Source organism: Myotis myotis, unplaced genomic scaffold (assembly GCF_014108235.1).
Source record: "Myotis myotis isolate mMyoMyo1 unplaced genomic scaffold, mMyoMyo1.p scaffold_m19_p_1, whole genome shotgun sequence".
NCBI lineage: Eukaryota > Metazoa > Chordata > Mammalia > Chiroptera > Vespertilionidae > Myotis > Myotis myotis.
In genome coordinates, this window is record NW_023416313.1 from 158,604,353 (window position 1) to 158,712,957 (window position 108,605).

At 42.7% G+C, this 108,605-nt stretch overlaps 2 protein-coding genes across 13 annotated transcripts in view; one reads left to right on the forward strand and one right to left on the reverse strand.

Annotated features, from left to right (window-relative positions):
* BMF (Bcl2 modifying factor) overlaps positions 1-2,849 on the reverse strand; it is a 20,540-nt gene extending 17,691 nt beyond the window's left edge. For 4 of the 8 annotated variants that reach the window (XM_036297010.1, XM_036296996.1, XM_036297009.1 and 1 more), the window contains exons 1-3: positions 2,652-2,849; positions 2,216-2,342; positions 1-110 (exon numbers count right to left, since the gene is read on the reverse strand). The exon at positions 1-110 is cut by the window's left edge and continues 184 nt beyond it. In XM_036297010.1, coding sequence (XP_036152903.1) covers positions 1-110; positions 2,216-2,342; positions 2,652-2,849 — 435 coding nt within the window. The other 4 variants (XM_036297022.1, XM_036297011.1, XM_036297033.1 and 1 more) reach the window with 4 other exon arrangements.
* Positions 2,850-35,940: 33,091 nt separating this feature from the next.
* Positions 35,941-104,410, forward strand: BUB1B (BUB1 mitotic checkpoint serine/threonine kinase B). Of its 5 annotated transcripts, none has more exons than XM_036297056.1 (23): positions 35,941-36,120; positions 39,173-39,319; positions 46,363-46,422; positions 46,829-46,973; positions 56,863-57,059; positions 60,593-60,762; positions 61,798-62,012; positions 62,188-62,279; positions 72,637-72,866; positions 76,115-76,206; positions 76,966-77,081; positions 78,927-78,988; positions 85,097-85,157; positions 85,275-85,380; positions 91,981-92,255; positions 93,214-93,347; positions 94,257-94,397; positions 94,935-95,035; positions 96,317-96,466; positions 97,671-97,813; positions 100,845-101,016; positions 102,327-102,433; positions 103,859-104,410. In XM_036297056.1, the coding sequence occupies exons 1-23, from the start codon at positions 36,089-36,091 to the stop codon at positions 104,088-104,090; spliced, it is 3,180 nt and encodes a 1,059-aa protein (XP_036152949.1). In that variant the 5' UTR covers positions 35,941-36,088; the 3' UTR covers positions 104,091-104,410. The 5 variants fall into 5 exon arrangements, with proteins under 5 accessions (XP_036152949.1, XP_036152932.1, XP_036152940.1 ...); XM_036297039.1 differs by having other exon boundaries at positions 35,943-36,120; positions 76,094-76,206; XM_036297047.1 differs by having other exon boundaries at positions 35,945-36,120; positions 76,094-76,206; positions 78,939-78,988.
* Positions 104,411-108,605: the final 4,195 nt, after the last annotated feature.

The following is a 108,605-nucleotide window of genomic DNA, read 5'->3' on the forward strand; positions in this document are numbered from 1 at the left end:
GGCAAACAGGTCAGCAGAGGGCAAGCTCCCAGGCTGGGTCCCCAGCTCATCCTCTGGCTGAAACACATCATCCTCCAGCTCCTCCACACACTGAGGTGGATCCATCTCCCCTGTTGGATGTAATGAGGCATCCAGGATGCTATCCCTTCCAGGGAGTCCTAGAGGGGGTCCTCCCCTGCCCTTCCTTCTTCTCTCTTCTTATCCGTGGAAGTGGGGCCAGGTACTGATGCCTGATAACCCTGGTGATATAGTGCTGCCAAGGGTGACACCTGTCCCCACATGCGGGCCGCCTCACTGTTCAGGGACTCTCCATACTTCTTCCTGAGCTCACCCACGGCCACCTCCCCGCAGTCTCTTCTTCTGACCCAGCTGGTCACAGTCATGAAGTTTGCTCCCAACTCTGAGCAATAGCAGGGGTATGATCAGCTGCTATAAGCGCTCAGGGTACCTGGGGAAATGTCAAGATACTAGCCTCTGTGAGAGAGCAGCGGGTGCTGTGTGGCCGACTGTACACACAGTGCTCACAACACTCACTCTCTCTCACCCACTCTCTCACTCACTGCCCTGAGGAGTAACCAACCACCAAGTCTAAACTGAGCTCCAGGCTCAGCAGTAAAAACAAAAGCCAGCCAGCAATCCTAGGACAGCCAGGTTCCCTCCAAACCTGCTAGGCCCTGCCCATCTGCCCGTCTACGCTAGTCTCCACCCCCAGCTTGCTCAACACAACAAGCAGGCTCCCTGGTGTGGTAAGAGTGTGTCCTGGGAGAGAAAGGGAAGAAAGACCCAAGTTAGTCATTGCAGCTGCCCTCTCAGCACAGTAGAGCCGTCTGCCCACCACAGCTTGGCCTAGAGGGTGGGTCCAACATCCAGCAAAGTAACTGACCTCCTCCAGCTCAATCTACTCACTAGTCTCCCTGACTTCAAACCCTTTCCCACAGCCTACCACTCCTGCCAGTGCTGAACCTTAGATTGGTACGATCTGCCTCACAGGAGGAAGTGAAATTTTGCCCTTTCTCTGTGACCTCACTCACTGCCAAAATACTCAGGTTGTTGATACGAGTTTCTTGGTAATAAAGAAGTTCCTCTTGCTCCACCTGATGACTCTTGGAAGTCTGACCTTGGAGCCACCTAGCATCTTGAATTCCCAACCCAGCCCCCTACACACTAACTAGGAATCCCACTGGAGCAGCTAGAAGCAAAAAACCACCTGAATAATTACGGGTACAGAGAGACAATGTTTGTCACTGCCAGATTCAATTAGCGATCCCCTGGGAATTCTGCTTCCCAGTCTTTTGCCTTTGAAGAACAAGCCAAATGGTCTGTGGGTTGGTGAAGTACTTAAAGAAATAGCAGTTAAATTCAGAAGTCCTGGCTTTCCCAAATGCAAGCCGTCTGTCTCTCTGTCCCTCTATCCCACCTAGTCCTGAAGCTATGGTCCTATCTCCCGCCCTCTTCCCTGGAGAGTGAGGAGATGGCCACTTGGATGGCAAAAGAGGCACCTGGTATTCTTTGAATATTGTTTCCCAAGGGGGGTGGGTGGGAGAACTCCAGCTTATCAGCACCAGGAAACAAAGTTTCCTGCTGAAAAGACCAAAGGCTATCCTGCCAGTCAGCTGGCAGGGGCTCCCCTCCTGTCCCTCAACCTCCTCTCAGCAAACCGGCAATCCCAACCTAAGAAGGGGCCCTCCAAAGCCAGTCACAACCAGGACTCATTGTCTTGTTTCTTCCTTTGAAGCCCGTCACCTCCCCTCCCCCTTCCCCTCCCTCTCCCAGCAAAGCCCCAAAGTGCAACCCTTACTTGGACTGAACAGTGGGGGAGGTATAGCCAGAGGGTGTGGCTCTGCCAGCCAGGGTACCCTTCCTACTCTCAACAGGAACTGCAGGTGGGAGCCTCGGAGGGGTGCTGGGCAAGGTCAAGTGTAAACTAGGATACAGTAAGAGAACCTCTTCTCCCCCTCCCCAGACCTGAAGGGGTGATGTCCAAACTGGTAGGAGGAGCACTTTCTGAGAGCACTGCTAGGGAAGGCTTTATTCCTAGCAAGGGGAACTAAAGCCCGCCGTAGCCATCCCAGCCCCTGTGGGCTCTAACAGGGATGCTGAGCTCAGACTCCTCCTCCCAGGAGAAGGCAGAAGGCACTCTGAACTCCGACAGGGGCTAAAATCTGGGCACGCGCGCACACACCACGCACTCACACTCACACAGCACACACCAGACCTGGGTGACTCCAGGAGAGAGTGTCGGCCTCCGAGTCGTGATGCCAGGGCTCCGCGCCAGGGTCCAGCGTGACGAGCGCTCTGGGGCTTGGCGCCCAGACGCAATTGGGAAGGAGGGGAAAGCCCAGCTGTTAAGGAGAGGGGCCTTCAGACTCCGCGGGGAGGCAGGACGCCCCACAACTTCCTGCCCTACCCCAAAGTAAGATCCGGAGCCCCGGCTGTTCTCTGGCGCCCAGGTCGGCTCGGCAGTGCACCGCAGGCTCCCTTGCCCACCTGGACCCAACTCCTGGGACTCTCAAATGCTACAACTCCACGTTGCCTCGTGGAGCAGCGCACCTAGATGTGGGTTCTGCACCCCGTTTCCACAGCCCAGCGCCCCAGTCCTTCATGATCACCCCAGATACCCGCAGTCCAACCCTTCCCGGGCCCCCACGCACAGCGCGACTCCTCTCCCCACTTCGCCGAGGAGGTGCGATCCAACTCCGCCCGGCTCCCGGCCGCCCGGGCGCCCTCCGGGCTGCTGCCGGGGGCGGGAGGCGCGCGCAGGGGCAGCAGCCGCAGCGGGCGGGCGGGCGCGGGAGGAGGCCACTCCGCACCTCGCGGTATTGTTTCCAAAATACGCCCGCTCTGGGCATCCCGCAAACAGCTGATTAGGCCCCGCCCCCAGCGCGTCACGCCGACGGCTGGCCAATGGCGAGCGGAGCCCCCGGTCCCGGGCTGGGCGGCTGCCAGGGACGGTCAAGAAACGAACCTTCCGTTGGAAACATTGCAAGGGGCCGAGCAAAAGTTCTGACCCGCGCCAGAAACGCAATTGGCGCGTCGTCCGCCACGCAGATTCTGTTCCTCACGCAAGCTCGGGCATCGCCGGGGACTCACCCTTCCATTAGGAACGAGCGAGGGGGCGCCAAAGGGACTTCTGTGTTCTTCCTCGGAAATGGGCTAAATAAATACGGCTCCGGACAGGGAGGGGAGGAGGAGGCTGAGAGCTTTCGGACGCGGCTGGCGGCGTCCGGTGGGTGCAGGTGCGGGTCCCCGCGGATCCTGGCCTGGTGGCAAAGCACCCTCCGCTTGCCGAGCCGAGCGCGTCAGGAGAAACTCCAGCCCCAAGTCTATAGGAAGCCTGAGAACATGTGTCTAAAGCTGTTACTGAGTGGCTTTCAGATCAAAAACATCCAAAGGGGCCCTCGGGTCCTCTTCTTGGCTGGGCGTGCACCCTTACAAACGAAGCATCTGGCTGAGGAGAGGCGAGATGCTTGGGCAGGTGACACGCATCCTTTTCACGGCCGCATCCAGAGGTGGTGCCGGTGCTGCCAGGAGAGCAAAGTGTCCTGCAGATCGCATACCACCGGTAAGGGAGTGTGGACGTTCACAAACATTTATTGAGCACCTGTATTGTGCGGGGTACTGTGTTAGGTGCCAAAAACCGGGTGTCTGTCCTCAGGGAGCTTACAATCTACTCGGAGAGATAGACCCGAAAATAATGGAAAGTAGGAGGAAATATGTTGATTTTGGAGATAATGACTGCTAGAGATGCAGAAAAATTCAGAATGCGAAGGCGGGAAGGCTTTAGGGAGAAGGCTTTTGAGTTAGGCCTTGAAGGATGGGGAAATTTTTCAATATGGAAAACCAGACAAAACAGCCCAGGCCTGGGGGCAGCAGAATAAATAAGCTGGGGAATCTGTCCTGGGGGCAGGCTAGAGGGTGGGATCATTGGGTGCACACTGGGATGTAGGAAGGGTGGGCATGGACAGGTAGATGTAAGTCAGAATACAGAGGTGTTCCTAGAATGCCAGGTTGGGGAATCTGTACTTATTCTGGAGGCAAAGCGGGGCTAGCAAAGATTTTATAGAAGATGAGTGACTTGGCCAAGTCTGAATTTTAGGAAAGATAAATGAAGGGGCCAGAAATGAATGAGAGGGAGCCAGTCCCTGCAATAGACCTGATGATCGATTATAGGGCCTGATCCCAGTGGCAGGGGGACGGGTGGTTGTAAACTCAGACAGATCTAAGCGGAGCTGGGACCCTTAACCCAGAGGAGCCTGACGTCATCTTATACCCTTTTCCTACCCATTCTTTCCCTAGCTCCTTCCAAGGGTGCCTGAAAGAGAGCAAACCAGGCGTAGTGAGGACTATGGTTGCTAGAGTAAGAAAACACCATCCCAAAAGGATGGAGAAGAGGGAAAAGGGAAAGACGGGAGACTCCAAGCTGGCCAGCAGCCCAGTCCCCCCAGGAGTTGACAGGCATCCAAAAAAGAGGTGCTGGAGCCAAAAGGAGGTATATTATTTTACCAGGAGGCTTGGCCAAGAGGGAGTGTCGGAACCTGTCATGCCACATGTGGGGAGACGAGGAGACCAACCCAGCCTCTGTGCAGGGTTCTCAGGAGCCTTCCTGGTCACCATGCAGATCTCCTTCCACTCCTTCCTCCCACCCTTCCTATTGGCTTCCCTCCGGGGCCAGTGTTTCAGGCCGGCCACTGTGATGATGGGAAGGACTTAGGGTAAAGAGTGGGACTGAAGGACGAAGCAGCTCTGAATCTGTCCGCTGGGGCAGCACGGGCCCCCAAGGGCAGGGGTCATCCTAATTCTCCTGACCCAGCCAAGCTGCTAACGCTCTGTCTGGGTCCTCACAAGGTGGGATTGGGCCCACAAGGCGAGGAAGCTGGGAGAGCAGGGTGTTCACCTGGGGCCCATGTATTTGTCACATTCACCAGGGTCTCCTCTCCTCTGCTTTAGGATCTATGAACCCCTAATACTGGCTAACTTCTGTGTGGATCCACACATACATTTTTGGAGGGGTGGCTCCATACCTTACAAAAGTTTCCCAAAGGGGCCTGTGACCCTATAAAAGGTTAAAAAATCATCATTGTAGGGTAATGGGGCTGGGGAGGGGATCATCTTAGTGGGTCTGGGCAGTTTGCAAGATGGAGGGAGGGTCACACCCTCTCGTGACATTTCTTCTAAGACCTCTCTCCCAGGCTTTCCCAGGCTGCTCCCTCAGGCTAGTCTAAAGGACACCTGGTGGCTTGGCCTCCTGTGTTATCAGCCTCTAAGGTCAAGCAGCAGGGGCCCAGCCTTCTGAGCCAGAGGGACCAGAAAAGACTGTCAGGGATAAAGGGGTCAGGGAGGTCAGGAGCCTCACTCCCCACCTCTCATCACTGTCAAAACAGATCCCTCCCTCTGGGCCCTTTCTCCCCTGCCGGACAGGGCAGACTCAGCAGAGTCAGGACCTGCAGGACTGGAGATCTGGGATCTGAGCCCCCGGTCCAGCAGCAGCACACTAGGAACAGAGGAACCCTAGGCTTTTGACTGGGCTCAGAGCAAACGCACACTGCAGCTGCAGCAGCCTTTATTTTGGAGAGTTTCCTTACTCTCTCCCCCCTACCTCCCCACCCCGTGCCCCAATTTGTTTTCTCTTCTGCGAACTGACCCTGGCTCTAGAAGGAGGGTCCCAGAGGAAGGCACAGTTGCTCTGAATGCCATCAGTGTGCAGGTCGGAGAGGAAGGCCGGCCTTCCCCCACAGCCTTGGAGGGGTGCAAAGAGTTAAGAGGAGCGCTTTCGGCAGAAGAGAAAACCCAGCTCCCAGTAGACAGCAGGCAGGAGCCCTCTCCATTGTTTCACCTGGCTATAGGATTTCTCTCTGAGACAAGGAATGGGCTCTAAAACTCTGGTAACTGGATCACTGGGAAGGGAGGTTTTTTAAAAACCAGCTGACAGCTGAATAATAGGAATTACCAGGCAGGCCGCCCTGGGGTTACTGAGGTTTGTAACTCAACCCCCAGGGAGGGGTTAGATTGGAAACTGATTTATGGGGAAGGTGGGGGTCATGGTGGGGGAGCCCATAATGCTTGACCCCCTCGCCTCTTAACTCCCTCAAGGAGGGACCCTGAATGGAAGAAAGAACAGGAACCTGGGTGTCCATCCCTTGCTGGACTTGCTCAAACAGAGTGAATTCATTCTCTCTGTGCATGGTTCCGTCTGCCTGCATGGGAATTAGTCCCTCTCTCCTGGAGGGTGTGTGAGAGAGAGAGAGAGAGAGAGAGAGAGCAGAACAGACAGCAGACAGACATTGGCTTCTGCTAATTGGATAAACAAATGGAAAGACTTGATTTCCCAGTCAATGAGCTCACTACATGCCAATCACTGGTTCAGTGAGACTAAAATAGAAAAAGCAGGTACTAAAGAGAAAACATTTGGGAACTCAGAAAACTGGATGTAAGGAGAAATGTGGAGACTGAGGCTGCCATGCTAAAGCCCAGTGGAACGTAGAAGACAAGGTGAAATCCATGAATTATGACATTCAGCACATACTCAGTTTTGTTTTGGGGGACATTCAATAAATATTTCCTGAGTGAGCAAATGGATGAACGTACATTTCTACATTTAAAAAATATGAATAGCCCGGCTGGTACGGCTCAGTTTGTTGAGCATCGTCCCATGCACAGAGAGGTCGCCAGTTCCATTCCTAGTCAGGGCACATGCCCTGGTTTCAGGTTTTGGGCTCAGTCCCCGATGGGAGGCATGCCGGAGGAGCTGATTGATGTTTCTGTCTCTCCCTTCCCCTTCCTCTCTCTCTAAAATCAAGAGAAAACATATTTAAAAAATAAGTTTCACTTTTAAAAAATGAATAGTTCTGTATTGGGGAGTGGAATAAAACCTTCAGTGGAGGATTTGCCATGAACGTCCCGTGTTACATTGTGTTTGCCACTTGGAATGGTTGGCCTTACCTGAGCTTCTTCTCACCAGCAGAGCCTCCCCTTAGAAGGGAAAGGTGATGCCACCAATGCTTTGGTGCCCTCAGTCCACCCTCCAGGCGTGGCACATGATGGAACTATGTCTTTGGAGACAAATTTACTGAAAAACTACAAGCATGGCCCTGAGGGTGGTGCCTCCGCTCCACTGTCCCCCACTTCCTGCCCAGCCCAGGGCTCAGCATGCCTAGCCCATGGGGGGAAAGTTGGCTCTATCCTGCTAAGAGACGAAGAAATCCAGTAAGAATACTCTTCCTTTAAATCTACCTCCCCCAGGATGTAGCCTCTTTCCTGGACAAAGGTACATCAATACTTCAGTACGTACTTTCCTTGGGATTGTCAGGGAAACCTCAGAAATTTCAAGCTGAGGCCAGAGAACGACCGATTGCTATCAAGGAAACCCGCAACCCTGGAAGAGCTCGGGACTGGTCCCTTCTGGGCCTGGAGCCTCCCAGGTTTTGAATCTGGTGTTCAAGAGGACCTGGGCAGAGAAGGGGAGTTGGATCGGCTGCTTTCCCAGCCCACTCCTCAGCCCCCATAGCCTTGAAGTGAAAGAGGGTTCCCATCTGGCAGTGAGAGAGAGGCTCAGTCTCCTAGGTGTGAGTTCACTAAACATTAACTAAGCACCTGCCATGTGCTAGGCTCCTTGCCAAGGACAGGAGGTGCAGATACAGGCCCTGGGGGATCCTTGAGTGCATTCACATCCTTTCTTCCCAAACATGAACCCTCATATGCACTCCTACACACAAGCTAAGAGAAACTTGGGGACAGGAGGAGGGTATGGCAGGGGGAGCTGCAACTGGACTAGCTAAGAGTAAACAGCCTTCCCAGGAAGGCTGGGCCTCCCCGAGATGGTCTTGCCTTTCCTTAAGCAGAGACATTCTGGAAATGTTTGATGCCCCACGTCTTCCCTGTTCCCAAAGCCCACGCATCATCGGGTCGAATAGAAAGAACTCTAGATGAGATGTCAGGAGATCTGGGTACAGTTCCCAGCTCAGCTATCATCAGATGACTTTCCAATACTCATATATATGTCCTTGCCCCAACAGATTCAGAGGTGGCATAACTTGGGCAACCAGTCTGGCTTGGCAGGGGTTAGGACTTTGGAGCAACACCAGCCTCTTATCCCAATCCTGCCTGAGGTCCCTGGGCTATAATCCAAACAACTCCCACCTGCTGAGCACCTACTGAATGCCAGACATGTGACAAAAGGTGTCTCATTTAACCCCAAGCAGGCGCTATCACTGACAGTGCCATTTTACACTCAAGGAAACTAAGGTCACATTTCTAAAGAAAGGCAAGCAGCAGCAGAACTATGATTTGAGGCCACATCTGTCTGGCATGAAAGCTGCTGCTCACATCCCCTACATCTACTGCCTTGAAGGCACACCCAGTCCTTCCCCACAGGCAGAATTCACTCCCCTTCCCCCATCAATAACACCATGTCCCCTGTGCCCCCAGAACAGGAAGGCCAAGCCTGAGGCAACCTAGCGAGGTGAATTCCAGCCTCTCTCAGTTGCAAACACTCCCACAGCTACCACCACCTGTGGCAGATGCGATTGCATCACCCGCAGGAAGCGGTCCGCAGCCCAGCATAAGCCCTGGGGCACATTTTCAGTTCCTACTTCTATCCTTGCCTGCGATAAGCCACGGCTTTACCTTCTACCCCTGCCTGACGCTGTGGGTTGAGGCTAATGTGCATGACTGGACAAGAGACTGTGGTCTGTCGCTTGGATGAGGTGTGTACAGGGCCACCAGGGGCCCCTCATCCCTTTTCTGAACACTGCCCGATGGGGGAGGGGAGGTGGGGCTGCCGGGGCTTTCCCAGCCAAGGACTGAGATCCTGTGGGCTTGGAGGAGAAGTCCTCCTGAATGCAGGAGACAAGTCCCAGGCAGCCACCATGACTTCACATCTGCCGTTCAAGGATGAGTACCCGCATGTCTGGGCCATGTCCGGCTCTCAGGTGTGTCAGCGAGAGGAAGAGCCTCCCAACACAGCCAGGATATCGCTGGTGTAGTGTCCGGAGCCCATTAGATTGGCAGAAACACTGTACTGGGCTTTGCTTCCCACCCTACACAGCCGTGGAGTTTTCTGGAACTGAGGAGAGCTCCTTGCCCCTGTGGTTTCTCTTCTGCCCATCTGGGCTTCTTTTCTCTCTCTGCCAATTTCCTACTCCCTCTCCCCCAGGCAGCACTCTTTATCTCTTTAATCTCTCTTCCTACCCTGTTTTTTCCTCCCTGCATTTGCCACCTCTCTCTGGGCTCACCTTGGCCCACAGCAGCAAGGGTCAGCCCTTTATGGGCTCATAAAATGCTCGACATTTTAGTAGAAGTCATCCTATGTGGAGTTATCATCCCCACTCGAAAACGGTTTGCTTGAGTCTGAGGGACACTTTACATGGCTCTGTGCGTGGCGCTGTCACTGTCTTTTCATTCAGAGAGAGAGCTAACGAAACCAGCGGCCGATAGATGGGTCTCTCCCAGCCCAGAGATGCTCTTTGCACCACTAAGCTGACTTACTCCTTGGAAGGGGTGAGGGCACCTGAACCAGTGATTTGAATAAATATCAAGTTGTTCTTTTAGGACCAGCCCAGCCTTAACAATACTGGTTTACTTTGTGCGAAAAAAATGTCAAAATGCAGTGTCTAACGGGGTAATGATAGGGCCATTCAGGCTCTCTCCTGAGGGTCATCAAACCTGTTCAAGATGTAATAAACCTTCAGGAATAAAGGGGACCTCACGGACTCGGAGCTCTTCCTCCAAAGCAGACCAGGTTATGGAGCTATTCCAGGTTTCGCGGCCTCCTAAGCATCCTTGAAGGCTAAGTGGACTCATGAGGAAGAAACCAAATATTGAGGTCAATCCTGGATTTCACAACTGGAGAAAAATATCAAAATTACCTGGATGCTTTAGAGTGGAATCCTTTTTTCACCCTGACCCCTCTCACAATGAGGATATAAAATATACAAAACTGACCTCTGTATAAGTCCCTGGCACAAGTTCTTATTGACCTTAGGAAGAAACTACTTCCCCGGCTTATTTCAGCTCCAAGGCAGGTCATCCACTATGACCATCACCATTCCTTTGGACGAGATAAACTCTCAGAGGGGAGGAAAAAATGGATTCTTGATGTGCTTTGGTTTAGAATGCAGGTCTTTGGGAAGCATTCCTAGAGTTTACTAGTTTCCTTGTCTGCAGGAAGGAAGTTTTGCTTAAATGTTTATTTCTATCATATATACCCTGTAGGCAGAGAGCTTCTACACTCCATTTCTTTAGTACTTAAAATTTGTGTCATTGTCTTTGAAATGTGATTTTAAGGAATAATTTAGTCTTATGTTTTGGGGACTTTGTTTCATTTGATATCTTTTGGTTCTTTGGTAATGGAGAGCTATTCCTGTTTCTACACATCCCTAATAGGTTTAACTTCTCTAATGCACTTTATTACTTCTCTGAAAATAAACTATTTCCTTTAATTAAGTATTTGTTGAGAACATACTATGTGCTCCAGACCATTTTAGGAATGTTAAGGAGGCCATCTCCTGCCTGCTTTCTCACCTTCTGCCCTTATAGTCTTTATTGAGATATAATTCACCTACCATAACATTCATCCATTTAAAGTATACAGTCTAATGGTTTTTAAAATATTTTCAAGCATTATGCTAAGTGAAATAAGCCAGTCAATGAAAGAAAAATACCACATGATCTCACTCATTTATGGATAATAAAGACCATTATAAACTGATGAACAAAAATAGATACAGAAGCAGAGCAGCATCGAACAGACTGTCAAACTACAGCGGGAAGGCCCGGGAGGGTTGGGGGCGGGGAGGGGGGAGCAGGTAAGAGATCAACAGAAGGACTTGTATGCATGCATATAAGCATAACCAATGGCACAAGACACTGGGGGGTAGGGGAGGCTGGGGAAAGTCAGGGGGAAAAAAAAGGAGACATATGTAATACTCTTTGTAATACTTTAAGCAATAAAACAAAATTAAAAAAAAATATTCCAGAATTTTTTTAACCATCACAATTTTAGAACATTTTCATTAACCCAAAAAGAAATCCCATATTCATTAGCAGTCACTCTTCATTTCTGCCAACTTCTTCCAACCCAAATCACTACTAATCTACTTTCTGTCTCTGTAGATTTGCCCATTCTGGGCATTTCATATAAATGGAATCATATACTATAATGTCTTTTGTGACTTACTTCTTTCACTTAATGTTTTCAAGATTCATCCATGTGATAGCATGTATCAGTACTTCATTCTTTTTTTATGGTTGAATAATATCCCATTATATGAATACGTCACATTTTGTTTATCTGTTCATCAGCTGATGGACATTTGGGTTGTTTCCACCTCTTGGCTATTGTGAATATGAACATTTGTGTACAGATTTTTATTTGAACACCTGTTTTTGTTGTTGTTTGTTTGTTTTGCTCTTTTGAGTATATACCTAGGAGTGTAATTGCTGGGTCAAATGGTAACTATGTTTATCTTTTGAAAAATCATGTGAGTGTTTTTTTAAAATATATCTTCATTGACTTCAGAGAGGCAGGAGAGGGAGAGAGAACTAGACACATCAATGATGAATGAGAATCATCGATTGGCTGCCTCCTACATACCCCTCACTAGGGATCGAGCCCGCAACCCCAGCCATGTGCCCTGACCAGGAATCGGACTGTGACCTTCTGGTCCACAGATCACCGAGCCAAGCTGTCCGGGCAAGAATCATTTGAGTTTGACTTGCATTTACTTAATGACTAATGCTGTGAAGTATCTTTGCATGAGCTTATTAACTATTTGTATATCATTGAAGAATGCCTACTCAAATCTTTGCCCACTTAAACATTTAATTATATGTCTTTTTATTATGTGTTGTAAGAATTCTATATACATTTTGGATTCAAATCTCTCAGCAGATGCACAATTTGCAAATATTTCCTCCTGTTCTATTAGTTGTCTTTTTTTTTTTACTTGTTGTCTTAATGATGTCATTTGCAGCAAAAAGTTTTTAATTTTAACATTATTCATATTGTCTATTCTTTCTTATGTCACTTTTGCTTTTGGTGTCTTCTCTAAGAAACCATTATTTAACCCAAGTCACAAAGATTTACTCATGTTTTCTTCTAAGAGTTTTACAGTTTTAGCTCTTAAATTTAGGCCTATGTTCCATTTTTAGCTAATTTTTTTTGTATGGTATAAAGGGGTTCAAGTTCATTATCTTGTGTGTGGCTATCTAGTGGTCATAGCACCATTTGTTGAAAAGAGTATTTTGCCCCATTGAATGTTCTTGGTAGCCTTTTAAAAATCAATTGACCATATATGTGAGGGATTATTTCTGGCCTCTCAATCCTATTCAGTTAATCTATATATCTATCCTTTATGCCAGTACCATGCTGTTTTGATTATTGTAGCCGTATAGTAACTTTTGAAATTGGGGAGTGTGAGTTCTCCAACTTTGTTTTGATTTTCAAGATCATTTGGATATTTTTGGTCCCTTGCATTTCCATGTGAATTTTAGGATCCATTTTCAATTTCTGAAAAAAAAAGAAAAAAAAAAAAAAGCCAGCTAAATTTTGATTGGTATTGCACTGACTCTGTAAATCCATTAGGGAGTATTGCCATCTGAACAAGATTAAGTCTTCTAATTCATGACATGGGATGTCTTCCCGTGAATTTAGATCTTCTTTAATTTCTCTCAACAATGCCTCATAGTTTTCAGCATACACATCTTGCACATCATTTTAAAATGTATTCTTGTCCTGGCTGGTGTTGCTCAGTTGGTTGGGCATTGTCCCATGCATCAAACGGTTGTGAGTTTGATTCCCAGTAGAGGGCATGCAGGAGGCAGCTGATCAATGATTCTCTCGCATCATGATGTTTCTATATCTCCCTCTCCCTTACTCTCTGAAATCAATAAAAATATATTTTTTAAAAATCTTTGAAGCCCTAGCTGGTTTTGCTCAGTGGATAGAGCGTTGGCCTGCAGACTGAAGGGTCCCGGGTTCGATTCCAGCCAAGGACACTTGCCCAGGTTGTGGACTCAATCCCCAGGACGGGGCGTGCAGGAGGCAGCCGGTCAATGATTCTCTCTCAACATTGATGTTTCTATCTCTCTCTCCCTCTCCCTTCTTCTCTGTAATCAATAAAAAAAATATTAAAAATCTTTGGAAAAAGTGTATTAAGTGTTTTATTGATTTAGGTGTTACTATAAATTGTTTTCTTAATTTTATTTTCAGATTGCTTATTGCAAGAGTATTGAAATACAGTTAATTTTTGTATATTGACCTGTTACTCTCTAATTTTGCTGAATTCATTTACTAGTCAAATAGTGCTGTTTTTTTTCTTTTTGAAGATTCCTAAGGCTTTACTGTGTACAAGATCAGGTCATCTGCAAAGAGAGATAGTCTTTCCAGACTGCATACCTTTTATTACTTTTCTGGCCTAACTGCCCACGCTAGAACCTCCAGTTCAATGCCGCACAGAGTGACAAGAGTGAATATCCTTGTCTTGTTCCTGATCTTAGAGAAAAAGCTTTCAGTCTTTCTCTATTAAGTATGATGTTAGCTGTGGGAGTTTTGGTAGATGCCCTTTTTCAGGTTTAGGAAGTTCCCTTGTATTCCTAATTTATTGAGTGTTTTTATCATGAAAACATGTTGGATTTTGTCAAATGTTTATTCTTTGTTCATTAGGAGGATCATGTGATTTTGTCCTTTATTTTATTGATATTGGGTATTATATTGATTAATTTCATATATTAAATTAACCTTGCAATCTTAGGAAAAATTCTATGTGGTGTATAATCCTTTTCATGTATTGCTGCCATTGGCTTGCCAATCATTTGTTGTCTTTGTCTTTTAAGGAGGCACAATTTACACAGAAGAAGGAATAGAGGACATTTAATGCAAAACAGTATATAACCAAGTGCTATAATATAAGATACAGTCAATGCTATTCTATTAAATACAGGTATACCTCGTTTTGTTGTGCTTTGCTTTATTGCTCTTCTTTATTGGTATCACAAAGTTACCATCTACCAACAAAAAGATTACACTTTGCTTTATCTCGGTGGTCTGGAACCAAACCCACAATATCTCCAAGTACGCCTGTAAATATTTACTGTGCATCAACTATGTGCCAAGTATTGTGGTTTGGGAAGATAAAATCTGCAGGGGCTAAGAGCCCTTGGGAGCCAGCATCCCCCACTCCCCCACTTTCTTTCCCACTTCAGTCATGCCCAAGGGCCATTACAAAAGCAGCCAGGACTCCTTGAGGATTCAGTTAGGTGGCCAGAGATAATACTGTGACACAATTAAAAAGCCAGAATAACAGGGTAAGAACAAAGGTTTTGGAGTCAGACAAATGGGGATTAAAATCCCAGTAATGGCCCCTGCTGGTGATATGGGACTAGTAAATTAACTTCTCTGAACTTAGTTACATCACCTGTCAGGTGGAAATAATTATAGCACTCTCCTGATGTGGTTGTTGGGGAGTAGAAAGTGTAATAAACTAAGCAAAGCACCTAGTGGAGTGCTTTGGGTACATAGCAGATGCTCAACAAATCATAGTTATTACTATGTGACAAGCACTATGTGACAACTGTAGGGTAGGGGAAGAAAGTCCAGAAGAATAGTAAAAAAAATCATTGGCCCTACTTTCAGAAGCGCATGTTCTAGTCGGGAGTAAAAGCTAGCACATACAAAATAAGTATAGCATTATAAAAACAGCATATATTTTACTTAAAAGATCATACTATACAGGCTATGATAGGAATAAATGACACTGTAATATGTAAAGTCTTTGATACCAAAGTGCCTGATATATGGTAAGCACTCGATAAATTGTAGGAATAATTAACAGTTGCCTTCACCTAAGTGTCAGTCTAGAACAGTGGTTTTCAAAGGGTGGTGCCTGGTCCAGCAGTATCAGCATCACCTGGGACTTGTTAGAAATGCAAATTCTTGCTCTCCTTGCCAGACCTACCGACTCAGAAACTCAGAGGGTGGGGCCCAGTAATCTGTTTTAATAAGCCTGCCAGGTGATTGGAATGCAGTGGTTCTAATGTTGCTGCACATTAGAATTACCTGGGGAGCTTTAAAAAAAACCCTGATGCCCATGCTTTCCACAATTAGACCAATTAGAATCTCTAGGGATGGGATCCAGACCTGCTTAGAGTTTTCTAGAGCTCCCCAGTTTATTCAAATGTACATCTGGGGTTTAGGACTATACCTCAAAGGTTTCCTTAAACCAGTGGTTGCCAACCTTCCAGACCTCATGGACCACCGGTTGACAACCACTGCTCTAGAAAGCCTTCCTTTGTTAACCCTTCCCTATTCTTTCCTATTACTTATTATTGTTTTGTATTTATTTGCTTTTGGTTTTATATATACAGTAGGGGCCCAGTGCACGAATTCGTGCACCTTGAAAGAAACTGTGGGCCATGAGTCTGTGGTGGGCATGGGGGGGGGGTCTTAGCCCATCCTCCATGCCCCCACCTGGCCCCTCCCACTGCATCCTCGGTCCCCTGTCTGCCAACAGCCTCACCTGCCACTGCTGCTCCCACATGCTGATGGCTCCAGCCCCGCTCACACTCGCTGATGACGCTGAGTGATTGGGACCAGACCCAGGCACTGGTTTTGTCTGGCACCCCTGCTCACCTGCTCCACCATCCTGCCGCAGCCAACGCCCACCATGTTCCGAGTTCTGTTGCCTGCTGCCTGCCATGTTCCGCGCGCACCCCCGGGTGGTCAGCACATGTCATAGCGACCGGTTGTTCGGTTGTTCCACCGTTCAGTCTATTTGCATATTAGGGTTTTCTATATATAGATGAGTGTGTTTTTCTCCTTGAGACTGAACTCTTCCAAAAATAGGCACTTTTGTTATTTGACTCTGGCATAGTTGCTGTCTCCATAGTCATAAATGTGTGGTAAATTGAATTCAACTTTAGGACAAACCAAACGTTTACTAGAAACAAATATTTTGGGGGGACAGAACCCTCCAAGTTGTGTTACTCATGACTAAATGTTATTGTAAATTTCACTTATATAACATGTAATTTGTAATTATGAACTCAAATGCAGTATAGAAGTTCATGGTTTTTTTAGAATTGTTCACATTTTGGCATGGAGGGAACATGTAGTATACTTCTGCTCCCATTTGGCCTTTGGGAGAGAAATAGAAAGCTCTTCCTAGAAGAATCATCTTTGCTAAATACCATTCATATTTATTGTACCCTTGTTAACTATTTTCCAGGCCTTATGCTGAATGCTATATGATGATTTTACAGGTTCAGAATTTGGGGCTCAGAAGGCTGTCTTGTTTGTGGTCACATTTTAAATGTAGAGTTGGGTTTTGAACCAGGTCCAACTCAAAGCACTTCACAATACTATATAATCTCTATCTTTAAAAACGTTTTTTATTTATTGATTGATTTTTGAGAGAGAAATTGTTGTTTCACTTGTTGATTCATTCATTGGTTGCTTCTTGAATGTGCCCTGATGGGAGATCAAACCTGCAACCTTGGCATATCGGCATGATGCTCTAGGACAGAGGTTGCCAACATCTGGGGTTTGGGACTATACCTCAAAGGTTTTCTTAAACAACCGGTGGACCGCCAGTTGGCGACCACTGCTCTAGGTAGAGTTTTGCATTAACAAGAGGAAGAGAAGAAGATTCAAACTTTAAAATTAATAAATTAACTAAAGCAAGTTATGTAAAAGGCCCTAAAATACCCCTTCTCCATTTTATGCCCCTTCTCCCAAATCTGCCCTACAGGAAGAGAGACACAGGAGAAAACGGAGCCTCTTTCGGAACCTGAGGTTGAGCTGGGGGTCATGGAACAATGCATCCTGCTCCCAGGTGGACTGCCATCCCAGGGAACAGACACGGAGGGCGAGGGCCTGCTGTTCATTTCTTTTTTTTTTAAATTAAATCTTTATTGTTCAGATTATTACATTTGTTCCTCTTTTTTCCTGCCATAACTCCCCTCCTCCCAGTTCCCGCCCCACCCTCCGCCCTCACTCCCCACCCACTGTCCTCATCCATAGGTGCACGATTTTTGTCCAGTCTCTTCCCGCATCTCCCACACCCCTTTCCCCCCCAAGAATAGTCAGTCCATTCCCTTTCTATGTCCCTGATTCTATTATGATCACCAGATTATTTATTCACTTGATTCTTAGATTCACTTGTTGATAGATGCATGTTTGTTGTTCATAATTTGTATCTTTACCTTTTTCTTCTTCTTCCTCTTCTTAAAGAATACCTTTCAGCATTTCATATAATCCTGGTTTGGTGGTGATGAACTCCTTTAGCTTTTCCTTATCTGTGAAGCTCTTTATCTGACCTTCAATTCTGAATGATAGCTTTGCTGGATAAAGTAATCTTGGTTGTAGGTTCTTGGTATTCATCACTTTGAATATTTCTTGCCATTCCCTTCTGGCTTGCAAAGTTTCTGTTGAGAAATCAGCTGACAGTCGTATGGGTATTCCCTTGTAGGTAACTGAGTTTCTTTCTCTTGCTGCTTTTAAGATTCTCTCTTTGTCTTTTGCTCTTGGCATTTTAATTATGATGTGTCTTGGTGTGGTCCTCTTTGGATTCCTTTTGTTTGGGGTTCTCTGCACTTCCTGGACCTGTAAGTCTATTTCTTTCATCAGGTGGGGGAAGTTTTCTGTCATTATTTCTTCAAATAGGTTTTCAATATCTTGCTCTCTCGCATCTTCTGGCACCCCTATAATTCTGATGTTGGTACGCTTGAAGCTGTCCCAGAGGCTCCTTACACTATCTTCGTATTTTCGGATTCTTTTTTCATTTTGCTTTTCTGGTTGGGTGTTTTTTGCTTCTTCGCATTTCAAATCTTTGCCTTGATTCTTGTGCTCCTCTGGTCTGCTGTTGGGAGTCTGTATAGTATTCGTTATTTCAGTCCGTGTATGCTTAATTTCTAGTTGGTTCTTTATCATAACATCGAGGGTCTCATTAGATTTCTTGAGGATCTCACTGTATTTATCGACGGCTTCTAGACAGTTCTTAAGAGACCTTAAAAGTGTGGTTCTGAACTCAATATCCTCCATTGACAGTTTTGTCCTGTTTCTTTGTCTCCGCATTTTTTTATGCTTTCTTGGTGCACCCCCTAGTGGTCTTTGTGCGCAGTCTTGTTGTAGTTAAGCCTTGATTGTTGTTGACAATACCGGGGGTGATTTGACCTCCAGGCTAACTGGCTATGAGAGTCCGCTGTGTCTGCAGTGGGAGAGCTTCTGTGCTGGATCTCTAGGGCGGTGCTAATCTAGCCTTTGCCTGAGGCTATTTGGTAAATGGCTCTGCGAAGGGCTTGGGCGGGGCGGGTCCCTGGGGATCTACAGGGCGGGCTGGAGCGAGCAGTTATGGCAGCTCTCAGTCCCATCCCTAGGGGCTCTGCCTCACAGAGTCCCAGCAACCGCTGCAAACCTCGGAGAGAAAGCTGCCTTCGAGTTCCGACCGAAGCCAGACAGTCCCGCTTCTCCCGTTTGAGTCTGGGTCCCTAGAGACTCGCCCGGATCTGGAGCTCAGAGTCTGAAACTCCCTCCCGATTGAAAACAACAACCGCGCCCTCCGCCTCCAGCCCGCTCCGCGTGCACTCCGCACCTTAGTATTTCACTTCAGCACTGCGCCTCCTCTGAGTCTGGGTATGATATTCTCTTTCCTCCTAGTTGTAGAATTTCCACTCAGCCAGCCTTCCTGTGGTTCTGGATGATGTCCGTTCCGTCTTTTAGTTGTATTTTTGAAGTGGTTGTTCGAGGCAGCAATCTCCGGCGTTAACCTATGCCGCCATCTTGGTTTCATCTGATCTGCTGTTCATTTCTAATCATGCAGTTAAATTCCCTCTGGAGGACAAGGAGGCGTCTGCCTTCAACACAAGAGGGTCTCGTGTCATCCAAATACTTCACTTATTCAAGAAACAAGGAAGATCCCTTATTAGCCCCAATCCTGCACTGACCCAGACTGTCCTAGATGCAGTTCCCACAGCATGCACACTGGCTGCACCCTGCCCAACCCAGCGTGTCTTCGGTGCCTCCTAAGACCAGGACAATTTCTTAGACAGAAAGAGAACTTGGTGTGGAGCTTAGCAAAGCATAAAAGTGAAATGGAAGCCAGGGTAACTTAGGGCCCACGTGCCCTCCTGTGTAAGTGGTTGTGCAAAATGACACAGTTAGGAGCAGTAGCTTCTGGCCTGAGTTCAGGAGAATAGCCACCAGGCCCCTTGGTTGTGTTGGCCAGGAAAGCAGGTGCTTCCTCTGCCACAGGCTGTTTCAGGGAAGTAGCCAGCAGTGGAAGGAGGGTGGGTTTGGAATCCTCATTGGATGGAAGTCCTGCTGTGCCCCTTATAAAATACTTTACTTCTTTGAGTCCCAGTTTCTTCTTCTGCTTCTGGGGATTAAACCAGGTGACAAAACGTGCAAGTCTTTAGCATGGGCCAACCACATAGATGCTCAGGAGATACTAGTTTCAGAGGTATGATGGGTTGGCTTGTCCAAGCCTTCTCTGTGGCGCCCCCCTCCAGAATCACCAGTGTCCCTGCTGCTCACTGTCCGTGTCCTTCTGAGCTATTGCTAATTAAGACAGGGTGAGACTTACATGTTAAATAATTCCCCAGCGGAGGCTACAGCAAACCCTTGATTTATATTCCCAGTACATAACTTAAACACTCAAATAGCAGAACATAAAGTTTATGTTAACCCTAAAACTATTATTGTAAAAAATAAGACAATCGTGTGACCCTTGTTTCTTCACAGGGGAGACAGTGCCTCCCAGACTGTGCCCAGTCCCAGCTTGGGGCTTTCTTCCTGGCTTTCATTTTTGGGTTTGGGTTCACATTTCTTCATTCTCTCAGAGTCTAGGGCTGAATTTCTAAAAGAAAGAAGAAAAGGAAGTAGAGGAAAAATGAGTTGTTTTCTTTAAAAAGGAAATGGTCCCAACCTATAAATGCCCCCAGTCCTCTGGAATGCCCATACAAACCCCACAATCCCAGCTTGGGAATCTGAACAAAAATAGCACCAGGCCTCTTGGGATAGCCACAAATATTGTGCTTAGTTGCATACATTTGCATACAGTTAGAAGCAAATATGCACAGTGAATTAATTAGGGCTCCCAGTGGTGATTGCAATCAACCCCAATATTACAAGCTGGCCAATGGGAAGCAGGTGGCATGACCACAGGGCAGGGCAGGACAGTGCTTGCAGCCCAGAAGCAGCTACTGCTCTGGGGCCTCCTTGAAATGAGGGGCAGAAACCAGTGTCACAGAAGCCTAGTGTTCTCTCTTGATCTCTCTGCCCTCCCAACTTCCTCTTTTCCCCTCCAGATCTAACTCCAACTGCCCTCCCTTCTCCCTCCAGATCCAGGGGAGGCCATGGCTCAGTGACTCCCTCCTGAAAGCTCTGAGTTGGGGTGGACGTGAGCACCCACGCGATCTTCAGGCTGCAGAGAGGGAAGCAGGGCCTCCTGGGCACAGACCCTTTGGCAGTGCCCACCCCTCAAGAGAATCTGCATAGTAGCTACAGTGGAGCAGACATGCAGGAGCATGCCAGCAGCATGGAGACTTGTAAGGCAAAATAAATCTCCAGGAAGGAAGGCAGGGGAGCAGACCTGGGAGTGTGGAGGAATTTGGCCCAGATCCATTACACCTGCCTTTAAAATACACCATTAAAGTTTCATGCTGTTTTCTTTCCATATCTGTGGAACCCTTTGTTCTCTGGTCATTACTGACCAGCCTGGCTCTGGGACAAAGCCAGACAGATTGTTCTAAAGTTTGAATTTCTACTGGCTCTCTGCATCTAATGAGCTGTCACTCAGAACTCTGCCCCAGAAGCCAGGCAGTGCCTGGAGGAAGTAGAAGAGGACAGCTCGTATGGCAGCACCCACAGCTGGGCCTGAGCCTGCCAGGTTAGGCTGGATTGCCTAGAGTCTAGTAGCCAGTGATGGTGAACCTATGACACGCATGTCAAGGGTGACACGCAAACTTGTTTTTTTGGTTGATTTGTCTTTGTTAAATGGCATTTAAATATATAAAATAAATATCAAAAATATGTCTTTGTTTTACTATGGTTGCAAATATAAAAAAATTTCTATATGTGACACGGCACCAGAATTAAGTTAGGGTTTTTCAAAATGCTGACACGCCGAGCTCAAAAGGTTCGCCATCACTGGTCTAGGCCCTAGACCTCTGGCCCCAAATTCCACACTCAAGGAACTCTGTGCCCTTAGGCCAGTGGTCGGCAAACTGCGGCCCCTTGAGTGTGGCTCTTCCACAAAATACCACGTGCGGACGCGATTAAAACTTCGTGGCCACACTCAAGGGGCCAGAGAGCCGCATGTGGCTCTCGAGCCGCAGTTTGCCGACCACTGCCTTAGGCCATTAGTTACCTGGTGTCTGGAGGGCAGTGCCAACCCGGGGCAAGGTCTCTAGATCCTGCATAACCCTCAGGCCAGAGCCACACACATGGCATTGCTACAGCTACTTTCTTTATTCACAAGACTGTCCACATTTAGGCCAAGATGGCAGCTGCCAATATGGGATGGTGTGAGACGAGTCCCCAAACCTCTGGGTTCCCACAGCCTTTCCTGAGACCTGCAGATCCCACCGTTGTAATCTCTCTTTTGGAGAATCCAGAGGCCTGTTAAGATGCAGCTGTTGCCAGAAGCAAGCCTTGGAGAAAGGGGCTGTAGCTTTCACTGCTGGAAGTGTTCCAGCTTCTCTGTGGTAACGTTCAGCCAGAACCTCCTCCCATGGGCTTTTTCCTTGCTGTGATTTAACAGGAACAGTAAGACAGACCCATAAAACATGTCATTTCAAAAGTGTATTGCCTCTAACCATCCATAGTGTATACCTACTTCCTGGCTCCAGCCAACACTGGAAGAGTCCTGTGCTGAATGCCTAGGACAGAGTTGCTCAAACCTTAATCAATCACCCGGAGATCTTAATATCATTTGAACCACACTTGGATTAGCCAGGCTGGAGAGGATTCAAAGATGAAAATGACAAGGTCCTTGCCCTCACTTTCCTTTACGGTAAATCCAGACAACATAGCCTGTGGGGGTGAGAAGTGCCATAATAGAGACACCGAAGAAAGCACAGCAGAGAGAGGATTTCATTGGTTTCGATCAAAAAGTGCAAGATTTCTGTAGATTTCAAACCTCAAACCGCTAGACAGATTTAACATCTAAGAGGATTCGACAAAAGAGTGAGCTGGGGAAGGGGTAGAGTTGGGGAGACACAAAAACTCGGAGAAGTGTGGATGAAACCAACGTCTGCATAATCCAGGCAAATGTGCTACTGGGATCCCCACTTTTTCTATCTCCGTTCTGATGGAAATTGCTGGAAGGAAAGAGACCGCCATCTTGGACTGGCTAGTGGAGATGTTTTCTCATAAGCAAAGAAGGCCCACGACCAGCTGTGGGAACCTCTGAGAAACAGCTAGAAGTGCATCAGAGGGAGGCCCAGGAGGACCCAGGTGTGGGCCGTTCTTGTAAAGGAGAATGAAGCAAAGTGTACCAGGCAGCCAGGAGTATAACTCCCTGTGGGTTAGTTAGTCTTGAGTTCTTGTCATTGCTAAGCGGGAGCCCTGCTTGCTTCTTTTGAATCAGGCCTGCTTTGAAGGGGTGCAGATTTCAGTACAACCTTACATCTAACACCAGCCCTAAGGGCCAAGGCTGGTCAATGCCAGGCTTGTCACTCAGGGCAGGAACCTCACACAATCATGAGATTTTAGAGCTGGAAGTTTACTTCCTTGGGCCCAACACTTTTTAAGGAAAAAAAAAAAATTACAACAAACTCAAACCTGGACCCAGAGCTCTCTGGAATAGCCCACCGTGCCTCCCTTTTCCTGGAGCTGAGATCCCCACATGGACAGATAGTTCCACAGTCAGAGAATCCTGTCTGTGCTCAGCCAGGCATGAGGAACAAAGAGAAGAGAGGCACATCCCCTCCGGGGCGGGGGGGGGGGGGGGGGGCCGCGAAGGCGAAGAGGGCTGGTTTTGTCAGCTTTGGGGCATCTTCAGAAACCAGAAGGCAGGACTCTGTGTCTGGTGATTCAGTCCCAAGTAGTAGAACCACAAGGAGGGCCCACCCTTGGCTGCTGAAAACTGAAAGTTAACCTGGATTTAACCCCTGGCATGATGGAGGGCTAGTGGGAGTGGGGCCCAATAGGTACCTACCACCCTTAGAATTAGGAAGGCTGTGTGTCCGAGTTAGCCTAGACCAGTGGTCAGCAAACTCATTGGTCAACAGAGCCAAATATCAACAGTACTTCTTCAAAATAGACTCACCCAGGCCGGAAACCGACTTCTGCGCATGGGCCACGAAGTTTCAGTCGCACTGTACGTGTGAGCCCGCACGTGGTATTTTGTGGAAGAGCCACACTCAAGGGCCCAAAGAGCCGCATGTGGCTCGCGAGCCGCAGTTTGCCGACCACTGGCCTAGACAGTCACAGCATATAATGTTATCCAAGAATAATTATTAAAAGTTCCTCCTTTTATTACCCATCACTACTATTGCTTTACATAACTACTCCTATAGTCACTCTGGCATAGCTGCCAGTCTCTGACTGCAAAGGCTGAGGGATGGGGGGCTGAGCCCCGCCTGCGCCCATGGCGTCTTCCTACCCTGCTGCTGCTCCACTCCGATGGTTTTAGATGCGCCCCCACAATCCAGCACAGGAAGGAGCAGGGGCCTGGGTTCAGGACTGTGGGAGGCTCAGCCTGACCTTGGGGAAGCTCTGGAAGGGTAGAGAGGGGGGCAGGAAGCACTCTGGGGCTAACCCAAGATGGGAAATGGCCTTTGACTTCACCCAAGCCCCAGCTAGGCTTGCCTTAAAGCTGACTCAAAGTCCCTCACCCCAGAGGAGCAGGGCGTAGGACAGTGCACACACTTCCTGGATATTTGCACAATGATGGTAGACTTTTCCCCCTGAGAAGGGAGGAGGGATTCCAGGGAGACAACAGAAATTAGGAAGCCAGGACACTAAGCCAAGATAAGGTAATCAATTGCAATTAAAACTACAATCACACTATTTATCAACTACTTATAACAGTGGTTCTCAACCTTCCTAATGCCGTGACCCTTTAATACAGTTCCTCATGTTGTGGTGACCCCCAACCATAAAATTATTTTCGTTGCTACTTCGTAACTGTAATTTTGCTACTGTTATGAATCGTCATGTAAATATCTGATATGCAGGATGTATTCTCATTGTTACAAATTGAACATAATTAAAGCATAGTGATTAATCACAAAAACAATATGTAATTATATATGTGTTTTCCGATGGTCTTAGGTGACCCCTATGAAAGGGCCATTCGACCTTCAAAGGGGTCGTGACCCACAGGTTGAGAACCGCTGACTTATAACCTTGCCGGATATTCTCCTATACCCAGGGACTGGCTCTAGTCCAGTTCAGCTACAGGCCTGTGAGGAGGTCACACTCCAAGGAATTACACACCAGACTTGCCTTCCCATGGGGCCAGAGTCTGGGCCTTTGCCTCTGAAGCAGCACATTTTCCTCCTCCCATGGCAACTGACTGGGGACCCAACTCAACTCCTCCCTTTCCCCACTATCATATTCTGTTCCCCAAGGTGGGAGGCAAACTTCATCCAAGCCCCAGTGTTCCTGGGATTCAGGTGTCCAAAGGATCCATGGGCCTCAGAGGGCCCATCCTACAGCAGACCTGGTGGAGCTGGAGCTCCGGGGATTTGTGCTGGGAGAGGCCTGGGGCTGGTGCCCCTGCTCAGGGGTCCTTCATTTAGCTCTTGGCAGATAATTAACAAGAGGGCTGGCTGCAGCTAGCAGGCAAGCACCCGAGGACCCCTGTTCTCCTGAGGACTTGCGGAGCAGAACACCGTGCTGGGCAGGGCGGGCCTACCCCCGACAGCCCCGTAAGAGACAGCCTGTCTTGTTGAAGCCATGGCTATTTCGAGTATCCATTACCCACGGCCAAATCTAATCCTTACTGAAATAAGTATGTTAACCCGTATTGTTGACACTCCACTTATTTCCAAAAATAATGAGACAACTTATAGTAAATAACAAAGAAATGATAGAATCATGCAAACAGGGATAAATGAGTAAAAGGCATATAATAAAAATGGGGTGACAGTTTTTCTAGAAAATGTGCATTAAGGGTAATTACTGTAACTGCACACAACATTTCACATCTAACTTCCTGGCAGACAAGTGAAGTAAAGGTTACCTGGTGACTTAACATCTCTCTCTTTATCAGTGACCTGGGACAAGACTCTCATCTTATTTGTGTCCCCATTGCCCAGCAGCACCTGGCATGTGATAGCAAATGCCCAAAAAGGATATGTTGACTGAGTGACTGACTAAATAAAGGAATGGGAGTTGGGTTGTGCTCTCAATTTTAGCCCCAATATGCTGTGTGACTTTGGGCAAATAACTTATCTGAACCTCAGTTCTGAGTCTGTCACTTGAGAGAGTTGCACTGGAACAGCGGTTCTCAACCTGTGGGTCGCGACCCCTTTGAAGGTCGAATGACCCTTTCACAGGGGTCGTCTAAGACCATCGGAAAACACGTACATAATTACATATTGTTTTTGTGATTAATCACTATGCTTTAATTATGTTCAATTTGTAACAATGAGAATACATCCTGCATATCAGATATTTACATGACGATTCATAACTGTAGCAAAATTACAGTTATGAAGTAGCAACAAAAATAATTTTATGGTTGGGGGTCACCACAACGTGAGGAAGTGTATTAAAGGATCGCGGCATTAGGAAGGTTGAGAACCACTGCTGTATTAGATATGCTGTTCCTTCTGCCTGGAAAGCCATTCCTCTCCTTCTAGTAACTCCTAATCATTTTTTCAAGATCCCTTTTTGGAAGCACTTTCTGAGACCTCCCTTCTGTCAGCCCCCAGGCTTAGGTGGGGGAAGGGCCGCCAAATTCTAGGTACATGTGGGGTTATAGCTCATAAGCTACCATGTTATAAACTGCTTTTCTTGAGCAAAGGACTTGTGCTTTTTTTTTTTTTTTTTTCATCTTTATACCCCTGGTGTCTGGCACAGCACCTGACATAAAATATTCAATAAATGAATATTGTTGAGTGAATGAATGACCTCCTAGAGTGCTTGGTCTAATCGGTCACGTGCTATATTACTCACTTCCGTCAGTTAGTCAGGTCCTGGGAATCCCATAATGAGCAAGAACTGCCACGCCCTGCCTCGGGGCTCTACACTTCCATGAGGGATGCAGGATGAGACAGTGGAACCAGCCTGTGACTGCTGGAAGGAGCCTGCAGGCCCAATTTCTTTGCCGTTGAGGAGGAAACTACAGCCCGCGGATGGGAGGGATGAGCCTCTCTCAAACCTGTCTGTGTGGCAGGATCTTCCCTGTGACAACTCCGTAGGGACTCTGTCCGGGCACACATCTCCCAGTTGGCAGAAGTCAGCCTCCCAGTACCACAGCTCCCCTGGTGAGAACACAGGGACCATAGCTGGCTGACCCCCAGCCTCTTCTCACGGCATGCGCACTACCTTTCCTAACTCCTGCCAAGGGGCTCGGATGGAAAATCAGAAACAGGATCAGGTTCTGTCTTTTATTAGGAGATCATGTTTTCTAACTCTGCCTGTCTCTGGATTTTCTTCCCACTTTAGGTTTTATGTTGTTGTTTGTTCTTTAATTGATTTCAGAGAAAAAGGGAGAGGGAGAAAGAAATAGAAACATCAATGATGAGAATCATTGATCGGCTGCCTCCTGCACACCTCACACTGGGGATTGAGCCTGAAACCCGGATCTATGTCCTAACCAGGAACAGAACTGCAATCTTCCAGGTCATAGGTCGACACTCAACCACTGAGCCACGCCGGCTGGGCTCCCCGCTTCAATTTGGGGGCCTGTGTTGGAAGAAAGGCATAGAAACTTCCCACAGACGGTGTGTTCCGAAGACCTCTGTGCAGAAGAAAAGCGGTGTGGTTCTGTCCTGGCTCCAGAGACTGGAGTTCCCATTGCTGGCCTGATCAAGCCCAAGAGTGAGCCCGGGAATCTGCAATGTGAAGAGTTCCTCTGACACTGCTCAAGGGTCCCACATTCAGGTTTCCCCTGCCCGCAGTCTCAGAATCGTTTTAAGAAAGGAAGAATGTTGGCTAATCCTGGGGAAGATCCAAACCTCCAGACAAGGCCAAAAAAGAACAGCCTTTAGGGTAGAGGGTAGAGGGTAGAGGTGGGAACAGAGGCCAAATAGCTTGTCACCTCACATAATTCTTCTCTGAGTCATCTCACATCTAGCCTTGGTCAGCTTCTCACTGTGCAATCCAAACATCTCCATGCTTGGCTCCCACAGTCAGCCAAACTAAGTTGCTTCCAATCGTCTCACCCTCTCCCAGCCTGGGGGCCTCTGACCTCTGGCCTTTCCTTGGAAAAGCAACGCAGAGCCCAGATCTGCAGGAATACCTCCCACGGCTGGGCCCCTCAGAATGTCAGAAGCAAACTTTCCACCGTCTGCACCAGGTCCCAGGAGGCAACGTCTGAGCGAGGAAGCAATGGGAGCCCAGACATACCCACCCGCCAGATACTCCATCCTCCTGTCAGCTTTCCCACATTGGTTGGCTCGGCCAGGAGCCATCCCAATTGCTGTCCAGTTATGGGATCGCCACCTCCTTAAACAGGGATAGACCGGTATGTCGCTCGTTTCCTCGGCTTCACTGCTATGGAGCCACAGGAACAGGGTGATGAGCAATGCACTGGCTCTCCCACAGGACCTCCACAGTCAGCACACACAGAGCTTTGTGTGAGTTAGAAAAAGGAGGCCCCTTTGGAGAGATAAACTTTAAAAAAAATTATTTTATTGATTTGAGAGAGACAGAGAGAGAATGATCGATTTGTTGTTCCACTTATTTATGCATTCATTGGTTGATTCTTGTATGCGCCCTGATCAGGGATTGAACCGCAACCTTGGCGTATCGTAATGACACTCTAACCAACAGAGCTACCCGGCCAGGGTAAACTTTTAAAGATGCCTCCTCTGAGTGAACAAAGCAGGGAAAAGTGTCCCCATGCGTGCCTCTGGTCAAGCACTCTGAGGCATGGCATAATTTGTACAATGGTATATGCAGCCCTGAGTCAGCCCCCTTTTCAAAGCATCCCCCGGCCATCTGGGTGTTTTCCAGAGCTCTTATGCTCACCAACCAGTTCAGTCCCCCAGTTCCCACCCAGCATCTGCCCTACTCTTCCTTTCCTGCTGTCTCTGAGGCCACTGGAGGATATCTCACCTCTGGTGGAGCCAGCCAGGTGGGTGCTGACGTCTAGGCCCAGGTGTGGCTGCCCAGTGCTCTCAACATGGCCGTCTTTGATGCTAGAGCTGAGCTGTGCCCTTGGCAACTGGGCATGAAGGTAGTGCTGCTGGAGGCCAGCCTCACACAGAACTGACGCCTGCAGCTCCTGCCACGGGCCCTCTCTCCACAAGGCCCGGAGTCCTCGGGGCCAGGCCAAGGAGGGTCACGTCCAAGGTGGATCTTAAGTGGTCCTCTCCATTCCTGTTCTCCACAAGCCCATGGGCAAACCCTCCTGCTTCCACCATCTTCTTCCTCAAATGCCAGAAGCCGGTCCATCCTTGCTGCTTGACACAGTTGCTGTAGGAAAGAAACATCTGCACAGCATATGTTTCAAGGGACCTGGCGTATATGGCATACTGTTCTTAATATGTCTGCTCCCCTTAGCGCTATGTGTTTTAACCAAGGTCACCTCTCCGAGAAAGGTTGTTTCCCCAGGTAGGGATTTTCCCCTGAAGTTAGGGAGGGGATAAAACCCCTTAGCTAAGTGCCAGGCGGGTAGTTAATCACTTTAACTACAAACAATCACGCTGAAGCTACATAATCTTTACTCCCTGGAATGGAGATAAGAAACACCCTAACCTTTGCAATAGAAATTGACAGGATTAAAGTCAACTGGTATAAATACAGATGTAACAAGACAATAAACACCATAACTTGGCTGGCGAACCTAGCTAGAGAACCTGGAGAGAGAACCTAGCTACAGAACCTGGCTGGAGAACCTAGCGAGAGAACATGGCTAGAGAACCTGGACAGAACCTGGATAGAACCTGGCTGGAGAACCTAGACAGAACTTGGCTGGAGATCCTAAACAGAACTTGGCTGGAGATCCTGGCTAGAGGAACCTGGCTATGATGATCACCTGAACGCTGCCTCCGTCCACACTTTGGGAACCCCTGGACCTGTTGGGGTTGGACCCCAACACTCAAAAGCAAACAAAATTACCTGCCAGGGATCCCACTCAACGGTTTTGGGGAAATATCTAACATGTTGGAGTGAGTGGAGGCTTCCTCTACATATGATGCTGGAGAACCTGAATTCACTCCTCCCACTGAAGGTGACACCCAGAAGCTGAAGTTTACTAAACATTAGAACTGGTTTAATCCCTTCATACAGTACTGGGCTTGAAGTACGGAGCTGGCAGCATTCAGATCCTACTCTGCTCTTCCTTAATGGGAAGTCTCACAGTCACTTTACTTCTTTGAGTTTGGGTCACCTCATGTGTAAATTGAGCACAGTAGTGAATACCTGGAAACTCTCTAGATTCTCCAAGACCTTCCTGCACACAAAACTCTGGGCAGGTTAATGTCAGGGCAAAACAGTCTAATTCTGCACTTCCTATTAGCTAAATAGCTTATTTAGCTCTACATCTAAATTTGCTTCTTAACAGCCCAGTTTCTGTTCTCAGCTTGTGGTCCATCCTGACCTTTTGGTTCTTTTGTCAAAAGTAGATAACTAGTATCTCCTCATTGGCATGTATATTTTTTGCATGTATAAGTGTAGAAATTCTGGGTCAGGCAATTTCCAATGGTTTGAGAAGACGCATGAAAAGTAAGATAGTTCTGTAGAAAAGTAGAAGCATAGTCCAGAAAGGAGTTTCCATGAAATTAAAGAGAAAAACCCAGCTCCTTGGATAGTAAACTAATACCCAGTCAGCAACAGCTACTGTGAGATGCAAATAGACAGCAGCCAGTAGCCCCCAGCACTGGGCTAATGTATCTTTTCACCCTTCACCTCCCTACCTCCTGGCAACACAAGATGGTTTGAATTACTATGCCTCTTTCTCATTGGTTCTTCTACCTCAAGACGCTTCACCACTGGTAAATACAAGATGCAGATGCTACTCTGATTGGCTGATTTGTTGCTAGGGTAAAGGCCAGCATGGTGATGCTGCTTTCCCAGATGTGGTCTCCTTCAGGCCCTGAACACACACACACACACACACACACACACACACACACACACACACACACCCATTTGGTCTCTCTTGACCTTCCTCCCAGCCGTGGGACAGTCCCTCCCTCCTCCTGTGGTTGCAACAGTAAACAAGCAGTCCATCCAAGGGTTCCCTGGAGACCCAGAGGTTTTCATCTTTGCAGTTTAGCCTACTAAAGCTGATTTTGTATAATCTATGAAGGCACAGTTGCGGGAAATCAGCCTTTGACAATCAAGAACACACACAACCTCCACAAGCAAGAGATCATAGGTTTTTCTGATAACTGAATCCCTCTAACAGCCACTGGTGCAGATAGGTATGGCTTTGCATATGCAGTAAATGGGTGAAAATGAGGAGCTTGCTAGTCCCTAACTGCTACCACATGCAACTGTGCCTGAAATTCCACCATTAAGATTTATTCCTTTATGTATTGTATATTCTTCTCCTAGGCCTACTGTTAAAATACAATGAGCCTAAAATCTGTTCTGAAAGATATTTGAGAAAGTTTCTTTAGGATCAAATCAGTTTAGATATGTCAACATATTTCAGCACCCCCAGTAGTAGGTAGAATAATGGCCCCCAAAGAGGTCCATATTCTAATCCATGGAACCTGTGAATATGTCACTTTATATAACAAAAGGGCAGATCTGATAAAGGTTCAAGACCTTGAGATAGAAAGGTTATCCTAGATCAGCGGTTCTCAACCTGTGGGTCGAGACCCCTTTGGGGGTCAAAAGACCCTTTCGCAGGGGTCACCTAAGACCATCGGAAAACATATATAATTGCATATTGTTTTTGTGATTAATCACTATGCTTTAATTATGTTCAATTTGTAACAATGAAAATACATCCTGCATATCAGATATTTACATGACGATTCATAACAGTAGCAAAATTACAGTTATGAAGTAGCAATGAAAATAATTTTATGGCTGGGGGTCACCACAACATGAGGAACTGTATTAAAGGGTCTCGGCATTAGGGAGGTTGAGAACCACTGTCCTAGATCATCTGGATGGACCCAATCTAATCACATGAGCCCTTAGAAGCAGGGAGATTTTCTTGACTGTGGTCAGAGAAAGAGCTGTGACAGAAGCCAGAAAAATGCTATGTTTCTGACTTTGAAGGTAACGGAAGGGGGCCACAAGCCCAGGAACACCAGTGAATGCCTCTAAAAACTAGAAAATAGAAAACAAATTCTTGCTTAGCCCAATGAGACCAGGTCAAACTTCTGTTATACCAAACTGTAAAATAACAAATTGGTGTGGCGTTAAGCTACTACATTTATGGTAGTTTGTTATAGCAGCAATAGAAAATTAGCACTTCCCTCCGAGATTCATAATGCACTTTGGCATATTAGAATCTCTTGGGAGGAGAAACCAAGATGGCGGCATAGGTAAACACCGGAGTTTGCTGCCTCGCACAACCACTTCAAAAATACAACTAAAAGATGGAACGGACATCACCCAGAACCACAGGAAGGTTGGCTGAGTGGAAATTCCACAACTAGAAGGAAAGAGAAAAGCATACCGAGACTCAGACGAGGCGCAGTGCTGAAGTGAAATACTAAGGTGCGGAGGTGCACGCGGAGCGGGCTGGTGGCTGAGGGCGCGGTTGTCGTTTTTAATCGGGAGGGAGGCTCAGGCCCTGAGCTCCAGTTCTGGGCGAGTCTCTAGGGACCCAGACTCAAATGGGAGAAGCAGGACTGTCTGGCATTGGTCGGAACTTGAGGGCAGCTTTCTCTCCGAGGTTTGCAGCGGTTGCTGGGACACTGAGAGGCAGAGCCTCTGGGGACAGGACTGAGAGCAGCCATAAAAGCTCTCCCCACCCGCCCTGTTGATCCCCTGGGACCCGCCCTGCCCAAGCCTTGCACACAGGCATTTGCTGGATAGCCTCAGGCAAAGGATAGATTAGCACCTCCTTAGAGGACAGAAGTTCTCCCACTGCAGACACAGCTGATTCTCACAGCCAGTTGGCCTGGAGGTCAAATCCCTCCTAGTGATACCTACAACAATCAAGGCTTAGCTACAACAAGACTGAGCACAGAGACCACAAGGGGGTGCACCAAGAGTGTCTACCTCAGGTAATTGGGACACTTAGCACAGAAAGCCACTCTATCAACACAGCGAAGCATAAAAAATGCCAAGACAAAGAAACAGGACACAAATGACAGAACTGGAGGAAAGCAGGCTGCTGGATACAGAATTCAAAACCACACTTTTGAGGTCTTTCAAGAGTCTTCTAGAGACTGCCAATAAACTTAATGAGATGTACAAGAAATCTAATGAGACCCTCGATGTTGTGATAAAGGACCAACTAGAAATTAAGCATACACTGACTGAAATAAAGAATATTATACAGGCTCCCAACAGCAGACCAGAGGAGCACAAGAACCAAGTCAAAGATTTGAAATGTGAAGAAGCAAAAAACACCCAACCGGAAAAGCAAAATGAAAAAAGAATCCGAAAATACGAAGATAGTGTAAGGAGCCTCTGGGACAGCTTCAAGCGTACCAACATCAGAATTATAGGGGTGCCAGAAGATGAGAGAGAGCAAGATATTGAAAACCTATTTGAAGAAATAATGACAGAAAACTTCCCCCACCTGATGAAAGAAATAGACTTACAGGTCCAGGAAGCACAGAGAACCCCAAACAAAAGGAATCCAAAGAGGACCACACCAAGACACATCATAATTAAAATGCCAAGAGCAAAAGACAAAGAGAGAATCTTAAAAGCAGCAAGAGAAAGAAACTCAGTTACCTACAAGGGAATACCCATATGACTGTCAGCTGATTTCTCAACAGAAACTTTGCAAGCCAGAAGGGAGTGGCAAGAAATATTCATGATCATGGTATCTCCCCTGCCAGGTAAGTATGGCAAGAAATATTCAAAGTGATGAATACCAAGAACCTACAACCAAGATTACTTTATCCAGCAAAGCTATCATTCAGAATTGAAGGTCAGATAAAGAGCTTCACAGATAAGGAAAAGCTAAAGGAGTTCCTCACCACCATCCAGTATTATATGAAATGCTGAAAGGTACCCTTTAAGAAGAGGAAGAAGAAGAAAAAGGTAAAGATACAAATTATGAACAACAAATATGCATCTATCAACAAGTGAATCTAAGAATCAAGTGAATAAATAATCTGGTGAACAGAATGAACTGGTGATTATAATAGAACTAGAGGCCCGGTGCACAAAAATTTGTGCACTCAGGGGAAGGGGGGGTCCCTCAGACCAGCCTGTGCCCTCTCACAGTCTGGGACCCCTCGGGAGATAACGACCTGCTGGCTTAGGCCTGCTCCCGAGTGGCAGAGGGCAGGCCCAATCCCTAGGTGCAGCCCCCGGTCGGGCTCAGAGCAGGGCCGATTGGGGAGTTGGGGCGCCTTCCCCTGTCATGCACAGAGCAGGGCAGATTGGGAGGTTGCGATGCCACCCTCAGTCACGCTCAAGGTAGGGCCGATTGGGGGGTTGGGGCACCGCCCCCTGTCACACTCAAGGCAGGGTCGATGGGGAGGTTGCAGCGCCACCCCCTGTCACGCACAGAGCAGGGCCCATCAGGGGGGTTGGGGCTCCATACCCCGTCATGCACAGAGCAGGGTGAATCAGGGGGTTGGGGAGCTCTCCCCTGTCATGCACAGAGCAGGGCCGATCAGGGGGTTGAGGAGCTCCCCCCTATCACTTACAGAGTAGGACCGATAGGGGAGTTGGGGCACCGCCCCCTGTCACACTCAGGGCAGGGCAGATGGGGAGGTTATGACTCTACCCCATCACACACAGAGCAGGGCCCGTGGCGGGGAGGGGGTTGGGGGGGTTGGGGCGCCGCCCTCTATCACCCACAGAGCAGGGCCGATCAGGTGGTTGGGGCGCCGCCACTCTCATACTCAGGGCAGGGCCAATGGGGAGGTTATGGCTCTACCCTGTCACACAGAGAGCAGGGCCCGTGGGGGGCAGGGGGGTTGGGGCCCTGCCCCCTGTCACACACAGAGCTGCAGGGTGATCAGGGGGTTTGGGCGCTGCCCCCTGTCACGCTGATCCTGGTGCCCAGAGGCCTCGAGGCTCCGCTGATCCCAGTGCTGAGAGGCATATTACCCTTTTACTATATAGAATAGAGGCCTGGTGCATGGGTGGGGCTGGCTGGTTTGCCCTGAAGGGTGTCCTGGATCAGGGTGGGGGTCCCCACTGGGGTGCCTGGCCAGCCTGGGTGAGGGGATGATGGCTGTTTGCAGCTGGTCACCCATCCTTCAGGGTGGGGGTCCCCACTGGGGTGCCTGGCCAGCCTGGGTGAGGGGCTGAGGGCTGTTTTCAGGCTGGGACTGAAGCTCCCAACTGCTCCTTTTTTCCTTTTTTTCTTTTTAATTCTGGGCCAGCTTTAGCTCTGAGGCCTTGGCTGCTGAAAACAGGTTTCTGGCCTTTGTTTACAGTCTGTATTTGATACAATGTTGCGGTCTGGCTGGCTGAAGCCCCGCTGAGTAAAGCAGGTTTCTGGGGTTTTTTTTAGCTTCTATATTCGCAACATAGTTGCTTAGAGTTGCAGCTGAGAGGCCGGCAAGTCAGGTGGGGAACGTTGGAGTTCTCCGTCACTGAAGCAAGCAAGCCTCCCTGTTCGCATCAGCTGCCTGGCTTGCAGGCCGCCATCTTGGCTGCCAGATAATTTGCATATCTCAGCCCTACTCTGTGAGTGACAGGGGGATTAGCCAATGGGAAGGGTAGAGGTCGCACGCCAATTACCATGTTTCTCTTTTATTAGTGTAGATCAGGGACATAGAAAGGGAATGAACTGACTATTCTTGGGGGGAAAAGGGGTGAGGGAGATGGGGGAAGAGACTGGACAAAAAACGTGCACCTTTGGATGAGGACAGTGGGTGGGAAGTGAGGGCGGAGGGTGGGGTGGGAACTGGGAGGAGGGGAGTTATGGGGGGAAAAAGAGGAACAAATGTAATAATCTGAACAATAAAGATTTAATTTTAAAAAAAAAAAAAGAATCTCTTGGGAGACTTTCAATAAAGATGCTCATTTAACTCAGAATTTCAGAAACTTATTTGAACACCAAACACTTATTCTCCTGTAACATATATTAGCATCTTAGAAAATGATGTGGGAAATACTGCATTCAAACATTAACTGTTACTAACATCTTATTATGATTGAGTTCATATGTTTTCAACGTGAAAGCTAGGTGAGAGAGACTAGGACACAGGACAGGTGCAGCTCTGATACGATGATTACAGAACTAGAATCCAGCTCTTCTGAATTCAAGAGTTGGAAACAACTGGGTCAAAGTAGCCTAAGCACTCTGGACACATGTGAGACTTGGGGCAGACATCAGGGGTGATCATATAGCCTGGCCAGCCACCCCAGAAAAAAGTCAAGCCAAGTGCAAGCAGTCAAAAATTTCTCCCTACACTCAAAACATCAAAGAAATTTTGGTGCTTAAAGTGTCTTTGACTTGGCCCAGAAACTGGCCTTACACGCAGAAAGCACCTGCAGAGAATTTATACCCCTTAAACCTGGGGCACCTGGCAGCCACCGAGCCTGGAAACTACAACTCCCATTATGCACCGCGACTGCGTGGGTAAAACCTGGGATAAACTACAAACCCCAGTATGCCTTGAGCAAGAGGCGCGAATAAGAGCGGAGGGGCGTAGTTACGTCGTCCGTGCGGGACCGTTAAATTTGAAAGTTGGCGGCTAGTCTGGAGGTGGCTGGTTCGTTACGGAGTTAGGTGCGTGCTTTTCCTAGGTTGCGGAGCACCCTCTGGTCGCTTTGATACCTCCAAGGACAGGTTGCAGAAGGAAGCCCCGACGGTCTGCGGCCCTGAGGAAAGGCCCACAGCGGGACAAGGACCTGAGCCGGGGATGCAGGATGGCGGCGAAGAAGGAAGAGGGTGCTTTGAGGTAGGTGCGAGAGCTGAGGGCTGGTCCTGCGAGGCCCCGAGATACCTAACAGGAGACCGAGGCCCCGCTCGGAACAGGCAAGGAGAAGGGCGCACGGTCAGCAGAAGAGCAGGCCGGGCCGCAGCCTCCCTCCTGGTGGAGTCTGACGCCGGGGGCGGAGGTGCAGACTCAGGGTAAGCCCTGACCTCCGCGTGGCCGGCTCTGAGACCCGCTCCCCGCCGCTTCAGCAGGAAGGAGGCTGTGGGACCCAGTGTTACAGAGAACTTGGGATTGGGGCGGGGGTGGGATGGGGGCTGGGGTGTCTGCGTTTGTATCTCAGCTCAGCCATTTGCTGGCTGTTTGACCTTGGACACGTCTTATTATGGGAAATATTGATATTGATCTTACCCTGCCGGGTTCTGGGAGAATTCCAAAGTATTCGTAAAGTGACTGACTCCAAATAAGTGCTCAGCAAATGGCAGGTGCTGTAATGATGGCGGTAGCATCGTTGGAAATCCGAGCCCTTCTCCGCGTGCTTGCCGCTTTTCCACCTGTAGAGTATGTATGACCTCTTCTGGGTTGGAGTTCTCTGCGCTTTCATTCTGGGGGTACATCATGCCTAGATCAGTGGTTCTCCACCTTGGCTGCGCATTAGAATCACCTGGGAATCTTGTTAAAAATCCTGATTTCTGGGCCTCATCCTCCGGAAATTCTGTTTCTTTGTTACTAATGATGAGGCCCAGAAATCAGGATTTTAACAAGATTCCCAGGTGATTCTAATGTGCAGCCAAGGTGGAGAACCACTGACCTAGATAGATGTCACGTCACGAACTCTTTAGTTCATGCAACAAATACTTATTGACAACCTACTAAGTGCCAGGCGCAGCAAATAAAAGACACAAAAACCCCTACCCTCGTGAAACTTGAGTTCTGGGGTGAGGTGTGGGCAGGGACAACAGACAGTAAGTGAGATAAATAAAAGTTAGATGGTGGTCACTACTTAAAAAAATAAAAAAGGTGGGGCAGAGGGCTTGGTGCAATTTTAGACGGTTTTGAACAGGAGGCCTCGCTGAGAAGGTGTCATTGGGGTCAAGACTTGAGAGATGCTTGCTAGCTAGTCATGCATTTATGTGGGGGAAGTGCAGAGGCTGGAGGGTGAGGGTTAGAGGCGGAGCTACACCTGCAGGGAGCTGAAGCCCAATGAGCCAGGAGAGTCCAAGGGAATGAAGGAAAAAAGGTGAGATGCAGGCACTGTAAGGACTTGGCTTTTACTCTGATTGTAGTTGAAAGTCAGCGGAAGAAACATGGTCTGACATGGATTTAAATTGGATCCCTTTGGCTGCAGTGTTTAAAAGACTACAGGTAGAAAAGGTTGGAAGCAAGGAAATGAGTTAAGAAGTTTTTGAAATAATCCAGGCAGGAGAAGTGGCAGCTTGAGCCAAGCTGGAAGCAGTAAAGATGGTGAGAATAGGTTGATGTCTAGATATATTTTGAAGGTACAGCCAACAGGACTTATGGAGTGACTGGGGAGGTATGAGAAGAGTGTCAAGGTTTGGTATTAAGACTTTTGAGCAACTGGAAAAATGAAATTGAGATGGGGAAGACTGTGGGAGGAGGAGGAGGAGGCAAGGGAGGAGTCCCAACTCAGTTTAGCGCATTTAACTGAGATCATTTAATTGCTAGTTTAAGAGCAAGAGAAGAAATTCAGATGAACTCAAGTATTTATTTATTGCTTACTAGTGTCAGATCCTGTATTAGACCATGGGGGATACAAAAATAAATGGCATGGCTGGTACAGGATTCACACAATATTAAAAAGATGTGAGTAGTTACAACCTAAATTAACTTATTTTCTTCTTCTCCCCCTCTCCCTTCTCCTCTTCTCATTAACCCTCACACCAGAATATTTTTCCATTGATTTTTTAGAGAGTGGAAGGGAGGGGGAGAGACAGAGAGAGAAAAAAAACCCCACATTAATGTGAGAGAGACACATTGATTGGTTGCCTCCCGCTTGGTCCCAAAACCGAGGTATGTGCACTTGACTGGACTCGAACTCATGACTCTTTAGTCCATGGGCCAATGCTCAGTCCACTGAGCCAAACCAGCTAGGGCTTAACTTCTTTTCTTTCTTTTTTAAAAATATATTTTTATTGATTTCAGAGCGGAAGGGAGAGGGAGAGAGAGAAACATCAATGATAAGAGAATCATTGATCTGCTTCCTCCTGCAACCCCTACTGGGGATCCAGCCTGCAACCCAGGAATGTGCCCTTGACCGGAATCCAACCTGGGACCCTTCAGTCCGAAGTCTGACTTAACTTATTTTCTTGAAGAGAGATTTGCTCTCTCATCTAGACTGAGGTCACAGATATCTTTCATTCAATTTTGAAGATTAGTGCCTAATCTGTCTCTGTTTCAAATCCAGAAATAATGCCTGTCATCCAGATGTAGGCTTTTATCTGACCATGACAGAGCTCTGAAGTTCAGAGTCCATACCGAATATGGTGATTGCCTCCAAAAAAAACGTGTGGAGATTCCCTCCCCCTCCCCCTACCCATGGGCTTGATAGAATGGGGCGGGGGTTGGGGGGTGGGGAGGGCAGTTGTGACCAGTAAAATGTATTTTTGTCTGCTTCTGCTCTGGGCTGGCTATATATGTAAACTTTAGTTTTAAGTCATCAGCTGAAACATGGGTATCATTCTGATGAAAGCTTTGCTAATTTTAAATTAAACTAGATGATGCGTTCTGTGGTAGGCATAGAATAACTTTTTGTCCACTTTGCCAAATTTATAATAATTGTTTCCCTTCTTTCCTTCCTGCCTTAAACTTTATTCTTATAATACTGTCCACAATACCCTGCTACATTCTCTCTTCCATTGGGCAAATACTATAGTCATACACTTGGAAATCAGGTCACAGACTCAGAAGCTTAGAAGTGTAATAACACTACTAATGTGCATGCCCACAATATTCAACCCAAAAATCATGAATAATCATTTATCTGAGAACATTTACAATAATCTCGTGATATATTTCAATACTGATATGAAACGTATTTTTGTTTCCCCCTTCACAGTGAAGCCATGTCTCTGGAGGGAGATGAATGGGAGCTGAGTAAAGAAAATGTACAACCCTTGAGACAGGGGCGGAGCATATCCACACTTCAGGGTGTATTGGCACAACAAGAATCTGCCCGAAACACTACTCTACAGCAGCAGAAACGGTGTGTAGAACATTTGGGGCTCAACCTGTCATTGTTCATCCCCAACTGTGGTAGGAAATGTGTGTGGGTCCATGCACAATGGCATAAGGAGTACTCTTTAAAAATTGGTAGTATGAGATTCTGTTCCTCACATGCTTTCTCATCATGACAGCTATCTGAAGATCTCAAGTGTGATTAAAAACAAGAGCTATAGGATTTCATTTCATTGTGAAGCAGGCAAACTCTTGTATCAGTAGAAATGCATCTTATACAAGGGGCAATGAGAAACAAAGTAAAGCAAGTATCATATTACTATATTTTCCAAAAGTATTCTGTCATTCTGAATCCCAAACAGAATTAGCTCTTTTATTTGATAGTAATCAGTTAGAGAAATTTCTTCCTTAAATTCTGAGTACTGAATGAGATTGAATCCACTATCTTTTATGTGTATTCAATTATTAACTTTTTAGGAAAGTATTTTTGACAATGTACCAAAAAGGAATAGTGACCTCCAAAGAAAATGTAAACCTGAGAGAAACTGAATTTATACTAGAAAGTGTCTCAATAATGATTTAACAAACTCTGGATAAACAAAAACTGAAAAAAACAAAACAAAAACCTACATTATTCAAGCGGACCTATGGAACTTGCTTTCCTTTGTCTAATAATGTTTTGATAAATATGCTTTTTTTCAAAAAAGTAAAGTATCCGTTTCTATCCTGGGTCTCTGACAAAAAAATTCTTCCATCCTATATAATAAAAGCTAAGTGTCCAGTCATCTGGTCGTTTATTCAACCAATCAAAGCGTAATATGCTAATGATATGCTAAGTCCGCTCAACTGCTCGCTATGACGTGCACTGACCACCAGGGGGCAGACGCTCCAACTGGTAGGTTAGCTTGCTGCTGGGGTCTGGCCAATTGGGACTGAGTGAGACGGGCCAGACACGCCCTACAGCCCTCCCCCTGTCCCTCCCCAGCTGGCCAACCTTCCACATCCCTCCCCGGCCCCGATTTTGCACCGATGGGGTCCCTCTGCCTGCCTGTGCCCTCTTGCAGTCCGGGACCCCTTGGGGGATGTTGGGGGATGTTGGAGAGCTGGTTTTGGCCCAATCCTGCAGGCCAAGTCGAGGGACCCCACTGGTGCACAAATTTGTGCACCGGGCCTTTAGTCATAGATAAATTATAATTTGGGGTTATGTAATGAGTATTCTTGTTCATCTCATTGGATCTTTAAAAGCGTTGGGTTTTATGATTTTGCTTCAGAGCTGGTAGTATTCTATTCTTCCTGGCTTCTGTGACATTTTACTAGTTTTTTTCACTTCTCCAACTACACCTTTTTCTTGTTGACTTCCTACTGCATTTTACCTAAGTTCTTCCATGTTCAGGTTTTCCAGGATTATTTAACTATTGTATGCATCTTTTACTTGCTTTCCAAATATCTTTTTATCGACCTGTAATATATAATTAGATAAATGTTTCACAATTTATTAAATAGTGAATCTCATTTCTAATATATAACCTTTCTTTTTCTATTCTTTTTTTTTTTTTTTAATATATTTTATTTATTTTTGACAGAGAGGAAGGGAGAGAGACAGAGAGTTAGAAACATCGATGAGAGAGAAACATCTATCAGCTGCCTTCTGCACATCTCCCACTGGGGATATGCCCGCAACCCAGGTACATGCCCTTGACCGGAATCGAACCTGGGACCCTTCAGTCCACAGGCCGACGCTCTATCCACTGAGCCAAACCGGTTTCGGCTTCTTTTTCTATTCTATTTTGGTTAGTGGTACCAGAACTCACCTGAATGTTCTTATTTACTGCTCTCTTACCCTAATTCTATTTAGTTGGTTCCTAAGGACTAGCAATTTTTAAAAAAATATAATTTACATTCAGTGAAATGCTTAGATTTTTATGTATACCATTTAATCAGTTTTGACATGCATTTCAAGACAGAACATTTTCATTACCTCTCTCATGCCCCTTTCCAATCAAAGCAACCAGTGATTAGATTTCTGTCAACATAGGTTACTTTTGCTTATTCTAGAATTTTATATAAGTGGAATCATACGGTTCTTTTACTCAGCATGGTTTTTTCCATATTGCATGTATAAGTACATAGCTCCTTTTTATTACTGAGTAGTATTCCATTTGTTTATCTATTCATCAATTGGTGGGCATTTAGATTCTTTCTGATTTTGTTTGTTTTATGAGTAAAGCTACTATGAACATTCTTATACAAGGCTTTTTGTGGGCATAGATTTTCACTTCTCTTGGAGAGGAATTTCTGGGTCATAGAATAAATATATGTTTAACTTCTTAAGAAACTTCCAGTTTTCTAAAAAGGTTGTGATATTTTACACTTCTACCACCAATGTACGAAAGTCTATTTGCTCCAAATCCACTCCAGTATTTGATGGTGTCAGTCATTTTTGTTTTAGCCATTCTGGTGGATGTGTAATAGTATCTTATTATGAAAAAAAAAAAAGAAAAAGAAAATAGTATCTCATTATGGTTTGACTTCCCATTTACTATCATGGTGACTAATGGTAGTGAGCACTTTTTTGTTGTTGTTAATCCTAACCTGAGGATATTTTTCCATTGATTTTTAGAGAGAGTGGAAGGAAGGGTTAGAGTCAGAGAGAAACATTGATGTGAGAGAGACACACATCAATTGGTTGCCTCCTGCACATGCCCCAACCAGGGCTGGGGATTGAGCCTGGAACCAAGGTATGTGCCCTGGAATAGAAACCTGGACCCCTCAGTCAAAGAGCCAACACGCTATCCACTAAGCCAAACTGGCTAGGGCTTATTGGCCTTTTCTATAACTTCTTGTGTGGTGTATTAGTTAGATGTTTTGCTCAGTTTTAAAATTAGATTCCAGGAGTTCTTTATATAGACTGTATACAAGTCCTTTAGCAAATATGTGTTGCAAATATTTTCTCCCAGTCCATGGCTGTCTATTTTCTTGGTGGTATTTTTTGATAAGCAAGAAGTTTTTAATTTTCATGGAAAGTAATTCATTAGTGTTTTTCTTTCTTTCTTTTTTTTTTTTATTGCTTAAAGTATTACAAAGGGTGTGTTTTTCTTTTTGATTAGTGTTTTTTGTGTCATCTCTAGGAGAGTGTTGCTACTCCAAAGTTGCAATGTTATTCTATGTTTTCTTCCAGTAGCTTTATTGTTTTAGCTTTTATGTTTAGGTCTATGATTCATCTTAAATATATCCTTGTGTATACTGTAAGATTGGAGTAAAAGTTCTCCCTCCCTTCCCTCTCTTGCCTCCCCCATTATGGATATCTAATTGGTCTGCCTCCATTTGTTGAAGAGTTTTATTTTTTGTTTTACTTTCCCTGTTGAATTGCTTAGGGGTCCTTGGCAAAAATCATTTGCTTGTATATGTGTGTATTATTTCTGGACTCTCTGTTCTGTTCCATTGTCCTAATTGTCTATTCTTTGACCAGTTATTCATTGTCTTGATTAGCTCTGTATGTGGTTAAGTTTTAAAGTCAGGTAGAGTGTGTTCTTCAAGTTTTATTGTTTTTGCAAAATAATTTTAGCTATTTTTGGTCCTTTGTCTTTCCAAACAAATTTTTAAAATCATCTTTTTAATTTCTATAAAAGAAAGACCTGGGATTTTGATTGGATTGCACTGAATCTATAGATTAATTTGGAGGATGGCTGATTTTTACTAGTAGTGTCTTAGTTTTTATTTTTCACCATTTCTGCAGATAATCCCCTCATCTCGTACTTAAATTGCCATTTTAGCTTTATAATTGTAGCTGCTTTCCTAATGGTCTTAGTCTTAAAATGTTACTTGGTTAATCTATTTGAAATCTTGTCATATTCAAGATACTCTCCAATTAAAGAACCAACAGTGGCTCATGCCCTTCTTACCTCTCCAGATAGCTCCATTTGTTTCCAAAATTGATTTTATGTTATAGCTCAATTTCCTCAGGTTAAACTTTCCCACCTTCACAACTTAATATAACACATTGCGTACTGCATAGAAATCTCTAAGACATACGCCAGGGACCGCACGTTTTTGGGCAAACTGCACGTTATTTAAATCATCATAATGCACTTTAGGTGTTGTTTTTCAATAATTATAACATTTTTATTTACAAAAACAATTAAACAATTAAAGTTCCTAGTACTTTTTAACGTATGGTACTGCGTAAAACATTTTCCTCTATAAAGAGGGACCAAACAAAATTTACATAAGTATCTAGATTCGCTCCTTTTTCCATGGGCGTGAAAAACGAGAACACTCGTGAGCGGTCCTTAACAGATGGCGCGCGAAACACGAGAAAACTCCTGAGCGGTACGAAATGTGTTAATATTGATTTCTCTCCTGGAAAACTCCCTTTTTCTTTCAAATGTTATGGGTTCTTCACCTTCTGAGCCTGCTGCTTTGATTTCTTAAAGCCTTAATGATCCATTCTTGGCAATTGTAATATACTGTACTGTTTTGTATTTTTTGTTAATTTTTTTTTAAAAATATATTTTATTGATTTTTCACAGAGAGGAAGGGAGAAAGATAGAGAGTCAGAAACATCGATGAGAGAGAAACATCGATCAGCTGCCTCCTGCACATCTCCTCCTGGGGATATGCCCGCAACCCAGGTACACGCCCTTGACTGGAATCGAACCTGGGACCTTTCAGTCCGCAGGCCGACGCTCTATCCACTGAGCCAAACCGGTTTCGGCAATTTTTCATTTTAAACCTTGTCTTATCCTATATAATAAAAGAGAAACATGTAAATTGACCATCCCTCTGCTGCGCTCACCAGCCAATCAGGAGTGAGTATGCAAATTAACCCGACAAAGATGGCGGGTTAATTTACATAAACAGGCGCAGAGTGGGAGAGCCGGTGGAGAGTGGAGCAGTTTGGGGAAATTGGCTCCCCAAGCCACCAGACGGAGACTAGAGAGCTAGAGCTGGCGGCTTGGAGGACTTGGCAGGCAGAGTGGGAGGCCATGGGACAGAGACAGAGCAGGAAGGGAAAACCAAGAGTGCGGGGAGCACCAGGAATGCTGGGAATCGTTCTGGTGGCAAACAGATCTTCTAGACCAGTGGTTCTCAACCTTGGCTGCACATTAGAATCACCTGGGAATCTTTTTAAAATCCTGATTTCTGGGCCTCATCCTCCGGAAATTCTGTTTCTTTGTTATGGGGTGGGGCCACAACATTAGTAACAAAGAAACAGAATTTTCGGAGGATGAGGCCCAGAAATCAGGATTTTAAAAAGATTCCCAGGTGATTCTAATGTGCAGCCAAGGTTGAGAACCACTGTCCTAGACACTAGAGCAGTGATGGCGAACCTATGACACGCATGTCAGAGGTGACACATGAACTCTTTTTGGTTGATTTTTCTTTGTTAAACGGCATTTAAATATATAAAATAAATAACAAAAATATAAATGTTTGTTTTACTATGGTTGCAAATATCAAAAAATTTCTATATGTGACACGGCACCAGAGTTAAGTTACGGTTTTTCAAAATGCTGAATGCCGAGCTCAAAAGGTTCGCCATCACTGACCTAGAGCAAAGTGAGCCTGGAGCAAGTTACTGTCGCGGTGGGGGACGGAGGGAAAGCAAAGGTGAGAGACATAAGTAAAATCAGAGTGTCTAGGAAAAGTTAAAGGGAAGATATCCTAAAACTTCCAGGAAATCTCCACCAATAAAGCAAAGCAAAAAAAAAAAAGGCCTCTATTCTTCTGTGAGCAACAAACCAAACTGAGTTGGGGTCTCAGACAATTCGCTCATATGATTGCAAAGACAGACAGAAACTCCTGGATTGGAGAGGGCTCCCCCTGAGGGCTCCCAGATTGGAGAGAGTGCAGGTTGGGCTGAGGGACCCCCACACCTCCCAGTGCACGAATGTCATGCACTGGGCCTCTAGTTAGAGTATAAATGTCTTTGTGTCAGGGACTATTTTATTATTATTTATATCAAACATAACCTCATACAGTTTTTGTTGATTTATCTAAATTGTGGTTTATTACCCAATTTTCCCTCTATTCTAACTGGTCAGTCTTAACTCTTATAGCCCTTGGCCTTTCCCAGATCTTTACAAAGTCATTTTTTTTACTTTCTTTAAGGCACTTCCCAAATTACATGATATTACTCTTCTTTGACTAATGTTGCCCATGGAATTTTCTTTAACTCTTAAGATTTGTGCATGGGTGTGTCTGTGTGTGTGTGTGTATCTATTTAGTTTGTTCCATACTATTATCCTATATAATAAAAGCCTAATATGCTAAGTGTTCGGTTGTCCAGTCATCCGTTCAATCAAAGTGTAATATGCTAATGATATGCTAAGACCGCTCAACTGCTTGCTATGATGCACACTGACCACCAGGGGGCAGACACTCCGACTGGTAGGTTAGCTTGCTGCTGGGGTCTGGCTTATCGGGACCTACCGAGATGGGCCGGGCACGCCCTGGAGCCCTCCCGCATCCTTCCCCGGCCCCGATTGTGCACTGGTGGGGTTCCTAGGCCTGGCCTGCTCCCTCTCGCAATCTGGGCTGAGGGACTCCCACCTCCCACCCCCCCCAAAAAAAAGAGTGCACGAATTTCGTGCACCATGCCTCTAGTATACATATAAAATAATAGCTTTCATTTATTGAGTTATGTCTAAACATTTTACATTTAAGACTAATCAACCTAATAAGATAGGTACTAGTAGTATTATTATCCCATTTTGCAGATGAGGAAACTGAAAACAGAATTTAAATAGCTTGTCCAATGTCACTCAGTTAGTGATTACTAGAACTGCATTTGAACCTAGGGAGTCTTGTTCCAGGATGTTAAATTGCTGTGTAATACTGCTTTTTTTATATGTTTCTTGGAATTTGTTTCTCTAATTTCTACATGTGTTGTTATGTTACCAGGCAGAATCCTAATTATCTCTATTCTTATTCTTGCTGTTTAACAAACCCTCAAACTCCAGTGTAGTTATCTAGATTCACATTAAACACTTAATAAAAATGGAGGTGATACTTACTTATTTGGCTACTTTAACTATTGCTTATGTTAACATTGTTTTGTTTAAATTTTAGGGAATTTGAATCTGAAATTCGATTTTACACTGGAAATGACCCTCTGGATGTTTGGGATAGGTGAGTATTTTTTATTCCACCTTAACAGATGAATCCTTATGGCCATGCTTCTCAAATTGGGGTTTATAGAACAGTGTGCCAGAATAAAAAGTGGTGTCTTGTGGACAAAGAAACAGAATAATTATAGTGTCTCTTCCTGAGGTATTCAAGACTAAAGAAATTTCAAGTTTGAAGCGTGAACTACACCCTTTTATCCCCATCCCCATTATTTCCAATTGGCACTTATTAGAGATACTTGGAAAAGTCTAAGGGATACAAGCTTAGGACATGCCATTGAGGACCTCTAAATAAGCATACTTTCAATACATTAGATATTTCTCCTTTAAAAAATCCAAAATGGGTCTTGAAGCAAAAACAAAAGTTTAATGTACTTTTAAAATGTTCTTTTCCTTTTCTTCTTGTTCAGGTATATTAACTGGACGGAGCAGAACTATCCCCAGGGTGGGAAGGAGAGTAATATGTCAACATTATTGGAAAGAGCTGTAGAAGCACTACAAGGAGAAAAAAGATATTATAATGATCCTCGGTTTCTCAGTCTCTGGCTTAAATTGGTAAGTTTCAAATACCATCTTTTAAAATATTAAACCAAAAGATTTTCTCTAGAAATACCCGGTACACCAAAAATGGCAGAACCTGAGCCTTTTAGTAGATACTAAGCATTTAATAAATATTCAATATTTGGTAAATTGGTTTTACTTTAAAGATAGATTTTGATCACAAGGCTGGTATACCTTTCCATGGGAGTGTGTTACTTGTTTGTTTGTTTGTTTTAAATATAATTGGGTCATGCAACTGTATTGGAGGATAATGTGTAGGATCTAATACATGACATTAGTAAAATTGGAAAAAGCTTTTGTAGATGATTCTGGTATCCCTTTCTTGCTTTTTGAGAGTCATCATCATAAAAAATGATGTTTAATTCTTCATTTCTCTTTGGGCTTCTTTTACCTAGTTTATTGCTATATCCAAAAATGTCTGCCTGATTATATTGTACTGTCTTACTTGACATGTAATTCTTTTATTTCTAGAACACTTTTGAAGGTTTTTAACGAAAATATCTTCATAACTAATAATGACCAGGGTTTCTTACACATTAATTTCATTGCTTTTATCCTAAGAGATAAGAAAAAAGTAAATGATATTCAAAATACAGTGTTAGATAATGGATAATTAGATACTTACAAAAAAATAAATTTAAAAAATTATTTAAAAATAGGTAATTTGCCGTAACCAGTTTGACTCAGTGGATAGAGCGTTGGCCTGCAGACTGAGGGGTCCCAGGTTTGATTCCGGTCAAGGGCATGTACCTTGGTTGTGGGCACATCCCCAGTAGGAGGTGTGCAGGAGGCAGCTGATTGATGTTTCTCTCTCATTGATGTTTCTAACTCTCTATCTCCCTTCCTCTCTGTAAAAAATCAATAAAATATATCAAAAAAAATAAATAAATAAAAAATAGGTAATTAGATAATTCTAAATATGAAATATTTACAGTGACTATTGTAATATGACAAAATATTGATATTTGAAATTGATAAAATTTTTGGCTAAAATATCTCTTGGGAGGGCCCAACTTTTATTTTTTTCAAATTTTATGTTTCAATTACACTTTACATTCAATATTATTTTGTATTGGTTTCAAGTTTATTTCTTGGCGCTCTATTCTGTTTCGTTAATATATATGTCTGTTTTTATGACAGTACCATGCTGTTTTGATTACTAAAGCCTTATTGTATAGTTTGATATCAGATAATGTGATACGTCCAATTTTGTTCTTTCTCAAGATTGCTGTGGCTATTCAGGGTCTTGTGTGATTCCATATCAATTTTTGGATTATCTGTTCTAGTTCTGTGAAACATGCTGCTGGTATTTTGATAGGAATTGAATCTATAGATTTTCTCGGATAATATGGACACTTTAATGATGTTAATTCTTCCTATTCATGAGCACAGTATATGCTTCCATTTATTTGAAACTTCTTCAGTTTCTTTCTTTAGCATCTTATAATTTTCCAAGTATAGTTCTTTTACCTCCTTGCTTAAATTTATTTCTAGGTATTTTATTTGCTTTGAGACAATTGTAAATGGGATTGTTTTCTTAGTTTCCCTTTCTGATAGTTCATTATTGATTTAAAAATAATCGATTTCTGAATATTTATTTTGTGTCCTACTACTTTGCTGAATTCATTAAACAGTTCTAGTAGTTTTTGATGAAATTTTTAGGGTTCTCTCTATATGGTATTATGCCATCTGCAAGTGATGAGTTTTACTTCTTTCTTTCCAATTTGGATGCCTTTTATTTTTTCTTGTCTGATTGCCATGGCTAAGTGTTGAGTGTTTCCTTCCCACGTCCCGCGTGGTTCAGGGTTCAGGACCTGGAAGTGGAGCCGCACACAAATGAAAGAGAAAAGACAAGAGATAATTGGAAATATTGGGGGGCCAGGCAGGAAAGTCCAACTCAAGGGGAAGTTCCTCTACCTGTGCTCAGGCCTCACCAAGCTTTTATTGATCTGGGATACCCCCACAGCATAGCCCTTAGGCAGGCGACCCCCCAGTAACAGGCAGACTAGCCCATCAGCAAGGATTTACATAATAATAAATGGGGGAGTAGTTTCAGCTACCATTGTTGGACAAACAGAGGAATCGCCTAGCTCGGACCTTTGCTAGGGCTTCAAAGGCACCCAGCCTTGGGGGGGAGGGGAGGGGGGTGTCTCTGTCTACGCTTATCAGATAGTGAAGGCAATAAACAGTTTCCCACAGCTTAGACTTCCAGTATTGTGTTGAAGAGTGGTGAAAGTGGACATTCCTCAACTTGTTCCTCATCTTAAGGGAAACGCTTTTAGTTTTTCCCCATTGTGTTAGCTGTGGGTTTGGTATGTTTAGGTATGTTTCCTCCTTTCCACTTTGCTGAGTTTTCATCATAAATGGGTGCTGGATTTTGTCAAGTGCTTTTTCTGCATCTATTGATATGATCATATGAATTTTATCCTTTATTTTTTTTATGTGGTGTATCATGTTAATTGATTTGTGGATTTTGTAGCATTCTTGCATCCCAGGAATAGATCCCCCCTTGATCATTGTTAATGATCATTTTAATGTATTGCTGAATTTGGTCTCCTAATATTTTGTTGAGGATTTTGCATCTATGTTCATCAGGGATATGGCCTATACTTTTCTTCCTTTGTAGTGTCTTTATCTGGTTTTGGAATTAAGATAATGCTGTCCTCGTAAAAAGCTTGGGAGTCTTTCCTCCTCTTGAATTTTTGGAATAGTTTGAGGATAAGTGTTCTTCTTTGAATCTTCGGTAAAATTCATCTGTGAAGCCATCTGGTCCAGGACTTTTTTATGTTGTGAGGTTTTTTTTTATTACTGCTTCTATTTCATTCGTTGTTATCGGTCTGTTCAGGTGTTCTGTTTTTTCTTGGTTTTGTTTTGGAAGATTGTATGTTTCTAGGATTTTATCTGTTTCTTCCAGATTATCTAATTTGTTAGCATACAGTTGTTCATAGTATTTTCTTACACTCCTTTGTATTTCTGTGGTGTCAGTTGTTACCTTCTCTTTCATTTCTGATTTTATTTATTTTGGTCCTCTGTTTTCCTTGATGAATCTGGTTAAAGGTTTATCAGTCTTGTTCATCTTTTCAGAGAACTTAAATCTGGTTTTATTGATCTATTGTGTTATCTTTTTAGACTGTTTTGTTTATTTCTTCTCTGATCTTTATTATTCCTTCCTTCTACTCACTTTGGGCTTTGTTTGTTCTTTCTCTAGTTCCTTTAGGTGTAAGATTATATTGTTCATTTGAGGTTTTTCTTATTTCTTGAGGTATGCCTATAATGCTATAATTTCCCTCTTAGGACTGATTTTACTATGTCCCATAGATTTGCAGTTGTTGTGTTTTTATTTTTATTTGTCTCTAAGTATATTTTGATTTTTTCCTGGATCTCATGGTTAACCCATGCATTGCTTAGTAACATGTTATTTAGCCTCTGTGTATTTGTTTGTGTTTAGTTTTTTTCTTGTAGTTTATTTCTAGTTTCATACCCTTGTGGACAGAGAAGATACTTGATATGATTTCAGTCTTTTTAAATTTTTGAGACATGTTTTGTGTCCTACAATGTGGTCCATCCTGGAAAATGTTCCATGTGCACAAAGAATGTATATTCTGCTGTTTTGGGGTGAAATGCTCTGGAAATATCATCTGGTCTAGTGTGTCATTTAAGGCTACTGTTTCCTTATTGATTTTCTGTTTGGACGATTTATCTTTAGATGTCAGTTGGGTATTAAAATCCCCTACTATGGCTTTATTACAGAGATTACTCCCTTTATGCCCCTCAAGTATACTTTACATATTTTAGTGCTCCTATGTTGGGTGCATAAATGTTTAGAAGAGTTATATCCTCTTGTTGGCTTGATCCCTTTATCATTATGTAATGTCCTTTGTCTCTTATAGCCTTTGCTTAAAAGTCTATTTTGTTTGGTATAAATATTGCTACTCCAGCTATTGTTGTTTTTTTTCCTTTTTTTTCATTTCCATTTGCATTAAATATGTTTTTTCCATCCCTTTACTTGCAGTGTGTGTGTGTGTGTGTGTGTGTGTGTGTGTGTGTTTGTGTGTGTGTGTCTGTCTGTCTGTGTCTGTGTCTTTCCATCTGAAGTGAGTCTCTGATAAACATATGTAAGGGTCTTGTTTTGTTATCCATTCAGCCACAGTGTGTTTTATGTTTGTTTGTTTTTTTTAAAATATATTTTATTGATTTTTTACAGAGAGGAAGGGAGAGAGATAGAGAGTGAGAAACATCGATCAGCTGCCTCCTGCACATCTCCTACTGGGGATATGCCCGCAACCCAGGTACATGCCCTTGACCGGAATCGAACCTGGGACCTTTCAGTCCGCAGGCCGACGCTCTATCCACTGAGCCAAACTGGTTTCGGCCCACAGTGTGTTTTATGATTGCACATTTAAACCATTTGCATTTAAAGTAATTGTTGATATGTATTAATTGCCATTTTGTTATTTTCTTTTTATCTTTTTTTTTTTTCCTTTTTCTTAAAGCAATCCCTTCAACATTTATTGTAGTGTTGATTTGGTAGTTATGAACTCCTTTAGCTTTTTCTTATTTGGCAAGGTCTTTATTTCCCCTTCAGTTTTAAATTAGAGTGCTGCTGTCTTGGTTGTAGGTCCTTGCTTTTCATCGCTTTATTTCGTGCCAATTCCTCTGGCCTGAAAAATTTCTGTTGAGAAATCAGCTGACAATCCGATGGGAGTTCGCTTGTAGGTAACTAAGTCTTTTCTCTTGCTGCTTTTAAGATTCTCTTTTTGTCTTTAACCTTTGGCATTTTAATTATGATGTGTCTTGCTATAGGCCTCTTTGAGTTCATCTTGTTTGGGATTCCCTGCACTTCCTGAACTTGTATGTCTATTTCCTTCACCAGGTTAGGGAAGTTTTCTGTCATTATTTTCAAATAGGTTTTCAATTTCTTGCTCTCTTTTCCTTCCAAGATCACCATGATGCAAATGTTGGTACAGTTGAAATTGTCACAAAGGCTCCTTACTCTGTCCTCACTTTTTTGAATTCTTTTTTCTTTTTGCTATTCTGATTGGGTGTGTTTTGCTTTCTTGTATTCCAAACTAGAGGCCTTTCATGCAAGAGGGGGCCTTTCTTCTCCCGGCTGCTGGTACTGGCTTCCCTCCGGTAACCGGGACCCAGGCTTCCCTCCAGCCGGCAGGACCCGGGCTTCCCTCACAGAGGGAGGCCCCGCCCACCCGCCGAAGCCCACGGGTTGGTGGCCTGGGCCTCCCTCTTTGGGGCCATCATAGAGCCTCCCGATTGATGGCCCCGCCAGCTGGTGGCCTTGGCCTCCCTCTGCGGGGTGATCATGGGGTGATGGCCAGTTTCTTGACCAATTGCATCGCACCCACCTTGGCTGGCCTGGTGCCAGTGGGTGTTATAGCGTGGTCCTGGATGGTCGTCCAGATGGTCGTTCCGCTGTTTGGCCATTCGGTCGATTTGCATATTATGCTTTTATAATATAGGATGGCTGATTTGATTCTCATCTTTATTTACTCTCCTGTTGATTCTCTGTAAATTACTCTGTTTTTGTTCTTGTTAATCCTCACCCAAGGATATTCTGCCCCTTGGATGTGTCACTTGTGGAGGTGGTTGGGTGGTGGTCTTTCGACTTGGTCTGAAGCTATCCATAGGTTGCACTGGCTCTGGGGCCTCCCCATAGATGCAGGCCAAGGTCAGCTGCTGCTTGTGTTCTGCCCCAGGCCACCCAGCATAAGCTACAAAGTGATCTGCAGATGTGTGCTGGGCTTGGAGGTGTCCGAGAGAGACCAAGCTATGAACCATGGCTGACTGCTGCTACTGCCAGGTCTGGGGCCACTTAGTGAGTGGTATTGGGCATGCTGAGGCCAGATGCTGCTTGTTTGAGAGATTTTAGGAAAGTCTGAAGCATGAGCCAAGATAAGCCATTCCTATGGAAAAGCCACTGAAAACAGCTTGGGTGGGTCCACAATTTGGGTAGTGTGGGGTCTCAAAGAATCACCAGGGAAGGTGAACAGTGATAGCCAAGTTGAAAGAGACTCAGATATGGCTCCCACCTGCCTGTTCTGTGGTGAGAAAATTCAGAAAAGGAATAATGGTCTCTACCAGCATTTCTGTTGGGGAGAAAGTTGTTCCTCCAGTTCTTGCCCTGATGCCAGACAAATCAGTTCCCCTCCGTATGCCAGTGGTGCCTTTGAGCTGCTGCCCCCAGACTAGAACTTAGAGGGAGTGAGTCTGACTAAGCGGTGAGTGGGCCCTTTAAGAGGAACTGCCTGGGACTCCGGGAGGCCTCTGTCTCCCTCAGCCACAATCCCCTCTGGTTTTTACATCCAGAAGTTATGGGGGCTTATCTTCCTGGCACTGGAACCCTGGAATGGGAGGCCTTGTGTGGGGTTGGGACACTTCATTCCTCAAGGGGAACCTCTGCAGCTGAGATATTCCTCCCAATTTTTTTTTAAAGTATTTTTTTATTGAGTATTTTACAGAGAGGAAGGAAAAGGGATAGAGAGTTAGAAACATTGATAAGAGAGAAACACTGTTGATCAGCTGTCTCCTGCACACCCCCTACTGGGAATCAAGCCTGAAACCAAGGTACTACATGCCCTTGACCGGAATCGAACCCAGGACCCTTCAGTCCTCAGGCTGACTCTCTATCCTCTGAGCCAAACCACTTAGGGCTTCTCCCAATTTTTATCTGCCACACGTGGGATCAGTTCATTCCACATGTCCATCCTTTCTATCAGTCTCAATGTGGCTGCTGCTGCTGGTGCTTTTTTACCTTTTTATTTATTTTTTTATTGATTCTAGAGAGAGGATGAGAGAGAGAGAGAAATATTGATGTGAGAGAGAAACATCGATCAGTTGCCTCCTGCATGCGCCCCAACCAGGGTTCAAACCCACAACCTAGGTATGTGCCAGACTGAGAATCTAACCCACCACCTTATGGTGTACAGGACTATGCTCCAACCTAGCCACACTGGCCAGGGCAATGTGGCTTCTTCTTTAATCCCTAGTTGTAGGACTTCCATTTCGCGTAGTTCTGAATGGTGATTGTTCTGTAGTTTAGTTGTAATTTTGATGTGGTTGTGGGAGGAGGCGAGTATCATGTTTACCTCGCTGTCATCTTGACTGGAAGTCTCTTACATAATATTCTTATATGGGTTTTATTAAGAGGTTACACTGGGTAAACCTCTAAAATGACTTAATCCCGGGATTCTATGGTTATATATTGTTGGAGTTATTAAAAGTAACAATTAGTTGATGCTATCTTGGTGTTGGTATTGAAGAGCAATGACATTATTGTAAAGTAAAAAATCATAGTCTGGACTAGTGCTCCTGAAAGAATAGTCTGCAGACTGTTCAAGATAAGTATAAAAATTGAGTAGCCATTTAGAAATTTTGTTAACATTTGACATTGTCACAACATCCAAACATATTATCTATTTATCTAGTAACTTGTTATTGTATTTAAAAATATCAGTTCCACGATGGAATGTAAATTTTTAAACACACACACACACACACACACACACACACACACACATCTCCCCCCACCCCCCCAATACTGGCCTCTTCACCACAGGAAATCTGAGAAACACTATTCTAGACAATCCTCAAATTCAAATGATCAGTCCTAGAATGGTCAGCAATAATCTTAACATTGTACATGGATAACAAGGTGCATATTAAATTATTATTTTTTTTTCTTTATGGGATAGTCAGGAGAGTAACAGATGGTTTTTTGACTATCTTTTGATTTGCAGAAAGATGTCTCCAATCAGAGAGTTATTTTTATAAGGGATAATTACAGTCTAACTAAGGAAGTGTTTATTTTTAGAAAATATCCAGTATTTTTAGTTAAAATTGTTTTAGTTTGGCCTCTTAGAGCTTACCAAAAAGATTTTTTGGGGGGTGGTGAACATACAATACAGTGCACAGATAATGTGTTGTGGAATTGTGCACCTGAAACCTGTATAATTTTGTTAACCAGTGTCACACCAATACATTCAATAAAAAGGAAAAAGAAAAGATTTGTTTACCTTTTGGATCTAACTATGTTGTCCCTTAATTTATGTTTTCTTAAAGTGATCTCATTTAGCACTCTCGAATAACCATGGGACAGCCAGCTTTTATTGGCAGTTCCATGCTGCACAGAGTTATTCAGAGAGTTGTTAATAAAGTGAAATCTATGTTAAGACTGGATCTTACACTGATAACACATTCAGAATTGTAACTTTGCTTGAAGCACTGTCACATATGGGAAAACATTACTAATTTGAGTAAGCAGAAAAAAATCATTTACTGAATTACTGCACAACTATAAAATACTGTTTTTGTGAGAGAGAGATATATATAAATGAGCATTTCATTTATTCAACCACTTTCTACCAGTCCCTGGCAAGGGATTAGGATATAGTAGAGAGCAACGTTTTCTGTGTTTGTGGAGCTTACTTTATTGTGGAAGACAGATGTTAAGCAATTAATTGTAAAAGTAACAAAAAAAGAGGGCAAGTATTGAGTTGTGTGGGCATACATATAAGGAGGACTTATTTCAGGCTAGACAATCAGGAAAAGGTAGGTATGAGAGAAAATACATCTAATAAATAAACAGGAGAAAATGTTAGCCTCCCTGATAGTAAAAGAACTAATTGGAAAACTGAAATGCCATTTTTACATGAAATGAGGGAGTTTTAAAAAATGGTATTTGGGAATTACTATTAGCATTTTAAATTTGTATGACTCTTTTAAAAGGCAATTTTTAACTTTTTAACATAGTCCTAATAGGATTTTTTTCTTAAGAGAGTAATGTAAAACATGAATGGTTGTATGCATGAAGGTATCTTTATAGAATTATTTGTAATTGAGCAAACTTAAAAGTTGTTTATTTAAAAAGTAATAGTGAAAAGTAAGCTGCAGCATGGAAAAAATGAGTGATGCACCAAGTGTAATAAAAACAATTTTGATTATTAAAGCTTTATAAAATGATTGAAAAAATCATCTCATTCTGTATAAGACTAAAGAAAGTACATCAAACTGTCAGTGGTGGGATTTTTAGTGATTTTCACCCATACCCCCTTTCTACTAGAATTATCTAGAATTACAAGTTCCTTCTAAAATCCAGATTTGAGGACTCGGTCCCGGCACGTGAGGGAAGCAACCAATTGAAGTGTCTCTCTCACATCGATGCTTCTCTCTCTTTCTGTCTCTTTGTCTGTCTCCCCCTCCCTTTCACCCTCTCTAAAAAAGCTCCCAGCCTCTCCTTTTTTTTTTTTTTTTTTTTTTTTTTATTCTGAGATTTATTTACCTTCTATAATTGAAATTTTGTAGCCTTGAGAGGAGCTCAGAGCTGTCCAGGGCAGGCGGGAGGGAAGCTTGGCTTCCTCCATCATTGGGGCAACCAAGCCTCCTGCTTGCTCCAGCTCCGTGGCTGCCGGCTGCCATCTTGGTTGGGTTAATTTGCATATAGTCACTCTGATCGGCTGGTGGGCGTGGCTTAAGGCATAGCAAAGGTATGGTCAATTTGCATGTTTGTCTTTTATTAGTGTAGATCAGCTTTGGGCAAACTACGGCCTGCGGGCCGGATCCGGCCTGTTTGAAATGAATAAAACTAAAAAAAAAAAAAAAGACCGTACCCTTTTATGTAATGATGTTTACTTTGAATTTATATTAGGTCACACAAACACTCCATCCATGCTTTTGTTCCGGCCCTCCAGTCCAGTTTAAGAACCCATTGTGGCCCTCGAGTCAAAAAGTTTGCCCACCCCTGGTGTAGATAGGTAGATAGTTATGTTTTTTTCAATGCAGAAACTACAGATAGTATCTCCAGTGATTGTTTGGCACATAATAGACAATAAGTGAATAGAAATTGGTTGTTAATGCTTTTAATTTGTTACAGGGGCATTTATGCAACGAGCCTTTGGATATGTACAGTTATTTACACAACCAAGGGATTGCCGTTTCACTTGCTCAGTTCTATATTTCATGGGCTGAAGAATACGAAGCTAGAGAAAACTTTAAGAAAGCAGATATGATATTTCAGGAAGGGATTCAACGGAAGGCTACACCACTGGAAAGATTACAATCCCAGCACCGGTAAAATGCTTCTCTAGAACTTGTTTTAACTCCTTATGACTAGTGGCTATAAATGGTCATTTTTGCATCTAATAAAGTACTCTCCATGGATTGGCATGTTTACTTAGTTACTATTCAGTTTTTTAAAAGGCATATTTAATGTACAGTAAAATTCATTCTATGCTGTAGTGTATTATAAGTAGTTTTCACAAATGAAAAGAGACATGTAACCATTACCATGATCATAATACCCTAGTAAACTAGTTCCACCACTCCATAGAATTCTATCATGCTATCCCTTTGTGCTCAACACCTACTCTCACTCCCAACTCCTGTCAACAACTGATTTATTCTCTCACCCTACTGTTTTGCCTTTTCCATAATATCATATAAATGGAATGATAAAATATATAGTCTTTTGTGTTTGGCTTCTTTCATTTAGCATAATGCATTTGAGGTGTACAAGTTCTTTATATATTCTGAATACAAGTCTTTTGTCAAATAAGTGATTTGTAAGCCATTCTCCCAGCTTAACTCTGGTCTATTCATTCTCTTAACAATGTCTTTTATAGAATAAAAGTTTTTAATTTTTAAGTAGTCTGACATTAGTTATTTCTTATGGATTGTGCTTTTGTTATATCTGAGAATTTTGTCTAGCCAAAAGTCACAACGATTTTCTCCATTGTTTTCATCTTGAAATTTTATAGTTTTACTTTTCACATTTAGATCTGTGATCCATTTTGTGTTATTTTTTTAAAAATATATATTTTATTGATTTTTTACAGAGAGGAAGGGAGAAGGATAGAGAGTTAGAAACATCGATGAGAGAGAAACATTGATCAGCTGCTTCCTGCACACTCCCTACTGGGTATGTACCTGTAACCAAGGTACATGCCCTTGACCTGATTTGAACCTGAGACCCTTGAGTCCACAGGCCAACACTCTCCACTGAGCCAAACCGGTTAGGGCAATTTTGTGTTAATTTTTGTATAAGATTTGGGTCAAAGTTCTTTGCAGTTGAAAAGACTCTCCATTATGTTGCCTTTGCACATTTGTCAAAAATCAGTTTCAGTTTGATGATTTGTGTAGTTTTATTTCTGTTACTCTATTTTGTTCTATTGATTTGTATATTCATTAGTGTATACCATGTTATCTAGATTACTGTAGCTTTATAATAAATCTGGAAATTAGGTAATATGAATTCTCTAACTGTTCTTTTTAGCTCTTCTGATTCTTTTGACTATAATGTGTTGATTTTTCTTGGGGTTCATTTAAGATTTTTTTCTTTAACATTGGTTTTCAGCAGTTTGATTGTGATGTGTCTAGATGTAATTTAATCCATTTGGGGTTTAATGGGCTTTTAAAATTTTGTTAAATGAATACCTTTCACAAATTTTGAAAAGTTTTCAGTCATGATTTTAAAAATATTTTTCTGAGCCTATATTTTTTTCTTTATTCTTCTGGGACTTCAGTTATACATATGTTGAACCTTTTTTTAAAAAATTTTTATTGATTAAGTTATTACATATGTGTCCTTATCCCCACATTACCCCCCTCCCCCCGTCCCCCCCACTCATGCCCTCACCCCCTGTTGTCTATGTCCATTGGTTAGGCCTATATGCTTGCATATAAGTCCTTTATGTTAAACCTTTTGATAATTGTTCCACAGGTCCCTGAAGCTCAGTCCCTGTTTTAATAAAATTTAAACCTTTTTTCTTTCTATTCTCCAGAATGGCCAATTATTGATTTTGTTTTCGGGTTCGTTTACTCTTTTGTCAGCCCTCATCATTTTGATATTGAGTCCATCCAGTAAATTTTTTATTTTAGATAATTGTGTTTTTCAGGTCTAAATTTCCATTTGATTCTTTTTATATATTCTGTGTCTCTGTTAAGAACTTTAGTCTTTTCATTTCAAATGTTTCTACCTTTATCTCAAGGAGCATAGTTATAATAGCTGCTTTAAAATCTCTGAAAACTCCCAGCACACCTGTGTCATCTGTTTTGTGTGTGTGTGTGTGTGTGTGTGTTTCTTTTGGTTAATCCTCCGAGGATATTTTTCCATTGATTTTTTTAGAGAGAGTTGAAGGGAGGGGGAGAGACAGAGAGAAACATTGATGGGAGAAAGACACATTGATTGGTTGCCTCCCACACAGGCCCCAACCAGGTCCAGGGATTGAGCTTGCAATCAAGATACGTGCTCTATAGACTGGAATCGAGCTTGGGATCCTTCAGTTCATGGGCCCATGCACTATCCACTAAGCCAAACCAGCTAGGGCACCTGTGTCATCTTATTGTTAGTATCTCTTAATTATGTTTTTCTTTGAGAATTGGTCACATTCTCCTGGTTATTTGTGTGTCAAATAATTTCGGATTATATCCTGGACATTTATAATGATACTATATGTTATTAGACTCTGGGCCCTATTGGTTAATATTCTGTGGAGAATGTTGAATGTCTTAGTAGGTAACCAATATTCAGATGTCTCAAGTTCTTTCTCATCTTATGCGGCTAGTGATTTCAATGTCTGTTAAATATTCAAGACCTTAGGGCTCTATCTCATGTGTGTTGCTCATTGGTTGTTCTGGGACTTGGGCAGTGGTTTATATTATAGTTCAGTTCTCACAGCCTTTTCTGTTCTGCCATGGTTCTGCCCTGTGCATACATAACTGAGGAGTGAGTCTAGGCCTCTAGGGTTTGTGTCAATTCCTGTACAGAATTAGGAGATCCTCTTCCTTCAGCTCATCCTCTCCCTTATTTCTCCCATACCCATTGGTCCTCAGAGTCCCCCTTCCCCAGTCCTCTGGCCAGAAAGATGAGGTTTCTCTAGGAGTTTTAACTTTCCACACCACCTTTGCAACAATTCAAAACCACAAGAAAAAAGAGAAGGGAAAACAAACAGGAAACAACCCCATGTGGGTTATTTCTTGAAGTTTGTCTCCTCTCCACAGTTCACTTGCTTTTGTTTACTTTTCAGAGGCCTCAGTTGCTTTTTTGTATTATATCTAGAGATTTTAGTTCTAATCAGAGAGAGGGGAAGGGGGAAGAAGGAAGAGAGAGAGAAGTACGTGCTATCATGGGCATACTCCATGTTGGGGGCAGTGTATGGAGAAAGAGACATAAAGGCAGTGATAAAATAATGTGACAAGATGTTAACAATTGGTGAATCTACATGAAGGGTATTTAGGTACTTACTCTTGTTAACTTTAAGTTTTATAATAAAAAATTGGTGGGAAACTCTGACTTTAATAAATTCTGTAATCTTAGTTACCCTGATTTTATCCTCAGACCAACGTACTGGTGATCTTCAGAATATTTTTAATTAGTCAAATTTGGACATTTAAAAGGGGGTGTTAAATCATTCTAGCCCAAACCTTCTCTGATCTCAAGGTGGTTTTCTTTACTCCTAAGAGAATAAACACTTTCTTTGGGCTTTTTCTACATATTTCTTCTCCTGTCCTACCCTTCTCCCTTGTTTGTTTTAACAAATTAGAATTTTGAATCTGGTGAGTAGTATTCTTCTCACCAAAGGTTAATTGTTCATTTTTTACTTTAGACAATTCCAAGCTCGAGTGACTCGGCAAACTCTGTTGGTACTTGAGAAAGAAGAGGAGGAGGAAGATTTGGGGTCCTCTGTACCACAACGAAGTACACTGGCTGAACTAAAAAGCAAAGGGAAAAAGACAGCAAGAGCTCCCATCAGCCGTATAGGAGGTGCTCTCAAAGGTATGTTTGTTAAATGTTATTATGGGAAATTCTTAGTCTCAGGTGGTAGGCAAATTATGTAAAGAGATAATATATATGTAGACATTGTCCTAGTATTCTGAGTACTAGGTAGCAAAAAGAGGGAAGCCTAAGGAGAGTTGATATCACAATGTACACAAAAACCAAAACTTGTCAGCAATTTTGTGTCTTAATTTTTAAAAAAATATAGGAAGCATCAAAAGTTTTTGCGTTTAAGAGTTGTTAGTCGAAAAAAGATATGTCTTGTCAAAATAAAGTTTACATGTCCAGAGCCTCAGAGAATGTATTAACATGGTCTGTAGTCTTTTGGGGCCAAAAATTGGGCTCTCTTTGTATTTACATCTAAAAATGAACAACAATAAGCTTTTTTTAATTCACTTTTTTTTTTAGGTAAATTTTATGTTCATAGCAACATTGAACAAAAGGTACAGAGAGCAAATAAGCTTTTATTAACTAAATTTATAGCCGTTAGACATGTAAATGAGAATATTTTTAAAAAATCTCTTACCCTTTCTTGGTATCAACTTACCAATATTTAGACTGTTTCTTGGCGATCCTACAATTAGAGTATAAGAGAGATATGGTCCTAAAGAACATTTCATTCATATCATGATGAAGGTTGAGTGTATTAAGCAGCCCCACAACAGAGAGCACCCCTAATAAATGGACTAATTTTAATTTGTCTTCATTAGATTCGGTATGTCTCAACTGATTTCCATTGACAGAAAATTTTAAACTGAAAAATGAAGACAAGTTAGGTTAGTCTCTGATAAAACTAGACAATGTTAGAATGATGACTGAAGGAAGATACAGAATTTGGTGGGGTTTTTTTGATATCTATGAATAAAAGATTGTAGGTGAGGGAAAGGAGCAAGAATATAGGTAACAAACACTGGATTAAAAAAGTACTAATTATCTTTTAAAATCTCTTTGATTCTGTGGTAGCAGAAGTAACCTTATCTGGCATCTGAGTTGGATAACTAAAAATTTTACATGGTTTTAATATTTTTCTCCTAGCTTCAAACCAGAACAGAGGACTCCAAAATCCACTTCCTCAACCCATGCAGAGTAATTCTAGAATTACTGTTTTTGATGAAAATGCTGATGAGGCCTCTATAGCAGAGCTGTCTAAATCTGCAGTCCAGCCATGGATAGCACCCCCTGTGTCCAGGGCCAAAGAAAATGAGCTGCAGGCGGGCCCTTGGAACGTAGGCAGGCCTTTGGAATACAGGGTAAGGACTCTTACTTTGATCCAGTGTCTTTGCCAACATAAAAAAAGACTTCAGATTTAGATTACAGGAGTATTTTTAGCATCTTTAAAAAAAAATTCTTGCATAATTAGGCATGGTCTGCATATTTTGTGTCAGAATGTAAAGCCATGGTAATTTTCATTTTCTTCATTGCCAGCCTCATGACAATACAGCTTCTGTGACAGCTGTACCCTCCATGCTGCCCAGTTTTACTCCATATGTAGAAGAGACTGCACAGCAGCCTGTTATGTGAGTTTGATTTCTTGTTTTTTTGAGGTGGGAATTATAATCGTGGGCACAGGTACCTATCCTAATTCCCAAAGGTATTTTCATCTTTGTGAGTATGAAAGTAACCAAAGTTTTGTATTTCCTTTATGTCTATATTCCTTTGAGTATGTTAGGGCTGAAAGACCATTGGTAATATTCTTACTGAAAAATAAACTTAATAGGTTTATATTTACATTGTTATACGTCAAAGATAACCACTGTGATTCAAGTGAGATGTTCTACTTTTATTATTGACAGGAATTAGAAATTATGATAGTGTTTCCTCTGATCCTGCTTTTTCCTTCCAAATATTTATTCCTTTTCCTTCCTAGTTCTTAGCATTTCTGTTTGTAAGAAAGAGTGCTGACTAGATAATCAGGCAGTCTGAGATTTAGTTTAATACATAATATTGTGGCATTATAATGCTAGATCGTATTTTGTGCCCCAGTGCAACTTAACTAATAACTAATCTGTAACCCTCTACTACTATATGGTAGGTAGTGTAGCAAAGTAAAAATAGATAAGATTTAGAGCAAAAATACTGTCTGTTAAGAGCTCATCACTAGGGAGGTTAGTCTTTTTAAAAAATATATTTTTTATTGATTTTAGAAAGAGAGGAAGGGAGAGGGAGAGAGAGATAGAAACTTCAGTTGGCTGCCTCCTGCAGACCCCCTACTGAGGATTGAGCTTGAAACCCAGAATCAAACTGGCAACCTCTTGGTGCATGGGTGAACACTCAACCACTAAGCCAAACTGGCATGGCAGGAGATTGTTCTTAAGAAAATAATGAGTATTTATAAAAAATTACCTGAAAAAGTTGATAACAAATATTTATGGGTGTTTAATTTTTTTAATGTTTCAAATTACTTTTTAGAAACAATTACGTTAGAATAAATATGGTATAGAAAATGTTCAACTCTATTTTCATTAAACTCTTTCATGGATGTCTTGTTTGACTTTTCTATAACATTTTTGTTTAGTTTGTGTTTTTCTTAATATGTTTCAGAACTCTTGATAGATTAAGAAAACCAGCAAAACTCTGTAATAGGAGTTGTAAATATTTTCCTCTAGTTTTCCACTTATCTTTTGATGTTGCCTAGCAGTAACCATTATAACTATATTTTAATTTCTTGCAAAAATCAATTTTTACCATCTTTGCCCTAGCCGGTTTGGCTCAGTGGATAGAGCACTGGCCTGCGGACTAAAGGGTCCCAGGTTTGATTCCGGTCAGGGGCACATGCCCGGGTTGCAGCCTCCTACACCCAGGAGGAGGCGTGCAGGAGGCAGCCAATCAATGATTCTCTCTCATCATTGATGTTTCTATCTCTCGCTCCCTCTCCCTTCCTCTCTGAAATCAATAAAAAAATATATTTTAAAAAAAAACAACAAATTTTACCATCGTGGTTTTTTTTTATGATAATTTTGTTTTTCTCAAATGTCATTTATTAGAAAATAAAATTCCAGAGAAAGTAGGAGATACAAGGACAGCTGGGAAGTGGGTACAGTACACAGACCTCTTTAAATCAGGGGCATAGAGGATCAAAATAAAATGAACTACAGGCAGCCCTGGCTGGGTGGTTCATTTGGTTGGAGTATTGTCCTGTATACCAAAAGGTTGTGTATAGGTTCTATTCCTAGTTGGGGCAAATATCTAGGTTGCAGGTTTGATCCCCAGTTGAATCCCCAGTCAGGGTGCATCCTGGAGGGAACTGATCAACCTTCCTTCCTACTTATCTTCCTTACTTCCTTCCTACCTCTCTCTCTCTCTCTCTCTCTCTCTCTCTCTCTCTCGCTCTCTCAAAGGCAATAAAAACATATCCTCAAATGAGGATTAAAAAAAAGAAAGAGCTACAGGCAAAAAGCCAGTAACACATCTATGGTCAATTCACCTAGAGAGGTTCACTCTTGTTCCCCACATCCCTTACCCCTCCCCACAGCAGTCAGCTTTATCCTTGGTGTTTTCAATTAAACAAACAAACAAAATGTTTAGCCCTACCTGGTTTGGCTCAGTGGATAGAGCGTCAGCCTGTGGACTGAAGAGACCCAGGTTCAGTTCTGGTCGAGGGCACATGCCTGGGTTGTGGGCTCAATCCCCAGTAGGGGGCATGCAGGAGGCAGCTGATTGGTGATTCTCTCTCATCATTGATGCTTCAGTCTCTCTCTCCCTCTTCCTTCCTTTCTGAAATCAATAAAAATATATAAAAAAAAAAAAAAGTTTAAACTTTCTTGCCACCTGATGGTTTCTTCCTCTCCAGTTAATGGAATGAATCAGCAAAAGGGGGAATTTCCGATCCTTGGAGCTGGAGAGGAAGCTGAGGAGGGACAAACAGTTCAAAAGTATCCCCCATTAACTCTGTTCCACAATCATGGGGCACATCCAGCCTATTCTAGTTTAAAACATTAATAAGAAATTCAAATTCTCTCCCCCATTTTTTAAGGAAGATAATGCTTTGGAGGCACAAGAGTGAATTTCAAATCCAAGTGGTAGGAAATGAGGAGTATCTATCTATACTAATAAAAGGGTAATATGCTAATTAGACCAGGAGACCTTCTGGACAAAGCCATGGTGGCGGGGCTGAGGCAGAGGTGGTTAGGGGCAATCAAGCCAGGAGGGGAGGGTAGTTAGAGGCAATCAGGCCGGCGGGGTGGGGGACAGTTGGGGGCCACCAGGCTGGCAGGGGCGGGCAGTTGGGGCGATCAGGCCAGCAGGGGGGGCAGTTGGGGGCAAGCAGGCTGGAAGGGCGGTGCAGTTGGGGGTGAGCAGGCTGGCAGGCAGAGTGGTTAGGGGCGATCAGGCAGGCAGATGAGCAGTTAAGAGCCAGCGTCCTGGATTGCGAGAGGATGTCTGACTGCCGGTTTAGGCCCGATTCCATAGGGATCCCCTGAGGGATCCCAGATTGGAGAGCGTGCAGGCCAAGCTGAGGGACACCCCAACCCTCCTGTGCACAAATTTTGTGCACTGAGCCACTAGTATATATATAAAAGGCTAATATGCTAAGTGTCCACTTGGGAGTTCAACCGGGAGACCGGGAGTTCAATTGCTCACTATGACATGCACTGACCACCAGGGGGTGGCGCAGAATGAAGGAAGGCCCCAGCCAGCAGCCTGAAGCCCCTGATCAGCCCCGATTGCCAGCTAGGCCTAGGGACCATACCTGTGCATGAATTTTGTGCACCAGACCTCTAGTTAAGATATAAGAGTCCCATTCTCTCCCTCCCAGCTCCAGGGGATCAATCATCACTCCAATCCAGCCTCCTTGAGAACAAAGAAAATCATTGGAAATAAAACAAGTTTTGGTGTTTTTTAAATCCTCACCTGAGGATATGTTTTTATTGGATCTGAGGTGGGGGGGAGGGATGAGAGAGAGAGAAAACATCAATGTGAGAGAGAAACATTGATCAGTTGTCCGCCCCTGGCTCATGCCATGCTGGGATGGAACACTCAGCCTTTTGGTGCACAGGACAACACTCCAAATAACTGACCCACCCAACTAGGGCAGGAAAAATAAGTCTTAATGGGACCCCATGCCCTTTCCTTCAGATAAGGCATCCCTTTGGCTCCAGATTACATAGATTTATGGCCCCATAGAATGAGGGAAATTCTTATTAAAAATGTGAAAGAAATGGAGCTTGGGGGAGAAGCAGCACAAGAGGAGTGCTGGGTTATGGGAAAGGCTTCCAAGAATTATCCAGCTGGCAGCCATGTTGGCATCTGCAGCCTAGGAGCGCCCTTCCCAGGACCCAGATGCCCTTGGGTGAAAGAAATCAAGGGCCAAGGCATCATATTATCCCACAGAGAAAAATGACGAGAGTGACCCATGAAGGAGTAGCCCCGGCATATTCACAGGGACCAGAAGGGTGAGAGAATGGAGGGGTAGAAGGCATATTCAGGGCAAGTCCTAGCAAAGTAGGTGAAGACAAGTGAAAATCTCCCCAGCCACCCCCCAGCCCCCCGAAAGAGCACTAGTTCCTGAATACAGGTCCTTTGCAGAACTCCATAAGAAAGGCCCTTCCTTACACACACAGGAATCACATTGCTCTCCTTTGGGGGCAAAACCAGAAAGTCTGGCAGCACAGACCTTAGTCTAGCATACTCAGCCCTTCCTGCTCCTCCCGGACTTGTCCTCAGAGAGGGGAGCTCTAATGGAGGACTCACTGGGTGCCTCCCCAAATAATTCCTATAGAGAAAAAAACAAACACACACAGACCTAGGGAAAAAGTCCAGTAAGAACCTTAATCATACAAAAAGTCCAAATAGCCTTCCTCTTTTTGCCTTCTGAAGCATATGTGAATCCCTTCTTACAAGGCTTTTTGTCCAGTTAGGACAACATTACTATTTCATTTTTAAAAAATAAAATTAAAGCCCTGGTCAGTGTTTCACTCTCACGTTGATGTTTCTCTCTCTCCTCCCTTCCTTCCTCTCTCTGTAAAAATCAATTTGAAAATCTTTTTAAAAAATAAAATAAAGATATCTACCCTGGCCAGTGTGGCTTAGTTGGTTGGAGCATTTTCTCACACACTGAAGGGTGGTAGATTCAATTCCTGGTCAGGGCACTTACTCAGGTTGTGGTTCATCCCTGGTCCAGGTGAGTACAGGAGGCAACCGAACAATGTTTCTCTCTCCCTTCCTCTGTCTCTCTTTACAAAAAAGAAGAAGAAGATATCCACATTGCTCCCTTGACACAAGGTAAACTTAAAACTTTGTTGCAACCTCACAGCCTCCAAGGTCCTGTTCATTAACAACCAACTCAAACTCAGTCTGCAGAGGAAGGGATGGCAGAGAGCTTCTTACTCCTATCACCGAGGCCCCCTCCACCTGGACAGCAAGGAGACCGGCCAAGGGCTCTGCCCCTCACAAGGAAAAGAAGTCATGCATGGAGAGTCCTCTCCACCAGCTCCATCACCAGCACGAGGTCCAGGCCAGGGCTCTGCTGGGCTCACGAGGTCTCATGACTTCAAGATCATACTTTGAACCAGCAGATCCTAGTTTGCACCTGACCAAGGAGAAGGTTCTCCCAGAATCCTTGCTCACTCAGCACACTCAGCTGTAGTTCCTGCTGCTGCAGGTCTCCCTTGGGGATCTCATCATACACCAGCATTTCATTGTAGGTGGGGTTGCAGGTTTTTTGAGCCACTTTGGTTTTCTGAGGGTCAGGAAGGAGGAAAATCTTCACGTAGGGGTCAGTGTCATTCCCATCCAGGAGCCGTTGCAAGCCCCGAATATGCATCACCATGATGAAGAGTTTATTGTTTTTGTAGGAGATGGATAGCTTCACCTCCCCTCCCCACTTCCTGATGGGATGGGGCCCAAGAGCCATCTGAGGACTTGGGAACTGGGTTGGTGCTTGGATCCTTTTCATCCCAAGGCAGGGGGTGGAAGAAGGTTTATACCAAATCACACTCAGCCACCTCTAGGTGGTATGGATCAAATGTTTTTTCTTTCTTTCTTTTTTTTTTTGCTGGTGTTACTGCAACCTAATTACCTCTGCTTTTACTCATCCCATTCATTCTTTATGATGTCACAGATCTTCAATGCAAATCTGATTGTGTCATTTCCTGATCAGAGCCCCTTACTAGCTCCCCATAACCTATGGGATGAAACCCAAACTCCTTAACATAAATTATTAGACCATTTATGATTTTACCTCTAATAATATCTCCAGTTTTCTCCCCCATATATAGTCACATTATACTGTTGAACTTGTCTAGAATAGCCAGTCTTTGGACATTTAAGTCCTTTTGTTCTATTTTTGGCTATCTATATTAATAATAGAGGAATATGCAAATTGTCCAGGATGCCATCACATTACCGAACAGCAGGCTGTGTGGGGCTACCAGGCCAGCAGGGGGGGCAGTTGAGGGCAACCAGGCCAGCAGGGAGGGCAGTTGGGGGCAACCAAGCCGGTAGGGGGGCAGTTGGGGGCGATCAGGCCAGCGGGGGAGGGGGGCCGTGAGGGGTGACCAGGCCAGCAGGGGGAGCAGTTAGGGGCTGGCCAAGCCAGTGGGTGGGTGGGGGGCAATTGGGGTTGACCAGGCTGGCGGGGGGGGCAGTTAGGGGCTATCAGGCAGGCAGGCAGGCAAGCGAGCAGTTAGGAGCCAGTGGTCCTGGACTGTGAGAGGGATGTCCCTGGGATTGGGCCTAAACCGGCAGTCAGACATCCCCGGAGGGATCCCCCCACCCCCGTGCACAGATTTTGTGCACCGGGCCTCTAGTTATGAATAATGCTTCTTTGAACATTTGTATACGTTTTTGTGTAGATATGTTTTCACTTCTTTTGGGTATATACCTAGAAGGGGAGTTGGAGCGTTATGTATTAACTCCATGCTTAATATTTCGAGGAACTGTTAAACTTTTTCCAAAGAGACTGCTCCTTTTTATATTCTACAATGCCATAATGAGGGTTTCGATTTCTTCACATCCTTATTAACACTTATTATCAATTTTTTGTTTGTTTGTTATTGCCTTTGTGAAGTGGTATCTCATTAGGGTTAGTGATGTTGAACATCTTTTCATGGGCTTATTGGTCACTTGTGTATCTTATTTAGAGAAATGCCTATCAAATCCTTTGTCTATTTTTCAGTTGGATTACCTGTCTTTTTTTTTTTTATTGCTTAAAGTATTACAAAGGGTGGATAATCTGTCTTTTATAGTTGAGTTGTAAGAGTTTATATATTCTGGATAGAAGTCCATCCTTTTATTTCTCGTACTTTTGGTGGTGTATCTAAGAAGACTTGGCCTACCCAAAGACATAAAGATTTACTCCTATGTTTTCTTCCAAGAGTTTTATAGTTTTAGCTCTTACATGTCTGTGACCCATTCTTAGCTAATGTTTGTGCATGGTATAAGGAAGGGAGGGAGTCCAACTTCATTCTTCTGCATGTGGATGCCAGTTGTTCCAGCACCATTTGTTGGGAAAACTTTTTTCCCCATTGAATAGTCTTGGTATCCCGATGAAAATCAATTGACCATAATGTATGGGTTTATTTCTGGACTCTTAAGTCTATTCCATTGATCTATATATCTATCCTTATGCCAGTACCAAGCAGTCTCAATTACTGTAGATTTATGACAACTTTTGAAATCCGGAAGTTTAATTCCTCCAACTTTGTCCTTTTTAAAGATTGTTTTAACCATCTAGTCCCCTAGAAATTCCATATTAAATTTAGGATCAGCTTGTCAATGTCTGCAAAATAGGCAGCTGGGATTTGGATTCAGATTGTGTTGAATCTGTAAATCAGTATAATGAATATTATTGTCTTAACAATATCATATCTTCAGATCCATGAACATGGAATGTCTTTCCTTTAGTTATATCTTCTTTCATTTCTTTCAACAGTGTTTTATAGTTTTCAGAATACAAGTTTTGCACTCTTAAAAAATTAGTAGACTTTATTTTTTTATTTTGCTTGAGTATATTTTATTTTTTATTGATTAAGGTATTACATATGTGTCCTTATCCCCCCATTGCCTCCCCCCCTCACCCGTTCATGCCCTCACCCCCCTGGTGTATGTGTCCATTGGTTATGCTTATTTGCATGCATACAAGTCCTTTGGTTGATCTCTCCCCCTTAGACTTTATTTTTTAGAACAGTTTTGGGTTTATTGTTTAGGTTTACATTTTACAGAAAAAATGTGCAGAAAGTACAAAGAGTTCCTATATACTAGCCCCACCTCTGTGCACATTCAGCTGTTCCTATTATGAATTAACAGTTTGTTATGAATTGACAAAGGATATTGATACATTATTATTAACTAACTAGAGGCCCAGTGCATGAAATTCATGCACTCGGGGCGGGTCCTGCAGTCCGGAAGCCCTTGGGGGATGTCTGACTGCTGCGTAGGTGGGAGAGGCTCCCGCCACCACTGCTGCACTTGCCAGCCATGAGCCGGGCTTCTGGCTGAGTGGTATTCCCCCTGTGGGAGCACACTGCATTGAGAGTCTGCCCCCTGGTGGTCAGTGTGTGTCATAGCGACCAGTAGTTCCACCATAGGGCCGAATGTGAGAGTGCGCAAACCAGGCTGAGGGACCTCACCAGTGCACAATCAGAGCTGGGGAGGGACATGGTAGGTTGGCCAGCAGGGGAAGGACCATGGGAGGGCTCCAGGGCGTGTCCTGCCTGTCTCGCTCAGTCCCGATCAGCCAGAAGCCAGAAGCCAGCAAACCTACCAGTCAAGAGCGTCTGCCCCCTGGTGGTCAGTGCACATCATAGCTATTGGTCAACCAGTTGGAACATCTGCCCCCTGGTGGTCAGTGCACGTCATAGGAAGCGGTTGAGAAGCCTTAGCATATCATTATTAGCATATTATGCTTTGGTTGAATGGCCAACCGGATGACTGGACATTTAGCATATTAGGCTTTTATTATATAGGAAGTTCATAGCTTACATTAGATTTTACTCTAATGTGTTTCGCAGTTCTATGGGTTTTGGCAAATGAGTGTCATAGATCCATTATTATAGTGTCATACAGAATATTTTCACTGACCTAAATATTCTCTCTACATTATTTATCCATTCCTCTTATGAATCCCTGGCAACCACTGATCTTTATATATTTATAGTTTTGCCTTTAAAAAATTATTATGAAGTATTTTATTCTTTTTGATGCTGTTATAAATGGAATTGTTTTCTTAATTTTATGTTCAGATTATTAATTGCAGGTATATGAAATACAATTGATTTTTATATATTGATCTTGTATCCTACTTATTTTATGAATTCATTTATTCTAATAGTTTTTAGGTGAATTCTTAGGATATTCTATACATAAGATTGTCATCTATAAATATAGATCACTTTACTTCTTTCTTTTCCATCTGGATGCCTTTTACTTATTTTTCTTGCCTCATAGCCTTGGCTAGAACTTTCAGTTTAAATAAAAGTGGCAAGAATGGACATTCTTGTCTTGTTCCTGATCTTAGCAGGGGAAGCATTCCATCTTTTATCATTAAGTACGATATTTATATGGGTTTTTCATAAAAACAATTTTTCAAGTTAAGCAAGTTGAAGAAGCCTTTTTTTTTTTTTAAATAATTTTATTGATTTTTTTACAGAGAGAAAGGGAGAGGGATAGAGAGTTAGAAACATCGATCAGCTGCCTCCTGCACACTCCCTACTGGGGATGTGCCCGCAACCAAGGTACATGCCCTTGACTGGAATCGAACCTGGGACCCTTGAATCCGTAGGCTGACTCTCTATCCACTGAGCCAAACCAGTTAGGACATTGAGGAAGCCTTTTAAGCATATAGATGCTGGACCCTACCATTAAAGGCTCTGATTCAGTGGACTGGGATAAGGACCAGGTGTCTTTATTGTGAAAAGGTATATAAGAAAATAAAAGTTATAAAGTCACCCTGCCCAGGATTGAGAACATCTGAGCTATCCTAATTGGGGTACTTTATATTTCATTCTTTTCAAACCTATATTACCACTCTCATTCTTCCCCTTCAGCTGAGAACCTTGAACTTCACACCATCAGTTCCCTAACTGCTGTATTCCTAACTCCAATTCTTTTGGGTGCTACATAGTGGGAAATGGGTATATTGCATAGGTTAATTTCCATTCATATACTGTGTTTGATTAAGAAATTGTATCATGGCCCGGTTGGTGTTGCTCAGTTGTTGAGCGTCGACCTATGAACCAGGAGGTCACGGTTCGATTCCCAGTCAGGGCACATTACCGGGTTGTGGGCTTGATCCCCAGAGTGGGCATGCAGGAGGCAGCTGATCAATGATTCTCTCTCATCATCGATGTTTCTCTCCCTCTCCCTTCCTCTCTCTGAATTCAATAAAAACATAGTTTTAAAAAACAAAGAAATTGTATATGATATATATTTTTTCTTTTTTAAAATATATTTTATTGATTTTTTACAGAGAGGAAGGGAGAGGGATAGAGAGTTAGAAACATCGATGAGAGAGAAACATCGATCAGCTGCCTCCTGCACACCCACTACCGGGGATGTGCCCGCAACCAACATACATGCCCTTGACCGGAATCGAACCTGGGACCCTTCAGTCCGCAGGCCGATGCTCTATCCACTGAGCCAAACCAGTTAGGGCGATGATATATATATTTTTTAACTATAAGGAATATAAATGTTTGATGACCCTAACTTATGGCTAATTTTCTTCCTAATCATAACATAGTACTTAGAACATGATTGTTGATAACCAATGTAAATTATTTGTAGGCTCTTTTCTCAACCTTTAGTGTTTTGTTTTTGTTTTAAAAATCAATCACATTTAGTCTTGCTGCTGACATTGTACTTGTGTTTTATCAAAATGTAAAAAATAACTCATTTAATCTATATGGTGAATAATAATTATTTTGCTTCTTTTAGGACACCATGTAAAATTGAACCCAGTATAAACCATATTCTAAGCACAAGAAAGCCTGGAAAGGAAGAAGGTGATCTCCTGCAAAGAGTTCAAAGCCATCAGCAAGCGTCTGAGGAGAAAAAAGACAAGGTGATGTACTGCAAGGAGAAGATTTATGCAGGAGTGGGGGAGTTCTCCTTTGAAGAGATCCGGGCTGAAGTTTTCCGTAAGAAATTAAAAGAGAAAAGGGAAGGTATGTGTATTGATCTATTTACGTTTGTCAAAATAACTTAACTTGGTTGTAGGAAGGGTTAGTATATTAAGTCTGAGGAAAATTGCCTTATTTTTGTATGTTTGTGATGTTTCTATGGTTTCTACTGTTTCTCTTTCTATTTAAGCTGATCTCCCATTGCTGCTTTCTATGAGACCCCTGAGGGGAAAAAACTAAGCAACTAAGTCTGTGTCCAAAAGTAAAGGGAGAGAGGAAGCCCTGAACTGTAGGAACATTTCATATTCACCATTATAATAGGCAGACAGCTATGATACCCGACATACATACATGTACATGCCATGCCTCACCGTTAAGTACTTTCCTCATTGTGCCTGAAATATTTCACTTGACTTTTGATACTCTACCTGGAATTTCTCCCAGGGTTCATTTAGGTTAACATTCTCAATCACTTAGATGTTATTTATTTGTATTATTTCTTAAAGACAGTATCTTTCTAAATTAAGGAAAGTTTTACTGTAAAAGGAGAAATTTAGAATTTTGGGAAAATGGGTAGCAGTTCTGTTCTGGAATCTAGAGTACTTGGGGCAAGAGGTAGTGCTGAATGGGCTGAAAAATACTGAAGTATAGTATTTGGAGCTTAAGGCATTAGAAGATAAGGGATAGCACAGAAAAGGAGGTAGGGGAGGGTCCAAAAGTAAAGTTCATCCATTTAGATATTTTGACTAGGATCTATATGAAGAAAGAAGAAATATTTCTTTGTACACAGATATCCAGAATAACCTACTATGGAAAGAGGATATGGAATATGTAAGGCTAGCTGGGAAATTTGACCATTTCTTATAATTTACTTGTGGAAAAATAATTTCTGAGTTCCAGGTGACAAGTTAGAAGCAAACTTCTATAAAGCAGACTGTTGTTAGTAAGTTTGGAATGGCCTTCATTTGTCATATCAACTATATCAAGATTGACAAAGGTGCTCTGGGTTCAAATAAATGTATTGAAAAATGGAACCTATGTATATAGGTAGGAGAGGGGGAATGGTTAGAAAGCAAGGAGATGGTTGAGACTTTTAAAAAATGGGAACCACCCTAACAAAGAAGTAGGCTAGGAGGGTAACCTAATATGAGCTGGGAAAGGAACTAAATAGGTACTCACATAAAAAAATTAGTGTTTCCTTCAACCTAAGTATCCATCAGTAGATGAATGGATAAAGAAAATGATATGTGTGTGTGTGTGTGTGTGTGTGTGTGTGTGTGTGTGTGTAATGGACTATTATTCAGCCACAAAAAAAGAATGAAATCTTACCATTTGAAACAACATGGATAAGTCTTAGGGATGTAATGAATAGCATGGTGACTATAATTAATAATGTTGTATTGCATATTTGAAAGTTTTTGAAAGAGTAAATGTTAAAAGTTCTCATCACAAGAAAAAATTTTTACAACTGTATGGTGACAGATGGTATCTAGACTTATTATGGTGATCATTTTGCAATATATACAAATATAGAATAATTATGTTGTGTACCTGAAACTAACATAGTAATGTCAATTATACCTCAAAATTTTTAAAAATTAAAAGAAAACAGTATGAATAAAACAAACAAAAAACTTCTGTTTCTTTAGGAGAGGTCTAGCTTATACCAGATATATAGATGTAAGATGAAAGTACATTTTATTCTCAGCTAGCCAAAGAAGGACCTATGTTAGGGTTAGATGGTATTTGAATAGATGAGAAGACCTCTGAGGCTTTTTAAATACTCATTTCCTAAGCTGGCCTCTGAATCTAATTCATGAACATGTAATTCCCCTGCTATGTATAGATTGCATTCTTATAAATCCTCATGCCTATAATGAAGTGGTTTCTTGTTACTATTAAAAACTGGCTTCAAAGATTGTTGCTGATTACTTGCTATCAGGTAGGAATACTAGAAATAAGGAAGCCACAGGTAGGGCCTACAGAGAAACAAGGTAGTTGTACATTCTTCCCATTGCTACTTCCAAACCATTTTTTCCCTTCTCCAAAAACTCTAGCTCCTTTCAGATCCATGTCCTTCCATTTTTTTTCCTACCTCTTGAGCCTCCTTAGTCACTCCCCATCATTCATTAATTGACTAAGTACCTAGCTCTGTATCTTCCTTTCCATCCCTACACCATCCAGTAGTATGGCTTCTCAATTTCATGGTTGCCATACCGCTTGTGATCTCTTCTTCAACCCTACTGCCCAACTCTTCACATGGTCTTACTGTTGACCTTATCACCCAATAACTTTTTGACCATGCACCCTGTTGATTCAAGCCAAAAAAAATCCAGAAGTCATCTTTGATCACTCTTTTTTTACTCTGCACCCCAACTAATGAATAAGGCCATCAACTTTACCACCCCAAATTTTCCAAATCTTTTATCACCACTCCCATTATTAATCCAAACCACAATCTTTTACATTGTTTTGTTACCTCAAACTACAACTAGACTTTCTACATTCACTCTGGGCTTAACACAATCCACTTTGCTCACAACAAATGATCTTTTTTAAAAATCAGGTTATGTTACTTCTTTACTTAAAATTCCCCATTGTTTTTCATTATCTTAGAATGCAATATAAACTCTTTACCCCCATGTGACTTGGCCTCTGCTTACCTCTCCAACCCCATCTTTTACTTTTTTCCCTCTTACCATACTGCATACCATGCTGGCCTTCATTTGGATCCTTGAGCACAATGATATTGTTCCTTCATTAGGGCTTTTGTGCCAGCTAGTCTCTTGGCCTAGAATCTTTCCCTAGGTCTGTATAACACTGGCCCCTAATTATTCAGGTTATAGCTTTATAATGTCTCTTTCTGATAATGATCTCCCCTCATCACTGGCCTTAAATAGCCCCTGACTTCCATCCCATACTCAGTCACATATTTTCACATCACCTATTTTACTTTATTTTTAAACCTGATTTTCATGTTAATGTGTGTGTGTGTTTGTCTCCCCCAAATTGAATTTTAGCATCACATGACCAAGGACTTTGCATTATGTACCACTGAGATGTAAATACTCAGAGTTGTGCTCAGCATGTAGTAGGTACTTTATTTTTTACTGACTGAATAAATGAGACCTCAAGTTAAGGGTTCTGCACCACTTATATCATTCACATCTATAATATTAACATCCATATTGAGGACATGAAACCCAAACACAGTTTTGACAGAGTAAATTGCTATGAGGAGTAAATGCCTCAGCCAACCTTATTGTTTCTAGCTGAGCTACTGATCATTGCAGAAAAGAAAGCAGAAATGCAGAAACAAATTGAAGAGATGGAGAAGAAGCTAAAAGAAATTCAAACTACTCAGCAAGAAAGAGCGGGTGATCAGGTTACTTCTCTCTTTTCTTTAATACGTGAAACTAAAGTTTATTGAAACAAATTTATGCAATGTAAAAGCATAGAAGGTAAAAGTCCTCAACCCCCATTTAGAGTTTTCTGTAGTTCCTTAACTGTTAATAGCAGCAAAGTTGAACAGAAAAGTAATTTAACAAGTGATTTCAAATTGAATTAGTGGCATGTGAAACAGTTTATTAACTTCTTAGTTATATTCTAAACCATTGTTTTGTTACCTCTAATTTTAGCTCTTTTTTTCTATTCATTCTCCATTAAAATGGGGTTAACTAAAGAAATTCAGTATATGCTTGGAATTCTCATAACACATTGTATGCGGGAAACGTATTTATATGTTTTACGTATTTGTACGTTCTACCAGTGTAGTAGAGCGTGGGACACGTATTAATACATTTTTTATAGATTAGTGGTAGAATGTGGGTAACATATAAATATGTAAACTAAAGTTATTGTAATTTTACTGAACGTTGCCATTTGTGCAAAAAATTAGCAAAAATGGCCCGTGCCACCTGTTAGCACGCGATAAAAACTACCCGCAAACAATGTGATAACAGTGCCAGTTGGTACTAGGAACATAAATTATTGGAAAGAACTTTTGTGGAACAGACATTTTATCTTATTGGTAGATATCTAGGGGGAAAGTATGATAAAGCTAATTTTGGAACTAAAGATTGAAAATAGGTAGCATATTCTAGATAGAGGGGACAAATTGATTTTGTTTATTTAATGCAAACAGCAAGAAGAAAAGATGCCTACAAAAGAGACAGCTGAACTGCAAATTGCTTCTGAATCTCAGGAAATACCAGGAATGACTGTGTCCAATTCTGTTTGTCCAGTAAACTCTTGTGCCAGGTAGGACCACATTGGTGGAAAGGATGATGCTTATGGGAAGGCATTTACAACCAACCTCTGACTCTCTAGTGACTTGAAGTCTCTTTGACTTCTGTAGTATCAAGACATGATTTTGCAAGTTTCTGTCACAACATAAACTTTGATGCTGATGAGGGAGGACAGGGTAATAACTTTTTCTATTAAAAACTAACAAACATTATAGAAGCAATCAAATATAAATAATTGTTTAAAAGACAAAACTACCCATTTCTGCCACCAAGAGATGACTACTATTAACACTGTTTTTGTTTTGTTTTATAAAACTGAGAGTTTATCCCTGCCATCTGTGGCTCAGTTGGATGAGCATCATCTCATGCATCAAAAGGTCAGGTTGATTCCAGATCAGGGCACATGCCTGGGTTGTGGGCTCTATCCCCAGTAGGGGGTGTGCAGGAAGCAACCGATTGATGTTTCTCTCTCCCTTACCTTTTATTTCTCTCTAAAATCAATAAAAACATTTTTTTAAAAACACATAAGAGCCCTAGCCAGTTTTGCTCAGTGGATAGAGCGTTGGCCTACGGACCAAAGGTTCCCGGGTTCGATTCCGGTCAAGGGCACATACCTTGCTTGGTTACAGGCTTCTCCCCAGCCCGGGCCCTGATCGGGACGTGTGCAGGAGGCAACCAATCGATGTGTTTCACATCGATGTTTCTCTCTGTCTTTCCCTCTCTCTTCCGTTCTCTCCTAAAAGATCAATGGGAAAATATCCTCTGGTGAGGATTAACAACAACAAAAAAAGACAAACACATGAGAGTTTACCATTTTGTAATCTGCTTATACTGTTAAAGTAACTTAACATCTTTTATCAAACATCTGTAATAATAAAAGTGTAATATGCTAATTAGACTGGATGTCCCTCCAGATGACCTTCTGGACAAAGCTGGGCTGTGAGGGAAGCCTGGGTCCTGGGTGCCAGAGGGAAGCTGGTGATGGTAGCCAAGGGAAGGAAGGTCTACTCTTGCACGAATTTTATGCATTGGCCTCTAGTCTTTATATAAAAGCCTAAGCAACTGGCCACCTGGCCGGTAGCTATGATGCACACTGACCACCAGGGGGCAGGCGCTCAATGCAGGAGTTGTTGAGCGACAGCAACTTTGCAGAGTGCCCTTTCACACGCCAGGACCCCTCGGGATGTTGGACTGCCGGTTTTGGCCCAATCCCCACAGGCCAGGTCAAGGAACCCCACCTGCCAGAGGGACCCCACTCACTCCACAGACGCCCTTTGAGCCCCAGTGCCACCCCAGTGTGGCCGGCCGGGGAGGGACTGCAGGAAGTTGGCTCCAGGGCATGTCCAGCTTGCCTTGCCCAGTTCTACCCCGCTGGCTACCTTCTAATTAATTTACTTTTAATGTGCACGAATCCTTGCACCGGGCCTCTCTTATTTCTATAATGGCTATAATGACTGAAGGTTCCATCTTTTTAAAGAATTTTGATTGACAGTACTAGAATATTTTCTTCATCTAGGAGTGAAAAAGAGTAATAAAAAAGCCTCCTAGGCTTTTTGTTGTTAATCTTCACCCAAGGATATTTTTTCCATTGCCTTTTTTTTTTTTTTTAGAGCGAGAGAGAGGGAGGACAGGAAGGAGTGGGGGAGATAGTGAAACATCAATTGGTTGCCTCCCGCACAAGCCCCGACCAGGGGCTTGGGATTGACCTGCAACCCACGTATGTGCCCTTGATCAGAAATCGAACCTGAAGCCCTTTGGTGCGCAGGCCCATGCTCTAACCACTTAGCAAACTGGCCAGAGCAAGCCTACTAAACTTAAAAATTCTTTCTGTGAGTAGTAAGCACATCTTTTAAAACAATTTTTTTTATAGGGAAACTTCACTTGCAGAAAACATTTGGCAAGAACAACCTCATTCTAAAGGTAAGTTGCATTTGACAGTGTCACGAAGAACTTGCTGATAACCCATGCTTTATGTAACGAGTGATAAATATTTTTCTTAATTACAATAAAAAGAGTTGAAAGAAGGCAGAGAGGGGGACTAAAGTTATTATTGTATCTTTGAATCATGGAATCTATATATATAAAAGCCTAAGCAACCGAACAACCACTCGCTATGATGCGCACTGATCACCAGGGGGCAGATGCTCAATGCAGGAGCTGCCCCCTAGTGGTCTTTGTGCTCCCACAGACAACTTCCCGCAGCTGGCCAACCTCCCGCGGTTCCTTTCCCCGGCTGCCCTGATCCCGCCTATCAGGATTGGGCAAGATGGCCTGATCGGCCCAATTGCCAGCCAGGCCAAAAAAACCCCACCGGTGCATGAATTCATGCACTGAGCCTCTAGTTTATTTATAAGCATATGATCCTATATAATAATAGAGAAACATGGTAATTAACCGTAACTTTGCTACCCTTCCCATTGGCTAATCTGTGAGATATCCAAATTAACTGCCAGCCAAGATGGCAGCCGGCAGCCAGGCAGCTGAAGCGAACAGGAGGCTTGCTTGCACCAGTGAAGGAGGAAGCCAAGGTTCCCCGCCTGCCGCAGCCCAGCTCTGACCTCCGGATGCAACAATGTTGCAATTATAGAACCTAAACAAACCCCCGGTAGCTGCTTTCAGCCGGCAACGGCCTCAGAGCTGGAGCCGGCTCTCAGCTCCAGTGACAGCTATAGAAGGTAAATAAATCCCAGAATAAAAAAAAAAAGAAAAAAGGAGCGGCTGGGAGATTCAGTTGCTGGCCAGCCTGAAAACAGCCCTCAGCCCCTCACCCAGACTGGCCAGGCACCCCAGTGGGGACCCCCACCCTTAAGGGGGTGTGACCAGCTGCAAACAGCCATCAGCCTCTCACCCAGGCTGGCCAAGCACCCAAGCGGGACCCCCACCCTGATCCAGGACACCCTTCAGGGCAAACCAGCCAGCCCCCACCCGTGCACCAGGCCTCTATCCTATATAGTAAAAGGGTAATATGCAAACTGACCCTAACAGCAGAAAGGCTGGGAATGACTGGTCACTATGACACACACTGACCACCAGGGGGCACGCGCTCAATGCAGAAGCTGCCCTCTGGTGGTCAAGGCGCTCCCACATGGGGGAGCTCTGCTCAGCCACAAGCCAGGCTGATGGCTGCCAGTACAGTGGTGGTGGTGGGAGCCTCTCCTGCCTCCTCAGCAGCACTAAGGATGTCTGACTGCAGTTTAGGCCTGCTCCCCGCTGGCAAGTGGACATCCCCCGAGGGCTGCCGGGCTGCCAGAAGGATGTCGATTGCCATCTTAGGCCCAATCCCCTGGGGAGCGGGCCTAAGCCAGCAGGTGGTCATCCCCTGAGGGGTCCCAGACTGCGAGAGGGCACAGGCCAGGCTGAGGGCCCCGCACATACCCCCCAAGTGCACAAATTTTTGTGCACCAGGCCTCTAGTTTGATATAAAAGACATTCAAAAAAGTGTTTCTGAAATATTTGGTTTAAATGTAAATATAAATTTATACTAACTACCAAATAATCTTCCACTTTAGCTAGTGTACATTAAATCCCTCTCGGAAATTTAGTATCCAGCAGCCAAGACTGGAAAGTGATCTTTGGAACAAAGAAAAAAAACTTAAAACTAAGACTATTGTTTATTCCAATTTATTATCTTTTCCATTTAGAAACATGTTAAAATGGTAAGAACATGAATATCACTATAAGTAGTTACTTTTTTTTTTTTAATATATATTTTATTGATTTTTACAGAGAGGAAGGGAGAGAGATAGATAGTTAGAAACATCGATGAGAGAAACATCGATCAGCTGCTTCCTGCACACCCCCTACTGGTTATGTGCCCTCAACCAAGGTACATGCCCTTGACTGGAATTGAACCTGGCACCCTTGAGTCCACAGGCCGACACTCTATCCACTGAGCCAAACAGGTTAGAGCTGTAGTTAACTTTTTTTAAAAAAAGACATTAAATCAAATCTGAGTAAAGCTCTAATTCTAATAAACCTCCCACCAAATTTTTATAGGAAATAAAAGCAGGGAGGAACAGGTTAAATAACACAGAAGGATGTAATTGGCAAAAAAAAATTTCAGCATTATGGAGCAAACAACCCAGTTTCTTCAACAACAATTTATTTTTTAAAAATTCCATGGAATAAAAGTGACTTGAGAGACATTTTATTTTACTATTTATTTAATTTTTAGAGAGGAAGGGAGAGGGATAGAGAGATAGAAACATTGATAAGAGAGAAACTTTGATCCTATACACCCCTCACTGGGGATTGAAACCTCAAACCAGGCATGTGACCTGACTGGAAATCCAACAGGGGACCTTAGTTTATGGGTCAATGCTCATCCATTGAGCTACACTGGGTGGGCTAGGAGACATTTTAACTAGTCACAATACATGGATCTTACTCTGCATCCCCAGTTCAAACTTTCTAAAAATTTTGGTAAAATGTGAAACTTCTGATTGAATAGTTGATATTCAGAAATTGTTAATTCTATAGTTATGAATCATGCTTTGGGATTATGCTTTTTTAAAAAGAGCCTCTCATGGAAATACATACTGAAATTTGTATAGATGAAATGATGTCTTAGATTTGTATCAGAATAATCTGGAGTTGGGTTGAGTTTGGGGAGTGTGGTAGTGGTGGGGAATAAAGATAAGCAAGATCATCCATGTATAGATAATTATTATTAAACTAGAGACCCAATGCACAAATTTGTGCATGGGTGAGGTCTGGCTGCCCACCCCGATCAGGGCTGGGCTGGCTGGGCAGAAGGGCTGTGTGCAATTGGCTGGCAGGCCCTGCCCCTGATTGGGGTTGGGGGGCCGATTGGGGACATGTCCAGCCATAGGGAGGGACTGTGGGCCGGCTGGCCCCACCCCCAAATGGGGTGGGGGGTGCCGATCGGGGGCCAGCAGCCTGGGAGAGGGGCCATGGGTGGTTGACCAGCCGACCCTGCCCCTGATCAGGATGGGGGGCTGATCTGGGGTGGAGCCGGGCAGGGGGAGGGGCTGCAAGAGGTTGGTTGGCTGGCCCTGCCCCCTATTGGGGTTGGGGGGCAATCAGGGGCGGGGCTGGTCAGGGGTAAGGGCTGTGGGCCGATCAGGGAGCAAGGGGGTGGGGTGTTTGGCCACCCTTGATCAGGGTTGGAGAGCCCGGTATTGGGCAGTACTTACTAAAGCAGTGATGGTGAACCTATCACACGAACTCGTTTTTTTAGTTGATTTTTCTTTGTTAAATGGCATTTAAATATATAAAATAAATATCAAAAATATAAATCTTGCCGAAACTGGTTTGGTTCAGTGGATAGAGCGTCGGCCTGCGGACTGAGGGGTCCCGGGTTCGATTCCGGTCAAGGGCATGTACCTGGATTGCGGGTGCATCCCCAGTGGGAGATGTGCAGGAGGCAGCTGATCGATGTTCCTCTCTCATCGATGTTTCTGGCTCTCTATCTCTCTCCCTTCCTCTCTGTAAAAAATCAATAAAATATATTAAAAAAAAAAAAAAAAATTTTAAAAAAAATAAATCTTTGTTTTACTATGGTTGCAAATATCAAAAAATTTCTATATGTGACACAGCTTTAGAGTTAAGTTAGGGTTTTTCAAAATGCTGGCATGCCGAGCTCAGAAGGTTCGCCATCACTGTAAAGGATACTTACTGAGAACAGTAACTGGGAAGAATGGGAAAAGAGCAGGTTTGAGCAGAGGAATAAGTAAAGCTATAATGCTGGCCAGGGATCAGCCTCAGGAAACCACATAGAGAGCTCTTGGGTCAATGTGGAAAAAAGGAGACATATGTACCTGATCGGGCTGGTTCGCTGGCCACAGTGGGCATCATAGCAAACAGTTGTTATGATGTTATAGTCACTGGCTTTTTATATATAGAGGTGATCTTTAATGTGTTTGAAATTACCCTATCTAATAAAATAGTAACATGAAAATTAAATGTCACTCCCTCACTCCATCAGAAAGATGGCTGCGGCTACGGAGCTGGAGCGACCAGGAGGCTTGGGTTGCCCCTGGCGATGGAGGAAGCCAAGCTTCCCGCCTGCCCTGTCCGGCCCTGAGCTCTGCTCAAGGTTACAAAGTTTCAATTATAGAAGATAAATAAATCCTAGATACCTGTTTCCAGCCTGCGGCTGTGGCCAGCCTGAAAACGGCCCTCAGCCCCTCACCCAGGCTGGCCAGGCACCCCAGCGGGACCCCCCCACTCCCGCCACCCTCAGTGGCTGTGGCCAGCCTGTAAACAGCCATCAGCCCTTCACCCAGGCTGGCCAGGCACCCCAGTGGGGACCCCCACCCTTAAGGGGGTGTGGCCAGCCTGAAAACGGCCCTCAGCCCCTCACCCGAGCTGGCCAGGCACCCCAGCGGGACCCCCACCCTGATCCGGGACACCCTTCAGGGCAGACCAGCTGGCCCCCACCTGTGCACCAGGCCTCTATCCTATATAATAAAAGGGTAATATGCAAATTGACCCTAACAGCAGAATGACTGGGAATGACTGGTCACTATGACACACACTAACCACGAGGGGGCAGACGCTCAATGCAAGAGCTGCCCCCTGGTGGTCAGTGCGCTCCCACAGGGGGAGCTCTGCTCAGCCACAAGCCAGGCTGATGGCTGCCAGCACAGCTGTGGTAACGGGAGCCTCTCCCACCGCCTCAGCAGCACTAAGGATGTCCGACTGCAGCTTAGGCCCGATCCCCCCGGGGAGTGGTTCTAAGCAGGTGGACATCCCCTGAGGGGTCCCAGACTGCCAGAGGGCACAGGCCGGGCTGAGGGACACCCCCGAGTGCACAAATTTTTGTGCACCGGGCCTCTAGTCCTATATAATAAAGAGGTAATATGCAAATTAACCCTCATGCCATCATAAGATGGCTGCCTATGACCAGGCCGGCAGCGGGTTAGTGAGGGATGACCAAAGGACTGAACAAGCAGGCTGCGTGGGGTGACTAGGCCAGCACGGGGTTAGTGAGGGACAGCCAAACAACTGAACCACAGGTTGAGAATTGCTGCTTTAGAGTAAATGCTCTATTCTTCAAGGCAACTAGATCAATTAACACATGGTATGTGGGAAATGTATTTATACGTTTTACGCTGACTGTAGTAGTAGAGCGTGGGACATGTATTAATACATTTTTTATAGACTAGCGGTAGAATGCAGGTAACGTATAAATATGTATTGGGGGGTTAGTGAGGGACAGCCAAACAACTGAACAGCAGGCTGGTGGGGGGGCCATGAGGGGCGACCAGGCCAGCACGGGGCGCAGTTGGGGGCGACCAGGCAGGCAGGCAGGCAGGCGAGCGATTAGGAGCCAGAAGTCCGGGATTGTGAGAGGGATGTCCAACTGCCGATTCCTAGAATCGGGCCTAAACCAGCAGTTGGACGTCCCCCTAGGAGTCCTGGATTGGAGAGGGTACAGGCTGGGCTGAAGGGATGATTCCCCCCTCCCCTGTGCATGAGTTTCGTGCACCAGGACTCTAGTTCATTATAAAAAACCAAGTTGCCTTTCTGCTTTCAAACAGTACAAAATATTAACACATTGTTTGCGGGTAGTTTATCGTGCGCTAACAGGTGGCGCGGGCCATTTTTGCTAATTGCACAAATGGCAACATTCAGTAAAATTACAATAACTTTAGTTTACATATTTGTTACCTGCATTCTACCGCTAGTCTATAAAAAATGTATTAATACATGTCCCGCGCTCTACTGCTACAGTCAGCGTAAAACGTATAAATACGTTTCCCGCATACAATGTGTTAATTGATCTAGTTGCCTTGAAGAATAGAGCGTTTACTCTAAAGCAGCAATTCTCAACCTGTGGTTCGCAACCCCTTTGGGGGTCGCCTAAGACCATCGGAAAGCACATATATAATTATAATTACATATTGTTTTTGTGGTTAATCACTATGCTTTAATTATGTTCAATTTGTAACAATGAAATTGGGGGTCACCACAACATGAGGAACTGTATTAAAGGGTCGCGGCATTAGGAAGGTTGAGAACCACTGCTCTAAAGAGTATAAATCTAGTCTCTTTTTTCTGTAGGTCCCAGTGTACCTTTCTCCATTTTTGATGAGTTTCTTCTTTCAGAAAAAAAGAATATCAGGTTTGAGTATTTTTGTTTTGTTTTGACACTTTAAAGTTTTCTATTTTTATAACTGAGAGTTTACTGTTATCTCTGTCAATAGAACAATATTGTTAAATGGAATATGTCTTTTTATAGTCCTCCTACAGATCCTCCACGGGCTTTAGTCCAACGAAAACCCCTTGCAGTTCTCAAAACCTCAGACAGCATCAATTCAAATGAAGATGTGTCTCCAGATGTTTGTGTAAGAAGTATTCCTAAGTTAATATAAGTGGACTAGTGGATTGTTTCATTCAATTCTCAAAAAAAGTTTAGGATTCAAGTGAAAATTACTAACTTGAAAAAAGCACTGGCCAGTTTTATTACCTCCCTCTCTTTTTCTAAAAATCAGTTTTAAAAAGGACATGGAAAGATGTTCAACATTATTAGTCAGAATCAAAACCACAGTGAGATACTAGGATAAGCACTAGGATGGTTATAATAAAAAAGACAGAAAAAAACAAGTGTTGGTGAGGATATTGAGACATTAGAACATTTATACATTGCTGGTAGAAATGTAAAATGGTATAGCCACTTTGTACAACAGTTTCTCAAAATGTTAAACCTAGAGTGACCATATTATCAGAAATTCTCTCCTAGGCTTATATCCAAGAGAATTAAAAACATACATTAACACAAAAAAACTTGTACATGACTATTCATAGCATTATTCATGATAGCCAAAAAGTGGAAACCCAATGTCCATCAACTGAGGCATGGGTAAATAAAATGTTGTATATCCCTACTGTAGATTATTATTCAGGCATAAAAAAGAAAGAGGAACTGATATATCTTATAATATGGTTGAACCTTGAAAACACTTCGTTAAGTGAATGAAGCTAAACACAAAAGACCACATATTATATGATTCCATTTATATGAAATGTCCAGAATAGGCAAATTCATAAAAAGAGAAATTAGCCCAGCTGGCGTGGCTCAGTGGTTGAACATCCGCCTATGAACCAGGAGAGCACGGTTTGATTTCCAGTCAGGGCATGCAGGAGGCCATGGTTGCTGGCTTGATCCCCAGTGTAGGGCATGTAGGAGGCCACCCATTAGTGATTCTCTCTCATCGTCTGTGTTTCTCTCTCTCTCTCTCTCTCTCTCTCTCTCTCTCTCTCTCTCTCTCTCTGTCTCCCTCCCTCCCTCCCTCCCTCCCTCCCTCCCTCCCTCCCTCCCTCCCTTCCTCCCTCTCCCTTCCTCTCTGAAATCAATAATAAAATATATTAAAAAACAAACAAAACAGAAACTATATTAGAGATTTCCAGGGGATGGGGATAAGAGGTTAGAGGAGTTAGAGAGTGACTGCTAATGGGTATGGGGTTTTTTTTGGGGGGGGGGGGTGAAAATGTTCTGGAGTTAGTGGTGATGATTGTACAACCTTGTGAATATGCTAAAAACCACTGAAATGTACACTTTAAAAGGGTGATTTTTTTGGTATGTGAATTATATCTCACTTTTTTAAAGTGGGGGGGAAAAGTATTGTGTTAAAAGCCTTAAGCACTTTTTTTTAAAGTAACATAGCAAAGAATCTTTGTTCTTTTTATATAAAATGCTTTTTGTGGCAACAGAAGAGTTATGTGACCAACCATTTGACTTTAGTAATGTTCTGTTTTAACCACTATGGATTAGTGACATGACGAGTTTATAAAAATCCAAGTCAAAGTAAGTAACTTTTATCATTGACATTTCATTGAAGTTTTAAGGAAGAAATTCATCCCTGTCTTCAAACCAGCATCTGGAAACTTGTCTTGAGGTGGAAGAAAATGGAATATGTTTAATCTGAAAATTTGACAGAAAACAGAGTAGCTAGAATGAGTTAAAGCAGTGTATTCTCCATATCCTAGGGAATGAATCACTTGGGGAAACTTTCTAAACATGTTTTTCCCCATTTATTTCTTTATTGAGGTGTATTTTACATCCAGGAGACTGAACACATTAATTGTACAGCTAGATGAGTTTTTACATGTGTGAATATTTTTGCAGTTTTCACCTAGATCAAGATGTAGACAATTTTCTAGCAACAGAAGAGACTAGGGAGCCATTTATGACTGCAGGTGCTCAGGCACCATTCTACCTATACTGAATTAGAATTTCTAGGGATGAAGTCCAAGCATGTATTTTTTAAAACTAATTTATTGGGGTGGCCAGTCAACACAACAAGCATGTATTTTTGTTTGTTTTAAATACTCTCCCAGATAATTCCGATAGTTTACTGACCGCTATGAAAAGGTAACAGTGTAGAATAGTAATAATTATATACGGTGTTCCTGAGAATACCACCAGAGAACATAATGAATGGATAGGCTGGATTTGGAGGTTGTAGTTCTAGGTTCAGCTGTTTGGAAATGGGCTGAATTATTAAAGCAGTCTATCTTAATCTAGTTTTGGGGTTTTATTTATTTATTTATTTATAATATGTTTTTATTGATTTCAGAGAGGAAGGGAGAAGGAGAGAGAGATAGAAACATCAATGATAAGAGAGAATCATTGATTGGCTGCCTCCTGCATGCTCCCAACTAGGGATTGAGCCTGGGCATGTGCCCTCATCTGGAATCAACATGACCTTTTGGTGCATGGGATGATACTCATCCAACTGAGCCACACGTGCCAGGGGTAAACTCTCATTTTTATAAAACAAAACAAAAATAGAACAAACACATAAGGAGGGCTATATCAATGTTAATAGTAGTCATCTCTTGGTAGCAGAAATGGGTAGTTTTGCCTTTTAAACAATTATTTATATTTGATTGCTTCTATAAGAAACATGTTTGTTAGTTTTTAATAGAAAAAAGTCACTACCCTGTCCTCTCTCATCAGCATCAAAGTTTATGTTGTGACAGAGACTTGCAAAATCATGTCCTGATACTACGGAAGTCCGCAGGCCAATGCTCTGTCCACTGAGCCAAACTGGCTAGGGCTCTTGTTTCTTTTAGATGTACCTCTCACCTCTATTTATAAATGTTATCAAAAATTTAAAGTATATGTCAAATTGATCACCTAGAAAATTAATATCTAGCATCCACAAGGCTTAAATGATATAGGCACTTTTGTATACTCCAGGTAAATGTGTAAAGTAGTACCATCTCTCTGAGGGCAGCATACCGTATGTATAAAGACCCTTAGTGTTCATAACCTTTTGTTTGACCTGATAATCCTACTTTTAGGAATTATTCCTAAGATATTAAGATATTCCTAAAGACTTAAATATATAAGGATGTTTAAAATAGTTTTATAATAGTAAAAAACAGGGAATAATCTAAAAAAATTGGTTGACTTCTGATAGACCCACAGTGTGATCATACTGTGTTTTGTCTTGTTTTTAACTGAACACTTATACCCTTAATTGTTCCACAACATTATTTAGGTATTTCATGACTTCAGAATCGGTAATTACAAGCAAGGTGAGCTCATACTTCTGCACTCCAGTAAAGGTTTTAGAAGGATATATACCACACTGATATACAATGCTGTGGGTTTTTTTTTTTTAAATCATCACCCAAGGATACTTTCCCACTGATTTCTAAAAAGAGTGGAAGGGGAGAGTGGTCATTGTTTTTAAAGGATTTTTAATAGCACAGAAAATATGCTAAAAATATAATGCATGAGAATAATATCTACAGCCCTAGCTGTTGTGGCTTAGTTGGTTGAGCATTATCTTATGCACCAAAGGTCACTGGTTTGATTCCTGGTCAGGGCACATAACCAGGTTGTGGGTTCAGACCCAGTTGGGGTGCATATGATTGGTGTTTCTTTCTCACATCAATGTTTCTCTCTCTTTTGCTCTCATTTCCTCACTCTAAAAAAATCAATAAAAACATTTTTTTTAAGCATAATATATACGGTTGAATCTTAACATGGGTTTGAACTGTCCAGGTCCACTTAGACATGGAATCATGGAATTTTTTTGAGTATACAGTTGGTCCTCCATATGGCCATGTTTTACATTCACAGATTAACCAACCAAACAGTATTTTTCATCTGTGGTTGGGAATCTATGAATGGGGGAGGCCAAATATATGCATTATTCTATGCCATCATATCTAATAAAAGACAAAGAGGGTAATTGACCGTACCTTCGCTACGCTTCCCATTGGCTAATCAGCGAGATAGGCAAATTAACCGCCAACAAAGATGGCGGCTAGCAGCCACGCAGCTGAAGCGAGCAGGAGGCTTGCTTGCTCCAGTGATGGGGGAAGCCAAGGTTCCCCGCCTGCCGTGGCCCGGCTCTGAGCTCCGAAAGTAACAAAGTTTCAATTATAGAAGCTAAACAAACCCCAGATACCTGCTTTCAGCCGGCCGTGGCCATGGAGCTGGCTCTTAGCTCCAGTGACAGCAACAAAGTTTCAATTATAGAAGCTAAACAAACCCCAGATACCTGCTTTCAGCAGGCCGTGGCCTCAGAGCTGCACCGAGCAGGAGCCAGCTCTCAGCTCTAGTGACAGCAACAAAGTTTCAATTATAGAAGGTAAATAAATCCCAGAATAAAAAAAAAAGAAAAAAAGGAGAGGCTGGGAGCTTCAGTCGCTGGCCAGCCTGAAAACAGACCTCAGCCCCTCACCCAGACTGGCCAGGCACCCCAGTGGGGACCCCCACCCTTAAGGGGGTGTGACCAGCTGCAAACAGCCATCAGCCTCTCACCCAGGCTGGCCAAGCACCCAAGCGGGACCCCCACCCTGATCCAGGACACCCTTCAGGGCAAACCAGCCAGCCCCCACCCGTGCACCAGGCCTCTATCCTATATAGTAAAAGGGTAATATGCAAACTGACCCTAACAGCAGAAAGGCTGGGAATGACTGGTCACTATGACACACACTGACCACCAGGGGGCACGCGCTCAATGCAGAAGCTGCCCTCTGGTGGTCAAGGCGCTCCCACATGGGGGAGCTCTGCTCAGCCACAAGCCAGGCTGATGGCTGCCAGTACAGTGGTGGTGGTGGGAGCCTCTCCTGCCTCCTCAGCAGCACTAAGGATGTCCGACTGCAACTTAGGTCTGCTCCCCGCTGGCAAATGGACATCCCCCAAGGGCTGCCAGGCTGCCAGAGGGATGTCTGATTGCCATCTTAGGCCCAATACCCCAGGGAGCGGGCCTAAGCCAGCAGGTGGTCATCCCCTGAGGGGTCCCAGACTGCGAGAGGGCACAGGCCAGGCTGAGGGACTTCCTCCCCCAACCTCCCCCCCCCTGACGAGTGCACAAATTTTTGTGAACCAGGCCTCTAGTTTTACATAAGGGACTTTAGCATCTGGCGGGGGAAGGGGGTCACCTGAAGCCAATTCCCCATGACACCAAAGGATGACTTCTAAGTTTTGGGAGACTCAAAGTTATCCAAGGGTTTTCTGCTGTGCAGGGGGAGAGGGTCTCTTCCCTTAACCCCCATGTTGTTCAAGGGTCACCTGTACTAGCATATATTTCACTTGTTTTAAAATACCTTTTTTTTTCTTTTTGCCCTGGCCAGGTAACTTAGTTGATTAGAGCATCGTCCCAATATGCCAAGGTTGTGGATCTCTGGTCGGCACATATAAGAAACAACCAATGAATGCATAAATGATAAATAAATGGAATAATAAATTGATTTCTCTGAAATCAATAAATAAAAATAAAATACACTTTTTAAATGCATAGGATATGCTTGTTCATGTATCCCATCAGATAATGTATATGACAACAATGATTGTTTCTGGGGAGTGATAATTGAAGTGATGGGGAAGATAGGGTTCAAGTGCAGGAGAGAGAATTTTTCACTATATATCCTTTTAAATCCTTTTGAACTATTTGACTTTATTTTTTAATATGTTTTATATATTTTTATTTTTTTAAAGGTGAGATTTCCTTATCTTTTTTTAAAATATATTTTTATTGATTTCAGAGAGGAAGGGAGAGGGAGAGAGAGATAGAAACATCAGTGATGAGAGAGAATCATTGATTGGCTGCCTCCTGCACGTCCCCTTACTGGGGATCAAGCCTGCAACTCAAGCATGTGCCCTTGACTGGAATTGAACCCAGGACTCTCCAGTCCGCAGGCCAACGGTCTATCCACTGAGCAAAGCCAGCTAGGGCATGTTTTATATATTTTTAGAGAGGAAGTGAGAGAAAGAATGAGAGAGAAGCATGGATGTGAGAGAGAAACATCAATCAGTTGCTTCCCATATGCACCCCAATTGGGGACTGAACCTGCAACCTGGGCATGTGCCCTGACTGGGAATCGAACCAGCAACCTTTTGGTGCCCCAGACAACACTCGACCAACTGAGCCACACTGGCCAGGGCAAATTAGTTGACTTTTTAAAACCATATATATGTATTACTTTTAAAGACAGAGGTATATTTTAAATGTTTCTCTTTATACTTTATATTTTATTTTCCATATTTTTCTACCATGGTTGTGAATTACTTTTAATAAAAATTAACTATTTGGCATGGAAGACTACTTAAAAACTAGTAGTATAGCAAATTATCAGAACATTCTCTAGGCCAAAAAAAAAATAGTTTTAGTCCTTTAGTTCTTAGGTGAAATTGGTTGGGAAAAAAACCATTGCCCAGTAGTTTTCCTTTATGTGTTGTATGGAGATTCCTTATAGTGTATTTTTGATGAAATGTAGTTTGCTGTTTTCATGATACAAAACTTTTTTCTTCAAATGTTATGAAGTGCTTTTTAAATTGTCTTTTCTTAGAGATTCTGATACACTACTTTGTACCCTGTGTTGAAAATCACATAGCAACAGTATGTCTCTCTAAGTAAAAAAGATAGGGCATCCATATGCTTATTGAAATATTTCAGCTGAACTTTACTTGGTTTTTATTTCAGGATGAATTTACAGGAATTGAGCCTTTGAGTGAGGATGCTATTATCACAGGTTTCAGGAACGTAACTATTTGTCCTAACCCAGAAGACTCCTGTGACTTTGCTAGAGCAGCTCGTTTTGTATCCACTCCTTTTCATGAGATAATATCCTTGAAGGATATCCCTTCTGATCCTGAGAGACTGTTGCAGGAAGAGGATCTAGATGTGAAGACCTCTGAGGACCAACAGACTACTTGTGCCACTATCTACAGTTCACCTCTCAGCATCAAGAAGCTGAGGTGATTGATGATTACAGGTTGCACAAACTAGGTTGTTTAAGTGCACCCTTATTGTGTGTGCTAATCAGTTGTAGCAATTAATTATCATCTCTTACTACCTGTCAGGTACTGTGCTAAGTGCTTTGCATGACAATAGGACTCCCCCAGATAAAGTGTCAAAGGAATTTAGTAATTGCTTTAAACATGAGGGTCAGAAAAGTACATTTTTATGGTTAGGAGACTAAGAGGCCCAGGAGGAACATGGTGTATACCTGATTGGAAGAGAAGAAGCATTTATTTTTCCTTTAACATTAAGTTTAAAACAATAGTAGAATAACTTGATACTAACTTCGGTTAGGCAACTAAAGATATATTTTTAAAAAGTATATTTTGATAGAGAGGTGGAAATGAACAAAGAATAATTATGAGGGAATGGCATAGAGAGCCAGAGACTAAGCCTTATGATCTATCCGTATTTAAAAGTTGGCTAATTTTAGCAAACTTATTTCAGCTTCAGGAATAGTCTAAAGTTTGCCAATTTTTGTTTTTAAACTGCATTTTCAGACTTTTTCTCCAACAAACTTTTTATCAGATTTGTTAGCATGTTTTCACCTTGAGTGATGTTGGTGTCCCTTTTTCTTTTTTGACCCTTTCTTTTTGCAGAGTAAAAAAATCCAGAGAAGCGATCAACAGGAAGAAAGTTAGTGTCTGTTTCAGTTTTCTCAATCGTTTAGGATAGATATAGAATAGGCATTTACTATAGATTAGGTAAATAAAGCATAATTTAGAAATTTAATGCTAGGTATTGCCTGTTAACCAGGGTAGATAAAGCTACCTAGATTCTGATTATGAATCTACTTTTGTTTCAGGAAAATAATGGCCTTTGAAAATAAGACTATTAAATATCAAAATGTTATATAACAGATAAAATTGACATGAATTTTCCCTATGAGGTTTGACTGATTTGTAATTCTTTCAGCCCAATTATTGAAGACAGCGGTGAGGCCACACATTCCTCTGGCTTGTCTGGATCTTCTGCCTCGGTTATAAGCACCTCCTCCATCAAATGTCTTCATATTCCTGAGAAACTGGAGCTTACTAATGAGGCTATAGGTAAGTACACATATACCACTGACTTGTAAGCAAACATCTACATCCATGTGTAGTGCACACGTATTTATCTCAGCAAACTGAACTGTTTTTCTTTTCTAGAAAAGTTTCCATAAATTGTGAAATTTCTAGAATATATTAGTACTAACAGAACATCCTCCTATATAATAAAAGGCTAATATGCAAATTGACAGAAGAGTGGAACGACCAGTCACTATGACGCACACTGACCACCAGAGGGCAGATGCTCAATGCAAGAGCTGCCCCCTGGTGGTCAGTGCGCTCCCACCGGGGGAGCACCGTTCAGCCAGAAGCCCTGAGCCAGGCTTACGGCTGGCAAGCACAGTGGTGGTGGCGAGAGCCTCTCCCACCTCCATGGCAGCACTAAGGATGTCCGAGCAGGCCTAAGCCATTAGTCCAGCCGTGGGCAAACTACTGCCCGCGGGCCGGATCCGGCCCGTTTGAAATGAATAAAACTAAAAAAAAAAAAAAAAAAAAAAGACCGTACCCTTTTATGTAATGATGTTTACTTTGAATTTATATTAGTTCACACAAACACTCCATCCATGCTTTTGTTCCGGCCCTCCGGTCCAGTTTAAGAACCCATTGTGGCCCTCGAGTCAAAAAGTTTGCCCACTCCTGCATTAGTCGGACATCCCCTGAGGGCTCCCAGACTGTGAGAGGGCACAGGCCAGGCTGAGGGACCTCTCCCGTGTGGCCCTTCCCCCCACCCCCCAACCCCCGTGCATGAATTTCGTGCACTGGGCCTCTAGTAATATCATAAAGACTTGAGATAGATGAGTTTTTTTAGGTTAGCAGTATTGATCATGCAATCTTGTTTTTCCCCTCTGTTATAATACTCATTGTAGGTTTTTTGGGTGTGTTTTTTTTTTACAACTTCTCCTCCCCCAGAAAACCCCATTCAGTCACCCTGGTGTGCACAGTATCGCAGACTACTACTGAAATCCCAACCAGAGCTGAGTGCTTCTGCAGAGTTTTTTGTAGAAGATAGACCAATGCCTAAGTTGGAAATAGAGAAGGAAATTGAACTGGGTAAGTACCGTTGAGTGCATGTCCTTTTGTGTATGACAGTGTACAAATAAGTGATTATTTTTGTACTTGAGCTTTATGCTTTTGAGCAATAAATATTTCTAGATTACAAGAAACAGAATTATTGATAAGTTCTTGTCCTACTAACAATAGGAGTTCTGTCTTCCTTTCAGTATTTAATAAATGATTTTTTAAAAATATGTTTTTATTGCAGAGAGAGGAAAGGAGAGGGAGAGATAGAAACATCAGTGATGAGATATAATCATCTTTCAGCTACCTCCTGCATGCCCCCTATTGGGGATCGAGCCTGCAAACTTAGCATGTACCCTGACTGAGAATCAAACTGTGACCTCCTAGTTCCTGGCTCAATGCTCAACCACTGAGCCACACCAGCCTGGCTAACAAATGATTTTGAAGTATTCTAGCTGCTACTAAATGGCTAATTATAAGGTGCTATTAGCCCTTAAACCAGGAAGTAAAAGCTAGGGGCCCTATATATATTCCAGTGGTTTTTAATTGAAATCAAAACCTTCTCAACAGGTAATGAGGATTATTGCATTAAACAAGAATACCTAATATGTGAAGATTACAAATTATTCTGGGTGACACCAAGAAACTCTGCAGAGTTGACCATAATAAAGGTAGGACTGAATCCTTGTCATTACAGTTACCTTGTAAATAAAGTGAGTTGAAGCAATAACTGTATCCCCATGGTACCATCAAATTCTTTTCCTATAAGATTCTTATAGGAAAATCACTGATGCTTCAAGAAATCACTCACCATTATATTCCAGGATCAGATATCAAAAATAAGAAGCTATTGTGTAACTCTCTTAATATGTCCAAACATGCTCAGTATTCTGTAATTTTATCTTTTTGAGAAAATCTGAAATTTTTTGCCCTGCTCCAGTATTGACAAGTTACATTCTAGACTTCACACACACAATATTATTTTGAAATTTTCATTCACCACCATCCCAGGGATTCACATTACCTCATTCTTAGATTGGATGCCCACTTAGTTGGATTCCATTTTTTTCTTCTTTCTTGGTTTAAGACCTCATGCTTTAGTAGCTTCCTGCGAAGGGATGTGTGGGATGTAAGTTTTTTGAAATCTTGTATTCTGAAAATTTTATTCCATATCTTTACTTGATTGGTAGTTTGGATATTAGATTTCTTGGTTTAAAACACTTTATCCGCCGAAACCGGTTTGGCTCAGTGGATAGAGCGTCGGCCTGCGGACTAAAAGGTCCCAGGTTCGATTCCGGTCAAGGGCATGTACCTGGGTTGCGGGCACGTCCCTAGTGGGAGATGTGCAGGAGGCAGCTGATCGATGTTTCTCTCTCATCGATGTTTCTAACTCTATCTCTCTCTCCCTTCCTCTCTGTAAAAAATCAATAAAATATATTTTAAAAAAAACAAAACACAAAAAAACACTTTATCCTGCCCTGACCGGTTTGGCTCAGTGGATAGAGCGTTGGCCTGTGGACTCAAGGGTCCCAGGTTCGATTCCGGTCAGGGGCATGTACCTTGGTTTGCGGGCACCCAGTGGGGAGTGTGCAGGAGGCAGCTGATCGATGTTTCTCTCTCATCGATGTTTCTAACTCTCTATCCCTCTCCCTTCCTCTCTGTAAAAAATCAATAAAATATATTTTTTTAAAAAACAAAAACACTTTATCCTTAGAAATTTTTTATAAATATGTTTTTATTGATTTTTAGAAAGAAGAAAGGAGAGGCAGATGGTCTCATGGCATAGATTTGATTGCTCTCAGCTCTTTTGTTATAGATTTATGCCTTTCAAAATATCCCTCTACTATTATTTTTTGTTGGGGTATTAGAAGGGCTGGAGGGAATGTGTTTAATCTGCCGACGATAATCATAGATTCTAATTGCTCTTATTTTTAAAATATCATTCTTACCAGGTATCTTCTCAAACTGTCCCATGGGACTTTTATATCAACCTCAAGTTAAAGGAACGTTCAGATGAGGAGTGTGATTATTTGTGCAGCTATTATCAGTACCAAGACGGCTGTATCGCTTGGCACCAGTATACAAACTGCTTCACCCTTCAGGTTTGCAATAATATAAAAACAATTTCAATTCCTCACTTAGAGAGATTTGTGTTCCATTTAGCAAAAGAATTTAGTACAAAATTCTTGTTAATCATCTAGAAGTATACCAACTCATTATAAATGAAAAGCATTGATCATTTTCTTTTCCCAAGTTATTTTGACCGAGAACCTCTTTTAACTTATATCAATGTTCAGACATATACAAAAGTAGATAATGACCCTGTCGTCTATGATCATCTGCAGCTCATGGTCCCTCTTGTTTTAAATTCCTGGTTGGTTAATTCCAATTTTCCTGTCATCTCTGGTTTTGACACTTGGTCTGTCTCTCCAAATTTTGGTTTTGCCTTTTAGTATTCCTTGTAATTTTTTCTTGATAGCCAGCTAATACGATGTACTAGGTAAAAGGAACTGCTATAAAAAGACCTTTAGTAATGTGGTGATAAGGTGTGAGGGGAGCAAGGGGGGGCATTGTATAGTCCTGTAATTTATATTTTTAGGAGCCTATGTCTCTGTGTTCTGTCCTCCCCTACCCCACCTCCTGGTGTGGAACAGGCTAGCTAGAGTGGGTGGGAGTTCCCCTCCCGGGTCTGGTAGGCTCTGGGTAACTGGTTTCCCATGAGGCGGGCCCTGTTAAGAACAGAGCACTCTGGGCTATTTCACATGGTTTCTTCTCTTCTCCTCCTGCAGAAGCACAAGAGACACTTTTGCCACTATTTACTGTGTGAACCTGGTCTAGCTCCTACAGTAAATGCTCACAAAAGTGTGGATCTTTGCTTACAGATCCTAGAAGAGTTACAGAGCTTTTTACTATGACCCCCACTGGATTATGTTTAGAACCCAACCACAATGTAACATTTTATTCTCTGTAATGTTCTTAAGACGGTTTTGCTGCATATTTTGACGGTAGCATGATTTCCCTAAATGGTTGGAATAAGGGTATTTTAAAACTACCATGTATAGAACACCGTTTATGGGCCAGGTTTGTCCTTAATGCTCTTAGTCCATTATTTCAGTAAATCCTCACAAACAATCTTACAGGAGAGTAGTGTTAAAACTGGGACAGAGGCCCAACCTACAAAAGAGCCCCCAATTCTAGTAGAGAACAACAAGGAAGGGGACAAAGCAGCAGCCAGCAAGGCATTGAGTATAAGTGCAGTCTCCCTAACTTAAGAGACAGTGAATTTTGTTGTCCTTCTATCTCCAGGATCTTTTTCAACACAGCGAATTGATTACCCATGAAATAACAGTGTTGATTGTTTATAACCTTTTGACAATAGTGGAGAAACTACACAAAGCAGAAATAGTCCATGGTGACTTGAGTCCAAGTACTCTGCTTTTTAGAAACAGGTTGGTCCTTTTCATTCTTTTATGCTTCTCTCAAACATAGATGGTTGCCATTTTCTTTTGCCTTTCAATAAATGCCACAGTGACAAACACAGTATGTTAAGAAAATATTTGCTATCTAAAAGTCAATAACCATTTAAACAGTCAATAGTTTAAAAGAATTCAAAGGAAAAAAATAACATTTTGGAAATGCATTAATTCAGAAAAAAATAAGTAACCACTCTGAGTATTATGATGATTTCTGCCAAAAAGAAAATAAAATATGAACATTTTGGGGAATGTAAAGTAGATTGTCCAGTCTTTCTTTGAGTGGGGCCAGTACAAATCTAGTGAGGATGCTAGCAAAACCAAAGCTTAAGTCAGGCCAAATTAAGGTAATTGCCAAGAGGAATAGGTAAAAACCAGAATACAGATGCAAACTATGCCAAGAAAAAGGAGCTTAGTGTTCAAATTAAACCCAGCTTATTAGTCATCAGGTTCAAGGGGTAAGTGGAGAGCAGGAAATAAGAAATAAAGCCCAAATACTAAGAACTGAGAAAATATACAACACATTAAGGCATGTACAGTAGAATACTACTTGGCTATAAAAATGAAGGAAATCTTACCTCTTGTGAAGCATGAATGGACCTGGAGAGCATTGTGCTAAGTGAAATAAGCCAACCAAAGAAAGGCAGATACCATGTGATCTCACTTACATGTGGAATCTAATGAACAAACTAAACAAAAAATAGAAATAGACTCACAGATACAGAGTACAGACTGACAGCTGTCAAAGGGGAGGGGGATTGGGAGGCTGGGTGAAAAAGGTGAGGGGATTAAGAAAAGAAAAAAACCCACATATATATAACATAGACACAACAGTGTGGTGATAGAGGGAAAGGGGAGCAGGGGTAGATGGAGGTAGGCAAAGGGAGAATGAGGATGAAAAGAGACTTGGCTTGGGGCAATGGGAGCACGATGCAGTGTGCAGATGATGTTTTATTGAGTTGTACACTTGAAACCTATATGGTTTTGCAAACCATTGTCACTCCATTATATTTAATTAAAAAATAAAGAAAGAACACATTAAGGCATGAACAAGGAAGGCATAGTCCACAGTTTTTGTTTTATGAGAAGGACTAGAGGACCAGCATACCTTTGTAGTGTTTACCAGTCTCATGGTATTTGAATAAAGCAGTTTGGTTTAAAGATGTTTTGTCTGCCCCAACCCTGTGTCTACCCCAACCTTGGGTAAGCAGTTAGCTTTCTCTGAGGCCACTGATGTACACGAAAAGCAGCAGTCATTCTTTACATTTCTCCTGATTACTTAATCTGTAAGAGAAGACTCAATTCAACTCTAAATTATAGTTGGTATGGAAATTTAAGGAACCCCCAGTGTATTTTTGCAATTATAACCAAAAGAACTGGAGCATCCTACCTTCTTTTCTGAAATAGCAGAATCCTAAAGTCTTCTCCAGGCATAATACAGCAGGATTTCTCATCCAGGGCACCAAAAGTATTTTGGATAAGGTAATTCTTTATGCCAGTCTATTCCAAAGATTTTAAGATGTTTTATATCACTATTCTACCATAACTGCCCCCACCCCATCCAATTAAATACAACTTATATTCCCCCAGCCATGTGACCACCAGACTCCCCCTCCCCCATGTGTTCCCAATGGGAAAATCCCAGGTATAGTTTTTATTTTCACAACACTGGAAGTTTAGAGGATAATGCTAGAATTCTCAGGTCTACCAAAATTTTAAGCGAAGGAATATTCTAAGCCCTTTAAGGATTGGGCATTTGTGCACTATGTATTTAGATATCCCTTCTTTTTGTCATGACTTGTCAAATTCGGTAGGAAATTTCATATACATTCAAAAGGATTTAAAGAACCTTTTGAAATCATTTAATGCAGTGCTTATATATATTTTTGTGATGAAATGAGACCCAAAATAGTGAAATGCCTTGTCCAAGGTAATAGTGGCCAATTAGAGAGTGAGGAGATCTTCCTGCTTCTTTTTATTAACCTAAGAAACATTTTTCCTATCTCTCCCAAGTTTTAAAATATCTAGAAATTACAATTTTGTGATGGCCAAAACGGTTGCATCATATAAAATGGGACATATAGGTAAAATAGATCGTTCTGTGCTGTAGAAATACATGAGTGGTTTAATCAAAGCCTGTATTTAGGAATAGAGGACCTGCCACCAATGTCAATCAGGATTTGAGGGAACTGAGAAAAGCAGAGAGACAAAGAAACACAAAAATAATCCATTCTTTTCTCTCACATAAATAGTTCCTACATCTCTTTGAATAGTAGCTTTATTGCATGGAATAGGTAAACCCAAGGAAATAAAATTAATTAATGGTGAATTAATGTTACAAAATTGTTTTTTCGTTTGTTTTTTGTTTTAGGAAATAAGGGTTGAAATAAGAGTAAGGTTGAATTTGGTGTTAGTTTAATAGAAAACAGGATAAGTTACAATATAAGTAGCACTTTACAAAAAAAAAATGAAGTCCTATATTTTCCGTTAAAATCTGGGAGAAAGGAATCTGAATTAAAATGGAAACTTGGAAAATCTAATCTATAGTAATAAACAGAAAGGTAATGTCACCTATAAAAGCTTAATTTTCTCCATCCTAATTCTCATCAGTGTATAAATCATTGCTGTTCTATGTGTTAATATGTGCAGTGTAAGGCAGAGGCCTGCACTCTACTTTCCGTACTTATGGAAACTTGATAAGTGTTCTGTGGTGACCATGCACTATGGTTTAGATATGCACTAATACTTGTGTCACTAAACTAGAATCTTGACATTCCCCACTTGCCCTTTTGGGTGGATGGACACTGCCACTGCTCTTACAGGTGTATTTTCAAAACTAACCACTGGGGGGAGCTGTTGGCATAGCTAAGACACACCTGCAGTACCTCTTTTTTTATCTTTTTCTTTTTTTTTTTTTTTTTTTTTTTTTTTTTTTGTTTAAGACCAGCTATGCAGCTTCATTCATGGCCTATTTTTTATTATCTCTTTCTCTTAAACCTGGGCTTAGAATCTACGATCCCTATGATTGTGATAAGAACAATCAAGCTTTGAACATAGTGGACTTTTCCTACAGTGTGGACCTTAGAGCACAGCTAGATGTTTTTACCATCAGCGGTTTTCGAACTGTACAGATCCTGGAAGGACAAAAGATCCTGGCTAACTGTTCTTCTCCCTACCAGGTAAGTGTAAAACAAGCCTGAGCAAATATGGAGAGGGTTCTTTATCTCTTTCTTTTCTAGATAAGCTGTGAAAGCTAGTGTTTACTGATATTGTCTCTCCTGGAATAGATGACCTAATTTTCAAATATCATCAAATCAAGCAAAATATACCATTTTTTTGGTCACAACATTAAAGAATATACACAGGCACGTGCAAACCCATGACTAAGTAACCTAAGTGTCAGGGCTATTTCTAGCACTTATCTATGTAGTAAATCATTTTCTGTGATCTCTGTAAAATAAGGATAATCTGCTCTGTATCAATTCTTAATACATAAGAGTTGTTGTGAGGATTAAATTAAAAAATATAAAGGGAATATTAGGACAAATGTAAAGTGTTTTATACATTATATGCACAACCCTTTCTGACTCAGTTTTGGACATACAGCATTTGCTGATTGAATATGTAGCATGAACCTGAATTAGTCATATGGACCACATTTAGATCACAGCTGGAGTCCATGCAAATTCAGTAGATCTACACATTTGAATTTGTCAGTCCAGATATTTTTATTGCCTTTTGTTCTTTTTTTTATTTTTTTATTTTATTGATTTTTTACAGAGAGGAAGGGAGAGAGATAGAGAGTCAGAAACATCGATGAGAGAGAAACATCGATCAGCTGCCTCCTGCATATCTCCTACTGGGGATATGCCCACAACCCAGGTACATGCCCTTGACCGGAATCGAACCTGGGACCTTTCAGTCCGCAGGCCGATGCTCTATCCACTGAGCCAAACCGGTTTCGGCTGCCTTTTGTTCTTAAAGATAGTTCCTAGAGTTGGCTCCATTGATCACTTCTTTGGGGGAGCTTCTCCCTTTACTGTAAGTGTACGGAACAGTCTACCAAAATATATGTCATAAAATAAATTTAATCATTCTAGTATCTTTCAACTTCCTATATAAATAAATTTCCATGAATCCTGGCCAGTGTGGCTCAGTTGGCTGGAGCATTGTCCCGTACACCAAAAGGTGGCGGGTTCGATTCCCAATCAGGGCATATACTTAGGTTGCAAGTTTGATCCCCTATCGGGGTGAGTGTGGGAGACAACCGAATGATGTCTGTCTCTCTCTCTCTCTCTCTCTCTCTCTCTCTCTCTCTCTCTCTCTCTCTCTCTCCCTCCCTCCCTCCCTCCCTCCCTCTCCCTCTCCCTCTCCCAGCCTTCCTTCCTCTCTTCTTCTCTCTAAAAATAAATAAAAATAAATAATTAAATAAATTGCCATGATAGAAGCAGAGAATTGTTTTAGCTGATGGTGCTTTTTGTGATTTCAGGTAGATCTGTTTGGTATAGCAGATTTAGCACATTTACTATTGTTCAAGGAACACCTACAGGTCTTCTGGGATGGGTCCCTCTGGAAACTTAGCCAAAATATTTCTGAGTAAGTATTGGTGATTTCAGGGCCTTTGCCTGCTCAAATAATTTTCTTTTTCTATTGGGTGCTCTCTCTGCTTTGGCAGCCTTCGTCTTCTTAGTCCCAATGCCATGATTTCATTAATTTCAACAGTTTTATTTATTAAGTATCAGTGGAGCACCTAGTGCAGGACAAAGAAATTGGTCATTAAAAACAAGAAACTAAAAAAAAAAACAAGGAGGGGGAAAAAAAAAAAAGAAACTACTCAGACTTCAGGACATCATTCTGGACCTAGATATATCATGCAGACTGCAATTGTAGTATTGAGCCTCTTAGTTAGAAATGTTAGTAGAAACATTTCATGAGAATAATTTTCTAACCAGTTGGTGTTAGTGTTGTACTCCTTTTTAATAGCTTGTGTTATCAAAAGTTAATAACCATCTCTTGAAGATAGTTAAATTTCTAAATTATATACTAATTGTAGGCTATTATTTATTTAGTGAATGGGTGGAATCAAAGCAGAGAACTGAATCTCCTTGGTGAAGAAGTAAACGCTCTTTTAATAAGAGCTGCTTGGTCTCAGAACTTTAGTACTCCCTCAAGCCTGATCATGAAACTTTTTAAATATCCCATGTTTCACTTTAGTTTATCAGAGCTAATAACTTCACAGAATAAGTTTACCAAGGTATCATTGATACATTCTTTGGTTTTAAAAAAATCAGTGTTGAAGACTTAACACCCTTCTCCTCCATTCCCCATTCCCAACAATCGAATTGCATTTTTTTCTTTATTTAACTTAGAATTTGATCAATCTTATTTGCCTCCAACATGTACTTTAAAAATAGGCTTGAAATATAACGCAAGATACAGAGGATAGATTCAGGTACCTCCAGTTGTTTATGATCCTAGGTGGGTCTAACACAAACAGAAACAGGTGGGGTCAGCTGGGATTTCCTAATAGCTCTGCCTGATACAATAATGGCAGCTTCTCTGATTTGGGGGGGGAAAGTACAAACATCATAGACTAAGCAGCAGTTACTTCAGTCAAGCTTAGGGTTCTCAGGATTGTGAAGATAATAAACCACTAGGCAGGGGGAGAGGTTCTATAGTCTTTCTAATGACCAGACTTTAGGAAAGTTAGAGTAGAGGAGACAAAATCCATTTTTCTTCTATTTGTAGAAGAGAAGTGCCACATCTTAGTACACAGAGGAAATTTATAGATTTAGATGAGAGACTTTTTAAGTGCATTGTATTATGGCTTTTCCCACTATGATAGTCTTTTTAAGTTTCACCTTGGACTTCCAAAGTACTATTTGAATGATCTCTAACTCTAGAGTTCTAGGCATTACCTTAAATCATATGGTACATAAATGTACCACTGAGTTAAACACAGAAACAATTTTAACTTTTACATGCCTAATATTGACAGAAATGGTTTTTATATATTTTTAGGCTAAAAGATGGTGAATTGTGGAATAAATTCTTTGTGCGGATTCTGAATGCCAGTGATGAGTCCACAGTGTCTGTTCTGAGGGAACTTGCAGCAGAAATGAATGGGGTGTTTGACACCACATTCTACAGTCACCTGAACAAAGCTTTATGGAAGGTAGGGAAGTTAATTGGTCCTGGGGCTTTGCTCTTCCAGCAAGATAGGCAGTCAAGTCTCTCACAGGTTCCTGCCTAAAACCACTGGTTCTGCTGTAGAACACTAGACCTGTCTATACTATAATGTACTCTAGGACGCATTTAGATACACTACCAACACTTTCTACTTTTTGGTAGTGGTGTACTTCTAGGTAACTGGCGGTTTTTTTACACAGCAATGTACCTACTCTTCTTGTCAAACTTTAACAAAGAACTGTTTTGTTCTAAATGGACTCCATGTGGATGGGTACCTTGTTGTTGTTCATTGCATTTGTCTCTAACTTTTTCCTTTCATAATTTGTGATGTGTGCCCTTCTGATCACTGTGTATTTTGTAAATAATAAAATAGTATTTGTTAAATTTGTGCTTCTAACATCTCATCTACTTTTGCCAACTAAGATAATAAATGGCTTGGTTTTGTAGACAGGAGCTGTTTTACCATGGAAATTTATATATCCTAGATTTGGAACTGTTATGATAGGTTCGTAACAAGACAGTAGCCAACCATTCCTTTAGGTCAGTGGTTCTCAACCTTCCTAATGCCGCGACCCTTTAATACAGTTCTTCATGTTGTGGTGACCCCCAATTTCATTGTTACAAATTGAACATCATTAAAGCATAGTGATTAATCACAAAAACAATATGTAATTATATATGTGTTTTCCGATGGTCTTAGGCGACCCCTGTGAAAGGGTCGTTCGACCCCCAAAGGGGTTGCGACCCACAGGTTGAGAACCACTGCTTTAGGTGTTCCTGACCTTTCACTAAGTGGTCTAAATTGAAAAGTAGATAAAATGATTTACACAAGGCCCAATTTTCTTAACTTTCAAGTGGCAATATTATTTTTTCAATATATCTTAATTAGAAGCCCGGCCTGTGGGATCGGGCCAAAACCAGCTCTCTGACATCCCCCGAAAAGTCCTAGATTGCAAGAGGGCACAGGCCAGCCCCAGGGACCCCACCAGTGCACAATCGGGGCTGGGGAGGGACACGGGAGATTGGCCAGCCCAGGAGGAACTGTGGGAGGCTCAGTCCCAATTGGCTGGACCCCAGCAGCAAGCTAACTTACTAGTCGGAGCGTCTGCTCATTGGTGGTCAGCATACGTCATAGCGAGCGGTTGAGCGGCCTTAGCATATCATTAGTATATTACACTTTGATTGGTCGAACAGATGACCAGACACTTAGCATATTAGGCTTTTATTACATAGGACATTTTAATTTTTACCCACCAAACCCCTTTGTTTATATAATGTAGAGGTGGTGTTGCTACTGGGCCTCTTGATTGTGACAGTGGCTATTAGAAAGGAAAAGGAAAGGTTTGCAATGTGGTTTAGCCACCCTTTAGAAATGGAATAATCATCATTCTGTTACATACAGAATGACTTGGTGGAGGCTTGAAGGAATAGAAGATTTTGTTGTTTAGAAGATTTGAAGAGGCAGAGGTCAGAATAAAAAAATAAAATAACTTGAAGTATGGAATAATTTGTAAGAGAATAGTTCTAGATGAAGTAGTGAACCCCCAAATGGAAGCATGAACTACACCTGGCCTTGGTGATAGGGGAAAAATTAGTATAAAAGGGCACTGAAAATTATCTATTTCATATCTAAACATCAAAATTACCAAATATAATTCCATGCAGATGCCTGATATTTTTTAAAGCTCTAGTTGTCACTGTTACTGCTGTGACAGTGAAGATTGCTGGAAAGTAGAAAATTCTTAATATATCTCAACTAAAAATATTTAAGCATATATAGTAGTTGAAGCACTGAAACATGACTTGGATCTAGAAGATCCAAGTTAGAAATGCTTGCTCTTATCCAAAATAACATTTTCATGTTTCCTTCGCATACAACTGATGATGTAAAGTTACGTGTCTGTATCTTCTATGTAATTGAGCCCTTCGGCACCTCTTCTTTCCTCATTGTTCCATCTACTGCTTTGCACAAAGTGATTCCTCTGAGGTTGGACAATCAACTTAGATTCTTTCTTAGCATAAGCGTAGTTACAGTTTAGTGAATTCTTCAGCAACCTTGACAGCATGGCGACAAACCAGTGCTTTCTGGAGAAAACTGTATTTCTGAAAGTCCACTTAGAGGAGAGGAGGAGAATCTGAGGAAGCTACTTACTAGAGAACTTGCAACTGTTTTGCCACCTCTCCCTCCATTTCTCATCCCCTCCAACTCCAGGCCTTCTTGGCAGAGGAGAGAAAACAGTATCTGATCAGTTAGGACATCTTAGCATAAGCATAAAACCGCAAAGCGGGCACATTTTCATTTCTCTTATATTTTATGCTTGTTTGTCTTGGGAGAAAGAAGCCTGTGATTTTTGGCAGAAGGTTCAAATCTTATTTCTTGTCTCACTAAGGCAAGGATAGCATAATGAGGATTTGGAAGAGAAAAAAAAAAAAAACAGCTGAAAAGACAGGATTCTCACTTTTGTTTGAGAAGAGGCCATGGAATATATAGTGCCTCACCATTCACAAAGTGTGCATCCACTAATCTTCTACCTCCTTGAAAGCCTGTGTCCTCCTGTGCCGGTTGTATAAGAACCTTCCAGTTACAGTGCTCTAAGTAATGCCAGGCCTGAGTGGAAATAAAACGGTTTCCTATAACAGCTGGACTTTAGACTGTGATTTGAGCTATTACCTCAAGGATGATAAGAAGCCTTTCAGATGGTTAACACAGGCTCTTTGAAATGAATCTCCTGATTGTATTTAGGCTAAAGTTTTTAAGCAAAGAAGTGCTTCTTTTCTGTTACATCTGAAAATGAGGAATTATTCATCCAACTCTTTCTAATATGTTAAAATTTGCTTCTAATCTAGCTCCTAAAGTTAAGACCTGTGAAAAAGACACATTAAAAAAATTTTTTAATATAACAAACTTCAACCTAAATGAGGTTCATGGTTCCACCACAGACGTGAGAAGCCACGACTAGAATAGGATGGAGGTGGCATTCAGATCGGTGTGGGGAGGTGGATTAGCTCCTCACTGCTGTGGAAGCAGTGGATTGGAGATTGAGCTCTATCATCAGTGCCACCACTAGTGTGTGCAGTACCTCCTTACGAATTGGAGGAGGGCCCTTCCTCTAGTGCAGTGATTCTCAACCTTCCTAATGCTGCGACCCTTTACTACAGTTCCTCATGTTGTGGTGACCCCCAATTTCATTGTTACAAATTGAACGTAATTAAAGCATAGTGATTAATCACAAAAACAATATGTAATTATATATGTGTTTTCCGATGGTCTTAGGCGACCCCTGTGAAAGGGTCGTTCGACCCCCGAAGGGGTTGCGACCCACAGGTTGAGAACCGCTGCTCTAGTGGGCTCTGCTTCTCAGTGCACTGTTGCTCGGCTGATTTCAGCCCCTGCTCAGCCTGGTGCCCTTGTGCAATGAGTAAGTTGCATGGCTATGTACTGTGGCCTTTGCCTATTTTACTGCTTACCCACAAAACAATTTTAGATAGATCAAAAATGTTAGTATAAAAAATGAAAATATAAAATACTAGATGACTTCGTAATCTTGTCTGTGTAACATAAAACTAAGATATAAACAAGAAGATTGCTGTATTACTATAGTAGGTAAACAAAATCTAAGATGGCCACTTATCTTTCCCCTCAGAAACAAGAAAAACACACCATAAATTCAAAGCAGGAAAAACTACTTAAAACATATACTAGCATCATCTTTCACTTGGATTGTCTCAAGGTCTCATAACTGTCTCAGTATTTCCCCCACCTACCTCCAGTCATATAGGAATCTTCCAGTAGTTTTCCCTCTCACAGCACATCTAAAGACCTATCACCCTGACAAGACCCTACCAGATCTGACCTCGCTGTTTCCTGACCTCTGCCCTGACTCCTGGTTTCCTTGTTCACTCCACGCCGGTCTGCCCAGCTGCTTGCTGCTCCTCAAACATGCCAACTAGTTTCTCTCTTTATGGCCTGTTTGCTTTGCCATTTCTCCTGCCTGGAATGTCCTCTCCTGGGTTTTCACATTAATTACTCCCTTATTTCCCTTCATGTGTCTTCTCAAATACCCATTTTATCAGAAGTCTTCCCTGGCATTCTGTACAAAACAGCATCCCCCAGACTCACTGCTATCACCTTCTACCCTTCTTTACTCTCTATACTCGTATATATTTCTTTTCTTGTATCCCACTACAATCAAACCTCATTTCTCGAATGTCTCCCATCTCAAACAGTTCAGTTCTCAACCAAGTTAACAGACAAAAATGTCTTGGTTGTTCACCAAAACCTCCGTTTTCAACCTAACAACCTTTTCATGCTGATACCTCAGCATAACAAAAAGCATCAAGCTTTTTGGAGAGAGTGCTTTTGTTGCAGGTGATTAGCACTATTTTAAAACATAAAAGAGGCCATCAAGAGTGCTAATGTTGCTATGGGTGTGAAAGTGCTCACAAAACAGCAATCACAGGCAATTGAATAGGTAGAAAAACTTGTTGATTGGATAAAGGTAAAGCAGTTAGCCGGTGATAGCATTTCACAGGCAGTGATATATGAAAAATTCCTTTAAGGCTAGTAAAGAATGGTTCT

Coding starts and splice junctions, on each gene's coding strand:
- BUB1B (XM_036297039.1), top strand. CDS start 36,089: ATGGCGGCGAAGAAGGAAGAGGGTGCTTTGAG. Junction 60,763..61,797: donor TATAGGAGGTGCTCTCAAAG/GTATGTTTGTTA, acceptor TTTTTCTCCTAG/CTTCAAACCAGAACAGAGGA. Junction 92,256..93,213: donor CTCAGCATCAAGAAGCTGAG/GTGATTGATGAT, acceptor TAATTCTTTCAG/CCCAATTATTGAAGACAGCG.